General features: G+C 38.2%; 7 protein-coding genes across 15 annotated transcripts; 4 read left to right on the top strand and 3 right to left on the bottom strand.

Moving 5' to 3' along the window:
- The first annotated feature begins 13,528 nt into the window (after positions 1-13,528).
- LOC145776759 (nuclear factor NF-kappa-B p105 subunit-like) lies at positions 13,529-17,436 on the top strand. The gene is made up of 6 exons (XM_082587984.1): positions 13,529-13,604; positions 14,383-14,532; positions 15,171-15,319; positions 16,126-16,250; positions 16,786-16,944; positions 17,339-17,436. The coding sequence occupies exons 1-6, from the start codon at positions 13,587-13,589 to the stop codon at positions 17,434-17,436; spliced, it is 699 nt and encodes a 232-aa protein (XP_082444110.1). The 5' UTR covers positions 13,529-13,586.
- A 554-nt stretch (positions 17,437-17,990) lies between these two features.
- Positions 17,991-38,197, top strand: LOC145776758 (uncharacterized). Its single transcript, XM_082587983.1, has 20 exons — positions 17,991-18,036; positions 18,472-18,629; positions 18,896-18,968; positions 19,518-19,595; positions 22,653-22,789; positions 23,790-23,873; positions 24,168-25,451; positions 25,845-25,917; positions 26,419-26,501; positions 27,077-27,169; positions 27,486-27,522; positions 28,004-28,251; positions 28,613-28,728; positions 28,941-29,103; positions 30,094-30,250; positions 30,370-30,545; positions 31,162-31,350; positions 31,542-31,593; positions 32,498-32,667; positions 36,176-38,197. The coding sequence occupies exons 1-20, from the start codon at positions 17,991-17,993 to the stop codon at positions 36,344-36,346; spliced, it is 3,588 nt and encodes a 1,195-aa protein (XP_082444109.1). The 3' UTR covers positions 36,347-38,197.
- On the bottom strand, positions 37,983-47,741 carry LOC145777314 (uncharacterized). The gene is made up of 8 exons (XM_082588665.1): positions 47,533-47,741; positions 46,791-46,882; positions 41,610-41,751; positions 40,968-41,051; positions 40,107-40,226; positions 39,680-39,781; positions 38,617-38,739; positions 37,983-38,222 (listed from the first exon to the last, which is right to left on the bottom strand). Exons 1-8 carry the CDS (start codon positions 47,581-47,583, stop codon positions 38,079-38,081), a joined length of 858 nt encoding a protein of 285 aa, XP_082444791.1. The 5' UTR covers positions 47,584-47,741; the 3' UTR covers positions 37,983-38,078.
- A 434-nt stretch (positions 47,742-48,175) lies between these two features.
- Positions 48,176-56,115, top strand: LOC145777060 (ferritin heavy chain B-like). Its single transcript, XM_082588340.1, has 7 exons — positions 48,176-48,325; positions 51,366-51,458; positions 52,961-53,107; positions 54,569-54,675; positions 54,886-54,961; positions 55,100-55,201; positions 55,969-56,115. The coding sequence occupies exons 1-7, from the start codon at positions 48,260-48,262 to the stop codon at positions 56,113-56,115; spliced, it is 738 nt and encodes a 245-aa protein (XP_082444466.1). The 5' UTR covers positions 48,176-48,259.
- A 117-nt stretch (positions 56,116-56,232) lies between these two features.
- Positions 56,233-75,718, bottom strand: LOC145777059 (uncharacterized). 9 transcript variants are annotated; one of them, XR_014290305.1, is made up of 18 exons: positions 75,618-75,703; positions 74,524-74,590; positions 73,944-74,059; positions 70,875-70,995; positions 70,263-70,437; positions 69,758-69,852; positions 69,377-69,483; positions 69,161-69,292; positions 68,951-69,046; positions 68,597-68,679; positions 67,948-68,068; positions 66,724-66,875; positions 58,952-59,077; positions 58,649-58,762; positions 58,007-58,129; positions 57,669-57,782; positions 57,015-57,453; positions 56,233-56,490 (listed from the first exon to the last, which is right to left on the bottom strand). XR_014290305.1 is itself a non-coding variant. In XM_082588338.1 (16 exons), exons 1-16 carry the CDS (start codon positions 75,661-75,663, stop codon positions 56,446-56,448), a joined length of 1,719 nt encoding a protein of 572 aa, XP_082444464.1. In that variant the 5' UTR covers positions 75,664-75,703; the 3' UTR covers positions 56,233-56,445. The 9 variants fall into 9 exon arrangements, 2 of the variants coding, with proteins under 2 accessions (XP_082444464.1, XP_082444465.1); XR_014290307.1 differs by lacking the exon at positions 75,618-75,703 and adding an exon at positions 75,493-75,542; XR_014290306.1 differs by lacking the exon at positions 75,618-75,703 and adding an exon at positions 75,282-75,408.
- A 6,695-nt stretch (positions 75,719-82,413) lies between these two features.
- LOC145776982 (claspin-like) lies at positions 82,414-101,768 on the top strand. Its single transcript, XM_082588236.1, has 31 exons — positions 82,414-82,602; positions 90,072-90,148; positions 90,475-90,580; positions 90,789-90,836; positions 90,933-91,018; positions 91,227-91,308; positions 91,543-91,637; positions 92,356-92,431; positions 92,984-93,037; positions 93,399-93,490; positions 93,918-94,053; positions 94,183-94,274; positions 94,482-94,728; positions 94,931-95,057; positions 95,147-95,238; positions 95,526-95,617; positions 95,751-95,964; positions 96,404-96,521; positions 96,700-96,823; positions 97,351-97,488; positions 97,992-98,088; positions 98,198-98,293; positions 98,502-98,569; positions 98,795-98,924; positions 99,084-99,148; positions 99,266-99,392; positions 100,017-100,179; positions 100,424-100,527; positions 100,687-100,736; positions 100,986-101,102; positions 101,432-101,768. Exons 1-31 carry the CDS (start codon positions 82,557-82,559, stop codon positions 101,555-101,557), a joined length of 3,285 nt encoding a protein of 1,094 aa, XP_082444362.1. The 5' UTR covers positions 82,414-82,556; the 3' UTR covers positions 101,558-101,768.
- On the bottom strand, positions 101,746-107,631 carry LOC145776983 (glycerol-3-phosphate dehydrogenase [NAD(+)], cytoplasmic-like). The gene is made up of 9 exons (XM_082588238.1): positions 107,530-107,631; positions 106,860-107,037; positions 105,946-106,086; positions 103,721-103,859; positions 103,466-103,578; positions 102,926-103,033; positions 102,517-102,645; positions 102,336-102,445; positions 101,746-102,085 (listed from the first exon to the last, which is right to left on the bottom strand). Exons 1-9 carry the CDS (start codon positions 107,565-107,567, stop codon positions 101,989-101,991), a joined length of 1,053 nt encoding a protein of 350 aa, XP_082444364.1. The 5' UTR covers positions 107,568-107,631; the 3' UTR covers positions 101,746-101,988.
- Between the last annotated feature and the right edge of the window lie 3,706 nt (positions 107,632-111,337).

Here is a 111,337-nt window from a genome sequence, read left to right as displayed (position 1 = left end):
CTGCAAACGCAAAATAAAACTCAAGTGTAGTGATTCTTGAGTTTTGTTTTGCGTTCTAGTGTAGTGATTCTTAACCTATGGCTATGGGTAATATTGGAACAGTAGGCTAGGTTTTCTAAAATTTTGTTTAAGGGGCCAACCAATAATTTTTTATGAGGCCGCCTATCAATGCAGCAGCTCCAGGGAATAATCAGCTCCATCACATGAAATAACGACATGCTTGCTAACACCAAGATCGTAGTCGGTGATTCTATGGACCGCAGAAGAAATCTGAGAGCGTTTGGCACTAAAACAGCGCCTTAAAAACACTGGTCATAACCCGCAAGAAGTGAATTCTGATATGTCACCAAGATTTTGGTGATTTTTGATATTCTTGGGCTTTATAAAACGGATCATTTCTGTTCTATCTATTCTATTGTTCATAATTCAGATTGCACTCAATGGACAACGAGCTTTTGCCTCCTTGCAATTTCTTTTGTTTATTTTTCAATAAATTTCACAACCGAACTGCAGTGAATCACATCGCAATCGGTAATATTAGTGACCATACTTTGCGGTAGCATATTACCTCGAAATATTTTTTGTCCACCTCACTCATTTTTGGCTGGTGCCGACCCTGAGCGAGCTCCACATGCTCCGGCGCTCATCACGTTTTAGGCGACCTGCAAACAGATTTGTGAGCAGTATACGTTGTGTTATATATTTACTTCGATGCATTAATAACATGGTTTTCCCTATACTTAAAATGTCATTAATTTTATATTGACCCTGGGTGAATGACGGGTTATTGCATTAAGTTGCTTTGTAATTTACGTTGTTGCTGATTAAAAGTGGGAAAAACTAACTGGAAAAGGTGATCTGGTACAATGACACTTCCTCAAATGGGAAATCTACCTCACCGAAAGCAATCACTAAGAAAACTAATCAAGACAATAGCCTAGCTTTTTTTCTCAAGTCTGAACCTTAAAACATTTGACCAGGCTAACACTCACAATAGTATTTCAATAGAATTTAATTTATTTGTTGTTGCTGATTATTTTGTTGCTACATTGCCTTAAGTTTGTCTCGAGTTCCTTTGGCGCTTTTATTCCACTGGTGTTTATTTTCAATTTGCAACCTAGCTGCATTTTAGCGGAATATACTTCTCTAATAGAGGAATTGTAGCGCAAGGGCACCGGACCATTTTTGACAGGGAGGGTAAGATTATGAAAAAAAGAGTAGCCTACTTTTGTTGCTGAAAGACCAAGTTTTTAAAAAGTTTTAAGATATAGCGATAATGCCCATCTAGTAATGATACAAGTGTCCGGTATGCAAAGAAGGGCATCATGCTATGTCATAAACTTATAATGATGTAGGCTAACCCTACTGTTCAAAGAAAATGAAGGGGTGTACCAGCAAACATCTATAGGATTGGCCCATGATACAAGAGAAGGATCCCCAGAGGATACAAACTGATATGAATGAATCAACAAGTGAATAAAAAAATAACAGTTAACCTCTCAAGTACATGTAGCCCCACACAGAGTGAAATTTACATGCCTTTTGACTCTTTTTTATTTCTTTAAAAGTATTATTGACTCAAAAAGAATGTCTAAAAAGACATTACGAAAAGTAACTACGGACAAAGGCTACTGTGTTGCAGAATTTTGTGCCGTGAATATTATTTTGAGACAAAAATGAAAGATTATAATTAGGCTAAAAGCGACTAGCAGAAATTGTTATAATGCAAAATGTGCAGTAGGTTACATAACCTTAAAAGGGCACCATTACCCCCCTGCCCCTCCATCTACAGAAAAATTGAGGGTAGGGGGGCGGAATGCGGATGCAACCTCCGCTTTCGGCGCCCCATTTGTAGATGGCTCTACCTTTTTACTACAATTAAGAGTGCAGACTCGACGACCTCCTACGTCGTTTTAGGGCTACGGACTACGGTCATTTGCACTCTCTCATTCAGTTCAATTTGTTTTTATTTTTGACCATCACAACAAAACAACAATATATGACAAACATAGCAGAAATCTAGAAAAAGGTAGAAGCGACAAAACGCGGACGTTATAACGTGCATTATACCAAAGCAGCAGGGCCTCTAAGAGAAATTTTCACTAGGGTTACGAAGCGTTACTCCGGGCCCCCCTCTCACTCCGGGCCCCCTTTGTCTTGGGGAAAACGATTGACTTTTGCTTAGGCGTAGCCTACTACACATCATACAACATTTTACTGCTGATATCTGTGTGCAATAATAGTATCAGGCGGCAATAAAACTATTATTTTGTGTTGTGCATATCATGTGATCTGTCCCTTGCCAATTTGTGTATCCTGCATTGAATTCGTGTGTCAGTTGTTGACAGTGATGGGCATTGGGCATTATCGGCGATAATTTACCGGCGATAATTATCGGCGATAAATTTTGATCGCTTATCGTTATCGCTCAATTATTTTTTCAGTTATCGTTTATCGTTATCGCCAAAGGCAATATTTGATTATCGCCGATAATCGCGATAAATTTTATTTCGGGTCAACACACAAGTGGAAAAACCATGAAAAGTAATATTTTTACTAGCCACCTAGTTACTGAAACTAAAATTGAAACCAGTTCTTCTTCAGTGCCTGAAGTGTGTGTGCACAGGTCGTTGTCAGGGGAGGGAACACGCCCCCCTGCAGCGACGGCCTTGACAACACAATAATTTTTAGAGTTGCAAATTGCAATGCAATGAAATGCATGCAACAATTCTCTTGTTGTTTTGCTGCAATCGTGAGTGAATTTTACAATTAAAATGTAAGCGCAACTCTGATTGCAGCATCGTGCATTTTACCGCACTTTTCAAGATCAAGACTCTGGAGAGTTGGATTTTATTGCATAGGCTTAGGTTAGGGGCAGGGTTGCATTCCTGGGGGGGCTCGGGGGGGCTCAGCCCCCCGAAATACGAAAAGGCTTGATGTAGGGGGGGCTCAGGGGGGGCTCGATCAAGCTTCCATTTTCCATCTTTTCTGGCTGAACAACAACTTCTCGACTGAACAAGTAACACTTTAACAGCTTTCTCACAACAAAACTGCAAAAAAACACGAACATAAGTTGATAGCAATCGCCAATTATCACTTTTGTCAGAAACTCTCCAGACTGGGAATATCAACTTCGTAGTAGCTAATCGTCGTGTCAAATGGACTGTTAATTCTCTACCGGTACTTCAAATAAAAAAGGCTATTCAAGAAGGAAAGTATTTGTTTGATGAAGTTGTTAACTTGAGTCCCGGAAGTTTAAAAAACTACTCCTTTAAAGGCACAATATTGGACCAGTTCAAAGCTCGACGTAGAGACTACCCTTCCTTTGATCGTAATCGGTTTATTCAAGCTTTGGTTGAGAACATTGGAAGCAGGATGGTGGACACCAACAATGAAAATTCTGTGAAGAGCTTAGAAATTATTGTACCAGAGTTATGGCCTGCTGCAGTCGAAGTTCCAAGGCAAGAAGGGGAGCAGAGATTACGAAAAATAGAGGAGAAATTTCTTGTCATCACTCCTATTTCCGATTTTCGATTGTATTTTGACAATCCTTGTCATATACCAGATACGATAAAGTTGCTCAAGAACGTAGTACTAAACATGATTGCTATAAGTTCTGCTGAAGCCGAACGTGGATTTTCACAAATGTACTTGGTCATCACACCGCTACGATCACGGCTGACCATATCACTTGTTTCAGCATTGTTGTTCATCAGCATCAATGGACCACCTCCTCATCTATGGAATGGCACTGCGGCAACTCAGAAGTGGTTGCAGACTCATCGGTCGGCTGTGGATATTCAAGTTAAGCACTCTAAGCTGCCCACATTGAATGAATTCAGATCTCTGCAAAAACTGTTTGCTGGCTAAAATCAAGGACTGTCGTAGTGCTTATAATTTAGCCCATAAAACCAAAGACCTGGCAGACAGGCTGTTTGTTTTGTGTAATCTCGTTTGCACCAACTTGGAATATGCTTTTGCTGTAATTGGAGTTTTTTAAACTGTTCGTTAATAACTAAATGAGATTTTAGTATAACTGTCACATTGGCAGCTTATTGGTTCTTATATAGCAAATCTGCAACCACAAGCGCTCATTTCAAGAATGCATTTCCTTAGCCTACTTTCCTATTGCAGTCAATGTTTTTGCAAGTGTGCTTAGGATTGGCTCATACAAATAAGTTTACAATTGAGTTAAGAGATTGGAATTAGCTCATGCAAATCGAGTTTCAAGAGCAGGCCTACGCAGTAAAAAAAAAAGCAAAGGAGATTGCAGTGTAGCACTGTAGCAACCAAGCCAAATTTCAAACTTATAATTTTATATCGGATTCAACCACGTTTTGTTGCTTCTACCTTTTTCTATACTTCAAGCTATGTTTTAGCATGGGTTGTTTTTCGACATGATGTTCAGAAGTAAAAACATACTGAACAGTGTTTCCTTTTAAAAAAGGTAAACATTGTTGGCTAACCTACACCGATTACTTATACATACTTTGTCTATAACAACACAGCTAAGTGTTAGAGCCCTCCCAAAAAAAATTTTAGGAATGCACCCCTGGTTAGGGGCGTAGCAAGTTAAAAGTTGTTCCTGTTTAAAGTTAAAGAAAATTAGCCATGCAGTAAACATAAAGTAGATAGGCTATGTATGACTGTCGAGAAAAGATGCAAGAACAATACAGTAGGCCTTGTGCAGTGCTCTCGCCAGAGCGAAAAAAGTAGGAAGGGGGGCACCTGCCCAAAGTGAGAGAGCACCAAAATGTTAACCTAATGAACAAGTCATAAAAAAGCCGGTCACATAATAAACGCCATAAGGTTTCGTGGGGCAACAATATTATGAATGCGGAATGGTAATTTTGCAAATCAAAGTTAACAAATAACTAATCAACATAATAAGAAATCGGTTTAGGCTATAAGGAGAGGCCACAGAGACAAAAAACGTAACAAATAATAGCGTAGTGAATTTGAATGAAAAATCATTTAAAATTCAGCCAGAGAACTGGGGAAGCGCTGCAAACTCACTCAGTGGAATCCCAGGATCGGAAGCTCAAGGAGTTTATCAGAGAGTTTTTGGCATTAAATAGCTAATTTTAACATTAAAAAATCCGATATTGTTGTTCCGATATAAATTTCGTTTGATTTTGCGTTTTTTGGAATTTTTTCAATTATTGCTGTCTTTGCTGTAAACAGCCCTTGAAGCAGAAAGCAAAATACAAAGTTTGGAATTTTTTATGGTATTTTCATTTGATTTAATTATTTTGCCTACTGCACGTAAGCGACAGTGTAACTCAATTGATAAAACCATCCAACTGGTATCTAAAGGTATAATTATAAGCACGGCGGTTACCTCAGTGGTTTGATTCTGGATCAAGAGGTTGAAGATTCGATACCCATTGCGGCTGTTGCGATTCTATTCATGCATAACTTACAAAAGTTTTGTCCCTTTACAGTAGCCTATATTATGTTCGATTTTTCGTCATGTTGATGAAAACAGTTCGTGCTGCATGGGATGGGGCAGCGCTAATCAAGAAAAAAAAAATTATTGTTATCGGACATTATCGGCGATAATTTTATCGTTTATCGTTATCGCTTAACTTTTTTTTGATTTATTGTTTATCGTTATCGCTTTAGGCATTTTTCGTTTATCGATTATCGTTATCGCTTAACTGAAAAATGAGTTATCGCGCCCAACACTGGTTGTTGATGGTGCTGTTGAGAGGTGTTGCTTGTACAGCTTTAATGTAAAATTTTCAAATTCATTTATTTATTACTCTTAGATGTAGCCTATAATTATTTCTGATGAGGACACTATGTGGTGTCGAAAACGTTGGATTTAAGCTTAGTAGTTTTTTTTCATGTTTTTTTTGTGTGTTTGATCAAAAATGTTAAATCCGTTAACGTTACTCAGTAGGCGGCCTATTACATGTATCTTGTGCAAGTCAAGCTCTCTACCAAGGCTCAAACATAACATCTTGTTAAAACATAAACAAATTAATCATCTGACCAATAACCTTTCTTCATTAACTTTTGCATTCACCACATGCCTAGCAGAAGTGAACGAAGTCAGTTTTTTTTACTCCGGTACCTGCTTCAACTCCGAAGTTTATTTGAAGTGAAATAAGCGTGAAACTACCTTTTTCAAGCAGTTTTTAAAAAACACAAAACACCCGGGCTTTTCTCAAAACTGCTTTTGCTTCTCTATAGCCTACCCCACCCCAGACAGGAAAATAACCAACTTTTATGATTTCATTTAGGGTGCTTTTAACAGGACATTTTTGCACGCAAAGCATTAAATCACCACTTTAGGTTCCTAATTTGCTCGCAATGAACTCAATTACCTTTCCGGGCCCTTTTGCTACGTTACGGGCCCCCAGGACTACAGAATCACAACTTTTATGCTTGAATTTAGTCGTTTAGAATGATTTCAACCAAACGTTTTTGCGCATTTTGGGCCCCCCAACAAATATAGGCCAGGGCCCTCAAGGGTACGCCGTACCCTCCGTAGGCTACCCCTCTCTCATAGGCAGTGGCTCCGAGAGGGGGGAAATCGAGCTATTTTCCCCCCTAGCATAACATTGTAAAGGAAAAACGAGTAGTTTTTCGTTTTGTCACTTTTGAGGGGGGCCCATTTTTACTACGGTACTAAAATAAAAATTTATCAACCTAAAAATAAACAAATTTTTGAATAAAATGCGTAGTAGTTACAAGTTACAAGTACTTTTCGATCATTGTAGATGCTACTTTAGATGTTTCTTATCAAGAACAAACCATTCTCGTATTGAGTCCTGCTGTGTTATACTGCTTCAACACGTGAAATCTGTTGCTGTTAAGCCTGCTGATCTCTGTATCACTGAACGTTTTATCTTGTTCTAACTTGAAAGCTAGTGCTGCTTTGGCTAAGCGTGTATTATGTTTGCTTGACCAACTATACCGGTACCTTGACATGAAAAACTGCGTTTGCCAGGCATATGATAATGGATCCAACATATTTGGAAAAGTGTCCAAGCAGCAAGATTGAAGGAAGTAAACCCTTCTTGCCTATTTTCTGCTTAAAGGTGCGTCTACACGACGACTGTTTTCTTGCTTAAGCTAGCCAAACTTCTTGTTTCTTTAAGTTAAATCGCAGTTTGTGCCGCTTACTTTTAAGAAAATGGGCGAGTAAGCGGGCCGTCGAGAAAAAATACGCTCCAGAGCGAAAAACTGGGCGCTTAAGTGAGTTCTCTTGCTTAGAAATGTTTTTCCCGCTAAAATCTCAGGTCTCCTCTCAGCTCAGTATCCAGACAGGGCAGGGCGGTATCGTTAAAGGATTTCGTTAAGTTTTGATCCCAACCCATTCTTATTAAAGTTGCGGGCTGAACTGGCGGTGACCGTACTCGAAATAGTCCATAGAAAGCACAATATTTTCCAATTTCAAATCCAAAACAGGATCTCAGCAGAAAACCATTGCCATTGTACACTGGGTAATAAAAATAGCGGAGGAATGATCTTGCTGGTTGTTACCAGTCACCCACACTGACACGAAATTCTGTTTCCAACATTTCAACCTCATTGAGGTGTCTGAATGCTTCAATAAGCAGTAAATTGCGGGTTTGCATCCTTCGCTTTTTGCAGCATTTTTTACACAACTTCTAGGAAGCCATGACTGAAAGACTGCAACAACTTCAAATGGTTAAAGAACAGTCAGTTGCTTGGTCTACTCTGCTGCACGAACTGCTATGCTTTGGCGCGAACTTTTTAAAACGTGACGTCATTGGAGATTAGATACTCACGTGACCGCGATTCAAGCGAGCAAAATCTTCGTCGAGGTTGCCAGTGTAGACGAAACGAGCTTAATCACTAGCTTAAGCAAGAATTTCTAAGCAAGAACACTTTCTCGTGTAGACGCACCTTAAGGATGTCATTGCTTAAATGCACTAGAGTTGGAGTTCATGGTGTGCAGGGCCGGATTAACTATAGTAGCAGATGTAGCAGCTGCTACGGGCCCCGCGCTTCACAAGGCCCCGCGCTTGGCGAGTAAAACATTTTTTTGCAAATAATGTCGAACATGGCAAGTAATTTTTGGCTTGCAAACTGGAATGGTATAGAACAATATAATTGTAGGATTAAATTACTAGTCCCACGTCTTGTCCCTTCCTAATTATTCTAAACTTAAAAAAACGGTAATTTCGGCGGGTGGCAACTGCCTGTTCGAATGCCAGTAGCCCACAATGCTAGTCCTAGTTGTTTCTTGATTGAGGGAACATTCGAGACATTGGCAACTTCGCGCATTGTATTGTCACAAGGAAGAATTTAATCGTTACTTGTGTGCGATTTTAAGGTTGGTTATTTGTGTAAATAGTTTTTCTTGTATTGGAAGAGGCGAAGACATTTGATTTGAACTAGATCTAGCCTATAGTCTATTGCTTCTGAGAGAAAATTATAAGTAAATTCTAACTAGCTATTTAACACATCAAGATGCATGGGAATCGTGGAAAAGGGCACACTTCCTACTTACCAAAAACCGTTTGCGAAGAGGTAGTCAACATATTGGGAAAAGCAGCTGAAGATATAATCGTTAGTGAACTGAAAGAAGCTAAATACTTTTCCATATCACTAGGTTCAATCCCGGACATTACTCACACGGACCAGCTTTGTTTCACGTTAAGATATGTCAAGCCAACAGGGCCTGTAGAAAGGTTTCTGGCATTTCTGCCAATGGAGGGCCATACTGCTCAGCAGATTTTCGACAGTCTAGTACTGTACAAAAGTGAGAAGGGTAGCAATTTTGCCGATTGCCGTAGACAGAGTTATGACAACGCGTCGAACATGAACGGGAAATATAACGGAGTACAGGCACTTGTTAAAAAAAAAATTGGTGCTGTTGCAGAATATGTTGCATGTTATGCTCATTCGTTGAATGCAGTTGGTGTATGCACTGCACAGTCGTGTCCAGAAACAGTTCAGTTCTTTAACTTCGTTGAAAATATCTATGTATTCTTTGCTGCTTCAACACACCGGTGGTGCGTTCTGGAGTGCTAAAGATGAGGCTCTCTGCAACACGATGGTCCGCAAGAGCTGATGTTATTAAGGTTATTAAACAACGTTTTCCTTTCATAAAGGAGGCACTGGAGAAACTTGCGAATGACCAAGAGCAAAAGGCAGAATGTCGACAGCAGGCAAATGGATTCCTCGAGAAAATGGAGTTACTCGAAATTGGAATCATAGTTTTTTGGAATAGCTTACTCGATTGCTTCCCGGCAACTCAAGCCTCTCCAAGCAAAGCAGCAAAATCTCAACATTGCTTCAGCGTTGTGTGCCTCTTTGGCAGGATCTCTACAGACTTTCAGAAAACAATTCGCTAAGTTTGAGTCAGAGGTGCAGAAGCTGACTCAAGTGCCGGATTACCGACCAACAAGCACAAGAAGAATTGTTCGAAATCGAAGGCGCGATGAGGATGTAGGCAGCGGCCGTTCAGTTCCAGATGTAATGGATAATTCACCTAAAGACAGATTCCGGGTGGAAGTTTTCTTTGCGGTATTGGACAGCCTACAATCTGTGCTGGAGCAACGTCGCAAGGCATAGGCTACACCCAATTGAACAAAGGTTTAGTTTTTGCAAAATCTGCATGACTTAACACCTGCGCGGATCCAAGAAAGTGCTGATAGACTTTTAGAAGCATATTCCCAGGATTTGGAAGACGGATTGAAAGATGAACTACCTCAGTTTTCAAAATTCGTGAAACACATAGCTATTGGTTGCTCCTCTCCATAACTCAACTATTTCACTTTGATTAAAGAAAACAATATTGACGCCACGTTTCCTAACATTGACAATTTGTTGCGCATTTATCTATGTATGATGGTAACTAATTGTACTGGAGAGAGATCATTTTCAAAATTGAAGTTGATTAAAAACTATCTGCGAAACACGATGGGACAAGAGCGGCTACACTATGTAACTCTCTTGAATACGGCGGTACTGAAAATAACATTTTGAAGTCACTGAACTCATCTGAAATAATTGTCAAATTTGCAAAGATCAAAATGCGTTGAAAAGACCTTTGAATGATATTGTTGAAGTTTTATATTTCTCCTTGAAAATAAAACATTACATTAGACTTAGATTATTTTTGTTGTTGTATAATTTCTTTTGCATTCTGACAAAGAAAAATAAATTGAATTAAATGTAGATCAAATCTATAAAATATTCAATTACTTCCCAGGTATTATCTGTACATCAAATCAATCTGCTACAGGCCCCGCACTTGGTTAATCCGGCACTGATGGTGTGCAGTGTTGTCCAAATATTAAATCAGTTTTGAGTACGGTAGTCTAATTGATCGACTAAGCTTATGTCATTTTCAATTGCAGCCAAACCAGATAGGAAATTCTAAAGAAAGTTATACCAATTCCAAGCAGCCTAACCTGAGCAGTTTCAAACCTGTGCTTCTTTGCATTAGCCTATGTAGATCACAGTCCTAAACGAGATTCACTCTACTAACCTATTTATGCAGCAATAAAGAACTCTGCAATGTTTTTAGGCCCCAGAGGAGGCCCACACGACGACGACGAATGGACAATAAGCTGATGGATTTAATGAAGTTAAAGGAAGATGTACCGTAATCAAAGTTACAGAAAGCTGGAAAGAGTCGACTACTCGCAAGCTTGAGTTGTTATAGGAACTATGAATTAAAAAAAGATTTTATTTTTCTGGGGACGGAACGCTCCAACAACTCCGCTTCACCAGCTCAATCTTACAAACAAAATTTATTCTACTGTAGGCCTACGCTATGTTGCAAAGGATTCGCTAGCTGTTGGTAGTTTGTTCACAAATGTATCAACATACTCAAAGATATCGATAAGTTTGAAGTCCTATTGAAATGTCATTGTATGTCAGATGTGTAGTTGCAGGCATGTGAAACAAATTTAAACAAGTTGTACAACAATGACATTTTGGAAAAGTTTGTAGGCTACTTTTGAAAGAAAGCTACCTAGCAAACTTGAGCTGCAAACCGGAACGCATCAACTCAGGCTCATGATATCTGCTCAAGGAAATCATTGATTGCAACTTTCGAAACACATTTCCAAATATTTTTGTTGCTCTGAAAATTTGTTACGTAAACCAGTAGCCTACCTTCAACGGTTGCAAGTTGAAAACGTGGTTTTAGCACACAGAAATTTGTAAGAATTGTTTACGCTCCACCACGACTCAAAACCGAGTCAACAGTTTATGCATGTTGTGCATCAAATTAGACCTTGCAAAATCTTTATTATTTGATGCTGTGATTCGTAACTTTGCATTGCAAATTTTCATTGCCGCACTGTGTCTGTGTGTTTACAATTCTTCCTCTATCTACTGTAAGTTATATTAAAATTACCACCTATAACAATTTCGATTCCCAACATGACTGGAGCCAACGCAGACGTAGTTGTCAAAGGAGGAGACGTTATCACCGACCCAAAAGCGACTCTTCCAGGATTCCACACAACAAACAGACAAGAATTCATCTGCAAATACCCCCACACTGCCCAAACACCAGAGAGTTTGCACAAACTACTGCATTCTTTGGATATGGTGCATTTTTCTTGAAAGTGTCTTTATTTGGGGCCAGAGAATCATTTTGGTACGGAACCTAAATTATCCTCCCAACGGCCATGGCCAAAGGCACCATCACCATGTATGAGATGTGCATGATTGTGAACATCATATAACTTCACTGCAATTCTTTCAAGAGAAAATATTAAGCAACAATGGCAATTTTGCTGCAAGTGTAGTCGAGTGATTTTTGTTGATTTTCATATTGAAAGAAGTTTTTTCATACAAATATATACGCTGCTTAAAATCGAAACTCAATCTTACAAACGAAATTCAATTTCACGATGAGGAATGGAATTCAATTTCACGATGAGGAAAGTAGCCCAGTTCGGCTTAAGACACATGATGCAAGGCATGATACAAATTTGTTACTTGTATTTTTACTGAAAAATGTTTTTTTAGGGCCCACTTTTAGTATTGTTTCCCGACCAGTCATGATTTCTCTCGGAGGCCCTGCTCATAGGCCTTGCAAAGCAGGACAATCAGTTTAAAAGTATGGCACGGTCGCAACATCACGTCCTGATTGGATGCACACTGCACATTTTTGTTTTATGTACGTTTTGTTTCGCATTCAAACAAAAAAAAAAGATCAATCCATGCTGATGTAATTCACAATCACAACTACGTAGGCTACATTCGTACAATGTAGTCTTGAAAATAATGCAGGGAAATAACAAGGGGAATAACCAAGGGGAATACCCGTTGTGCCAAAATTTACCACCAGAGTTGCCAAGTCAAGTCAAGTTGTTTTGTTTTAACAGCGCCATATATTGACAAACAATCAGAGTAAATGTAATTGTCAAAACAATGCATTGCACAACTGTTGGTTAGATTATGGCGCAACCAGGATGGCAGCGAAAGACCATAAGCAGTCATCTAGTTAGCCAATTGTTTTATAAATGAATTGACAAGTATTTTGCACATTTCACAAAGTCACTATTAAAATACAAGTGTAATAATCTACAACAAATATCTAGAACCAACAATTATATAGATGGTCGCACCAACGTCTTTTCAAGTGTTGTGCACTTGAGCAGGCATTCTCAACACTCGTTTACGCCAATGACAACCGGTTGTGCTGACAGGAAAGTGCAAGGGTACTTTTGGACCGCTGTTGTTTTTAGTGGAAGGCACTGTAATTTTTGTTACTTTTAAGAGGTTTCTTGTGATTTTTTTAAATGTCTTATTTTTGGTGTTTTGTTAAAATTGTTAAGACCACTTGTTAAAATTTAAAACAAAGAATAGCTTAAAATAAGTCTTTCGTTTTTTAATATTGCAACCATTTTCATAAAACATTGATCCATACCAGCCTTAAATTTTTTTAAAAATCAAGTTTTTTAGCATTTTAATTCCCAAAATTCCTCATTCATACTTTATACTTGAACAAAATTTGATGTATTCTAAACAAAAAGCTAACCAGAGTTAATGATAGCCTTCTGCTTTTCCAAATGCAACCGTTGTGAAAAACATCGGCTTGGACTAGATAATAACTTTGCTGTTTAGCATTTGGCAACTCTCATTTTTCTTTAAAAGCGGAACTCGGTTGTTTGTTTTTCAGTGTAACTATAATGGACCAAGCGGTACCTGGTCAGTTGGTCGACAGGACAATTGGTCGACAGACAGTTGGTCGACAGGACGTTAGGTCGACAGAACGATTCATTTTAAGGTTAGTTAACTAACCTTAACTCTAACCTAACTCTAACCCTAACCCTACGCACTTAACCCTAACCCGTCGACCAACTGTCTTGTCGACCAATCGACCGTGCACCGACCAAGCTACCCTAACTTAGGTCTTCACTACCTTCCTTGAGCTTTGAACATTGTATCTCACTGCAAGAAGATGTTAAAAAATTGAAGATTTTGCCTACACACAGCAGAATAGCAGATTATTGCATATTTTGTATTCTTTTCATGTTTGTGACAAATAAATAAACTGATTGATTGATAGACACACTGTCAGATTATAGAGAATTTCCTAACGAGTTTTGTGCTGAAAAAATACTATATTGAGTATTGTAATGGAAGAGGACATACAAGTAAGTTACCATAATTGTAGAAAAAATTTTACGATTTAAAAGTTGTAACATTATTCTTTAATGTTGCAGTTGAAAACAATTTATATAGTTGCTGCATAATGAACTTTGAGCAGTAATTTACCAAGAACCTTGTGCCACAGGCAATAAAATACTGCTATTTTTCATTCAAAATATAATGAAAATGAAAGAAACTTCTATGCTCAGCTTTGTAGAGTAGCTGTTCTCTGTCATTTAGCCTACGTCTCTAAACATAAACTTAGTCAGGTATATTTTATTCAGATTGACTAAAATTGAGTTTCAATGTTATTTTCAATTTTAATTGTAGCGATCAAGTCGTATTTTCAACCGATTATTATCTTGTTTTGGTATTAAGCAATATAAGCATGTTTAATAACGTTTGCGTTTTTTCCCTTCTACCTTTTTCTAGACCTCTGCTATGTTTGACTTGTATTGTTTTTGTGGTGATGGTCAGAAATAGAAACAAACTAAACTGAACTGAAGAGTTTTAATCATAAACACGCTTCCATTTTCCAACATGCTAAGCTTTTCACAGCACACTTAAGTCTGCTCAGCGGCACACAAGTTAGGAAGCCATGGTCTACACTTTTGCTTGATGGTTAAAAATAAACGTAATAATAATGATGACATGGTCCACATTGAAACCACTGCTTTTTGAGAGAGTAATTATATCATAATCATTGGCTCTGGAAGATTGTATATAAAGTTTGAAAATACATTTAATGTTGTAGCTAATCAATTCCTGACTTTATTTTTGCAGTGCTATCCTCCAGTTGGAACTAGATTAGAGATTACTGAACAACCAGAATCAAATGTTTTTCGGTTTCGATATAAAAGTGAAGGTCCTTCTCATGGTATTTTGAAAGGAGCAAGCAGCACTAAAGACAGCGAAACTCAGCCATCAGTTACAGTATGTTATGGACATATTGTTTCTTTTCATATGTAAAGTTTAAATATTGTTAGATTGATATTGTAGATGAAAATTTAGATTTTTTGGTGTCTATCTCAGTTTAAGTTGTGTATTAAACAATAGTTATATACGGTACTTAAACCAAACCAGTTGTTCAACTTAAGATACCATACCAATTACTATTTTGAGTAGACCTATACAACTAAAAGTTGTAAATATGTATTATTACAAAGTGTTGGCTTATTAAGTGTTTGCATTACTGAGCACTTACAATCTGCTCAAAGTTTTATTTTGTAATAAATTTTTTATTTCGAAGCGTAGGATGTATTGAGGTTTTGTGTCAACAGTAAATATTACATCTGTGGGTCGCAGTCGATTTTATGTTTACCATGCTCTTACTTGAATTACTGTACTGAAATTGCTTGATTGATACCCTGGTTATGTGCATTAATATAATAGGCCTGTTAAAATGTATCTAAGAGATAAAAAAAATAAGCATTATAGCACAAAAAAATCAAATAACTCCAAACAAAATGTAAACTTTAATTTGGTGAAACTAAGCAATTTATTATGTTTTGGCGAAAGCATTATTTAGCTGATTTTGTGCAGTACTACAGATTTGTTGTTTTGCTTTGTAGATTGTCAATTATACAGGTCATGCACAAGTAGTAGTCCAGCTAGTGACTGATGAAGAAAACCCAAAATTGCATCCTCATTCATTGGTTGGAGAACGATGTCAAAATGGTATTTGTACTGTACCATGTGGTCCTCATGACATGACTACAAGGTATATTGCTTTGTCAAGAAATCATTCTCAGTGTCTCTGTGTCTGATATATAAACATGATTTTTATTCTTGCTGGATTAAGATCTAGAAGCCATTTAGTCACCACAATCATTGTTGAAGAGTTCATATGTGGTATAGAACTTGAATATGGCGAGAAGGAGGTTTGTCAATGTCTGACTCTTTTCAAGAGCTTGTCGTTAGAATAAAGTAAACTGATTTGTGGTGAAGTATTTTTATTATAAATAGAAGGTAAGAAGAAAAAATAAGGTAAAATTTGGCTAACCTAATGTGGAGTAATTTTAGGCTATTGAAGGAGTTTTCAGGCATAGACAAATTCTTTTGGCCACATAAGTCGGGACTCTGGATGAAGAGTTTTAATGTTTGTCGTATCCAGGCGTAAGCCTGGTGATTGAAGATTTAGATTAAGTGGACGGGAAGGCAAGGAAGCCAATCTTTGTGTCCACCTTCAGGTTTGCCTTTAAGTGTCTTACCAAAGACACAGCTGCATGCTTTTGAGCGGCGTCGAACCGTCGCCTTTTCGAGTGTCGTTCCAGGACTCTCACCACTCGGCAATGCAAGAGTTTTAATGAATTTTAATGCAAGAGTTTTAATGAATATTGCTTCTAGTGCGGTAATGTGAAACAAAAACCGGCCTTTGGCGAGAATAAAAATACATTTCAACTTTAAAGTCTGAGGTGCGTTCTTGCCAAGGACATGTAGTTCAATTGCACTGTCATCTGGTAAAACCTTCTCCTTGTCATAATTTCATAAACAATCAATGTTCATGTTGAATAAAATGAATCCCAGATTTTCTTTTGGAATTCTACAAACAAAAAAGAAAGATGTGATTGCCACCTTGCAGCAAAGGTATCTTGCCAGTGAAGAGCAAGCTAATTGTGGGTCACATTTAAAGAACATGGCATGTAGCAAAGGTAAAATTACTTACGTTGGGTTTTCCATTATTTGGTTTGCTACTATCAGTTCTCAAATTATTTTTGTTATTCAATGACTAATGTGCACTTCCAGTCTTCTTCATTCTTTGCTATGTTCTTGTTAGACTTCTTTACTCTTGTCTTTATCAGTTTGTCCATGACCATTTTGGCAAGATTTCCATGCTGACTGATAGTCATGACTTTACCCATCACAGAATACCTCTAGTAAAAATTATTTCTATCTTGCATTAGGATAAAAAAGCTTACCATAAACATAGGTTTGCCAAGGTAGATTTGAAATGAGATTAACTCAATCCTCTGATGTTCTTCATTTTTTTCATTATGAGCGGTTGTGTCACTTTTTATTAATGCTATGTGATTTGCAGAATTAACACCTCAAACTTTACTACTTGCCTGGTTATTAAAAAAAAATGTAAGCAAGCGTGTTTTTAGTGGTACATTTTATCATTGAGCAATGAGCATCATTTCATCACTGAGTACTTCTTTTGGCCACAAAATCACTGTTTTGTTTCAGACAAAAACCGCAACAACATACTGATGAAAGCTGAAAAAGAGGCGCAGTCAATCGATTTGTCGGTAGTTCGATTGATGTTTATTGCCTATCTGCCAGATGCAAATGGGGATTTCACTGTCAAGTTACCACCTGTAATTTCAGACCCAATATTGAATGGCAGTGAGTTTTACTATGGTGAAGAATTTAAGGAAACTGCTAATTTAAAGCAGTTAAAGTTTAAAAATGATGGGCTACAAAACGTGAAAAAACAGCTACCTATGTATTTGTTACAATTGTGTACAGGAAAACTATTTCATATTTTCATTTGCATCTATTTTCATATATTTTCATGTGCTTTGTGTGGCGTTCTGAGATACTGTTTACATGTCAATCACATTGTAAGACTCGTACTTTTACAATCTACAATTTAAGTTATTCCAACATTTCGTTTGCAGTAGAAGTAGGCTGTTTTTCCGCAGATTTAGTTTTTCTAAAACTTTAACCATACATATCTTTCTTCATACTGTAACTGCAGTTACAGGATGATGCTTGAGCTGTCACCAATGTATTACAGAAAACAGCTTGAGGATATGCAGGATGAGTGAAAATTGTGGATGCGCGGCAGGAAATACTGAAATCTATCTGCTTTGTGACACTGTGACTAAAGGTTAATAAGTATATAAACTGAAGTGCAAACAACCGAATGTCTTGCCTATTGTGAGAGCCTGGTAGAATGTTGATATATATATATTTTTTTTGCATTGGATCACAAACATATGTCGGCTGCATAGTGGAGTGGTGAGAACCCTTACTCGACGTTCGAAAGGGCGTCAGTTCGACACCGCTCAAGAGCATGCGGCTGTGTCTTTGGTAAGACACTTGAAGACATGCCTGAAAGTGGACACGAAGATTGGCTTCCTTGCCTTCCCGTCCACTTAATCTAAATCTTCAACTACGGGGCATAAGTCTGGATACGAAACAACCACAACAACTAACAAATGAAGCTATTCTCTTGATGTTAGTTCAAATGTTGATCCTCGTCCATTACGACACAGCTTAAAAACTATATTCTACGTGAAGAGATAATCGACAACAAAGGAATTGGGGTAAAATAACTTTATTCTCACTACAAAAAAAATGATATAAAGTATATTCACAACCGTTTATAGCAGCAGTGTGCCCTCATCGAAAATCACCAATTACATTAATTGCTATGATCACTTAAAATGATAAGAGATTTTCCATTTATACAACATCTATACCATTTCATATGTGAGTACATTGAAGCACTAATAATCAAAGTAACCTTAATACGATTTGCCTTTCCTTTTCATTTGAATGTAAATCTTTCTGCAATTAACCTGCATGCTTTACTGGTTGACATGCATATATGCTGTTGGAACACATTTTCTTTTTGCATGTATGAAGTGAATCGAACATTTAATGATGTATTTAGCATATTAATTTTTTTTTTTTGTGAATCACCACATTCTTCTGTACAATTAGTAGTCAGTTTAAATTTAAATGTTTTGGGCTTTTACTTAAAGGTCCCCATGATAAACATTGCAGACTTATTGATGGCTAAGTGCTGTCATATTATAACAATTTGACATTTTTTAAAACATTACATCAACGTCCATAAGACGTAGTTTTGTAGGATACGAGCAATACTCTATTTTCAATTAACCTTTATTTATATTTTTCAAGGCATTGAAATCCATGTTTTCGAAGAAAACGAGGAAGGCGAAGCTGTGTGGATGGAAAAAGGACGGTTTTATCAAACCGACATTCATCGCCAAGTAGCTATTGTTTTCCGAACCCCGCCGTACAAGCATCAAGCCATCACTGAACCTGTTGATGTTTGGGTGACTTTTTTTACTTTTAACACGTTTTTGACAAGGTTTGAAACTTGAAAAAGTATATCTTTATATGAAGTAGTGACCTTGGTATGTTTTTTTTCAAACAGTTAACTTTCTCAGGAATGGATAACATGCTGAGCTGCCTGACAGCTTGCTACATAAAAAGAAACAGTCAAAATCGATGCATTTCTAAAAAGCTTAGCCTACTCGGTTGCGGGAACCAAATCCAGTACAGCTGTGTACTTTAGTTACCAAATGTTTTGAAATCTTAGATTCAGCTCTACCGACCTAAGGATCGAGAGATTTCTGATGCGGTCCCATTCAGATACGTGCCAAACAAAACAGGTGCTGTTGTAGAGTGGAGTGTAGTTATGTGGAGTTGGCTTTTGTTAGGTTTTTGTAATAGCAAGATACTAGAAATAGCAATATACTACTTTAATAAGGTTTATCTACTATAATATGGTTTTTGGAATAGCAATAACTAAAGACGTAAAATCGTGCACTAACTAACTTAACAGAACCCTTATGGAATTCTCAGTTCATAATTTAATTTTATCCTTGATTTAGAGAAAGCAGCTCTGAAGCATCACAATACCTTCTTGGCGAGGTGTTTCCCGATTATATTCTGTAATATCTTGTCGTTTTTACATTTTTCAAAAGGACAACTTGAGTTCGAGCAAACACGATTGATATGAAAAATGAAATAAGTTAATATTTGTGTTTTCCAAAATTTTAAAATGAAGGAGTAGCATCAAAATCTGGCAGCCTGAGGATTGATATTCTTCATTGGGTTCTTGGTCGTTGTTTGATATATACGATTATTAAAATTACGATTATTATTTAATATTTATGATGCCAATGACTTTATTTAAAGCGAATAAAACTGTTCTTCAGATTCCGATGAAATTAAAGAAAAAAGACGTAAAGTTTCACCTACGTTTACCAATCACCTTCCCAAAAACTCCCAGAAAGGTAGTTTATTTCTTGTTGAAGCAATTCTTAATTTCTTGAAATTTTGAGGTACAGTTATTTAAACAAGCTAGAAACTACATGCAAAGATTTATAAGCAACTTCTTGCGCGCTGTTTTGTGTAATTTGTCACTTTTATATAGTTTTTGCCTCTTGGGAGGGCTCAAGTCAGGGTATACTGTTGTGATTTGAAAAGTGGCTCTGGCTGTTTAGGGATCAGACTGACCGCGGCCGACCTGTCGCAAGGACATCCTTTCACGAGACTACAGTACTTGGAACAATAATCAGTTTCAAACTGTCTTGAGGTCGAAGTTTACAGTCTCATAACAATCCTTTTTATGAACATTTTGAAATTTTTTTCTTTTATTTATAACATCATTGTAAGATCAAGCTTTGGTAGAGTGTTTGCTTTGTTGAACCATAGATAGACAAAGCAAGTAACTTTAACGGGTTTAACGTATTGTATTATAAAAACAAATATAACAAATAAAAATAAGCTCAAACGTTTTCGACACGTACTTGTGTCCTCATCTAGAACTACTTAATTAGGACACAAGTACATGTCGAAAACTTTTGCATTTATTTTTAATTGTATGATATTTCTTTGTGTAATAAAATATGTTAAACTCGTTAAACTTACTTTGTTTGGTTTGTCCACTATAAGATCGTACAATACTAAAACATAAGCAACTAACCGGTATTGGAGTCATAGGCGCCGGGTTTTGAAAATTGCCGGGGGGGGCAAACTTTCTAGCCGACTGATTGCTTACATTCGAAATGCTGATGTTTGTTTGTCAGCATTGATGCTTGTTTGCGTCTATCTGCCATTGTATATCGCCAAGCTTTATAATGTAGGCTCAGGCCTCGAAATTCACGGCGGACATGTCCGCCGTCACAGCATGTGGTGTCTGCGGGAAGTACCATCTAGATCGGTCATATTTGTCCGCCGAGAAACAACACAGGAACTAGCGACACAAATCGTCACTGCATAGCACGAACAATTATTGCAATAATATATTTTCCAGCGCATTCTAGCGCGCATCTAGAAAATGTGAATACTGTATCCCTTAGCTTCCATTCAAGGAGGAAAACTTTTGATTTTTACGTTGCTTCAAGGATTGATGACATTGAATCAGCGTAACAAAGTTGAATTCTTCGCTAAGAATCGATAGGAGTACATGTACTTCCACACTAATCACGCGCAATTTACTTCAAGTTTTACGTCATAATATCTGGCTTTGATCTCCGAGTGATAATGATACGGCAAGGTTGGTTACTAAATTAGATTATACGAGTAGGCTATTACAACAAGATGCAACAAAATTTGTTAAGTTTTGGTATTACAGAAAGAAAGAAAAGACCCAAGGAAAATTCACTTTCGCTCACATGACACGCAAAAATAAACTTAAAGAAAAAAGCCTGTGAAACTTTGCACAGCAGAAAATAGTAGCGTCATTGTAAAAATTTTCCGACTCCTGCCCAGAGTATTGTGACGCAATAAGCCACACGACCTCGTTCGGGGGAAGTTAATCAGTTATGTGACGTATTGACCAGCTACCTCGCGCTTTGAATTTTCAAGCGCAAGTCGTTGGTCTGATGAAAGCTTTTCAGAGTGACTTTACTGATTTTTTAAAAAGCCTTTTAAAACCGTAGTTATAGTTCTGAAATAGCAAAGAATTATTATCAAGATAAAGTGATTAAGCATGACGATCGACGGCTAAAACTGGTGTGTCCGCCGTGAGACTTGATTTGTCCGCCGAGAATAGATAGCTGCTCAGACCGGACACGTTTGTCCGCCGTCAACAAAAACGAATTTCGAGGCATGTAGGCTACTTCGAATTATATGCTAGTCACATTGAACTTTAGCTCTTAATACGCGAAGATACTAAACTGAGCAAACAGCACCTCGTTATTGACACTCCCAAGAAAGAACAAAGCGGAAGAAATCAAGAAAAACGTTTTTCAATCATTATTACAATGCTTCAACGGCACCATGCTGGCGTTTATCAGCTACCGTACTTCTGTTTCTTTTGTTATCTTAAGAGCAGCGCTCTTGTTGCAACAAGTAGATCTTTTAATTGAGATCGATCCGCAATGAAGGTCAAACTAACGCAAATTTGAACTTAGAAACATTAACTTTAGGATTTTTTTTAAATAATTTGCGGGGGGCAGCCACCCCGAGCTAAATTCACGGGGGGGCGCCGCCCCTCCGCCCCCCCGGAGTCGGCGCCTATGATTGGAGTTGAAAGTTTTAATATTGCTCTGATAGTGTTTTTTAAATTAAATCAACAGCTGTCTAAGGTTAATCAAACAAGCCACGAGCATGCTGTGACAAGGAAGCGTTAACTGAATTATTAATGTCAACAATGAAATAGGTCAACAAACTCTTGACGTTGCATGAAATACCTGCTCAATCCAAGAATAAACGAGATTTCGCGTCAAGTAGTATCGCGGCGACTGGTCCCTGTGACAGGTCGGCTGTGGTCAGTTGTCTCGTGGCAGGTCGGTTGCGAGAAAATGCCGTGTGCCTGGATATTTAACAGGTTACAAATTCCTTTTGCATTCATTTCATGAAAACGTCTCGGCTCACAATAAAAAAGAAGTTTTTTTTTTCGAAGCCACCAAACAGTGTCCTAAAGTGTCCTTAAAAATCTAAAATCCTGCTTTGTCTCTCCCACCATTTTCAGTATAGACTTAAAGATGTTTCACTGCATCTGGATAATTTGTCTCTAAACTTATTACTTAAGTAAAAAAGTCATTTACTTGAATCCAGCCCTAGTCAATACCACCTACTTTAACTCTGTTCCTCTTGTACTTTATGCAAACTGCATTTAATGCATACTGTATAGTGTATAAAGTGTGTTCAATTGTCAATGGTACTTATTGCTGTTTTAGAAAAGATACAGCCTACGCTTAAGACAATCATGCTGTAGCGTCGGCTTTATCCAATACTATCAGTTTTATTGATGTACAGTAATTAAACAAAATAATAATAAAAATACATCGATTTCTGAAAGTATCAAACTTAGTAAGCTTTAATTTGTTCACGGCACGCAACAGCTCACGGAGGTGCTGCCCGAAGAAGAAGCAAGAACCGAGTTTCTTATCGTCAAAATGACCCTCAAACCTATCAGAAATGCCCTCAAACTGCTCCATGGGATCCTGCTTTACTGTTCTCACGACTGGGAACTGCTCAGGTGCGCATCGATTAAGAAGTAAGTTGCTAGAGTGATATCAATGAGAAGAACTTATAATTTTCTGAACCATAGACAATGGTTCAGATAAATCACCTCTTTACCAAAATTGTATTATAATTTTCTATTGTTTATCGTTACGTCATCAATTTCATAAACTTTTTTGTTTGTTTGACCTTCATTTGTGCTGATGTTAAGGGTCTATTCTTTCACCACTTAAGCAGAGAAAGAGTACTAAGTTTGACTGTACTAGGAGATTATTAGAGAACAGCCAATTCTCGGTCTCGCAGTCAAGACATGCAGACTCCACCATTTGTTGAGATAAAAGATGAGTCATTGATGACGTGATGTTGGACTGCCAGGGTTGTCGGTATTTTACCTAACCCAAAAAAACCCGGGTGTTTTTTTTTTTAAATCCACTTAAAAAAACCTATAAAAACCCAGAGCATCATATTTGTCCAATTTTTATCAGAAAATTGAAAAAATGATCCAAAGTACTACAAGGTACGGTAGGCTACTAAAAACAAACTTCAAATTAGGACTCAAGGATGTGATTGTGAAGGAAATTTCCAAGGATAAATTGAAAACACAGTGGATATTTCTGTACACAAAAATCAAGTAATGCCATTTTGTACTACACTAAAACTCATTTATACAAGAAGGCCTCATAGTTAAACAGCCCTAGTGCATTATTTTATTGAGTTATGCCAGTATGTACTGTGAGTGAGAGGCACTCCATTGGTAAAAAGTAGTATTTGAGGTGAAATAAGCATGAATCTAACTTTTTTGAATCTTTTTTTAGATAAAACCCAAAAAACCCAGGTTTTTTTGAAAAAACCCATGCGGGTTGGGCTGGGGTTTTCTCAACCCTGTGGACTGCTCTTGAGCGCCATTCCGCAGAGTTTCCAGTCCGTATTTTTACTATCACTACTTTTGAAACGGGTTGCTTTCTCAGCTTAAACTTTTTTCATTTTGGTGTAACTCGGAAACGATTTTGCTTTAGGTCGCATCTTGCTACAAGAACGCTGTCAGCACACCTCGCCAGGTTCCAGACCACAGCACACCTCGCCAGGTTCCTTCACTGAGTGTGAGTTTTTGAGACGTTTTTTGCATTGACTGTCGAAAATATTAGGGTTGTTTTTTAATCATCTAATGCCATAAGTAAAATCGTTTTTTTTACATCCCATAATGAATACGTGACGAGTTTCTTTTGATTCTGGTCAATGGTCATGTCACAGCGGCGTGTTGAAGTAGGTCTTTTGTGAGGTTGTGCACATTTTATTGACATGAGAAAACTACGAATACAGAAAGCGTATGTAATTTTATTACCATTCTTTAATGTTTTACAACAATGAGCGAAAACCGGTACTTTTAATTTTAGCAACCTATGCAACAACAATTCCACAATCAACAATGCAATCAACACGAACGAATCGTGGCCACTGTCAAAGGCACTGACCTTCAACAACAACCACCCCCTGCATCGCAAGCCTCATCTGTTCAACAACAACCACCCCTTGTATTGCAAGGCTTATCTGTTCAACAGCAACTACTCCTTGCATCGCAAAGCTCATATGTTCAACAGCAACAACAACCATCCCTCGCATCGCAAGCCTCATCTGTTCTACAACAATCACCCCTTGTATTGCAAGGCTCATATGTTCAACAGCAACAACAACCACCCCTTGCATCGCAAGGTTCATCTGTTCAACAGCAACAACTCCTTGCATTGCAAGGCTCATATGTTCAACAGCAACAACAAATACCCCTTGCATCGCAAGGTTCATCATTTCAACAACAACAACCACTCTTTGCATTGCAAGCCTCATCTGTTCAACAACAACCACCCCTTGCATTGCAAGCCTCATCTCTTCAACAGCAACAACCACCCCTTGCACAGCAAGCCTCATCTGTTCAACAGCAACTACTCCTTGCATTGCAAGCCTCATCTGTTCAACAGCAACAACAAGTACCCCTTGCATCGCGAGCCTCATCTGTTCAACAGCAACAACCACCCCTTGCACCGCAAGGCTCATCTGTTCAGCAGCAACTACTCCCTGCATCGCAAGGCTCATATGTTCAACAGCATCAACAACCACCCCTTGCATCGCAAGCCTCATCTGTTCAACAACAACAACAACCCCTTGCATCGCAAGACGCATTTCATCAACAGCAAACAAGCTCTACATTGCAGAGCGCATCTCTTCAACACCAAACACAACTAAACTCTGCTTCGCAAGACTCATATTTTCAACAACAACCACAAGTCCCCTATTTACATGACACTGAAGATTCACGGCAATGTTCTGTTGATGCACCGTTTTCAGGTCAGTTGCCAGCACGAATTCTTTCGATGCCAATGGATTGTGACGCACAATCAACTGCATTCAACCCTCTTCTAACTCCACAATGCGGTCGACAACAGGCTATAGCGTCTCCTTCACACAACACACAACCTCCGCAAATGGCGAACTTTTCCGGTCAGCAAGGCATTTCACGACAAGGCACTTTGCCATTGCAACTGAATCCCTCATCGCAGCAAGCTGGGACAAGCTTACCACTGCAGTTTACTACCCAGTCGATAAGTCTGAGCGAGGCCACAGGAACAGGATGCAAGGAGGATTCGAATGTCTTAGAAAATTTTATGTACTCGTTATCTTCTTCAGTGAGTTTCCATTGCTGCAGCTGCTCTATCTGTTTTGTTTTGAAAGCTACAGAAATAAATCTATACGAAAATGTGTCATAATTTCGACGAATCAAATTTAAACTTCTGTAACTAATTTTTACATGAGTATGATTAAAATTTCTAGTGTGAGACGCAGTCATGGCTCTTGAAAATGTGTTTTTCTGTGAAGTGTTGTAGTTTTAAGATGACTGGTTTTCTTTATTATGTGTTGATGCGATAGAAATCTGCAATAGTTGCGTTTCTAAATTTAATTTGCCAACGTAATTAAATGTAGGATGTCGAAGTTATCATTTGAGATTAATCATTTTTTATACGCTGGCTATTGAAAGTTAGTTTTTATCTTTCGCATTTTCACACTACACCGCTTTACAGGTGACGTCAACATTCAATCCCGATGACTTCTTAACCAATCCACCGACAGCTAATGCGCTTACTTCGTCAGCAGGTAGGCTAAAGTTAAACTACGTCCTTGGTCGTCGGACCACTCGGCATGCGACGACTCAGCAAGTGATTCAACTCAGCAAGTACATTTCAGCTACTGTTCAAGTCAGCAGATGAGATTTTCAGCTAGCATGGGATTTGCTTGGCATCGCTTGCTTAACTGAATTTTCTGACTGGTGACATGCCAAGGTTCGGCTTGCTGAGTTGTTACATGCTCACTGAGCCTCAGTTGCATCATTTTCCAATTTCAACCACTTGCTGAAATATTGCTAGCTCTGTTGTTACTTGCTCAACTGCCATTTGCTCAATACATAACTGCTGATTTGTAGGGTACTCTTACATGGTTATGTGTATTAAGTGCTACTATGCTGGAGTGTGGAAAGTTCAGACACTAGCTTACCTACTCTTCAAGGTCTGGACATATGCAATGATGAATGTACTGCTTTTTATATTTCGTGTAGCTGCAAGTTTGTGCTCAAAATTTACTTTTTATTATGTACTCCAGGAAACGATGATTCATCATTTAACTTATCCTGTTTCTACCAACCATCTCCTTTTGGAACCATCCAGCCCGACCAGCAAACAGATGTAAGCACTTCATAGACTTTGAGCATAATGTTTTCGGGAAATGAATGGATCATAAGATGTTTTTCGCAGATAAAAGTAACAAAAAGAATTTATTTATTTTTACATTGGTCTGCTTATGTAGCTGCAGATAGTGGCACATCGTTTGGAGTCGCAAAGTTTTCATATACATCTATTTTTTATGGTACGATGAATAGTGAACTGTGCTTATGAAAATATCAGTAGATTGTGACACTGAAACAAGTACACTGTTGAACAGATAGCCCAAATGCTATTGCTCTCGCATCTGGCTGCAATGCACTCGGCTGCGCACTTGAGATCATGTGCGGAAGGAACAACTGCCTCACTTTTCATCGTGATGTGCTGACAGTGTAGCACAAAGTTTATATTCGGTACTTTTTATTTTTCAAGCTCCATTGTATGTCGTTTAGCCAGATAGAGCGAATAGGCTTACTGATGATGAGGTGTACGACTGCAAGGCTTTTATAATGTCGCTCTAGCTTTATTGCTTACATGTTTTGAACTTGAAATTTAACTCTGTAATTTTGCTCTCTAAGTGTAACTTTGTTTTCCAACAGGAACAGACCGTGGCCCCCAATGATCACGATCTTGCTTCTGCGTGGGGAGACACCTTTGAGGATAGATTGGATCAAATTGATGCTGCTTCTATTGTGAGTGATTAGTTTTATTGTAAATTGAGTTGGCATCTTCTTTTGCAGTGCTTTGTGTCCATTTTAAAATATTTAGCCTTGAATTCTTTACTAAAAAAGTATGAAACACAAACAAATTTTAAGCAAGGGTCCACGTTCAAATAAAGAAGCGAATGTAGTGTAGTTAATTCAATTCAAATGATATAGTTCTGTTGCATTTACTTGTTTCATCTCGACGCTAAAGTGCGACAAAGTGATGCTAAAGTGATGTAATACTTAAAAAAAAACATAAGCAATTGAAGCTTAAACATGAAGTAAACTCTCTTTGTTTCACCAGAGTTCAGGACTACGGATGACTGCTCCAGCTGATGCAGGTATGGAAGATGATTGCCAAGAGATTTGTTTCTGGCTTTATGCTACATCTGTTCAAGCTATAACAGTCAACATTCAGTGTCATAAAACTCGGCAGCAGCGTATAGTTCTTACCTGTTCAATCAAACCAATCACGCCGCAAGCGAATGCTTTCTTATTTCAGATAAACTTCATCACAAATGTATCTATACAATTCAGAAAGCACGTTTGTAAAACAAGTCGCCTTTGAAATGATATAACGGAGCATTTTTAGAGTGTTTTTAATTGCATGTTCATATCAACTTAGTTTCAAACAGTACACTGAGTGCAGTGCAATGAAGCTTTAAAAATCCTTTATTTATTTTGTTGATACCGAAACGAGTTTTGCTGAAAACCTATCGCGATTTTTTGTTTTGAATACCATTGCTCATAATCTTTCAACCTCAGCTCTGAACGTTTCCAAAGACGATTAACTAAAAAAACGTAATCATATTTTCCCACTAGATGACGACATAGAGGCAGACTGTGGCTTGCCGTTGAAGATAGAAAAGATGTGCATATTGGATGGATTCGATCAAGACGGGCAAGACAAGGAAGGGGTCAAGCGTAAAGAAGAACACGCCAAGCGTAAAGAGGAACACGTCAAGCGGAATGAAGAACACGTCAAGCAGAACGAGGAACAGCTCAAGCAGAACGAGGCTACAAACAAGAAAGTACCATGTTTTGAAACCAACCTTGCCCAGAATATACAGGTTCGAAAAAGCTGGAATATTTTTTGTTACAAAGAAATAAAAAAAGTTTAAAGTTGGTCTTGTAATATTAGTGTTAACATCCTTCATGTAAAGAGATAGGCTGTAGCTGTGGGCGCACCAGGATTTCGTTTTCTTCAATAAGTTTGCTTTCGATTCCGATTAACCCTCGAAAGGCGAGTTCTACTGAAGCAAAGTTCTAGATAAAATATCTCGGCTTGTGTGATGAATTGTTAAACCAGGACCATCCTAGCTATGATGATGATTAAAAAAACAACATGGATTGTTGTGTAGTCTATCATGTAAGGTGAAAAAGCACTACTGTGCTTGCAACACCATTATTATTGCTATTATGAAATAACAGGTTGAGTTTTTGGATGAAGTTGTTCCGCTGAAAGGAGATCCTCCGGTCCCACCTGTCAATCAAACCAACATCATCCAAACGTTAATCAGCCAAGCCATGGAATCTGGTGACGACACGTAAGGTTTAGTCTACTTAAGCGAGAATAATTTTCTGTTTCTATTTAAAACAAAATAACCAAGCTTCTACCCTTAAAGCTGCTATAAGCTTCACCATGACATACAAATCTACCCATGGTTGTGACTGGAGTTGATTTCTCGGTCCTCAATCCTGGTTTCTTAATATACGGATTCTCTTCTCATATGTTGATAAAACGACGTTTTTTTTACAGGTTTGTACACCAAGCTGTGATGTTCAACGAGATGGATTTAATTACGTTGCTGAACGTTGTCAAAACGTTTGGTAACTCAACGGAGATATTAAACAGTCGAAACCAACAGAAGCAAACTGCTCTTCAAATAGCAACCCTCATGGGCAACATCAACGCGGTTGAAGTGAGTGACATGTTTGTAACGATTCATTTTCTTGAACCGCTTTTAAAATCTAAGGCGGTGGCAAAAAGTGTTTTTGTCGAAACCACCATCATCATCATCCAAATTGTGGGGGTGGCCGGTTCCTTGCAGCGATTGTCTTGCATCACTCTTATTCTTTATCTCATTCTGTCCATTGCATCTTCTTTCACTCCAACTTTGTGTACCGCATTTTTCACCTGTTCTTTCCATGTTCTTTTTGGAAGTCTCCGTTTCCTTTTCCCATCTACCTTTAAAGTCAATGCCTTTCGAAGAAAACTTTCTTTCTCCCTCCTCAGCTTTCATTCCACCATAACGTTTAATTGAAGCTGATGCACATTTGTGCAATATTGTGCAGTGTGCAATGATGGTCAGAAATAAAAACAACTGAACTGAACTGAACTGGACAAGGAAGGGATATATTTTTCAACTAGAAGTGTATGTTGGCCAATTTGACTTCCAAATGACTTCACTCGTAGTTACAGTTGTAGCTTCACTCACTTCATTCAACCTCACCCGGTGTCGCACCCCCTTGGTATGGACCTGCCCCGGCCGACTTGGGTCAAGCTCAATAGAATTCGAACAGGAGTCGGCCGTTTCCATTCCAATATGTAGCCTACAAGCGGAGTTTGGATCCCTCATTGGCCTGCGAGTGCGGCACGGAGGAACAAACTGCTGACCATGTCGTTCTTGAATGTTCCATTTACAAGGTGCCCAACGCAATACGTGGCATAGCAGAACTGGACGGAGCTACACTCACCTGGCTTTCCATCACCTGCCCTGAAGTCTGAACAATCCCGTCTCACACGAAAGAGGAAGAAGCAGTTGCAACATTTGAAATTTTTTTTTACAAGCCTGAGTCTTGTTGTTATGATCTATGTTGTTATTTCTTAGCAACCACATTTCACCATTTGTCGGCCCCTGACCGACTCCAGGCATCGATCTTACCTCTCAATCTCGGCATTATGTCTTCAGAGCCTATTGAGAGCAGGAGCGTGTCCTCTGGTGGTGGACAAAAACGGAAACCATTCGATTCATGTCGCCAGTCGTCGTGGCAACGCCGGCATTTTGAAAAAGATCTTGTCTTCTTTGAGCATCACCGAAAGAAGATGCGATACGACTAACAATAAAGGTAAAGCATCTCAGCATGCATCCATATTAGGAAAACAATTGAAATGGATTTTAAATATTTCAAATTTATTTTGCAATTCCACTTTGCGTCATTTCATCCTCGTGCTTTCTTGGTCACAGGAATGGGTTGTTACCATCTGGCAGCCAAGGCGAAGGGTGACGGCTCCCAATGCATGAGGCTGTTGAAACAACATCATTTCAACGTTGATATGAGAGAAGTATCCAGCGGAAGAACTGCTCTTCATGTCGTCGCAAAGCACAACAGCTTGGATAGAGCTCTATGCTTGATAGCTGAGGTAGCGTAATCTTAGCATATACTTTAACTTCTTGAAACCTTAAAGTTTATCTTTCTTCGTTGGTTTTGATTAGTTACCAGGTTAATACGCGCTTTTTGTGACCTAGCAAAATCCTTTTTACACCGGAAAAAGGAACTTTTTAAAAGGACAATTTTGCTATCTTTTGTGAACTTCCCAGTCAGAAAATCAGTCCTTTTCTACAGACGTTGAATTAATGCAGAAAAGACTGATTTGCAGACTGGATAGAGATAACAAGATCAAGCCACCAAGGTTCGTGTTCACGCGTGGAAAGTTAAACAAAATAATTGAAGGACACATTTTCGCTCCAGTGCAATGGTTACAAGCAAAGCCACTTTATCCACTAGCAAACATGTCATTTTGTCTGTTTTGAGGACTAGACCCTTTTTAACAGTTCATAGTTTTTGTACAAGTATGCATTATTGCATTAGCCTTGTTGTTATGAAGATTTGAGCCTTGTTGCTAAGATTACTTATAGCCTTGAGCCTTGTTGCTAAGATTACTTATAATATAACTTACAGAAAAAAAAGTTTCCGTATCTAAGGATAAAAATGTCATAATTTATTAAATTTTGTTTCGCTTTTGTTATTTTTTATAGTGCGACGCTGACATTGAAGCAACGACATACGACGGCTACACCCCGTTGCATATCGCCGCAGCAACTGACTCTCACGAGGTCGCATCTCTCTTGCTGGCTTGCGGAGCAGACCCGGAAGCCAAATCTTTTCTGCCGAGCAGCGAAGATGAAATTGCCGCGAAACCAATGGATCTCACCCGATCCCAAAGGGTATGTTAATAAATTTGCAAAATTTTATGAAATCTGATAAATGTGTGTTTTCTGTTCAAATTGGATCTTTTTTTTTTTATTTTAAAACTCTAGGTCTGCTATTTTATCTTGATTTTATTGACAAAACCTCTCAACTGACAATGATTGTATTACTTGCAATTGCAATGATTTAGCTATCTACCATATTTCAGATGCGAGAAATGTTGAAAGGAAAGATCTTCTTTCCAGATGGGAGCTGTGGAGGTGAATTTAGTTTCTAACTGTCGCCTTTCTTTTCATAAGATATATTACCAGTCGCTATATTTATCTTCTGATGAACTTTGTTAAAAGCAAGATTGTGCTTCATTTTGTGTAATAACGTACCTCGCTGCATCAAAGAAAGTATAGTAACTACAACGTGCAATATTTTAGCAAGCTAATAAACGTGGAAAGTGGAGAAACCTTGCAAAGTTTGAAGCATGCACTAAAAGTTGCTTATAAAATATCTTGCTTTCTTCTGGTGACTGCACCAGGCTACCACAAGGAGCTAAGGATGATGCCCATGTTTAAGTGCAGTCACCAAAAGAACGCAAGTTATTTTATAATCAAATGCCTGGCGAACAGTTTCATTCTGTAGTTAAAAAAGGTTGTTTAGTTGTTGAAGTGAATTACTAGCACTGCCATCAGGTCAATTAATTTCCTTTTTCATATTTTAACAGTTAAATGAAATCTAAACTAGTTGATTGTCATTGAGCGTTAGGCTGTCACACGCATATTAGTAGGTTATGTTCAATGTTCATAAAGCGACCTTATCCTGATTATTACGATGGTGCTATATTCTGCTACACTCAGGAAATTAATTTCACTACTCATTCGTATATGTTCACGTTTAGCGATTTAAGTCGTTTGATCCTTTTCATCTACTGCCTCTTTTTTTCATTTGCAAAGTATCATGGCACAAAACATCACATACAGTTTACGAAAAAGTAGTGGTTCTGAGAAAAACATGCAGTTTCTTGATCCGAGTATGTATTACCACTGCACCTTCAGTTATGAATAGAAACTGCTTTTGAACTATTGCAACTGAACGATGTTCTTTAAACAAATCACAACCAATATGTTTTCAACATCAAACACCGATGTTAGCAATTTGTTTGCTGGTTTTCAGCCTTCACTTCGCTCAATCCATCGTATCAAAACCAATTGTGTGATCTGCTGAATGTGGACAAAATTGGCTATAACTGGTTTGCTCTGGTCAATTGCCTGCAACTTACCACACTGGAGACAACGTTAGACGATTCAAACAATCCTACCTATTCTCTTCTTCGTTGCTATGAGGTATGCTTATTGCTAAGTGTCGTGTTTGGTTAGCTATTAGAGTTGGATCAATTGCAATAGAACGTAATTCATTACATATTTTCATGTTATTGTAATAATACTGTAATTGTAATTGAAACGTTTTGTTGTTGTGTAATTGTAAATTCATAAAGTTTTAATCCAATTTCCAATTACGTTTGGTGAGTTTGGCATGATACCAGCACTTTTGTTGAGCCTCTAGTTGGGGTTTAAAGGGACTTCTACATTGCACCCAAATCTTTCTCAAATGGAATTCTACTTGTCTTTGATAAAATCAAACTGTAGACAACCATCGATGAACATAAATATTTAATTTTTGTTCTTGAAATGTGTAATTGATTACATTTACAAGTAATTGTAATTTGAAAATTTCAGAACAATAAAATTGTAATTTAATTGAAAACTCTGATGCTGTAGCCTAATTGTAATGTAATTGAACTGTAAACTGTGTAATTAATCCAACTCTGTTAGCTATAAAGTTTTGTAATTTAAAAAAGCGCTGCAAGCTCATTGCTAACGCTTTTTGTGAAGCATGCATTTTTATTACACGTTTTGCAGAAGCCGTTTAGTTTAAGTGAGGGTGATTTACGCTAGAAAATGAGCTTAATGATCTTTATCATCGGGCTGAGAAAGCTTCGTCGAAAGCTCAGGACAGTTTTGTGGGGTGTAGTCTATGAGTTATTGCAATCACTTGGCGTCGTTGAATGTTCATGAAATGCATTGCTCAAACGCCCTCCCTGAGAGTCGAACCAGCGCTGCTTAATCTCGAAGTTTCTTTGTTTATAAAGTCAGGCGATTAACCAACTTCAGCTATCGGGGCTGACTAAACTAGAGGGATAAGGCTTCAGAATAGTTGTTGTTGGTTGATTTTGAATCTTTATCCTCGGACTGACGAAGCCTTGATAGTAGGGTGGGTCGAAGTTTGGACTTTTTCTCCGATTTCATTGCTACAAACTTTTTTTATTGCGAATAGTCATAAAACGACATTCCTGAAAGTTTGAGCTTGATCGGACATCGTCTTCACTTCTAAAAATCGCGATTTATAAAGGTACCTGAAGCGATTTTTTGGAGGCTTGAAAATGCATTGTTTTTAATAGGAAGTTGTTTTCACGAGATTTGAAAACGTCATAACTTACTTAATTCATATTGTAAAAAGATGATTTATGCGTCAACAGATTCAATACAATTAGGAGAATCCAATTCATAATGTACTGACTCCGGAAAATGATGACGTCATCAATGACGTCATTGAACAGTAATTTGCAAATAGCGATAAAACTGATAATCCTACATCATGCTTCATCTCTAAGTTATTTGATAATGAATTGATGTACTTTCCAAACATAAACATCATGCTGGTACTTGAGGACGTAATTGATGACATCATATACATTATTAAATTACATTTCAGTATGATGGCTTCTGGAAAATATTGCGTGTTTGTGATAGATAATGGATCGTTATCAATTAGTTATGATTCGCTTGGTTTTAAATAACAGTATTGCTCTTCAAAGATTAGTTCCACACTGCCTGTCCGGGTGTGCAAAATAGGCATTCTTTTTAACATATTTCAACGCAATGTCTCGAATTTTATCAGGCAAAAGTGAACAGCACTGCAATGATTTAAGGATATGCTTTGGTCCGTCTTTGCACAATGGTTCACATTTTATATGGAGCCAACATGGGGCATATTGAATGACTATATGCGCAACAATTATTTTCAAGTTTTCTGCAATGTCACTTGGCAATTTGTGATCACTGATGTATAGTTTGTAGCAACGTGAAGCGAAAGTTAGCCACCACGATGGACCAATCTTTGCGTACATCAGTTTAGATGAAACATAGCCATTCCTAATGGCATTGGTAATCTCGTACAGATACCTTTGATCAGTCGATAGATCTTTTACTATGTGCTCCGGTAGCAAACGATTTCCTGGTCCCATCTTCACAGGCACAAATAAAGGGTTGACTTCAAATTAAACTCTACTTAGAAGCTTCCCTATTGGCCCTTTAAATGGTGTGTCACCACTGGTAGGTCCATCTAATGTAGCGAAGACGTGTCGAAGGGGTAACTCATTGGCTGCAACTGTGCAACATGCATATAAACCAACTCACACGATGACCTAGGATGACCGTTGTTCCAGTCTAGTTATCACACCTGATTTAAATCCAGTGTTTACATTCATGGAATCACACCCAACTACTTTGACACAATGCACCATATTATATTTTTTGGTACAGTCCATGAGAGCATTTGTATTATCTTCAGCTGTTCCTGATATTGGACTGACAGCAGTTAAATACTGATTTCCAGGTTTCTGAACAACACATGGCTACCTAAAGATATGGCCTGATTTGTCACATTTTGCAGAAATTTCCAGATTTTGCCAACCTTGGGCGAATGTTTAAATAAATTTTTCTAAAAATTATATTTTTACGCTTCCTTTACTGTTTTCCCCAGATGACGCAATAGGGGTTCACATTCTCACATGTTGAAAAACAAAGAAAATTTGATTTCGAAAATTTTAGTCAGACTGTTAATTTTTCAATAACAGTCTGATTCAGCGTTTTTCAACTTACTTTTTCTCATTTGCTATTGCTTCCCCAAGGCAACAAAAAGCTTTTATATCATTAGGAGACAACAAAAAATAAAACAATCTCAGAAAATGTCAGTCAAACACTAGCAGTAGCTGTAATCAAAATCTGCAAAATATGACAAATCAGGCCGCATCTCCAGGTGGCCATGACAACACTGTAGTGTTCTACGCGAACAAAAATCTTGCCACCTGTTCTTGATGCTATCTTAACAGTTTCATCTTAATATTATAGGTGACGTCATCAAGTACCAGCATGATGTTTATGTTTGGAAAGTACATCAATTCATTATCAAATAACTTAGAGATGAAGCATGATGTAGGATTATCAGTTTTATCGCTATTTGCAAATTACTGTTTAATGACGTCATTGATGACGTCATCATTTTCCGGAGTCAGTACATTATGAATTGGATTCTCCTAATTATATTGAATCTGTTGACGCGTAAATCATCTTTTTACAATAAGAATTAAGTAAGTTATGACGTTTTCAAATCTCGTGAAAACAACTTCCTATTAAAAACAATGCATTTTCAAGCCTCCAAAAAATCGCTTCAGGTACCTTTATAAATCGCGATTTTTAGAAGTGAAGACGATGTCCGATCAAGCTCAAACTTTCAGGAATGTCGTTTTATGACTATTCGCAATAAAAAAAGTTTGTAGCAATGAAATTGGAGAAAAAGTCCAAATTTCGACCCACCCTACTTGATAGGTTATTCCTGGTAGTTTCGCATACTTGTAGAGGCTCTTGACGCAGGGCCAGTTACCGAGATTGACAAAGTGAAGTTTCCGATTGTTGAAGTGTTGTTGCCGGGGAATTATTCCATTCATTATGTGCCGCTGAATGTGTTTCTGCACATATGTGATTGAGCCTTATACAGTATTTGTACTTCCAGGCTTGGAATGGTTCAGTGAACAGGTTTCGTTCCGCTCTGATGGATATCCGCCGTCATGATGCCTTGCAAGTTTTCAACCGTGCCTTACAGCCTTGCTCTGAATGCCAAACGCACTGGAACATACCGTCCTTTGACAGTAATCCAAAGCCTGAAGGCGTTGAATCAATGTAAAAAGGAAATATTTTGCTGGTTTGGATGAAGCACCACAGCTGAGAAAAAAACTCTCCTTCGAACAGGCACTTCTCACCCGTCTAAAAAATCGTTGGTTTTAAATCATTTTCTACAAGCATCCATCTTATTCCATCAATGGCAAAGTAGATTTATTTCATCTCTGTTGTTTTACACGTATGTTTGTCACTTGGTTCTTAAGAAAGAAGGGGTTATGTTTTCGCCAGCAAGACTTTCATTCCAGATGCCACTGAACATTCCACGATTAACTGTGTTTTTAGTTACATGACTTTTACTGCAACGTTAACTGTTAGCCCAATTTTTAAACATAGGAAAAATTTGAACAAATTTATCAACAACATAAAATGTCTATGAGCGAGCAGGTAGTCTAAAATGTTATTGGTTTAGGTTTAAAGGTTAACATCTAGATTCTAGCTGGCTGCATAGCCAAGTGGTGAGAGTATTGGAACGGCACTCAAAAGGGTGCTGATTCGACACCGCTCAAGAGCATGTAGCTGTGTTTTTGGCAGGACACCTAAAGGTATGTCTGAAGGTGTACACGAAGATTGGCTTCCTTGCCTTCCCGTTCACTTAATGTAAATCTTCAACCACCGGGCATAAGCCTGGATGTGACAAAATTTTGATTCTAGATGGTTTAGTTTTAAAGTTACTTCTCGCCACAAATTTAGCCGTGGGCCACATGAAATGATCTCGTTGGCAGCTGTTTCCCCACCCCTGCTGTATAGTATTGACGTTATCTGACGATAAAGTGACTAACTGTTCCACTTACTAACTGCGATTATGTTCAACCATATCATATTGAGTGTGTTCTACATTTTATCAGATCATTGTCTTACAACTGTTTGACCAATCACTGCTTCTTGCTTGTTTTGTCAAATTTTGCTTGCTTTATATAACAGACTTTGTTCGAGGATGGATGTTAAACTGGTACATGAAACGTCAGCATTCCAATAGGCAGAGGCTAGTCATTTGCGCGCAGTACAATTGCGCCCAAATTGTTTGTACGTGCAGCTAATTGCGTGCAGGGGAAGGGTGCTTGGAACGAATTTTCATGTTACGGAAAAAAAATTACCATAAAACTTAAAAAAATATCCCCACGTATTTGAGATTTTTCAAGTAATTTGAGTTCTTACAGTTAATAATCTTTTTAAGCTGCTGTTTCAATTTTTACGACGCGTTTTGAGATTCTTGTGCGTTTCGAGCGCATGACCAAGTTGCTTGGGTTTAAAAGAAACCTAAAATTTTGGATCAAAATGAACCCGTTTTGAAACAGTTGGTTCTCGCAACCTCACTGCAGTTCATTGATTTACTACAAGCCTTCAAAATTCACAAATTTAATGTCACGATATGAAAGTCACGACTTGTTAGAGGGTTTACGCACAGGTTGTGCGCAATTGTACGCGCGCAGGTGACCAGCAATCCATGGCCAATAGCGTTGTTCTTCATGCTCTTAAAAGTTGTTTTTAGCCTAGCTGATATGTTCGTTTTATGATATTGTTCTCCAATTGTCTTTCTATTCATGTTTTCTTTTTTTAGTGCCTTTTCATTTGTAAATAACGTTTCTCTTCAACTCTTTTTCACTTTTCACACTTCCCAAACAAATAAATATATGTATGAGATCGTTTAAACTGTAGAGATTTAATTAAATTTCGCTCATAGTCTATCATTGTAACGTATCAATGTACGTTTGCAATAAATTTTTCGCGTAGAATTGTCATGAGAACTCTCTGTCGAACACGAATTCACCCAGTCCTGGATCCATCGTGGTAACAGACCGCACAAGGTTGCGATAATCCATCAACGTCTTCATGCTCTTCATCAGAGGAGGAACAAGATCGGCAAAAATGAACTCTTCCAGCTGAAGAATAAACAATCGGAAGTGCTTGATTAGTGATAATTAAACGGTGAAAAGAAAAATTTAGCGTTTTCAAATCAGACGGTGTGATCAATGATCATAGTTGCTTGTCAAACAATGTCCGCTCCTTTGCTGGAAAGAGGATCTGGCGGTTGAAAGAACGTGACTGTATTTTAGCAAGACACTTAATGATAGGCTACCTTGAACGTCAGGGCACACGCGTAGATATAAAATATATGCGAAAAAGATGGCAAGTTCTCTTCAGGTTTACAAAATATGGATTTAAAAATATGTGATGTTTGCCCTTCGTTTCCGAAGATGGCCAACGAGTCTGAATCAAGCTTTAGGACTAAGTAAGTATGGGCAGGCAGCGTTCAGCATGCAACATGTCACTGACCTGGACGTCCCCCAATTCTCGGGCACTCAATCCGATGGGCGTCAAAACTTGAACAACGTCACGTTCCAAGTGAAAACTTTTGCTGAACGCTGTTTCCAAGCGTGGTGTTTGGTCCACGAATACCTGTGTACAAACAGAACACAATTACGTACTAAGAACTTTCAGCATGACAGAGACAAGTTACATAAAATTACCTACCGCAGAGGCACTAGCATTCTAGCCTATGATAATGTGATGAGCCTGGTAACTTTCAGATATAGCCTATGCACGGATTCCTAGTTTTCCAAACCCGAAAATACATTTTAGACCCAAAAAATTCTATACTCATCTCTCTTACAGTAGCCTACATCATTTTCTAAACAGAACATTTTTTTATAAACTTGTTTTCAACATACAACGCGTCTACGTCTAATGTTCTACAAAAGTCCATTGTATAACTGGTAGGCGCACGCAACTGTAGCATGTAACGCTTGCCGAGTGGTGATGTTGCACAACTCTGGCTGATATGTTTAATTCCATGCTTTCGCCAAGCCAAAAGAAAGGCGTCCACATACTCGTAGACAGGTCCGCAAAAGTTCTCCACTATTACCAGTGGAAAGTTCCCCAGCGGATACCATCGAGGGTAGAACCAGCGAAGCCTGAACTTTCTGTATCCTTCGTGCATTAAGTCGGACGCTTAATCAACAGAGTCATCGGGGAAGACTTGCAAATCAAGTCTGGTCACAAAATCCAGTATTCCTATATCTCGTACTTGCAGCCCCCGTCATCTTGATAGACCAATTGCAGATTCCTTACAAAACTGTGATAGCATCTTCACAATATTGTCTAAAATAAGTGATTTCGCTGACGCAGTGCGTCGGTTTGCATTCAAAACGCGCTTCATAAACTAGAGCGGTTTTGCGTGAAAATTCATCACAAAAAGATGTGTGTTATCTGGAATATAAGTAAATATAGCGTCGGTCTTACTGCTACCAGTAGTTTAAATGTAGATCTACTACAAATTGATCTTATCATCAGGCAGCCGTTCCTGAAATTCTAGAACACTATGCAGGGTTATACGCACACTTATTGTTGGAGCAAGGCCGTTGTTGATGAACATGTCGTCGCTGAAAAGTTCTTTGAGGTAATTGGGAGGATTACTGCCATCCAGAGCGGATGTGGTAACCTGTCAAAGAAAAGCTCACACTGTCTCTGCCTCACATTGATTTTCAAACATTTTCAAAACCTATGCCACTTTTTACAACGTTGTAAGGCTATTAATTACATTGCATTATAATTTCGTAGTAAATTTAAATTCAACATCGATATTTCATCACTAGTTTTGAGAGTCAAACTTTTTGAAAAATTAAAGTGTTTGAAAAAATAGTTTAGCTACTACTTTTTCAATAATTGATTGATTAAGTAAATTATTAGGTAAATTATATAAGTAAATTATTCATAAATATAATTTTATTAGTAGGCTAGGCCTACTCTGTGTGTTAGGCTCAAACCTGCTTGGCTAATACGTAAGTGACCACTTGATCAAGCATTGCTGCTGTTTTGTCCATTTTGCCTCGAAAAAACTTTGCGATATTTGGAAAGTATGTCGATGTTGCTAAAAAGCGGTGGCTCTGTAAAAAGTAACCGAAGTTCAATAAGACAATGGTTTAACCAATTCTGCAAACGTTCAATTGATATAAAAAAGATCCATTTTTTGAGTTTGGATGTTTCAATTACGAGAGCAACCAGGCCAAGAATGTTTCAGTTTTTACATAGAAAACCATGTTAAAAAACGTTATACAACTCATCTAATGGTGTACAAATCACCGTCTGCAAACGTGGAATCAACATAAAAATGACAGATTTTGCTGTCTGGGGAAGCACCCTGGATAAAGCTATCCCCTTAACCTGGATTTCCACCATTAGCCCTAAAATTTTAACAATGTATCGCATGCGAAAAAGAACATATAGCGCTAAAACGTTAAGCGACGTTGAAACGATGAACTAACTCGGAAGGAATGGGTGAAGCTCAATCGCTTGCGAACTGGGGTGGGCCGTTTCAATAGCGACATGTTCCAATGGGGCCTCGCCGACTCACGATCTTGTGCATGTGACTCAGACTTTCAGACTGCATACCACATTCTCTACCAATGTCCTGTATACCGACCTAAGGATAGACATGTAGACCTAACAACGCTCGATGAACACACAATCCATTGACTGCTGCGCCTAGATATAACAACGTGATCTGCGGCGGCCTCAAACGCAAGAAGAAACGATGTAAAAAATACAACTATTGCCGGCTGAGATGAAACTATTAAGTCTAACTTTGTTGTGAATGCTGCAGGGAAGAAGACTTACATTATTCTTACCAAGGTTAAGTAGTTGTACTGCACAGACATCAACTTGTAGACAAGTGAACCAGAAAGTTGAGTTAGCGGGAGCGACTGGTAATGCTGAAATATATACATAAAATTCATAACCGGACAGACACGTTTGTCTTACCAGTTTGTATGGCAAGAAGGGAGCTCAAAAACAAACTTTGGGCAAAATAAAGAAAACAAAATTTGGTGCATAAAAGTTGTTAGGGAATGAAACGGAACCAAACTTTCATTCAGAACTTCAATTCGTAACAAAACAAAAGCAATTCAACTATGGGCAGAAACTTATTATTTTCAAATATTTATATTTAGACGACTGATAGAATAAAAGTACTTCTGAACAGCTTCTGTAGCCTACCTTCAGTTTTGCAGTTGCACCATTAACATTTCAAGTATAGAAATACATAAAGTGATGGCTATCTTTAGTTAACAACAAAGACATATTTATAATACTTAGTAAGTCCGAACGATTACTGCTGGTATCTAAATTCACAAAGACCTTATAATTGTACCGGTTTATATTTGTACCGTATACTATTTTTCGCAGCAGACAAAATAAAAGGTTTCTCTCTCTCTCTAACACAGATAACCCAGCAAACAAAAATCACATTCATGATAGAAGAACATACGTACCTTAACGAGAATGCTCGTTTCATCCAATATGACCGAGGAATCGCGACGGTCTCTGAATGCGCAGTGGAAGGTACCTGCTCTGAGAAATGATATGTTGGTGACACGTTCGAGCGGAAATTCAACCCGGGCATGATCATTATCGCTGAAACAAGAACGTTACTTAGCAATAATAGTAAACCAAAAGTTTGTTCCAGTGCTACGAAGTTGTTTTCACTCATTTGAAGGTGATGAAATCGAATCCAAGTGACGTCATTTGTCGTACAACATACTTGCTTGCAGTTCAGTACAAGAGTTCAAAGTAAAAACAGATTTCAAGAAATATTTTAAGAAATTATTTTTACAGATAGATACAATATGTATTGTGTAATCTGCCATGCGTACAGATAGCTAGTCATCTGGAGTGGGGGGCTACGAGTGTAGAACTGCTCTGCAAAACATTCCAAAACAAACTTTGATACTAAAAAGTTTGGGTGTTCATCAGGACAGTTATCGTTTGTAGCACTAGTTGCAACGTTCATCTGATGAAATTGAAAGTAAAAGCAACAATAAACAGGATGGTTTATTGCTTCACTGACGTTTCGCGCACCATGACAATGCGCATCCTCAGAGCGAATAACATACAAAATAAAATTTCACAAGGTTATAAACTGCAGTGCGATTGAAGGCAAGAAAAAATATAAAAAAGACACACAATATTTCAAAATTGGCTAATGATGTGCGGGCGGTTACTTTCCACGTTAAATTACGTAAAAACTTCTAACAAAAAACATAAATGCGAAGCAGTGCAGACCAACAGAAAAAATGCGATTGAAGGCAAGAAAAATAGAACACAATATTTTGAAGACTGGCCAATTATTGTAATTTAATTTCGTCTCAAATTTCTATCGGTCTTCACTGCTTCGAATTTATGCTTATTGTAGGAATTTTTAGGTAATTTAACGTGGAAGCCATCGTAATTTAACGTGAAGCAGTAAACCATCCTGTTTATTGTTGCTTTTACTTTCAATTTCATCAGATGAACGTTGCAACTAGTGCTACAAACGACAAACTTTGATGATGATGGTAGGTATCAAATTTAAAAAAAAATATCACAAAAAGTGTTTCACTGAAGAAAACTATGTTGAAAAAGAATTTTTTTGCAAGACGACATCCAACAGCAAATAGAATAATGGATATCTGTAGTATCTACTTGCAGCTTTCGTTAAAGAGGTGCAAAAGATCCAATCATTTTACCATATTGAAAAAATCTTTGTTGCAGCGTTTCCGTTTGCACTCTTTTAGAGAACAGTAGCCTAGCCAGTCGCTAAAGCTTGATGTCCCAGCAACCATTGTCTCCCCTTCACAAGCTATGATACAGGCATACAGAAAATACAGCACTCTTTTTTGAAGTCTTAAAAATAAGCTGCTTGCTTGGGCAGATCCAAATTGCATTGGGGTACCAAGTCATTTACTTTTGGTTTTACAAGAAAAAAATTCAGGTTTTAATGCTGTAAGTCAGGGGTCACCAACCTTTTTTGCATGCGGGCCACTTTGGCACTAAGGAGAGCTGTGGCGGGCCGCACTAATAAAATTTTAGGTAGGTTGACTCTTATGCTAGAAATGAACGCATTTCGAACCCAGTAGCCTATTCAGCGTTGCATGTTGTTACTATTTATCTTAGAATACCGCAGCAACAAAATTAGTCGAACAACGCTACTGCCAGATTAAGCTCCTTTAACAACACTTTTGACTTCTTTAACAATGTCTAATAAACGAGGCCACTTGTTTTGCGCACTTGTAGCGAGGCGAACCGTTTCATTAGAATATTCATCGCCAAGCAAGAGTGATGTTGTCACTTCGCTTCACAAAAGATATCTTGCAATTAACAGTTTCAGTAACCAAAGAAATGTTTGACACATCGCAATACAGGCAACAACAGTGACCTGCAAACATATCAGCGAAAAATAGGCTCCAATAACAGGGAGAAAGAAGCCAGGCACCATGAAACAAACGCTTGTAGAAATCACCAAAAAAACGTTTCTATCGTAACTCATGAACGGTGTTCCCTCTAAAAAAGCAATGAGTTGGTTTTTCATCTTTTTGTGAGAGTCTATAAAACCGTTTTTCTTGATTATTAGACAACTGTCACTTGCGGTGCTTATCAGCATGACAAGAATTGTTGATTAACAACATTTTGCAGTACCAAACTAAATATTTTCGTAATAGCCTACAACCAGAAGTTGTCTTATGAAAATACAACCATAATACAACCAGAAGCAGGGGCGGATCTACCGGGTGGGCCTGATTGGTACAGGCCCACCCAGATTGACAGTGGGCCCACCCAAAATCAGATTCATAAAAAAAATATATATTAATGTTCAACCACAGTGGTTCAACATTAGAACAACCAAGTGGCACTGAATTGTCTGTGGCATCACTATTCCACAGCATGATACCACTTTAACAGCCCATAAACAATTTACACAAAGCGATGTTTTCCAGGAAAAAAGTTAGCCTTTCGCTACTGTCGTCTTTGATGGTTCACACTTCACAGACGCTCTTGTTCCGCTGTTTTCTTCCGTTCTAAACAGCTAGAATTAAATTATCTTTCGTACCTGGATCTGCCACTTTTGGCGAAAAAAAACATTCTAAATGGTCCGTGCAGTGCCGGTCTTTGGGGTGTGCAAACCGTGCGATCGCACAGGGCCCGCAAATTAGGGGGCCCGCAATTTATTCAGAAAATGCAGTAATTTTGCCATTTCGAATGTACAAATTCAACAAGTGAATTCAACAAAGAAATTAGCAACAAGAAAACATAGAGACTCAACGGTGCAACCTATTTTGTCTAATGAACATTTCGTACCCTGAAAAGATCGAGAAAAAAAACAACAGAGCCGAAGTCGCTGATCGGAGTTGCCGCAAACATTTCAAAATTTTTTTTCTCGATCTTTTCAGGGGACGAAATAGGTCGAAATTTGATTTTGTTACTCCGAATTTAGGGTACGAACTTTTCAGGGAACGCAATAGGTTGCATCCAGACTCAACATAGAGACATACGGTAGCTTTATTTCCGAAAAATGCCAAAGAAAGCATGATCTTATCCTTTTGCTATGCCACCGGACAGCACCATTTTACAGTAATATTCATACCCAAACTTTTGTTGAACATGCTCTCAGAATGCCCCAAATTCAAAGTAATGTTTTAAAATTTTCTGGGGGAGGCCCCCAGACCCCCCGCCGCTGGGTGTCGGCCGTCAGGCTTTGCCCGCCGGCCGTCAAACCACCCCGTACCCTTTCAAAATACTTAGCTACCCTACTGAATTGGATCATTGTCATTGGGGCCCACAAAGTATACTCCGCACCGGGCCCGAAATACCCTAAGACCGGCACTGGTCCGTGTGCACTCTATGGCATTGAGATCGCAGATGCTGAACATGCTGTATTCATTCAATTCATCAGACGGAAAATGGATCGGGAAAACTTTCCTACATTAATGGAAGTACTGGACAGCTGCCCTGCTGACATTTTCCCGAACATGAACAGTGTTTTAAGGACCATCATAACAGTGCTTTAAGGACCATCATAACACTGCCTTCCACGTCCTGCAGCGTTGAGAGACTTTTCTCCGCAACAAACAGGATCCAAACGCGCTTGAGATCATCCATGCTGACTGGACGCCTTAACAACTTGACACTTTTGTCTTTAGAAAGACAACTCATTGACAGTTCGGATTATGATGACATAATCAACTTTTTTTAACTCGAAACCTAGGAGATTCCACCTTGTGTAGAAGCTCCGGTAACACTAATTTTTTGTATGCTGGCCCGCCATAGCGTTATTGTTAAAGGTCCACCAAGATATTTCCTAGGCCCACCTATAAATTACGTTCTGAATCCGCCACTGACCAGAAGTAATACATCCAACACCTGTCAGAAGATATTTCATTTTCTTGATACAACCAGAAAATGTCTTTAAATTTATATATAATATTTTGCTGATTTATTATAAATTTAGTTGGCACACCGGCCTATTTTGCTAACAAAAACTTGCTTAACGGGAACACTGCTCGTGAAACACAATAACGGTGAAACGCACACTAGTGTTTACATGACACTTACAAACTTAAAATAAGCAACCCTATGCTCACAGACAATTTCGAAATTCGAAAACAGACGTTTTAATCAACCACTGGGACAGTGTGGCTGGACATCGCATTAGAATAACTTTAAGTGACCCCCACCTAGAACTACAATCTGAATGGTCTGTCGGTGGAATCGTATGCAAAGCGAAAATATGCTTCCCGAAAGTATTTTTTACCTTCATGCTCATTGACTCCTCAAGAAAGGTATTTTGGGTTATACTTGTACGCTGATACCTTCCGCGGGCCGCAGCGATACAGCGTGGCGGGCCGCATGCGGCCCGCCATTTGGTGACCCCCTGCTGTAAGTTATTAGTTTGTTTTGTTTAACTTGATTTTCTTGCTCGTTTTCATTTATGATTTGGTTTCCTCACAGAAATCTTTTCAAGCTTAGAAATCATAAAACCACGGCTATAAAAGTTAGTGCATCCTCAGAGTACGAGATAAGTTGCATAGCTGATGCCAATTGCCAACTGTCTTTAAGTCTAATGTTTATGGCTTTTGGAGCCAGAAAATTTAGTAAATAACTATCAAAATAATGGAACATTTGTTAGTTTTCTGGGCCCTCAGCTACCTTGTTAGTTTGGTAGCTTTATCGAGACTCAAGTTTTACAGTAGCCATTATCTATAGGCTAACAAATTTTGATTTAGTGAAACAGATTGTCAGACCATGGTCATACCACTCGGCATTAGACAACTCAGGAAGTACAGTTCAGCTACTGTCAAATCAGCAAATGAGATTTACATCAACGTGCTCACTGCTCAGGCTCAGTTCAGACTTGCTTGGTCACCGCTTGCTAGACAGAATTTGCTGATGTGTGACACTGTGACATGCCAAGTTTCCGCTTATTCAGTTCCCTAAGTCATCAGTTCTGGGGGTGAGTGGTGAAACTATTCATTCGACCGACAAGCGACAAGTCGTCGGTTCAACACCAACTAGAAGCACTTGGTTGAGTCTTACAGGACAGTTAAAACGGTAGGCATAAGGACACCCTTGTAGAAAGATAAACGCAAAAATTCACTTCCTTATGTTTAGCTTATATGCGACAAAAAACTAAAACTCACCACTCCCAGTCACCGTTCACAAACGATTTAGAGCGAACTTCAGCTTCGATATCACCGCCAGACCATCCCAGTAGCTGGTCGAAAGCTGTAGTCTAAAAACATAAACAAGTCAATGAATTGATAATATAATTCCATGTTTCTATCTTGGTCTTATGAGAAGAGCTAAGATCTTTTAAGATTTTCATCTCATGTTGCTATATTCTGGCTTTCATTGACTGTAGGTTGTAGTACATAGGCTATGTTTTTACAACATAAAAAATATTAGTACTTGTGCTCGGATTTTATAGCCTTAAATTACTCCCATCCTGAATTCAAACTCCAATTTCAATACAGCTTATTTTTTGTCGGAATGCAAAAAGAAAACATAAGCTGTGGTTCCTACGATAAGTTTTATTCATGAAAAAAACTAAAAAATAGGTAGGCTACAAAGTTGACTTTATTCACTTATCAAAAGTTTGACCAAGGGATTTAATATTTCTTAATTTTTCATGCTAAAACAAACGTTGAATCGAACACGAAAATGGGAATTATAAAAAGCTGGACCAACTCGAAACGAGCATCGTCTATGTTTCCATTTTGTAGGCCTACTTATGCTTACTTTTACTCAACTACGACAAAGTTTTATCCCTACAATAATACTGTATGAAATAAAGTTTTACGTTTAGTTGAAACAAGGGAAGACCTACTTTTTCATAGCAAAACTGCGGCACGGTAATTTATTTTCTGCGTTATTAAAACTCACCTGTTGAAAACTTAGTGTTGTGATTAACACCAAAAACAATAACTTCATCATTGGCTTTCGAAGCGCTACCTCGTTTTGTAAGCAAACCAAACTGTCTTGAGAAGATTACAAACTCAAGATAAGCTGATTTGTAAGTAACTGCTGTCTATAAAATAAGCCAAAGTTAGTCAGTTAAGACTGCGGAATGTCAAAACCACCGGAGGCTAAAACGACATTCTCCGACGCAGAAGTTACAGTCGCCTCTTGCTGTTGATTTGTTGCGCTGGTTTGCAATCTGTCAACAGTTTTTGCTGTGTAAGCGGTTACAAAATCAAATAATCTCAACTAAGTAAATACTAAAGTGCATAGTTCAATTTACAGCACATGCAATCTAACAGAAATGATTTCAATTGTCCGCTGTCAGCTTTCAAGCTAGAGTCCAATAAAAACGAACTTTTACAGCCTTGATTTCGCAACAGAATGCTAGCTGGTCGTATGAAGTCAGCCTTGAAAATTAAATGTCACAAGCAAAATGCACGTGATTTCGCATCTTGGCACCGCAACAAAGAATCTGTTTTTCAGTTACGCACCAGTGCAGCAGAGTTGAAGTCAGTTAGTCAGCAGAAAGTAACAAGTAGATATAATGGCAGCAGACTTGTTTGACTATAAAATGAAGCTTATTCGTTTTACATAATGTTTTTGTACAACTGCAGGTCTTGAATTTTTGTGAAAGCAATCAGGTTGTAAGATGAAGTTAGTTGTTTGCTGCGTTTTATTGTTCGCTTTGATTGCAAGTACATCTGCAGGCTGCCATGTAAGTTTTTGTACTAAAACTTATTTTAGCTTTACGTTGAAATTAATTGTTTTCTATAATTATCTATTTGCGTCAGACAAAGCTGTCCATCTTCAAAATAAAACTACGAAATAATACACAAACTGCAAATGCACAAAGGTCACAGTGAGCCACTTTGGATGTCGTCAGTTTAAGAGCTCACTAAACATCTAACTTTGGCCTACTGTTACAAATTAACATATAATGAGCGTTGGAAGAGTTGACTGTATTCAGAACGATAAAAACAATCAGATGACATCAAGTCTGATATAAAGCGATTCGTGGAGTGTATGCAATGGTAACATGGTTGATAAACTATTAAATTGATCGACGGATGATGAGAATCTTTATTCTCAGACAGAGAAAGCCTCTTTGGAAGCTTAATCCTGGTGGGCTAGTTTCGCAAACTTCCAGAGGGTTTGAACCACTGACTCAAGCAGTGGCGGTTCTAGAGGGGGCGATCTCTCCCCTAAAACCCAGAAAAGTAGTAACTGCTATTCATGGTATATTTGCAAGGTCGGATTAAAACCTACAAACGTCTAGGTCTACACATCATTTTGTGTTTTGTTGAAATTGCCTCCCCCCCCCCCAAGGCTACTTGCTAGATCCGTCTCTGAACGCAAGCCTGGTAATCGTGATTGGTGCAGAACTAAATGTGAAAACATTGCAAAAGCGTATTTTATTTTTTCATTTGTATTTTCATATCAGTAACTGGAAATCAAGGAAATTGTCTTTTTAAGCTGCTATCTTGGACCACTTGTTTACGATCCGTAGCCTAAGTTATCGGTAATTTTCTACTTTTGTAGCGTCTGAACCGATTTAAAAATTCACAAGTATATAGCTTATGAGGTTGCGTAGAAACAACTCAAAGTACATTATAAAAAAGCTGCAAAAAGCATAATGAAGTAGGCTGACAATGACAGACCACCAGTTCAAAGCAATAATACGCAAAGTAAATTAATTTGCTTTAAACCGGAAGTTATGCATTCAGAATTTAACGATTGGACGGGATTCAACGATTTTCAAATCATAATTATACTCACAAGAAAGTGTTATTATTATTTTTTTTTTCTTTCAGCCTTTGATGTTTCTGCAAAATGCCTCCTTTTTCTTTGAAGGTTAATTTTTAGTCACAAGGTGGCAACTGAGCTTGGCGTAAAAGCATTAACAACATTGTGGGTGACTTCCAAGTTACCTTGTAAAGTTTTTTGCGCCCTCGGCTCGAAAAACTTTTTTGCACGGGGGCCCCCGATCTAAAAGTACCCCGGGCCCCTCATCAGTTAAACTCGCCCCCTGAGTGTGGCCAGGAGTAAATCACCCCTTGGGAAATTCGGGAACTAAGCCGATGGGCGCTTGATTTTGAGCCGTTTAGGTGACCACCGTGTTGTGTGGGAGGTGAAGAGCTTTTTTAAGAGATAGTCCACGAACGCTTTCAACGGAGATATGGAACTTATTCCCTCCTTGAGTCGTTACACAGTCATCAATCAATTCAATCAAGTTTATTTTATCCATCCAGTGGATATAGTGAGATTATTAACCATGAAAGAATTTGTAACCAACGACTTCTACGGGTTACTGAATGATAAGGAGACAGCAAAAAGATCACAAAAGGTCGTAAACTCAGTCGTCTATTCGGATAAGTAAAAAAAGAGAAAAAAAACGACCAAAAAGTGAAGTTATGTTCTTCAAAAATCTGGTTTGATAAAAGAGAGCCACTTTGATCCATTCCTGGCTGTATTTCAGGGAGAGGAATAGTGTAATTCTAATATTTTGTTTCAAGTTTTCAATTTTCTGTGAACTTTTGGGCCCATTTAAATAGACCTCAAACCACCACAAACTGAAATTGGCTGCTTTCATGCAACATGTAAAAATAAGAATTTATTTCTCCTACAAACTACTGGCCGTGTCATGCATAGGCAACTCTACCCACAAAACCCCAAATGGGATGCACTGCACACTCTCTAGCAGTGATGGATAGTTGGATACTGCTCTTTTGGTCTAGCTTTCCACCACTTAGCGTATCTACATGGTCGTTGGTCTGAATGGCCCTAGTAGATTGATCAATTTGACGCTTTGTTTTTTCCTTCTTATCCCATCCAAATTGTCAATGCTTGTCTTATGTTTTGATCAATAATTAGTTGTGTTGCGTTCGATCAATGTTTTTAATTGAAATAACTGTATTTGCAATGCTAAGTAGGCTATTGTAATTTAAATTTGTTGTTAATCTATGACCAAAGTTGTTTGATACCTATAGTCACATAAAATGAATTTGCACACTTTGGCTTGAAGTGATTGAATTTAGCTTTTGATTTTGATTCTCTGTAGGCTTCTTTGCATTCAATTGCGTTGGTTTCATATACGCAGCGGACGCTGTATTCTCAATCCAAAATGTATCCAAAGCAGATTACCTGGTTTTTATTCCCAGACCAGCCGATGTATTCCCTCAAACCGCCTACAGCTTTTTAAATGGGTGTTTTTTGTTTTATCTCAATGAGTGGCCTCTAGTGGTGTACCTGTTTGAACAAGAAAGGTATTCAAGACGTCTGTCCCCCCGGTGCCGGCACAGCGGTTGACACCAAATTAATTGTTATCAAGCCAAATTTTCGATCAAGCATCATGCCTTATGATCTACACTTGTCATCATGGCATAAAGTGTCAGTGCCTCCGAGCAATGAATGTCATAATTACGCTACTTAGAACCTCTTCAACAACGCTCTATGTACGGCACGCAGGTTTAATGTAGGTAAAAATCCATACGGAAAATATAGGCTACATTTTTCGAGAGAGGAGATATTTTCTGTATGGGTATTTTCCAGTCAGGATATTTTTCGTATGGATATTTTCCATATGGATTTTTTCTGTATGTATAGATTTTTACTGTATTTATTACCCAACGTAACTCATTAGAAACACGAGCAAGAGACCCGACCGTTATTCCATCTGGTGTGCCTTGCGATGGCTTTTCTATTTGTTGAGGATAGTTGATATGCTTGTCCTAACAATTGGGTGTTAAATATTTCAGGGCAAAATCAAGTGTTACGAAAAAACAGTCAACGATCTTGTGAATCAACAGATTGGCGTGGAGCTGAAGGGGCACTATACTTACCTATATCTTGTAAGTTAGTCTGAATTAGGTACTGATGATATAAAGTAATTGCATTTATTTGCTTAAAAAACTTTAGTTATATTGCAATCTGCAAGCGATATTTAGACTCTAGTAGTCTAAAACAACTGTTAAAAGTGAAGAAAGCATTAAAACTTCATAAATGTAGATACAAATGACCTGTTTTGGCCTGATGTTAAGTAAACAATGATCACGATGCTAAAAGCGAAACTCAATCTATTGCAAAACATTAAAATATGATAATCACACCTCACACAAGATTATTGTTTTCTTCGTTTGTTTGTTTTATAAATTCATGTTGTGTCATATTCTTGCTATACACGGTACAAGAAATGTTGGCCTTCCGCTTACGTTTGGTTTATAGGCAGAATATTGTTCTTACATTTCTGTCACGAGTCCGCCATACAGTAGCAACACATGTTGTTTCTTTTCGTTTTTACATTTTCTATTTTAGTCTTCTTTTTTATGTACATTTTGACATGAATTTGGCGTGACAAAACACCAATTTGCCTTGTGTTAGTAGCTTGCTTATCGTGGTCTAAAAATGCATCGAACTGGTGGAATCGTAACACGGTGGTGTTAATGACAGATTAGTAAGGTTGAGACTATTGAATTATAGGCTACCTAGTTTCAACTTATTTGCGTGGTATACAAGACCTGTTTTTGTAAATCTCGTTGATTTTGTAAATATATTGAAAGTAAAGTTTTCCGTAACAGATTTTGCCACATCAAAAGTTTGAATTATATCTGTATAAATGTGAGTAAAAATGCAATAGCTCTCACAAAATAGCCTACCCCCTTTGTTTGGTTGTAGGCCTAATCCAGATTTGGTGGTATAGGCTACATGCGTTCTTTCAACTTGTTGCTGTGAGATCAGGTAGCTGTGTTTACATAATTGCCATTAAAGGGGTATTAAAGGAAAAACCTGACTTGGCGATTTTCCACGTTCTTTGTGTTTAACATGCTACCATAAAACGATTTTCAATAAAATTTTGCCCCATTGCGGTCTGACCACCATTGTGGGCGTGCTTTTGTCAGAGCTTTCAAAACGAGATTGGCCTGAGCAACGAAGCGTGCGACTGTAAAGAACGTCATAAAGTCTACGTCATAAAGTCTAGCAATCAACCGATCACGCAATAATTGTTACTGCGGGCGATTTGACTGTAGGCTATGTATGTATTTACATCAAAACAGCACATTTTAACATCAAAACAGCAGACAGTTTGCTCAAAACATCAGATTGGTAACGTGGCTTTTGTTATTGCTGGACTTTATGACGTATTCTTGAGCTGTGTTTGCACGTTTTGGTCATTTTGAAAAAAATGAAAATAAATGAAACACTGGACTTTGGGCCTTGCCAGCGCCATTGAAAACAAATTTTTTTGGGTAATTGTTTTTGAAATGTATTCTTGAATGTTCAGTTTACTCATTTTATTGCTTAATTCCGGTTTGAAATTTTCCTTTAGTATGCCTTTAAACAATCTTTTTTGCAGTCCTACCGCTTCCTGCAGCATGACCGCCATTACCCGAAGGTGTCGAAATATTTCCGGGAGAAGTCAAATGAAGAAATGCAACATGCTGAGCGGTTTATCCAGTACCAAAATCAACGAGGCGGAACGTTCAACATCGGTCCTGTGAATGTGAGCAACTTGTAAAATATTCAGAGAGCAAAATCAGTCATTTTTACATGGATTTACGTCTGCAGACGTTGATTGTAAAAAAAACGACTGGTTTTTCTGTCTGGGATGCAAGCTAGGGGTGTACTTTAGCTTCAGCTTCCAAGTTACTGAATAGTGTAATTGGCCGCAGCTTCACATTTGTTTTTGTGAAGTGACGAAGAATTTTCAAAATTGTTTTTATAACTTTTATTAAGGGAAGCGTTGATTTTTGCAGGTTTCATCAACACTTTTCAAAATATAAATTTTTACTCATTTAGGTGTTTTAGTGAAGGTTTGATCACGATCTAACTACAAGATACTTTTTTCTCAAAACAAGGTGACGTCATTACAGAACAACATCTCACTTGGTGGCAACTTACTTTTCTTGGCAAGAACTGCAGTGGCGTAGCCAAGGGGGGGGGTGGGTGTTACAACCCCCCTTAGGCACGCGTGTGACGTCACGATATTGAGAATGATGCTTAATTTTAAACGAAACTGCATTAAAAGAGCGAGTTTTGCCAATACCAAACATTCAAATATCTCAGCCAGGAATTCGCAACAAGAAAACATGGAGACTTAGCTTTATTTCCGAAAAATGCCAAAGAAAACATGATCTCATCCTTTTGCTATGCCACCGGACAGCACCATTTTACAGGAATATTTATACCCACATTTTTGTTGAAAATGCTCTCAGAATGCACCAAATTCAAAGTAATTTTTCAAAATTTACTGGGGGAGACCCCCACACCCCCCCGCCGCTGGGTGTCACCTTTGGCGAAAACTCCATCGGGCTTCGCCCGTCGGCCGTCAAAACCCCCTCCCTTCAAAATTCCTGGCTACGCCACTGACAAGAAGCAAAACATTAAAAAAAAATCATATTTTTAAGCACGAATTTTGCTTGCATCGCCCCAGACAAGTGGTCCCGACCTCTGACTTCAGGGAACACCTGAATCACTTTTCATCATCCGTGAAAAGTTTTATCATTTACTGTGATTAACATGAATACGTCAATTTTAAAATTTCTTGGAGCCGGTAGGCTTGATAATAATTTTTGGAAGGGGTCTGCGAGCACTAATAAAATGAGAACCACCAGCTAAAGTGCACTTCAGGGTTCTACAGCACAGCAGCATTCCGGAAGTCTTTTGCATTGAGTCATATGTAACAACCTCTTGATCATGAAGGAAAAACCACATAGTTTTGAGAGATGCAGCGTAACATTGAAAGCATCAATGCAAATAACCAGTTTTATAGAATTTTAACGATCAACCATTTTTGGGGATAGAAAAACAGCTTCTGAATGTTGTAAAGTAAAAACATGAAGAATGGTTAAAAACAGAGTACTTATCTATTTTAAAAGTTTGTTTTCATTGAAAAAAAGTGTTTTGTTTACCTAATTGCTGATAATCTGTCCATGTTTGTTTAATTTTTTATACGATTCTGCAGCGAAAGATAGATGAACGCTGTAGCAACGTACAAACATTGGAAGATGGCTTCACGTGCGCCAAGCAACTTGAGATAGAGGTCACTCGGGCACTGACAAAATTGCTCAGGTAGGGGAAGACATTGCACCACAACTCTTCAACGGCTTAATTTTTGTTCGGTTTTATTTTGCGTGGAATTTTTTTTATACCTTTCGCTGTTTTAAAAAAAAAAAAAAAGTAACCTGTGGTTGCGTTTTGTGTGTGAAACTTTGCAGCGTCTTTAATTCTAGTCGCTAAAGTGATAAAATATCTGCAAATTTGATTACACTTTTCTCTCAGTGATGTATCCAAAGTGGCCAAGTCTGATAACTGCCCAAACATCCCGACCGACAACAGAGACCTTGTTCTTGCGCAGGTGATTATGGCTCGATATTATTTGTGCTAACTTTACGTTTAAAAATAATGCATTTGCATCATTTACAACTCCCTTCAGGTACTTTGCGATTAGGAGATACGCAATTATCAAATTATTATTATTTTTCTTCCCTTTTAGCCAATTCTGGTGACGTATGACGAAGGTGGCCAGACGGTGACGAAGCATCTTTACGAAACGTCCTGTGAAGCAGAGAGCTTTGAAAAAGTAGAATATGTGGAGGTACTGATATGTTGCAATGCTAAATGGCCTACTACAGTACTTCAGACACGGTCGTTGCGCGTGCTGTAGAATGAGCATAAGCATAAAGTGTTTGCGTGCCCATTTATAATAGATTACAATAAACTTTACTGTAAGAATGTCGTAACATTTCCTGGACACATTAAATTAAACTATTTTTCTCAGTTGTCAACTATGTTAAAATCCTAAAGTTCTCTTAACGCTTGGAAATACTTAAAATTCACGTAGCCTATTTGTTCTACAGTCTATTCTAGACTTCGCATTCGATTGTTATAGTATCCGAAAGGGTAGATATAACCGTTGTAGAAAAATTATTGTATTTTAACAAAAAGATAAAAAATCAAAAAAAAATTTCGCTTCATTTTGTATCAACGAGTTAGATTAAACATTAAAATAATGCGCTTTATGCTATACCTGCAATTTTTTCAACCTTTCAGAAAGCAACCATACGGCATTTATCATATTATTTTATTTCTCGTTTCAGTCTAATGTTGTTCATTTTTTTTAAATGTCTGGAGAAGGATTGCTGCAAGTCAAAAACGTTCGACATTTTTGTTGTTCAAAATGACCAATGCTGTATTACACAATACAATTTGTCATTTTTACAACGTTTGCAGACGTTGAATCAATGTAAAAATGACTTAAAGTATTCATCAGCTCCCTGCGACATACAATGTCACACCCAGACAGCAAAATCTAAGTCTTCAGCTTTGACATTTTTGTGATTAACAATAATTGTCTGTCAACAGCTTGGTGAGATGATCGCTCATGAATTCTTGGGTCATCAAATCGAAGACACGAAGGAACTGGCCAACTTTGAAGCTACGCTCAAAGGATTTGGAGAGGAAAATGCAAAACTGGGAAGTTTCTTGGCGGACAAGAAATTCGACTTGTAAATGGCTCGAAGTTCTTGAACCAAGGCACAAAAGGAACAATTTTAAAATATAATAAAATTGTATTGATAGATACTGTACGCTTTCGTGCCAGTGAGTGATTAATTAATACAAAGCTATGAAAGAACAACGATTTGCTTTCTGAATTCCTTTAGCCACACAGCAGCTATGAATGAAAGTATAAGACCAAGCTTTAGATAGAATTGATTCTACGTATTGTGATATCAGTGCAACATAAATAACAGTCTCGTTGCATGATCCAACGCATAGACTAAAATCAATCCTTATAATTGTTAAAGAGACGATAAGCTCCTGAGGCTGATAAGTCAGGAATCATGCGTCCACCGCCCAGGGTGCAACAACTCTGTATGGAAATGGCTGAAATACAAACAAAATTGTTAAGTTTCAAAATTATGTTCCTGATGAATTTGCTGACAAGAAATTACAAAAAGCAGCGTTAGACGCGAGTCCAGGGGGGTATTTTTGGACCCGCTTCCGTTATGATTTTAGTGGCCCGAAAACGAAGACACCATCACGTATTCTTTGGTTATGGATCGCATTGGTACCGGACCCAAAGTATCCGAGAATGTTAAATATCATACAAGTATGACAATTAACGAAGCCTACACATTTACTGTTTCATGATTAAAATTTTAAGAAAATATTTTATATTGCTGAAGTTAAAGCAAAACGACTTCATTGTTTGACAATTGTGCGTAGCATATTGCACCAAGCTACCTTTTGCAAGCCAGTACTTTTGTTGCAGTAGTTAATAGCTCATAAAAAAGTTTTATTGAAGTTAGCTTTGCACTCCAGCTCGATAAACAACACAAATTTGTTTAGCAATGAACTGCTGTACATAAAAGCATTAAGTTACTGATTAGCGATTCGGGATAGCCTACCTTGCTAAACAGCTGGTCTCATTTTTGGCCTGTTTTGACTCTTCACAATCATAGATTCGGGCGCCTGTTAACTGTTCTGCTTCGACTAAAGGCTACACACGTGACTACTGAAACAACGTGTTTCTTCTTGCTTTATGCTTTTGGATGGGAGAGACGTAGCTTGTCTTGGATTGACCAAACTTCTACCTTCCGTATTATCTCCTATACTTTTGCTGCTAATGGAGGTAATCGCACCATATGCATCTCCACCTGAGTTACTGAGGCATTTTGTATTAACTGCTGGTTCTCTAGCAAAATTGTCTTGCTTGTCGTTTTCAGAGCAAGTTCGCTTTAAAAGTTTCCTGGCATTGTTTTGCGACAGCAAGTCTGATTTCGTATCACAAATTGTATTTTGAGAAGTTATGCCGTTACTTTTCCTGTCTGTAGATGATGTTCCCATCTAAATGATAACAGAATATATGGAAGTCATAAACTAAAAGTTATGGCATTCTAAGCTTATTACCAACTTACTATGTGAGTTACCGCAGACTATCGGACCGAGTGAGTGTGAAACGGAAGCTACAAATATGCCTATAACTGTTTTGACATCTTGTTTTGCTAAAGAAAAATAGCTGCTGAGCTTCTGAAATGATTCTTTACTGTTCTGTACTGTACCTGTCCGTCAGACGCTTGTATTCCTTCTCTGCTTAACTTTCTTCGCATGCTGCCTTTGTTGTGGGGAGCCCCGTTGCCGGGACGTTGGAAGTACGACCCAAAGGTGGTGGTGTGCTACAAAGTAATGAAACTTAGTCTAGTCTGAAAGCGGAAGGTTGATATTTAAAAAAGTACGCTCCACTTGTCAACTTAACTAAAGGTTCTCAACCCAGGCAGTTTCCCCACCCAGGGGAGGATTTTAAATTGGCAAGGGGGGGGGGGGGGGTTGCATTTATCTAATTGATTGAATTGTTTATCGTCAGTGTTCGTAATAATGCAAAAAAACACATCAGTGTTACCTTAATCTCTTGTTGTAAGATTTTTTGCTTTTCTTCCAATCTTTTCCTGTACCTGTCGTTTGCCATGCGCTGTAAATCCTGATAGTATTTCTCCGCGTCCCGCGGACGATTCTCGTTAAATTTCTGCACAGAATTGTAAAGTGAAAAATCTTTGTCATAGCCTAGCCTACACATGTAATTTTTTCAGGACACGTGTAACAACAGGTTTTTTTAGCTTAATTTTAATTTGAAATGTGAACCTTAAAGATCCCAATGCCGAAGCGATACACCCAAGTGGGTTGCAAATAATGGAAAGTGTTACTTCAATTGTTGCTCCCAAACATAAAGCCCATGCTACTATTGACGTTTAAAGCATGGCTTTGTTCGGAAAATAATGCAGGGCTGTGGAGTCGGGCAAAAAAGATACCACTCCTAATTTTCACATTCACGTGTTTAGAGCTTTGTGGCCGGAATTCGTGATGCAATGAGCTCTGGTAGTTTCATTGACGAGCCCAGCCTCATGGGCGAGATATGTGTCTATCTCTATCAATTCTCACTAAACCGACAACCGAGAAACAAGAGATGGTATGCACAGCTAAAATTGATGCAAAATAGAAGAAAAATGTTCCAAAGCTATTTTCAAGATGGCATGTGATCACTCACTTGCGCTGTGACGTCAGACATAATTCGTTTCTGCGGAACAATTATTCCAGTAAGCGGATCTCGCTTTGGTCGACCGACTTTTCCTTTGGTGAACCATGACGGAACATCTCCAGGCTGCAGGCAATAATAATTCATACGCAAATCGTTAGTGTAATAAAAAAAAATCGGATGAGAAACATAAGCCTAAGAAGGCCTAAGGACAAATTTCCATCCTCAAAGTTTGACAGTCATTATATCAAAAATGTGAGACATTTTGCAATAACAAATTACATAATATTTAACAATCTTAAAGCTTGCACGCACAGGTAATCTTAAATAATTTCTTTCTTCTTCACGGATCGTTTTTTGTCTGTTGATCCCGTCCATTAATTCATCACGGTAAATCCTCTTCGCTCTTTCCATGGTTTCTGCTTCCGATTTGGAATAACCCTGAAAAAAAAAAACACTCTACAATTAATGAAAAGTGGCTTTAAGATTAATTATTTTTTAACAATAAAACTTTGTCTCTTCATTTTATGTCTACTCTTTAACAAATCTAATCTAAGGTTCCAGACCATGCAAAGTAGGCTAGGCAACTCAGTTTAGGATTATATTTCAGTTACCGCAAAGCAGTTTTCTTGTGCACGCAAACCTAGCACAACTTTACAGTTCAATGAGTAACTGCTAAAGAATGTTTGGTTTCTCAATACATAACACACTTTGTATATTTAGCAATTGTGCGGAAAAATTTGCAAATTGCAATGTTGCATTGAACTGTAAAACCGCACAAGTGGCGTGATAAAGTCTCAAGCAAGTTCTTGTGAATCCTGTGGTTGTGTAGACAGGAGATAGCAGTGTAGAGACCTTTGGTCGGTTTGAGAACTGCAAACTCCATTTAAAAAATACCACAATTATTTCACTTACATGTCTTTATATTAGATTGGTTGCATTTATTATCACTTAATATCTAAAGTTCACTCTGATCTGAAGTATCTCAAGATTCTCATCCATAAAAGAGCATTTCCAAAGTTGCTGATCTGTGAGGAGTAGCCTATAGGCTTTTAAACAACATAAAGTATATTTAGTAGTGTTTGCAAACCCGGGTTTGCCAGAACCTGAAACCCGCTTTTTGGCTATTTTTTGCTACCCGAAACCTCAGAAAACCGGGGTTCTCAGACAGAATGTGAAAAACGATTTTATTTTTATCTAAAAAAGTTTAAACGATTAAGTCAAGCTGTGCGCTAGTCATACTGTTCACTAGGGTAGGGTGAACCAAAAATTTTGCTTTGTCTCGTTGATATTTCTTGTGGAACAACATAAAACGACTAGAAACCGAATTTGAGAAAATTTTGACCTTGGGAACCTACCCACTTTTTGGGTTGAAAATTCTGCCTTTTTCGAAAAATATGCGAAACATGCTCATGAAAATAGAACTTTAAAGACACTTTTTTTGGCTAGATCTTCAATATACTATTTTGCATTGCACTAATACTGACTTGGACTAGCTTCTAATACAAGTTTTTTTTAGGTTTTGAGATTCGATTGCTTTAATTTTTTTGCAAAAACATGCAATTTTTTCCAAAAATCGAATTGCCTACCATTGCATTTTAAAATCAGTTTTGGGAATATAAAATGATAGACATGCAAAATCAACTGGATTCAACAGTCACTAATTCAATTGTAACACAAATATACTAGCACTTGATTTTAGTGTTAACAGTATCTACAAATGTGCTTGGCTGTAGTGCGCCTCTGTGTCTGCAACAGGAATCAGATTCCTGGAAGCTATACCAGCACAGATGAATCCATGTCTTCTATCAAACCCACACACTTTGTGCGATGCATCAGTCACCAATTTCACAATTCTTTCTACTGATTGCGAGTGGTTTGAATAGCTTTTCACTTCTATTTTGCTTTCACGACATGAGATGATGTCATCAGATGTAATTGTGGTTGTGAAGATAGGTTCATAACATAAATATACGGTGATGTCGGAATAATGGTTGGCCTCATAATTTATCGTTGGAACAACAAACTTCCGAACGGATCTATCACCAATATTTGCCTTATTGCGAATTTTCAATATAGCCATGACTGCATTTTCTCGAACTTCTCTGGAGTCGTCAGCAAGCATTGCCATTATCACATTTTCAGAGTGTGCTGCGGTCGTAGAAGTAACTACACTCCGTGCTGGGATGCAGAGTGCGAGCGCCTCTACCAATCTTTTGTTAGCTCTTCAGATGGTCAAACAACACCCTCAGCCGCCAAGGCTCTTCTGGAAAGACTCGATGCAAAAAGAAAAGAACGCTGGACAGAGACCATTCAATCTCTCGCACTCAAGCCGTACAGCGTGGAGCACACTCAATAGCCTAACCTTACGGGACGATCAAGACAATCACCCCGACAATGTCCCATTCCTGCTAATAAGATCGCATCGCAGGTAATAAAAAATGGGAGATATAAGCCGTGTGACCGTACCTCCAATCGGTTTGTTACCAAAGAAGTGACAAAGCTTTGGAAGATCAACACACCCAACCAGGAGAGCATTTCTAGCTCCTTCTCACGGAGCGAATTCAATGCTGCCCTCAAGCACCTAAAACCTGGTAAGGCCCCTGGTCCAGGTAGGATATGTCCAGAGCTTATCATGCAAGCTGGTTATGTTCTAAAGTCCTGGTTATGCGATTTCCTGTCGTCCTGCCTGCGCCGCCTCAAGATTCCTAAAGTATGGAGAAGATCTCTGGTCGTCGCAATCTCTAAGCCAAACAAACCACTAGACGATGCAAAGAGCTATCGCCCCATCTCCTAGCTCTGCATCCCTTTCAAGATCCTTGAGAGACTGATCTACGCCCGTGTCGAACCAATAATCGACCCACTGCTTCCCAAAGAACAAGCTGGTTTCCGACACGGAAGGTCAACTGCAGACCAAGTCACACTACTAACTCAGGATATTGAGGAGAATTTCTCGGCATAAAAGAAAGCGGGGGCTGTTTTTATCGACCTAACAGCAGCCTATGACACTGTTTGGCACCGTGGCCTAGTCTACAAGCTACTCCGCCTACTCCCTGACAGGCACATGGTCAAAATGATCATGGAACTCATCCACAACAGGAGTTTTACCCTTACCAACGGAAGCGGAAAACCAAGTAGACTGTGGCGACTCAAAAACGGTGTCCAACAGGGATCAGCCCTGGCTCCCCTTCTTTTCAACGTCTATACGCACGACCTACCATCAACAACATCTGACAAATATGCATATGCTGATGACTTGGCCATCTTGTACTCTGCGAAAGACTGGCAATCATTACAAACGACGTTGAGCCAAGACATGACGACCATATCTGGATACCTTCATCAATAGAAACTGAACGTGACCTGAAAGTGACCGTTAACGGCAAAATTCTGCCGCCCTGCCCAGAACCAACATACATTGGGGTTACACTTGACAGGTCACTCACATACCATTTACAGTCACTGTGCAAAAAGCTGACATCTCGCGTCGCCCTGCTGAGATGTCTGGTAGGCAAAACTTGGGGTGCAGGTGCTGACACCTTGCGCACTGCAACCCTGGCTCTGGTTCACTCCACTGCTGAATACTGCGCCCCTGCCTGGTGCCGCAGTACCCACACCCGCTTCATCGACAGCCCAATCAACGACGCATTGCGAACTGTGACTGAAGACTGAATGCCTGCGCCCAACTCCAACAGAGTAGCCTACTTACCAATCCTTGCAGGCATCCAACCTGCTGAGCTCCGCCGAAAGGGAGCCATCATACACCTGGCTCGCCTGGCAGGGGATCCTAACCACTTGCTCCATGCAAAACTCAACATCTCACCTCAGGAATCTTCCTGGCAACTAAAGTCAAGACACCCCTTTGTGCCAGCTGCTGTTGAATTACTATACATCCATTCAGCGATCATGCCATTAGCGCAGCACACTTCATGGAAGATACTTGGAAAGCAGCGTGGTGCGCCACCGACACCAAACTACATGGTTTTATACCCCACCCGGTGGCGCGCCCCCCTGGTAGGCCTATGGACCTGCTTCGGCCGACTTGGGTCAAGCTCAACAGAATCCGAACCGGAGTCTGTCGCTTCCATTCCAACATGCACGAGTGAGGTCTGGCTCCCTCATCGGCCTGCAAATGCGGTGCGAAGGAACAAACTGCTGACCATGTCGTTCTCGAATGTCCCATCTACAAGGCACCAAATGGAACGCATGGCATAGCAACGCTGGACGAAGCTACACTCACCTGGCTCTCCACCACATGCCCTGAAATTTGATCTAGTCTCAAACGAAAGAAGAAGACCGTCTCTATCAAATTGTCAGACAATCACGAAAGGGTAAACGACTATTCGACGCAGAAACTATTGACTGCGGGAATTATTGGCCTATACAAAATTAGATACTGTAACTTTTGACTTTGGTAAATTTTTAGAAAAAATCCAAGATTTTTACACTTTTTGTGATTCATTTCCCTACTTTATTTTGCATCTATTGGCCCGATATTGGGAAAAACACATAAGTAAACTAATAGTTTTAGGTATAAAAGAAATATTACAATATTATATCAACTTTAAATAATGCGAAAAAAACTTTGAAATTTTAGGGATTTTTTGAAATATTATGAAATTTCAACTCAAAAAGTGGGTAGGTTCCTGTTGTTAAAAATCGCTGAAATTTTTTGTGTGATGTTTTCTCAAACCTCCACAAGAAATATCTGCGAGAGAATGCTCAAATCCAAAATTAGTACTTTTTCACCCCACCCTACTGTTCACCCTCTGTTTTGTATTTAAGTTATTTATCGCATGTAGCTATATAGCAGCATAGCCTACAACTGTCTCTTGCTGCCTCCGCAATGCAGAATCACGTTCGGACCAATTTTACGATACAACTTTAAAGTGTTGAAAAAGTGCTGTAGGCCGCGCAGTTGTAAGAGTTTTATTAAATTCCGAGATTAAGACAATCCCTATTGCAAAAGTCCGCAAGGCAGTGAAGCTATTCAGGGCGACCGCGGTGCGCAATGAAGACAATTTACAACCTCAGAATATTGCCTCATACGGAAAGAAGAAAGTTCTCTTCATTTGTCGTCGTCGTCGTCTGAGCTTCTGGGGCCGAGGGTCTATCCTTTTACCACCCCAGATTCACGATGTTCCCGGACTACACTGGAAGGCTGCTAGAGAGCAGCCAGTCTTTAGTTTCATCATCCATGACGCGCAGATCTTCCACTCCGTTAGGTGGCTTGAAGATGGTACAGTCATTGATGATGTGGTCTGCGGTCTGTTCCTCGGCACCACATTCACAGGAGGAGGAAGAAGCCATTCCCCATTGGTGCATTGTTGAGCAGAAAAGCCCGACGCCCGTACGGAGACGGTTGAGGCGCACCCATGTCTGTCTCTGTAGTGTCAGGCCGATGGGGCGTGTGTCGGCGTCGGGGATGAATGAATGGAGTCTGGTGGTGCTTGACCTCCATTCAGAATTCCATTTATGGTCCGCCCAAGTAGCCGCAGAGATGTCTTGTTCATCAGCTTCGTTGATCAGAAGCCGAGCGGCTGGCACGAATGGGTGTCTTGATTTTAGTCGGCGGGGATGCCCGTTTAGGAAGGCAGAGATCTTGTGGTGAAGATGGTTAGGCTCCAGTGCCCGTCGACCGAGGGACAGAGTGGCTTCTTTGCGACGAAACTCAGCAGGTTGGATGCCAGCGAGAATGGGGAGATTGTCCAATGGTGTGGGCGCAGGCATGGACTTCTAAATAGTAGAACCTGGACTGGACACGCAGTGGACAACATTAGGCCAAACAGTTGGTACATCAGTTGGCCAACAGTGGGCCAACAGCCAAGTAACTAACCCTGTTGGTCCACTGTTGGCCAACTGTTGTACCAACTGTTTGGCCTCATGTTGTCCACTGCGTGTCCAGTCCAGGTTCTACTATTTAGAAGTCCATGGCGCAGGCATCCGGTCACTGTGCGCAGGGCGCTGTTTATGGCAGTGTCGATGTTGTGGCAGTGAGCACTGCGGCACCAGACAGGTGCACAGTACTCTGCAGAAGAGTAGACAAGGGCTAAGGCTGCTATTCGCAAAGTGTCAGCCCTCGCCCCCAGCTAGAGCCTACCAGGCGCTTCAGTAGTGCAGCGCGGGATGTCAGTTTCTTGCGCAGTGACACCAAATGGTGGCGGTATGTGAGCGATCTGTCTAGTGTCACCCCAAGATACCTTGGCTCGGGGCAAAAGGACAGAGATTTTCCGTTGTTGTGGACGTGCAGCTCACGATCAGCTTCCCGATTGTGTAGGTGGAAAGCTGCCGCCACAGTTTTGGTTTCGCTGAGTTTCAGTCGCCAGTTCTGGAGATAAGCTGAGATGGTTTGCATGTCCTGGCTCAAGGTGTCTTCTAGATTTTCCCACGAGTTTGTGGATTGGAGAATTGTCAGATCGTCCGCATAAGCGTATTTTGCGGAGACCGTGGTTGGCAGGTTGTGGGTGTAGATGTTGAAAAGAAGTGGAGCCAGGACCGAACGGCGTCCCACAGGGTTCTCTTCATTGATTGCAACACTCAACGGAATAGATTCTTCAAGATACTTTGGCTGAAAAAGTAGTTTACTTTTAGCCTAAGTAACCAAAAAGACTTGGGAACAAAGATCAGTATGGATCGTCAAGAGAAATTGGAGAAACGTGTGTAATAAAAAAAATATATGAAACTGACTCAAATATTCTAAGTCTCCCAGCTACCTGGACTCGTAAGAAGACCAATTTAAACAGTAAACTCGGAAACCAAAAATGGCTTCTCAAGCAAATCCCTTTGGAAATATGGTACTCTATCCACAGACCCATGATGGTCATATGAAAGAGGACCTACAAAGTGTTGATGTTAATCTCATCTGAAAGTAAAAAGTCAGGATTCTCTCTGAAGAGTTCGCTTCTTTTCGGAAAGGTGACAATCACGAGCGCGAGGCCATTCCTCCACAGCAAAGAATGATGAAAAAGCAAGGTATGTTTAATATCGGGCCAAATTGCAGTTTATTCAAAACCCGAAAAAAACTCGGGTTTTGAACTTTTATCTAAAATTGGAAACACTAAAATTCAGGTTCGTAAAAACTAATTACGCAATAAAGTGAAGCTGTATGGAATTTTAAAAGGTGTTCTCAACTTTTTGAACGGTTCTTTAAAAGTTAACAATCAACCTGATTATTTGTTAACGATTCAAAAATCTTGTTTCCGAGCATTTGCACAGTCGATGCAAGTTGAAACTGTTTGTTTACTTGTGTAAGCAAAAAAAACTAGAAAATATCACCGAAACTTGAGTTTGTCAGATTCAATACAAACTTGATTTTGGTTTGTGGGACATAAGTGTTTAGTATTACTGATAAAGATAATGGTAACGAAACAAGACGCACGCAAGATTGGTTTTAAGGCTTTGATCATTATTCAAATTAAATCAAACGTAGCAGGCTAACCACGATAGAAAAATGTTGAGTTTAAGTTGGTCATATAAAGCTACTGTGCGGAATAAAATTTATCTACCTGCAGCAAGGACCGTTGAGAGAATATTTTTTCCCGGTACCAATGGGAAGCTTGGGCCTTCTAAACAAGACACTCAAAGAAAAATATAGGAGTTCAAATAATATGTTGTGCTTTTTGTTCTTGTCCTTATTGGAAAAATTCCGGGCCATTAAAATTATCCCGACCCTGGTCCAAAAGTGCCCTTCTGAGTCCCCCTGTCAATGCTACTGCCTGCAGCCTAACGGTTTGGTAAATAGAACTATTAGTCTATTATTTACATTTATTTGGTATGAACCTCCATAAATATAGGCTTTTTTTTATGTCATGTAAGGTTGTAAAAGTCCATCGCAAAATTACACTGAGGCTGTCAAAAGCGTATGTTGTCTGCAGGCTATTTCCTGGTCGCTGTAGTTAAAACCAAACAGATGATAGAGGTTAGGATATAGTTTAGAACACGAGTAAGATTGGCAGTCAACCAAAAACCTGAGATGCGATCGCCTACGGCATCTTATCATTGTTATTGCTCATGTCGTCTTGTTGATTGCATTGCAGAGAAGGTGACATCAAAACACCGCAGTAAAACTAGTGCAAACCAGAACAAACCAGTGCTTCGTGTTGAATTCTTCCTTTTGTATTTTTGACTATTTCTCCATCGTTGTCAGTTAACGGTGCACCCGCGCCAGGTTTACCCCAAGGGCTGGTTCCATCGTGCTGGCGGCGAACATCTTCGGGTGTAGCAACTTTTGTCACGTTTTCTGTTTAACAGGAATTTTTGTTGATGAAGTTCATATTTCTAATATTTTTCCTTTGGTCTTTCTAAAGTAAATTTATGTGAAATTACCACCAACGGATGACAATCATAGGATTTGTTTATTACTTTTGCCTGTAATATTGCAAAATTACTCCTCTCCTAAAATCAGACTTCATAAAATGATAATGATCAATATAAAAAGATTTATGACATCAAATTGGTAAAGTTTGCATGATTACAATCTAAGCAGCCTAACTTTCAAATTTTTGAAACCTCGCGTTATTTTATTCGATGCGTTAGTGCGCACTTCGACAATCCTGAAGAGTTATCAAAATAATACTTGCACTTTAGCGTCATACAGTGGAAAAAATTACAATTATTTTAGACCTCAAGCTGTCAGTGTCAACAACACAAAAGCACAAACTGAACAAGAAAATAACAAAAAAAAAACAAAGTCAATTGAGTTGGCAGCATAGCCGAGTGGTGAGAACACTGAAACGGCAATCAAAAGGGCGCCGGTTCGACACCGCTCCAGAGCATGCGGCTGTGTCTGTAGCAGGACACTTAAAGGCATGCCTGAAGGTGGACACGAAGATTGGCTTCCTTGCCTTCCCGTCCACTTAATTTAAATCTTCAACCACCGGGTGTAAGCCTGGATACGACAAAAAGAAAGTCAATTGAATTGAGTCAAGTTTTGAAGCCTTACTTAGTCAAGTTTTGAAGCCCTTAGAATATAAAGACATGTCAAAGGATTATATCTTTTGCGCCCAGCGTTTTTCTGCAGTTTAAAACTAACACTTGCACTTCAACGACAGTTCTTCACTTCCCAAAATCTAGGCCAACAGTCAACAGATAGATTAGATTATAGGCAGCACCGAATTAAATACAAGTAAACACATGCGCACGACAGCGATGATATTTTCATCATATTTTTTATTAAGAACATGCAAAGCACAGGCTACAGAAAGAATTTTTTTGTTTATTAGGAATAAAAAAAGAAAAGGATAGAATTGGTTATGTAACAACTTATTGCAAAATTATAAATAAATTTTCGAACCATCCAAACATATCCTCACCTGTCCTTCTTGCACCGTGGATGGTTTGCAGCAACCCGACACGTTTGGTTCTTCTCTCTCCATCATCATCCACCAGAGGCTCTCCACCTCCTCCAACGTGCCGGTGTGGGATCACCTCACTCTTAAATACATTTTTTTTCTTCACTTAATCGTTAGAAGAAAAGTTATGTTTATCTGCGCAAGTTTGCTGTTTAGCAGTAAACTACTGAGAATAATGAAAGATGTAGCATTTATATTTAGTTATATTGACCACAGAAATTGTTTCAGAGATATCTGCAATCGTTCGCAAAAAATTTCTTTTTTTATTGTCGAACATCATCACTTGCTTGCTAAGAACAAACTGATTCAATAACATCAGTCAATAGACTACTAAAATCCCACAGGCCATTTGCGTCAATTCAAGTATGGAGATAAATTATAGCGGAACCATAACTACCAGGTAGCCATGGCAAAACATTTAGTTCGCGTATGAACTTTTTAGACTTTAAGTTTAGATTATTATCAACAATTTTGACCCATCAATATTGAATTAAAAACATGACTTAATTTTCATCAGGTAGCCTACAATTTACAATAATAATATTTCCCAGCCGATGTCCAAATTAGCTTCTGTATCATATAATCTTTCAGGCCAAGACGGTAACCTTACTTCTGTGTTGGGGTCAATGAACTCATAGATGCCGTTGTCTCCCACTCGAGGAAAGTGGTTGTCCCGTTTCGCTTGCGGTTGACCTGTTGTATTTGAATGGGAAGATAGTCATAAATGGATAGATAGTAAGCAATGGTGGGATTCGGACAGTTAGCACCGGTTCGCGCGAACCCCTTCTTAAAATGAAAAGATAGCAGAATCTGTTCCTGGCCAACGTTTTCTAGTAGACCTGATATAATCACCGTATGCAGGGTTGCCAGATGTGGCTTATTTTAGTCAAAGCGTATCGTATTAAAATGTGAGTAATAAAGCACAAACTTTATTTTTATAATACATTTTTGATAGAAAGGTCACCTAATTTTAACCAAGGATTTTGTGCGTTTTCTTCTTCGTTTGGAGTAAACTTTTCTGGAGATGAGAAGTGATGTTTCCGAGACATCTTTATGTTGCCTGAAAAAAAAAAAAAAACTAGGTTACTTAATGATTTTAATTGGTAGGCCTATCACACAGTAAATGTAAACAAAGCAAGAACGGGTACAGCACTTGGGTGAAAAATTGTCTCACCCATTTCGTCTCGATTTGGGGCACCAGCCCCCGGCTTTCCAAACGGATCGTAGCCAATCATCCCTTCCTCTCGCTTTTTGTCTAAATTCTTCACAAGCTTCTGATTTTGTTGCTTCACGTCAACCAAAGCGTCTAAACAAAAGACCGAGTATTACTGAAAAAGAAATTTTTCCACGGCGTTAAGAATTTTTCATTGAAGAAGGAAGAACTAGTTACCTAGTTCTTTTTTGTATTTATCTGCAGTTTTTTTGTCCACCTTATAGCGTCTCATGCGGTCATCTTCGTATCTTTTAAATTTTGGCCGGTCCAGCGGAAAGCTGACACTGAAAAAATAACACGAAAAGTGTGGGAAATGTTTTGTTCTGTTTTTATTTTTATATCTGATTTATCTTTATATCTTTTATATTCCACCACAGAGAAAATAATACATATCAACATAGCAGAGCTCTAAAAAGTAGAAGCGACAAAACACGGCCATTAGTTTCTTTTGAGATCAAAGCAAGATATTAAATTAAACAATTTGTGACGGTTGCAATTTGGCAACATATTATTAGTTTTGTTTATATTTCTGTATGTCGCTAGGTGGCAAATTCTTACCTTTCACTCAAAGGTTTTGCATCGATGTGTACAATTCCAACTCCATCTTTCGCTACTATCGCTTTAGTCATTTTTGCATTTTCTTTTCCGGTTCCCTAATGAAATGTTGTGTTAGTCGTCTACTAGGCTATAGTTTGACATATAGTTAGGCTATAGCCTAGTTTGCCTCGGTTATGTGCAATGACCTACAGCTTATGCCTTGTTGCAATAGCTTGTAACATGATATTTTTTTTATTGTTGGAACATGTAAAGCTAAAAATCCTTCAATCCAGATTATACTTCAACGCTGGAAAATGTAACACTAATATTCGCTTCAAACTTTCTGTGATCTAATGATAGAGGTCAGTAATGGCATAACTTTTCACACGATACAAAAATATAGGCGTACTTGAACTGCGGAATGCATATATGCAAGTTAGCCCAATCTCGTATTTTTGAACCTATCAAATAGTCCAAATGTACAGGAGTTTAGTTAACAATACAGGATACTATATTGTTTACGTACCCTCGGCGCACCAAAGCCAGGTTTTCCAAATGGGTTGTAGGATTGCAGCAGCTTCAAATCATCTTCCTTTTCTTGTTTCTTTTGCATGGTTTCTTCTTTTTTCTTTTTTTGATATTCTTCCATAAACTGTTGCCTTTCATCTTGCTGGCGTTGGATTTTTCGCAAGTCTGCTGATCTAAAATTGATCAGGATGAGTTAATCTAGCCAATTAGTTCAATGAATTGCTTTTCATGACACTCTCAACAGATGTTCACTAACTGTGGTATAGGGCTATTCAAAACAAAAATACTTTGTTTTAGTTGTGAATCAAAATTCTTTGTTTTAAAAGAAATGTATTTTGTGGTGTTGTGAAATGAAAAAAGCCAATCATTTAGGTTCACTGGTATAGGCTAATCAGCACAAAATTTTATATAAAACAAGACAAAGTTTTCAAGCACTTAGTTGTCTTAATGTCGTTTCGTTTCGAAATACATTTTTTGTGAAGAACTTCTTTTCGTTTTTGTGATTTGAGAATTAAGACCCACGTAAACATCAAATGTCAAATAGAGTGTTACAGTGTTTTGCAAAGAAAACAAACTTCCCACAAAGTTTTTCAAGTGGAGATTCACTCACGATTTTTCTAACAGTTTCAAATTGAAACGTTTTTCTCTTCTCTCATCTTCCGAAAAGTTACCAACCGAAGGTGAACCGTGTACAAAACCTGTCGCTGGATTAGGTGGCAAAACTGGAAGTCCTGAAAATTAAACATAAAATAAATATGTAATTGTTCCATGTCAGTCAGTTTCCATGTCAATTTGAAAGTTTTTTTAGCAAAATATGATGGTCTAATGGTCTAATCACATTTTTCTGAAATGAGTTCAAATTGACAGCAAAAAAGATTAGATCATCACATTTTGCCGAAAAAAAGTTCAAAAAATGTATGATTGTTTTATAAAGACGTACTGGATATAGAACCCACTAATATTTGAGATATTTTTCATAAGCTCATGTGTCAAAAATTTATGCAACATGCGTTTTCAAAATATCTAATAATTTTCCACCCCTGGCTGATTGTGTGTGGGTAAATTGGCTGTGATTAAAATTCAAAATGTTAAACTAATCAAATATACTACTTTTGAGTAACCAAATTACCAAAATATTATTGAGTAGGCTAAAAAACGTTTTTTGAACCTAGTCTTGAAACTTAGGTCAGCACACAACGGTGATAAGTTGGGATAAAGACGATTTTTTTGTAAATTTTGAAAGAGAGTTGTCTTTGCTCTGATCATCATGTTTAAAAGTAGAGAAACTTTAATTGTGGCTTACATGGCTTCTCAGATTACATTGTGATTTGTGAACAGCTTGAATAGCAAACATTACAAGTTTGAATTTCGAATTCTTTCCGATTCTTTTCGACAAAGAATAGCTGCATTGTCATCGAATATGATGACAACCTAGGTTTTACAATCCAGAGCATGCCGCTAACAATAACTGGTATCGTCTGTACACTACAGTATTCTGAGGATGAAACAGCTGTTGCCACAAACCAAAACTGTAGTTTTGCGTTAAATAAACGCAATATTTGCAAACGTGAAAACTAGGATGTGATTAGCCTATTTTATAGGAGCAATGCTTGGCACACAATTTTGCTCAAAACTTTTCTTTTTTTGAGTAGAGTTTTTTTATAAAAAGTTTTGTCTACTATGGTTTTAGTTTTTTATTGGACATAATAACGTTCTACTCAAGCATGCAACCCTGGGCAGGATGTGAAGTCATAAACAAAAATTTGCAAATGATAAAGAAAAAAATGATTTAAGCCAGTGGTTCCCAACTCGTTTTTAAGGCGACCCATGTTTAAAAAAATTTCAGTTCGGTAAAATCTTGCGACCCAAGCAAATTGTCGTAAGATTTTAAAAGCCATACAAGATTGTGCTGCAAACAAACAGCACTACAAAAGCAGTAACTTTTTTCCGAAAATAAGTTAATATGTTTATCAAATCACTAATGAGATAGCTGTGCTGGCTTGCTGTCAGTGAGTTTTTGAAATCGAGGCGTTATTTTGCTTAGGCATAGCCGCATGTCGGCTTTAACTTCCAGCCGGTTTCGCTGTTCAGTTTTCAACACACATGGCGCTAAATCCAATCTCACAAAGCCAAGTTGTTGCAAATGGAATCTGTTTTTGAATCACTAATTGTGAAACTGTGGTACACTTTGTACATGGAAGCCCAAAAGTGGATGTTTGCAGAATCTTTGGGTTACCGTATTTGTCTTTGAAGGACGCAGAAGAAATCTACGGTTTGCTACTTCTGTCATTATGTCCATAAACTGTTCTGCAACACGGATGGAAAGTTGAGGCAGATCTTTTCCAACAAATGAATCAATTATCCAATCATTTTGGTTATTAAGTGTTAGAGATTCTCCATAGTAGTGCACAAACTTTTTGGCAAACTGTTCCAGGTGTCCAATTATGGTTTCCTTAATATCAACTTTCTTGCCACAAGTATATTGCGTTAGCTGAGAAAATATATCGTACTCATCTCTGGTGACATAACTTTTCCAGAATATGAGTTTTTGTGGTAACAGAAACTTTTGCGGCGCGATCAATCACAGTAAAACCGTTGCCTTGCATACTGTATATAAATTTAGAGAATTCAGAGAGTCAAATATATCGGCAAGGTATAAGTAACTTCTGCCTTGAAATCTTCTTGCAAAAACTTCTCGGCTAATCTCACAAAGTTCTGTTGCCTCAGGAAGATAGCAATCTCTTCTCGCAAATTACAAACTCGCTTTAGGACACGACCTCGTGACAACTATCGCACTTCTGTGTGCAACAGCAATGCTTGGTAATAATCAGAATCCACAAAGACGAAAACAAATGCCGATTTAGTGGACTTGTTTTGATGAAGTTTACACACTTCACATCATTCAACACTTCGTGTAGCCTCTTCAGACAGCTTTTTTGGAGCAAAGACCTCTCTGTGGCGAAAGCAATGAGTCCATACAGCGCTTGGGGCTTTGTCTTTGATGCGTTTTACCACACCAGACTATGTGTGGTCCAACGTGTGGAAAACTTTGTTATGGTTTGTCCGACATAGCGTTCGGTGACATATAGTGCACATTACAATATATATCCCGTAATTTTGTCAAGTTAATTTATGTTTGAGACTGAAATTTTTGTTGGGTTTACATTTAAAAATAATAATAACAATAATAAAAGTGAAAACTGTTAAAACGTTCTTGCGCTACGATCATGCCACACAGCATTCAAATGTCTCGACATGAAACGCTTCATGACTTGTGTTTATATTTTCCAGTTTTCTGATCGATCTCTTCACATTTTAAATTTTTTTTATTATTATTTTTTCGCCCAAGATACAATATGCCTGAAAAACAAGCGACCCAAAAAAATTATCAGGCGACCCAACTTTGGGTCGCGACCCATGTGTTGGGAACCACTGATTTAAGCGAATGAAATTCAACTTACTACTTAGAAAATTGGAATGAATAGGCCAAATTAGGCACGTATAAAGTTATCGGGTTTTGCTACATCGCTAAACATAACAAAGCATCGAAGCAATGTTAAGCGTTGGAACACTGAGTGGAAAAATCAAAAGCAATGATGATTTTTCGTTGCCAGGCAACGTTATTCTGGAACACACGTTTTCAATTGTTGTGACGTGAATGACTCCGCAGGAGACTCACCTTTAATTAGAGAAGACCTCAATGGATATGTTTTGTTATCACCTTTGTATCCTATTGGCCCTGTCAATGGATACCTTGGATCTTGCATTGTAATGCTGTTGAGGTATCCCCTTTTTCTATTTCCACAATACACAAACACGTTTAGTTGGCGCGATATTACGATTACGACGACACTGAGACAATTGACACAACACAAGTCGATTATCTAAGCATAATCGATGGCACTCAATGTGATATTGCATTGCAGCTATCACAGGACAAAGACCAACGAAAATTTCACAACAACCAACAACAAAATTTAAAAACTTATGCGTTGAAAACTCAGAGCTAACCATCTTTACACTTTTGATTTCAAGCTTTTAGCGCCAATCAAATTTAAAAAACGTCTCTTTCACAGTTGTCAAGACACTTAAATAGCATTTTGTTGTATTGATTTTAAAAACAAGTATTTTAAATTGTTGACACAAGCAAACAATTGAAGCACAAGCAGGCGGGAAAAAGTTAAAACCATAATATTTGACATTCTTCTTCCCTTTCCTCAAATCCAAACAAAACAAAACACCGTCGTCAGAAAACTCACCTAAAGTCGTCCATGTTTACGTCAGTTGACGATTGATCAAACTGAGGCAAAAACTCTTTGGGGGTTTCTAAAAAGTTTCATTTTTCCAAAGTAAAATTTGACTATCAATGATTTTTTTAACCATGTCAGGCGACTTATTTTTGACTTCTCGAAGTCAGCGGTGCCTGCTACGCTCCAAACCCTGAAGCTTTTTTTACATACATTTTTTGCATCATTTTAAAGCAAACAGAATTTCATCTCAGTAAACATTGTAGTCTTTGTCAAACGTTTATGATGTCATAAGAAGAACAAGAAAATCTTCAGCTGCTGACTTGAATAAAAAAAACTTTAAAAATACAACAAATTAATTAATACATCAAAGTCAAGTGCAGACCACTTGAAAACCTCAAAGTGCTACAGTGTTTCTTTATCTGCTATTAAAAACAAGAGGAGCTAAAAAAAGAATAAAATCTTTGTATTGTCTGATATGTTGAATTGCTGAGTCTAAAGGTATTTAAATGAAATGCAGGGCAACAATAACAACAACATTAAGCCACTAAGTACAAAGGCAATAAACCGTGATTGTCAACTGGCGTTGGAAAGATATATCACTCAAATGCAAATAGGTATGACTTTTCCAAAAATTAATCACTTTAAAACGCCACTTCTAAGACCAATAAAACCGTTCCAGAGAAACTTCGCTTCCACAATCAATATTTACCAAACTTAACCAAATAAATTCACTAAGACACTATCAGCTACAATAAAAAGCGGCCTACCTTCTTTCACCATAGCAAAGCAATCGGAAATCGACATTTCTTTACAATTTTACAAACCTACGTGCTTCGGTCGACGCGTTCATAAGATCTTTGATTCGAACGTTCCCCCCATTCAAAAGTTGCTTACATAAATATTGATTTTTGAGAAATATTGAGTTTCGAAAAGAAACTCAACATGCACAAAGAAAATTTTTATAGAAAACAAAATTACCTGCTCTTGTTTCAGGCATAGCGATGGCTTAGCTCCTCCCTCGGCGTAAAGTAAATAAAAACTGATTTTAAAACTATTGTTATTTACAAAAGTAGCTTGACACAAGCGATCATGTTACTACATACCGTCGTAAACAATTCGTTTTCTTCCATGATGCTTTTGAAACGTCATTCTGTTCCCTTAGACCTGTAGCTTCCAGGGCGGCCCGCTACTCTATTGATTGAATAATTTCATTGTCTGAAGTTGATACAAATTCAATCTTTGTTTGTCAGCTTGATTTGTGAGAAGGTTACTCTCAGCTCAAGACTACCACCTAACGGACGTTTGAGTAATAAAGTGTTTTCGATGTCTTTTTAACCTCCATTCTGGCTTCTCGTTGTTGGGAGAATTGCAGATTCTTTTTCGTCGTGTATTACAAAATAGAATTAGCTTTCCCTTTGCCAACACAAATAAGTGCGAAAACAACAACTAGCACGAAAACAATTTGAAACAAAACACTAATTTTGTAAACAGTAGCCTAAATTTGATGTGGCGTTTTTCCTACTTACCTACAAAACATTCAAAGAAGTTCGTATTTTCAACTAAAGTCCCAGACGCCTTTGTTTCTCTGCTCAAATGTGGTATACAGTTTTACATGTCCGTGTGATTTGGCATTGACGTACAGTACATCGGTATGTCCACCCAGTGGCGTAGCCAGGAATTTTGAAAGAGGGAGCCTTCCCTTGAAAATTTTGAAAAATTACTTTAAATTTGTGAATTCTGAGAGCATTTTCAACAAAAATGTGGGTATGAATATTCCTCGAAAATGGTGCTGTCCGGTGGCATAGCAAAAGGATAAGATCATATTTTCTTCGGCATTTTTCGGAAATAAAGCTAAGTCTCTATGTTTTCTTGTTGCTAATTCCTGGCTGAGATATTTGAATGTTTGGTAGCCTATTGTCAAAACTGGCTCTTTTTTTCGTTTAAAATTTAACGAAGTTTAAAGTTTAAAATTAGACAAACTTTGTTTTAGAGACATAAAGAAACTGAAAGCATTATTTTCAATATCGTGACGTCACACGCGTGCCAAAGGGGGGAGAGTTGAAACCCCCAACCTCCTTCCCCCTTAACTACGCCACTGTGTTCACCAGACATTCGACCACGAAAGTACGGGAGCATCTTAACTTTAAAGAGTTAAAGAAAAGCGCCATCAAAGCCCATATGATGGAGTGTTCTTTTTGCACAGATCGAAAATTCTGCTGACTCATTTAAAATTTTACGCCAAGGCAAGTTTCGAATTGACACCAAAATTCAGGAAGCACTGTTAATCAAACGCTAGGCTACAACCCAAATTTAAACCAAACATTTATTTGCTGGAGGCACGTTCATTCTCCTCAACATTTACTTGATGTATCACGTTCCTTGTGGTGCAAACTTTTTTGTAGCTATTTATGTAGTTGCCTTTTCCTAATGTAATTTTACCTTCAAGAAGTTGGAATTTATTGCATTTTTATAAATATTTTTAGATTTCTGAAGAGGGCTAAAGTTAAGCCGAAAACGTTCGAGTGTTAAAACTATTTGTAAATATGTAAATTATATTGTTATAAAGCTCAGCCCTGATATATTGTTGTGTCTTATTCATATCTAACCTGTAAGCAAAGGGTATAAATGGGAAACATACAAAAAAATTATTTTTGGTGGCATGTTTGTGGGGAAGGGACAGGGGCGGCGCCAGCCAAAAATGAGTGGGGTAGACAAAAACATTTCGAGGTAAAATGCTACCGTACAATATGGTCACTAAGATTACCGATTGCGAAGTGATTCACTGCAGCTCGGTTGTAAAATTTATTGAAAAATAAACAAAGGAAATTGAAAGGGGGCAAAAGCTGGTTTTCCATTGAGCGCACTCTAAATTATGAACAAAAGAATAGAATGGGGCCAAACGCTCCAATACATTTCCTATGCGGTCCATGGAATTGCCGACTACGATCTTGATGTTAGCAAGCTTGTCGTTATTTTATGTCATGGAGCTGCTGCAATGATAGGCGGCCTCATAAAAATTTATCGGGTGGCCCCTTAAACAGAATTTAAAAAAACTTAGCTATTACCCAATAATACCCATAGCTATAGGTTAAGAATCACTGCACTAAAGTTTTATTTTGCGCTCGCAGGTTAGCTTAAAAGCTTCCACCAATTTTTGAAGATCAGTGTTATCGACAATGTCTCGCTCACTGCTGATCTGCACCAGATGTTCAAGTCTTTGTGATGACATGGCAGGTCGCAGATAATTGTTTATTGTCTTAACTTTGCTGTGGATACGTTTACAAGACGCCACAGTCATGGGCAAAATAGCAAAAATTTGAAACAAATCGCTGTACAAATGATTTAAGATCGTTTTGTCCACACAATTTCAAAAGTGAAGGCAAACACAATTAACCACGCGGTCTTGATCAATCCACTTTGGTGCTTTTTAAATTCTAGTTTCTACTTGTGACAATTATAGCTGATCTCAAAAAAGGAAGATCCTATTGCTGCCCAACCTGATTTTCATCGAAATTATAGAATTTGACTAAATATTCAACTTTAGACAAATTTGATGGAGACATGTGCGTGAAATAAAATGCAGCTGCATTTGACATTAATTCACATGCTTGATTCGAGTAACGCTTTTTAAGTTCATTTAGCATTCTGTCAAAGGGTAAAGAAAAATCTCTTCTCAACTTTTCTGTAATGGATTCTGATTCACTCCACGGCAGACTGTTGCAACCTATCAATAATATCTGACCATCTCGGAAATGGTTTGGTGGGTAGCGGCATCGCTTAGCCGGCGTGGTGGTTTCACTGGTTTGATTTCTATCCGCAAACAGCGATGAGTTGAAAACCAATTTGTTAAAATCTTCCTCTGAACGCAGTGAGTCAAATGCTCTTGTCAAGTCGTTGACAGCAGCAACCCCAGTGGTGAGATCCATTTCTTCACTTTTTAAATAATCTGAAGCTTGTTTATTTAACGAAAAGCATTTATGAGGAATAAGACTAGCAGTAACAAACTCAGTTTGCTTGATGCGGAACAACAAACCAGTAGCTGCACCATTACCTTTGTTTGACATTTGTTGGAACATTGACAGCAGTGCTGGATATAGGCTACATTAATAACAACATCCAGATCATCTAAACCTGCAGACCATCTAGTAGCCTATCAGATAACGAGTGCAATGTAATTTTTCCAGACATGATTCCCTCCTTTTTCAAATGCTCTTTATACAAAAAATGTCAGTTGGGAGAACAATCCATAAAGTGGTAGATGTTACCAATTGTTTCAAAAATTGTTTTGACTGTCGCTAGTCGCTACGTTTTTAACACTGCTCAAGCACAAAATTTAATCGGTGTGCAAAACAATGAAAATATACCGACAGTTTGGCACCCGCTGCAACTAGGTGTTGCTGTACACCTTCATCATTGTCTGACATGTTGGTGGCCCCATCAAAACCTTTGCCTATTAGGTCTTACAAAGCTTGTGTCTCAGCTGTGATAAAAGCCTTCACCTCAAAATGGTAAAATTAGACTACAATCAATCAATACAACAGAGCGATAACAATGAAGATTCTTCATTTCTTCTTATGTCAATGCTGCAAAAGTAATTCATACGTAAGAACTTGAAATTCATTTATAGCGCAGTCACTAGGCCCCCCTAACCCCCTGCATACACCCCCAAGTTTTCTAATCGGATCTCGACAAATTACAAAATTGACCTTAAATAGGAGTGGGGTGGACATGTCCACCCCAGTCCACCCCATGGCGCCGCTACTGGGAAGGGAGCTTGAGCCCTCTTAGCCCCATGCTGCGTGTGCCACAGGTTCGTATACATCAATAGGCCTACTTAAACTGGAAAACTCAATCCACAATATTTTTCATTAGGCTGTCATTTATTACTAGCCTACACGTGGGCACTTCATTTTTGTTTTATTTTTTTTTAGTTTTGTGGCCATGCTAACTACAGATATATATAGCCTAGGCAGGCGCGGATTTATGGGGGGGGGGGATTTTGTAAGGAATTGTTGAAATTGTATGTTTCCTCATCAAATGGTTTGATACGGTATTATACGCAGTGGCGTACCTAAGCAAAATGGCGCCCATGGCAAAGTTTAAATTTGCGCCCTTTTTAACAATTGATAAGCAAAACAAAGTAACCTTTAGTGGGTTTAACATAATGTATTACACACAAAGCAAAATATATAACATAATGACTCTAACATTTTCGACACGTAGGCTACGTGTGTCCTTATCACGAATTAAATCTGCAATATACATAAAATAGAAAATTGTAAGATAAATTTGACTTTGCACTGTAACTGTACACTCTCGACTGAAAAGCACAAACTGAACAAATGATACAAGAATGATTACGAATAAATTATACGGTGGGAAACAGATTACATGAGGTGTAAACTACAGGCATTGGACGTTGGACAATCAGAACACACACAAAAGGAACGATGATCCACAGGCGAATAACTGCCGGTTGAGAGATGGATTGTTACGTTTGATTCTTAAGGCTTCCATGATCTTAGTCTGAAAATCAGATCTGCCTCGAGAAATGATTTTAAATTGGTCGATCGAGACATTGTCAGTGCAAGTTTTACATGAGGCGATGTGCTCTTTAATTGCACTTTTGGTTGTTAGGTTTGCCTTTAAACAGCTAATAATAAACAGCTAATACAGCTAACAGCTAATACGGTATGCTTCTAAACAGCTAATATTATTCCCACTGCGAACTTATCCCGGGGGGAAGGGGAATAATTTTTTGTAATTATTATGGTTGAAATTATTCATCGATCAGACTCCGTTATTTTCTTTCATACAACTTCAAATACATTTTAATAGCAACATTTGTTGGAGCTGACTCAGCTGAAACCAACGCTGAACCAAATGACATCAGTTGAAACAATTTGAAACCTTGATCGAATGGCTGTTTTATAGATTTTGGTCTTCATTAGCCTATAGTTTCAATCAATTGTTGCATAAATGCATATGCCTGTAAACATACAAATATCCAATTGGTCATGGACGCTGCATAGCCTACAGAGCTTTAAACTAGATTTCAAGTTTACTTTGAATGCTTAGCAATTTTCATTCAAGCAAAATTTATTTTTTAAACATTCGCAGTTGATGAAAACGGCTGTTTTAATGTCTAATTTATAGCATATCGTATAAGTTATGTCGTAGTATCGTTGTTCATAACTTATCTGTTTTTAACGTTTTCTTTCTTTTTAATTGATTTTCAAATTGTCTGCCCCCCCCCCCCCCCCGAAAAAAACTCTTAGGTCCGCGCCTGTATATAGGCTATAGCCAGAGATGGGCGTGATCTTGATCTTGAAGATCACTTTTTTTTGATGATCTTGATCTAAGATCACTTTTTTTTGTGTGATCTTGATCTTGAAGAACAATAAGATCAAAATCACTTAAAAATGAAGTTTACTTACTAGATGGAGGCATTTTTTTAGAACTCGTACTGTACAAAATAGTCAGTGGTAACTACTAACATTAAGCCACTAGGCTATTAATATGATATGCGTCCAACAAAAGACGATTTAAAGTCTCCATCTAATCTGGTCAGTGTTGCCATTTCAAAATTGACAAAGTTTTCTTTGTTGATCATAATAAAGAAGTCAACTTCCCTGTACTTTATGTTGATGTATACTAAAAAATGACTTAACTTTGTTCACAATTTCCATGTGTGAATTTTAAAGAAATGTTTGCTTTCTTTGCCCCAATTTTAGATGTTTCAAAAGTCTAGAATGGCGGTGTTAAAAAATCTGGACTCCAGCCGACTTAAAGTGGATTATTGCAGCAAATCAACCAGACCAAGACTTGTTTAGGGTCTGAGTATGGAGCGGTTTGTCTGACCGCAAACCTCTGAACTTTTTTCACAGCAGACAACAGTATCAAGATTGCCAGATGGGTAAATGGTGCAATAGACATTGACATAATAAAGTGAAAGTTAAAACTACTTAGTAGCCTAACAGGAATAAAAACTCCCACATGAACCGGACAAAAATTTGGTAAAATATGATGTAGTTTAAAGTTTATTTTTATTTATTTATTATAAATAAAAAGTATAAAACTAATTGCAAATTTTGCGACTTTTCAGAACTACCGTACTGTAGTTAGGCCTACCCTCAGCCTTGGGTGTGACGTTGCGATTCTACGCAAAGTACGTTAACAATTGATAGGCCTAATAGTAACGCAGTCACTAACTTATTACAATTCTTAGGCCAGTGATCGAGTAGTTAAAAGTAAAAGTTAGCAATTGGCTACCATAACTATATAGGCTACCTTTACCCAGGTTGCTTAGCCTATAGGCCTACTGGCCTAGTAATTATTTTTTGCAACATCATTGATCAAAAACTTTATTGTTTTTCAAGTACACAAAAAGTGATCTTGATCTTTAAGATCACGATCTTGATCTTCAAGATCACATGGTTTGGTGATCTTGATCTTCAAGATCACCAATACTGGTGACCTTGCCCCTCTCTGGCTGTTTTGCTTCCTTATCCCGTTCATTAAAGTGCTGGTAGGCCTATATCGACTATTGTCGTTAGTGGTATCTTTTTCGTCCCGGCCGCGTTTAAGACACTTAATGGCAAGCCAAAATAACGAAAGCAGCTGACTCGAAGACCATAGCCTATGTCACTTCGCTGTTTCTTGTCGTCTGTTGTATCGCATCTGTGATCGCAGTGTACTGTATGTTATTGCAATGGGCGCAAATAAAAGCATGATTAGTATAAAAAAACCATGATTATTATTAAATGACGAAAAATAAAATGAATGAAGGAAGTTTGTAAAATCCACTTCAATGATCGAATCAATAAAACACCCGCCTGAGTATGCAGTTTTTCGCTAGAGCGACAACTGATGTCAAAGAGATACGCGGGAAATTGCGAATCAATCAACATCGTAATGAAATTCTGTGATCTGTGAACCTGAATACTAAACTAAAGTCTGGCTTACAGTTACAACATAAAGTGCTTTGGTATTTTGGAGTTTAGAAAAAAAGTGAATGCAGCTTCTTCGGGGGAATTAACATAATGGCTTTGATTTCAACTGACAATGCATATGCTCAAAATCACAAAGGTTTGGCTGAAATTATTCAAGCTGGTGTTTCGCTATTTGCATTTCTTATTGTAACCTTAGCCTAACTTTTTAGTTAGCTGTCAATGCTGTTGCCCAAGTCATTGGTGCAAAACTTTCATTGCTATTACTTAAAGGTTGTTGGATATATTTGTGCTATGTGAAAGAATCTCCATGATGCTCAATCAATCATTTTTTTTTACACAGCTCCACATCCACTCTAATGCACAAATAGCAGAAAATATAATATACTACTTTTATTAAATGGAAGCTACACCATAGAGGCACTGAAAAGAAATACAAAAAACATACTGTTATCTAAATCAAGGTGCCCTTTAAAATTACATCAGTTTGATGCTTCAGTTAATGGACATCCATGTATATTACAATCAACCAAATAGCTAGACTAGATGATGTAATAATAATGATTTTAAACTCTTGGTATGTGTTTCAACAACACATCTTTTGTATAAAGTTGGAAGATGGGATACAATAGGTTGTACTTCAGTTATATCAGCTTATTATATAGGGTTAAGAAACAGTTTCTCAATTCAAAGACAACACATATTTCGGAGCTGATATACAAGTCCCCCCCCCTCCTTGGCAACTCATGACGGACTGCCCCGGGCGGCACGTCTGAGAGCAGCACTTTCAGAATACAATTTTTGATTTTGATTATAATCTGATAAAAAAACACATTTCATTTTTACATGCTTTTTCTTGAAGAGGCGGCAAAATCTGAATCCGCCCCGGGCGGCAAAATCTGAATCCGCCCCGGGCGGCACATTCCCTAGCTACGCCACTGGAAACCATAGCAATAATTGTACTTAAATGCTTCTAAAATTAGCTTGTAGCCTATGATAGCGTATAATATAGGCTACTGCAGGCCTCGAAATTCACGGCGGACACGGCGGTCATGTCCGCCGTCACAGCGTGTGATGTCCGCGGGAAGTACCATCTAGATCGGTCATATGTGTCCGCCGAGAAATAGCGATATAAATCGTCATTAAGTAGTACGAACAATTGTTGCAAATATATAATTTCCTGCGTATTCTAGCGCGCATCTAAAAAATGTGAATACTGTATCCCTTAGCTTCCATTCAAGCAGGAAAAAACTTTCGATTTTTACGTTGCTTCAACGATTGGTGACATTGAATCACCGTAACAAAGGTGATTCTTCGCTAAGAACCGATGGGAGTACCGGTACTTTTACATTAATCACGCGCAACTTAGTTCAAGTCTTACGTAACAATGTTTGGCTTTGATCTTCGAGTAATATTGATAAGGCAAGGTTGGTTACAAAATTAGATTATAAGAGTAGGCTAGTACAGAAAGATGCAGCAAAATTTGTTTAGTTTTGGTATTACAGCAAGAAAGAATAGGTCCAGGGAAAATTCACTTTCGCTCACATGACGCGCGAAAATAAAGCAAAAGAAAAAAGCTTGGCCCAACAGAAAATAGTAGCGTTAGTGTAGAAGTTTTCCGACTCGTGCTAGAGCATTGTGACGCAAGAAGCCACACCACCTCGTTCGGTGGAAGTTAATCAGTTATGCGGCGTATTACGCAGCTACGCGGCGCTTTTACTCTTCGAGCGCACGTTGTTGGTCTGATGAAAGCCTTTCAGAGTGACTTCGCTGAAATTAAAGCCTTTTAAACCGCAGCTATAGTTCTCAAATGGCGAAGATTATCAAGATTAAGTGATTAAGCATGACGATCGACGATAAAACTGATGTGTCCGCCGTGAGACTTAATTTGTCCGCCGAGATAGCTGCTCAGACCGGACACGTTTGTCCGCCGTCAACAAAAACGAATTTCGAGGCCTGCTACTGTACATTAGTTTGTCTGGTATGCCACACATAGTGTCCATATGCATATTTGTGACCATCAAAGTAATTGCGTCCACTTCACAAATTTATAAATATTTTGCAATTAATAATAATTTGACAAAAAAATCAACAGTATATTTATGAATAATATTATTACTACTTGTGAAAGTTTTATCTTTTTACGCTTACTGTGTAACTTGTTTTTCAAATAACAATTTTAGAAAAACTTTGTTCTTCATCCTGACTTTAAAGTGGCTAAACACAAATATGTCAATGAGAAGTGCTTTTATCAGGGTTCATGTGTTGTTGCTGTCATCGCATTACATATTTATTGCGCATTTTTACGGATCATTTTTTTAGGCATATTGCGCAGAATTATTCCGCCGGAATGACAATGCTGTTTGTCGCATTTTGAAATTTAAACAGCAATCTCAAAATACACTACTGTAATTTCAATACACACAACAATACCACAATATTATTACACGCTTAAGAGTACGGAAATATCTTTCTAACCATCGAAAAAGAGTATAACTCAGGCCTCGAAATTCGTTTTTGTTGATGGCGGACAAACGTGTCCGGTCTGAGCAGCTATCTCGGCGGACAAATTAAGTCTCACGGCGGACACACGAGTTTTAGCGTCGATCGTCATGCTTAATTACTTTATCTTGTTAATTCTTCACCATTTGACAACTATAGCTAAGGTTTAGAAGGCTTTTTAAAATTTCAGCGACGTCACTCTGAAAGGCTTTCATCAGTCCAACGACGTGCGCTTGAAGAATCAAAGCGCCGTGTAGCTGCTTGATACGCACCATAACTGATTAACTTTCACCGAACGAAGTCGTGTGGCTTCTTGCGTCACAATGCTCTGGGCACGAGTCGGAAAACTTCTACACTAACGCTACTATTTTCTGCTGAGCAAAGTTTCACTAGGCTTTTTTCTTTAGGTTTATTTTTGCGTGTAATGTGAGCGAAAGTCAATTTTCCTTGGGCCTTTTCTTATTGTAATACCAAAACTTAACAAATTTTGGGGCAACACTAAAAGGCGGAAATGCGGAAACACGGAAATAAGCCGAAATACCTTTAGAATTAAAACAGTCATAGTATTTAATGATCTCACAATTTTGCTTCTAAATAATATCTTTAAATGATATTTCAACATAAGAAAATGTTCGATATTGAGTTGTGGCTAAAAATCGCATTTCCGTCTTTTTCCTATTTCAATAAATTCCATTAAATTTCGAAATTTACTCCAATAACTGCGGAATTAAAACAGTCAAAGTATTTAATGACCTCACAACATAAGCATAATAATGATCATATCGGGTATAATAACACAAAGTACACAAATACGAGGTTACATGTAGATGTGGAATTAAAACAGTCAAAGTATTTAATGACCTCACAATTGCTTCTAAACAATATCTTTCAATGATATTTCAACATAAAAGTAGGTTCGGTGGTGAGTTGTTGTTAAAAATCGCATTTCCGCCTTTTTCCTGTTTAAATAAATTCCTTTAAATTTTCAAAATTTACTCCAATAAGAGAGAGATGATTGTTTTTTTGCCTTTCTAATACGAGTCAAGAAAAAGAAACACAATTACATACAAATCAAAATATAGCAATAGAAAGGTCTGGCAGCACCGAACAACCTTGCGGTTAACGGTAGGCACTTTAACATTACCCACTCGTCGAAAAGGTACGCAATCATGCGTGACATGTTCATTCGTGATTCAGCTGATTTCAGTCATGTGACTCGACACGTGATATTCTGATCGAAACATTTTAATACAAAGAAATTTAACTGAATGCTTCACCACAACCACCGTTGCCTAATGGTTAGGGCAGAGGAGTAGTAATTTCGATTTCGTGGGTTCGATTCCCACCCTCTGCTAATACTATTTTTTCTTCTGCAACTGAACTGAGTGCAAGAAGGATGTTAATGGTAGCCACTTTAACACAGGGTTGAGAAAAACCCGGGTTTTTTTAAAAAAGCCCAACCCGCCCGGGTTTTTTTAAAAAAACCCGGGTTTTTTTGGGTTTTATTGGGTTTTTTAAAAAAGATGCAAAAAAAAGGTAGATTCATGCTTATTTCACCTCAAAACTACTTTTTACGAGTGAAGTGCCTTTCACTCACAGTACATGCTTGCATAACTCAATAAAATAATGCACTGGGGCTGTTGTTGCTTGAATGTTGCATCATCCATTAGTTTCAAGATCAAGTTGGATGTTGCATCATCCACTGATTTCTATACCAAGTTGATGCTACTGTGGTAGAAATCACATTATTGTATCATTTGTTTAGATTTGAAGGCAAGGAGCATTTATGCCATCATGTTTAAATATTTTTTATCATTTATGTATATATTATATATAGTAATGGATGAGCAATTGAGCAATTGCGTGGCCAATTAGGCAAATGCTCTGAAACAGCCATGCGTTAGAATCCAGAATCTGTAATTGGTAAATAGCCTCCTAAATTGCATTTCACATCATATATACAGACTACAGTAGAGTAGTACTTTCACCAATTTAACTATAAGGCCTTCTTGCATAAATGAGTTTTAGTGTAGTATACACAAAGTGACATTACTTGATTTTTGTGTACTGTGCAATATCCACTGCGTTTTCAGTTTATTCTTGGAAATTACTTCACAATCACATCCTTAAGTCCTAATTTAAAGTTTGTTGTAAGTGCCTTGTAGTATTTTTGTAAGTTTTTTTAATTTTCCAATAAAAACTGGACAAATATGATGCTCTGGGTTTTTTTATGGTTTTTTTTGGGTTTTTTTAAGTGGGTTTTATTAAAAAAACCCACCCGGGTTTTTTTGGGTCGGGTAAAATACCAACAACCCTGCTTTAACAAGTCGAAATTGTGACTAAAACACAAAGCAATTTCACATTGAAAAGCAGGCACTCTTCGACGAGTGGGTGATATAAAAGTGCCTACCGCGGTTAACCAGTCAAGGTGCTGCCTGACATCATACATTGCAGCGTTAGACATTACAGGTTATACATTAGCTCAACGATGTTCAACCTGCGGCCGTCGATGAATAATTATGCGGCCGTTAACACGTAATTTAATAAGCATGTGTTGGCGGCCGTGCCCTGTTTTTGAAATAAAAAAATTATTTCGTTAATAAAAATGAAATGTATTTTAAATATTAGGGATAGGGATATCTAGAACCACTGGATACCCTTGTAGCTTGTAATTATATATAATATTTCAAATTTTAAAACTTGAAAAACATTCTCATCATAAGTTTTTGTAGGCTAGGCTATATTGTTAAAATCGTTTTGAGACAAAACTTTTTCCTCAACCTAATTTCATTGTAGCCTAACGGTAGCCTACATTCAGTGCCGGTCTTTGGGGTGTGCAAATCGTGCGATCGCACAGTGCTCGAAAATTAGGGGGCCCCGCAATTTAGGCTACTCAAAAAATGCAGTAATTTTTGTCATTTCCAATGGAAAAAAATTCGATTCACAAGCAAGTACCGGTAGCCCATTCCTTGAAGTCATAGTTGCGGCTTTAGGGTGAGGCAAGTGCTGAGGGTGAGGCAAGCACCATTTTACAGTATTATTCATACCCAAATTTTTGTTGAACATGCTCTCAGAATGCACTAAATTCAAAGTAATTTTTCAAAAATTTCTGAGGCATTTGAGTCCAGACGCTGGGTGTCGCCTTCGGCGAACACGCCGTCAAAACCCCCTCCCCTTTCAAATACCTAGCTACGCTACTGAATTGGATCATTGTCATTAGGGCCCGCAAAGCATATTCCGCACAGGGCCCGAAGTACCCTAAGACCGGCACTGCCTACATTGCATTATGTCCTTAAAAAGAAAAAGAACACTAGCAGAGGAGAAAAGGGTATTCAATTCCAAATGAGAGTTGGGTTATTTCATGATGGAGACGGCAGCGCATACTATGATGTGTCTAATATGCAGTCAAGTAGTTAAAACTGTTAAAGGAAATAATGCAAAACAGCATTTTTGTCGTCATATGTCACACCATTATGCAAAATTGGAAGGCGAGTCGAGGAAAATCTGTGTCGAAAATTTGAAGAAAAGTGTGAGTCTGCCTTTTCACGAATGAAGTACCTACAAAAACGAGTACCGAACAAATCAGGCTAACTGAGACTGGTGTCTTAACCGGTGCTCGTAAGCAAAATCAAGGGAGTTGCAATGTCGCAGACTTTTATTGAATAAATTCATTTCAAAATGTTTGATATTTCATGGTACTATTAGGTATAGCCTAAGTATGATAAGTTGAGTAAATATTAACGAATAAATTCTTCTCTTAGATAACGCAAATTGAAAAAAAAAAATCATTTAAAACTCACTGGCGGCCGTGCTTTATAGAATTAATCGGAATGCGGCCGGCAATAGCAAAAAGGTTGTGCACTCCTGCATTAGCTAAATCAATAAACAGTATGATTGAACAGTAGCTTCGAAATCGAAATGAAACATATGAGGTTTTGTAGGAAAATGAATCAAGACCAGCTAGGAAAAACATAAGCATAATAATGATCATATCGGGTATAATAACACAAAGTACACAAATACGAGGTTACATGTAGATGTGGAATTAAAACAGTCAAAGTATTTAATGACCTCACAATTGCTTCTAAACAATATCTTTCAGTGATATTTCAACATAAAAGTAGGTTCGGTGGTGAGTTGTTAAAAATCGCATTTCCGCCTTTTTCCATGTTGCAACATTTCATTCTTCCATGATGAAGTTATCGCTATGTTAAACAATATGGACGCCAAGATCGTATTTCCGCGTTTTCTACATCGGCATTAAATCTCTACTTCTGCAGACAATACGCCATTTCATGCCCCAGCTTATTTCCGCGTTCCGCATTTCCGCCTTTTAGTGTTGCCCCAAATTTTGTAACCAACCTTGCCTTATCAATATTACTCATAGATCAAAGCCAGACTATGTGACGTAAGACTTGAACTAAGTTGCGCGTGAATAGTGTGTAGAAGTACCGGTACTCTCCTCGATTCTTACCGAAGAATTCACCTTTGTTACGCTGATTCAATGTCATCAATCGTTGAAGCAACATAAAAATCGAAAGTTTTCCTGCTTGAATGGTGGCTAAGGGATACAGTGTTCACATTTTCTAGTTGCGCGGGAAATTATATTCTTGCAACAATTATTCGATTGTTCGTGCTATGCAATGAGGATTTGTATCGGTAGTTCCTGTGTTATTTCTCGGCGGACAAATATGACCGATCTAGGTGGTACTTCCCGTGGACATCACATGCTGTGATGGTGGACGTGAATTTCGAGGCCTGATAACTCTTTATGTAATTAAGTAAAATTACAATAAAAAAGAGTATACTGTTTAAGTTAGGCTAACAAATATCATTTTCAGAAGTCCTTGAAAATAATGGTCGGAAATATGCGCATAAACTATGTACTTATCTCCGTAAAATATGTATAGGTTGCCAAAACTTTCAAGTTGTAAATCAAGTTTAGCAATTAGCATTGTGTATAATATAGTTGCTAATTTAGGTTAAAACTTTTTTTTTTATATTTTTGTATTTATAAGTCATCTGTATATTTGTTAAGTTTTCTGAAAAGTTTTCTTCATTTGTTATTCTAATTTCGTCTGATGTTAATCTTTTTGTATTTTTTAGGTGAAAACATCAAGACTATGCAACAACAACGTATCAGCAAGTTTGCTGAATCTTCAGATGAATCAGAAAATGAAGATGTAATTCATGGTCATTTTTATTTATAATCATAGCACTACCTGTTTTTAATTGCTTGCTGCAGGTGATACTGCCATGTTGCAATATCATTTCTTCATGAGACTTAGGAAGTCAGATTTTTGTTTGACATGCCAGATTGCCAGTGTTAGATTGGAATAAAAGTTATAAACAAAAATCAATAAAAGCATATTATTTTAAATGTTTTGTTTAATCAATTCATTGTCACCAAAGTCATCAAAATTTTTTCACAAGAAAAGGACTGAAGTGAAATGTTTTGTTTAAGCACTATCAAAAATTTTCAAATACTTTTTATTGTTTCTGTATTTAGGTAAAAAACGAAATGAAAAATCTTAACAACTCTGAAAATCTTTCTATATCCAGCCCATGTGATCTTGTCGGATTATCTTCCATTGATACTTCAAACAAGAGCTATGGTGAGAACTAGGAAATGTAGCATTGATTTACCAAGATTGTCATTTTTTGTAATGAAAGCTGTGCAGTAAAACTCGTGCAAAGTAAGAAGTAGTATGGTGCGTAACTGCGTATGTGTTACTAGTCTTGGGAATTTTCTTAAAGCATGGGCCGATTAGGTTGTACTCCTTTGTTTATTATTGGGTTGTTGAAAGGATGTTTACTTTGCAGTAAAAGAATCTCATGAAGACTCAGAAGGTGATGATGAATTGATTGTAGGTAAGAAGTGTCATGTTTGCCCTCAGTGGGGTAAGTTTACATTGTACTACCTGTGATTTGAGGATCTGTCTGGATCACTTTCTCTTGTGGTTTCAGGTCTGATACAAAAAAAGACCAAAAAACGTGTACTTCAATTGGCTGAATCCTCTGATGATTCTGACGATGAAGATATCTCCCTCCATGTAAGGACAGTGTTTTACTGGCATAAACATTTCAAACAATTGCTAAATTTTTTGACTTATATTTATTTTCATGTACTTGTACAATATGCCTCCACAGTGTTCTCACAATTCAATAACTATAAAGTAGTAAAATTACATGTGATATCAAAGTACTGCCAAGTCATGACTTTCATGACCCAAGCTTATGTACATGATTATTTTTGTTTAGGTTTCAAACCAATTCAGTAACTTAAAAGCAAAGGAAGTTGAAAAACATTTTGCACTACCCTTGGATGCTGAATCTGATATGAGTAAGACTTGTTGCTTAGATCAAGTGTTATTTTAAAAAGTAAATTTTTTGAAACTTTAGATCTTATTACTGTCTGGCTTCTAAGAGAAACTAATCTGCTTAATTTGAGCCACTAGTAGTACCAGTGTTTACTTTAGGCATCTCAGTATTTCATTCTTGCTTGACAGCTTTTGAGTTCTGTGTTAAGATTAAGTTTTGGGTATAAAATGGTGTATTCGTATTGATTTTGTTTTAGATGCTGCCATTGGAAGGAAAAAGATGAAAAAGCGAGTCGTTAAACTTTCGGAATCTTCAGATGAGTCTGATAATGACAGTGGTGTGACATGCCAAGTAATGCTTGTGTTTCTTTTTCTCATTGCTCTTTTAAACCATGATTTCGATTAAAGAGCTTCGAGTATCTTAGTGTTGATATGGCTCTTCCTGACTGCATTGTAAATCAAATCAAATATGAAATGCACTTGATGTTTCGGGATGAAGACCAGGCTTCTTTGAAGCAAAATGAAGAGAGCGAGATAGCACTTTTATTATATAAAGCAGGGGTCACCAAACATTTTTCTCTAAGGGCGGATTGCTGCGAGATTAACAGCTGCGGGCCGGATGGAAATTGCGAAAAGATATACAACTACTGTATTTAGAATCTTTATTGACTTGAATTTTCCAAATCCTTCTGCTTATGATGTCTATTGTCTAGTCTGGCTGGTATGATTTGCCTAACAGAGATATCGCTCTGATTAAACATTGGTGTTTTGAACAACAAAGTTTGTGATGTCATAAGAAGAAACAATATGGAAAAATCATTAGCAGGTTGCGTGTAGCTCAACAGTAACGTTAATCCTTAACAAAAAGTGTGGTAACTTTTTTCCTTAACAGTTGTAGTGCAGCTGTTATTTCCGCAGCACGTGGCGGGCGGATGAAATCAGTTTGCGAGCCGGTTCCGGCCCGCGGGCCGTAGTTTGGTGACCCCTGATATAAAGGAAACGTATTTCGAACTTCGGTTTTGTTTGCGGGTTTTCCCTTGTTTTGTTCATGCATGCTCTTGTTGTATTAGATTCAACACGATTCGGCCGGAGAGGAAATCGACGAGGCCGGTACTTCTAAAATGAATGTCAGTGTGGGAGATTCAAGTATGTCCATTATATTATTCATTGTGCAGTATATCCAGACATCAAGTCAACCGTTTTTTACATAGATTCAACATCTGCAAACAAAAATGATAAAAATGGTTGATTAGCTGACTGGGTATGAATTGTTCTAATACTAAGTAATATACTTTCTTGTTTTAACGGAGCAAAGTAGCAGATGGATAACTTTTAAGCTGACTAGCCTAACCAGCGATTAAAAGTATAGGTGGTCCGGTACTTGATTCAAGTGTTGGGTATGAGAAGATAAGGTTCTCATTGTCCTTCGGCACTAAGGAGAGTAGGGTGGCCAGTTCCTTTCTCTCGGCCGCCTTTTCTGCAGCAATTATGCCTACCCAATTTATTACACCCTAGGTAGAGGTGAGCGGTGTTTGTCAACAATCAGCATAAACCAGGAGTCGAACCAGGATTGCATAATTGGAAAGCCAACGCCTTTTCCGTTGCGCCATCCCACCGCTTAAAGCCAGCGATTAGAGAAGTGCAGTTATAAGTTAGTGTCGCCACTAACTAACTTTTAAATGTTGCTGATTTTTTCAGGAGGATTAGAGCAGTCTAATGATTCCGACAGCGATTCCAGTGACTCTGATGATGGTGAGATATCTTGATATGTTGCTGATGACTATTTTAGCTTTAGTTAATATGTCTACAATCTCTACATCCCGTAGGGAAGACAATTATAAAACGTAAATCATAGTTCCAGGACCCAGGTGCACTTGAACTATTTCAAACTCCAAATTTCAAACAATTACGCCTTCAGTTTCAATCACAAAACTAAATGAGGGTTGTCAAGTAGCTTCCAACTTGTTAAGATTTAGTGATGCGGATTCAAGAATTGAAAATATTGCTTAGTTTAACACTGCATAGTGTTTTTTCACATGATTTGGTTCTAAGGTGCCACTCAAGATTGAAAATGTTGTTTGCTTTTTCACTATTTTTTTCTTGTAAATATCAGATTCTTCATCTTCCTCCAGTGATGATGACGCTGCTCCCATCCGTATCTTCAGGAACAAAGATGCTGCGGCCATGAATTCAAGAGGCTATGACGTATGCAATAAAGTGTAATCTTCTGAGACAAGCAACCATCTTAACACGTCCTACCATGCTTTTTATAACGATAAGAATAAAAATAGACTTGCCTCATCAGGCGTAATCGCCGGCTTAACTGGTCTAAGACGATTTGCTGCGGGCATGTTGCGTTGGGACTTGGCAGAGAGTGCTGCCTATGAGTGTGGTGATGAACAGAGGGCAGCACATATACTTAAAGATTGCCCACAGACTTTCCCATCGTGTGGAGGACCCAGTTTCCATTGACGTTGACACCAGGCAATGGCTCACCGACGGTTGCCCTTGTATTTATTGACAATACCAGAGAAGAATACTGCAAGAAAAACAAGTAATTCTTGACTTAATCTCTGTGAAGGGCAAGGCTGTTACAAATTTTCTGATTGCTATCATTTTCCATCTACTGCAGAGTGGCCAATATACATCTGATGATGAAGCGCATGATGATGTCCCCTCTTCCCCGCACATACCGTTCAGGCCGAGGAGGCAGTCCAAACCACACAGCAGTTTGGACATAAAAAGTGAAACGCAGCGTCTTATCCGAGGTAAACCATTTTCACAAATGCAGCAAATTATTAAATTTATGTTTTTGTATGCGACTGATCTGGTACAACGTTTTTTTTTTCTAGCGCTTGTGTAAACATAAACAAATGCTTGGTAATCTTTGCTAACAGAATCCAGTGTCAATTTGCCATACTACGTTCCTGAAGCAAAGAAACTTTCCGATTTTCTCAAACGTCCTGTGGGACTTCAAGATAAGAGGATGGTGAGCTTACCAGTTTTCATAGTTTATGGTAGTTTACTTTTTTCAACAACAAAAAACACTACTTGTTGGATTTCTTCTTTATTCATGCCTTGTTTTTGTTATGCAACGATATCTTATTCAAACTGTTTCATCTGAAATTAGTGCAATCGGTATCTTCTTGGGGTCTAAATCATGGAGACTATTTTTTGCATGTAACTTTGTGTGTAGGTGGAAGATCAAATAGAAGAGCTAGCCAACGAGCCAACTCAGAAGGAGGATCCTATTGAAGATGAAGAGGATGCTGCTGAACCGAGAGAAAGTTTTGATTTGCGTCCTCCTAATGATAAAATAGAAACTGATGAAGGAGGAGTTGCAACTGGAAGCCGGAAAAAGGCACAGCTTTTAGCTTTGAGAGGAGTTCATATTCCAGAGCTCAACTCACCCAAACTTCCCGTATCGCCCAAGTCAGGAAAAGGTTAGAGACGGTTAAAGACCATCCAGCTCATGTATGATGTTGCGTTAGTAAGCGTCTGTTGTGGTACAATATTATAGATAAACACAACTGATTAATCACTTAGAAAAGCGAGATTGATGCAATGAGTCGAACTTCAACCCCACATATTAAATCTTCTACATTTGGAATGTTTTTTGCATCATTGATGTTTTCTCATTTGCAGGGTTCGTCGATTTAGACGACGAAGAATCTCAGCCTATCAAGGAAGACGTCTCCAACTTCATGCAGCGGATTCTTAAGCAGACTAAAGTCGGAAAGATTTCCATGGCAAGAAAAAAGGTTCAATTCAAGTAGGTTTGGTGAAATGTTTTAACTTAAGCATTCACGGAGATAGCTTTCCTTGTCTTTCCGTCACGGCACTGAACTCATTCCATTGCAGCATCATCAGGAAGGAAGAGAGAGCCGACGGAAGCGGAGTGGAGTTAGTGCCAGATGTTGTTACTTCTGTTGACACCTCTACCCAAGACGCAGGTTTGGCCCGATGAACTTTCACTGTATCCCAAGGCAACAACCAGCCAGCAGACGTTGAAGCAACGTAAAAAGTGGCTGGTTTGCTGGCTGGAAAAAGTTTCTATTTTTCAACGTCGCTAGACGCTACAACAATAAAAAAAAAACGCAACTTTTGTTAGCTAGGATCACAGACTTTAAAATTCGTCATTTCTACATGTAATAATGACGGATTTTTCTGTCTGGAATATGCAACTGAAGTGCTATTAAATTCTGAAGCTTGTTTGTCTGAGTGACGTCATTGTATACAGACGAAAAAAGCTTTCCAACTTACAAGAGACTGCGCGCAAATCTTACAGCGAAAATGAAACAGCGTCGCGAGAGAGAGCGATTAAAAAGAGAGGTAAGTTCTTAAACTCCTACAAGATTTTGTGCAAGATGTAAAAAAAGATGTAAAGCCAATGACATGCTCATCGAGACGTGAAGAGGTTGTTACATGTACAAAGATGTCCTCAGTAATTCCTGATATTTGACAGGAAATTTACAAATTGGACAATGAAGAAGTTGGGAAGGAAGAAGACGATGAAGATGAGGAAGAGCTGGATGACGATTGGTCGGATGCTGAGTCGGAGCAATCCGTGGAAGAAAAGGATGAAGTCGTTGACCAATTCAAAAACCACGTAATAGAAGACGATGACGAAGAAGATGATGATGTGATGTCCTTGGATACAACACAACCTGTCCCTTCAGGTGATCGCTGTGTATAATAACCTGGTGCTCGATAGACTCTGTGCACTTCACAATTATAATCAGTAAAATGCTTCAGTAACAAGATAACCTTTAGTTTTGCGGTTTTATCGTACTAGAATTTTTTTAGTTTTTGCTTTTTCGCTACCAAACCGTGTTAGTTGAAAGGATAATGTAGCTAGTTTAGTTTTCTTTCGTTGAAATAACAACTGTGTGACACGACCGCGAAAAGAACCATTGAATATTGTTGCAGAATCACAAAGTTTCTTCAAAGTTATTCACATTTATTTTTGTCTCAAAACACTAATGTTCCACAGCAGTAAAATCGTCGCAGTTTACTCTATTGAATCACGGTTATAGTTAATAATTTATTTAAAGGCTTGATATAAATCGTTCGTTTCAACATCGAAGCTTGTTTGTAATATGAAACATTCATGCGCAGAAGTGAGCCTCTCAAACACGGGCTCAGTATCACGAGCATCACAGCAAACCAAAAGCGACATCCTCTTCCCGCATCTGTCTCGCGAAGGATCGATGCTGCTGTTCGATGACTGTGTCAAGTGAGATTTTAAACTATCAGTCTTCCAATACCTTATGTTTAAAATCTCAAGCGCGGCTGAAAACTAAGCTTTTTGTACGTTGCCCATGCTAAGATATACCAGGTTCACGTTATCTTTATTTGCTTGAAATATTTGCGTAAAACGTCTTCGGCTCTAAACATTCCTGTTACGTTGGTAGAAAATCCAGTCGAAGTCACGAGGACTTGAGCGGCACCAACGGCTTCGAGGCGTTTGATGCTTCGGTCATTCCTCTGCACCAGCCAGAAATTTCCAATATTTCAGAGATATCGAAACCACCAAAGGTATTTCAGCTCAGCAAGATTTATTTTACATCCTTCGCAAAGGCGGATGCTGTACACCTGTTTCGCGACCATTGCCTCTTTGATTAATGGTTACCTTTACTGGTTAGGTGCTTATTATACTTCTTCGCAGTCGAGCTTACTTGACTAAACAATATAAACATAGGAATAGAAGCGTAATTCATAAAACTTAATGTTACATCACTACTATTGCTACATCGTATGCATTAGCAATGCTCAGATTGTGAAAACAAGAATAAGAGTTTGACTGACTGGTAAAGGCGGTGGTTGAATACTCTTGAGACATGAATTAGTGGTGCGATACTGACGAGCCCAGCCTCATGGCGTAACACGGCGTCTATCCTGTCAATTCTTGCTACATTCGGCTGCCGAGAAATAAATACTCACATTTGCAATTACCACTAGGGCACTCAATTTCACTTTACTATCAAGGAAAAGTACAGCGGTTCACATTGCTGGTATACGGTACCGCAGCTTGAACTTACCAACCTTCTTAATCTGCATTCCAGACCAATTTTGACGACGATTCATATTTTTGTCCCGAACGATCTTTGACCCCTTCAACCAATGCCTCCCTGTCTCGCATTGAATACCAATCGCAGTTTCTAGATTCTGATGGGTTTTTGAAAGAGCCAAAAGCTTCTAAGGTTTGGTTGTATTTGCCGTAAAACACTGTTTGCGGAACCATGGCCACCTGGAGATGTGGCCGGATTTGTCACATTTTGATTACCGCTACTGCTGCTGTCTGACTGATATTTTGTAAGGTTTTTTACTTTTTGCTGACTCGTAATGATAAAAAGCTTTTTGTTGTCTCGGAAAAACAGTAAGTTTAAAAACACTAAATCAGACTGTTAAAAAGCGAGTAAAGATCTGACTTAAATTTTCGGAACCAAATTGTTTTTGTTTTTCAACGTCTGATGATGTTAAAACCCATCCTGTCACCAAGACAAAAAAGGAAACGTTGAAATATAATATTTAGAAAAACTCATTTAGACATCACCAAAAGTCAGCACAATTTGGAAAATTCTGCAGAATATGACAAATCAGGCCATATCTCTAGCTTACAATGGCGATACCTATTTTGTAAATTGTTGCGAATTACGTCAGTGTTTCAAGGTGTAAAAACTTGATGTATGCTATTAATTTCTAGTCGTTAAGCTCTCTACTGCCACCCGGTGGAGAAGACGACAATGCGAACGACTGCAACATGTCCCAGCTGCTGGAGTTGTGCTCTGGGAAATTTCAAGGTAATAATGAAAGATTGGAATTGCTACAAATGAGTCGTATTGCTCGGACGACGTAATCGAATCATTTGTCTTTATTTACCCAAAACGTCAAGTTTACGTTTTTGCGCAGAGTCAGACGCAAGTCCGCACGTCCCAGACGTAGAAGCCTCTGGTGACGTAAATGGTAACGTCATTGACGAAAGTTTTGGATTTCAAGTGGAACCAGGTTTGTATTTGAGGTTAACATTGGATTGTTTCAGCATACACGATTGGAGCATTAGCAAGTGGGCATGGCGTGCCTTCCCAGACAGCAAAATCCGCCATTTTTACATTGTTTCAACGTCTGCAGACGTTAAATCAATGTAAAAATGGCGGATTTTGCTGTCTGGGATCCATAAAAGTTACTATTCTCATTTTTACTTTCGTGTTTCAAGCGGACACTTTCAAGGAAGCCAAACTTTGGAAAACTTTTTCGGATGCCGAAGACTCTGACGCTGAAGAGGTAATTGAAGATACTGTAGCTTTCATTTCAGTGCGTATAAACGTCCATGATGCAATAGACCAAACCTTACACAATAATACATATGGTTTGTTTTCCGAAATCAATCAACGATCTTTAACAAATTTTTGTAAGTTATGACAACAAAACATGGGCAATTGTGAAACATTGTTGAAGTTACTCCCGATATTTTACATCTGTTAACATCATAACGCCACATCCTCGCAGCCAGATGAGGGCATCACGATCATCAGGAGGAAGAAGGATGTGCTTCAGCCGGCAGCTGAGAACTTCCTTGAAGAAGAAGCGGAGTTGTCTGGTGATGACGTTGGAAGTGATGAGGAGGAGCCAGAAGGAGGTGGGTGAAGTTATGTCTTTCGATCTAACAACACGTAGATTTTTCTATGATGGACGAAAATAATGTAGTTGTTGTTGTGGTAGATTTTATTCTTAGCGTACCACAGGAAAGAAATTACCAAGTCTGACCAAGCTTACAATACCCTGTTCTGATTTGCAGAGGATTATTACGAGGAGGAGGAAAATGATGAAGTATTGCCACAGGAAGACGTGATGCAGCAACAGGTACATTTCCATCTGTTTTTTCGCGACGTGTGGATCGGTTTGAGTCAAACTACTTGTACTCAAAGTTATCTGTTTTTCCGTAATTTCTGTTCTTTAAAAAGTTATTCTCTTGTCTAGGTCAATAAAGTGCATTTAAAGCAATTGCTTGATGAAGATCAAAGAGATATTGACCTTTTGCAAGAAGCATTTGTCGAAGAAGCTGTTGAATTGAAAAGGAATCGAAAGTTTCGTTGGAAACATATTGGTAAGTCTTGTTTGAACACTGGTATGTTGTTAACGACAAGTGCCACGAGGCCCATGACAACACCATGGCGTTTGAGTGTTTGCAAAAGAGAGCTCCTTTACTTTTTCAAGTTGATAATTGTTTTCCAAGTCACTTTTGGAAGTTTTGGCAATTGTAAATTTTTGCTTTGTCATTGCTGATAGCATGTTTGCTGCAACAGATCCAACATATTTGGCAAGTTTACAGCTCAGCTTGTAGATGTGAATACAAAATAGTATCACTGGAGATCAGCATCATCAATGGACATTCGACGACGACAAAAGCATAATTAATTTATACAGTAGGGCAGTGGTTCTTAAACTGGGAGCCCATGTTCTGGGACAGCAAAGATGGTTCGGAAGCGGTTTATTTGCACATTTTGAATTCTTCTGAAGTTCATGAGAGGGAATTTGAGTCATTAAAAATACTGCAAGGGCGCCTTACACCATTTCTATTTGAGAATGACAAGTTGCCATACTTACTACTTAGTGCTCATAAGCATTTCCTAAAATTCGTTTTCAGCGTAACGTTACTGTTCACTTTTTCTCAGTGTGCACTGTTCGTAGCATTTTCTTCTGGTCATTTAGCTCTCCATTATTTGTTTAGACGATAATTTGACGCAAGATCTTTTTCACTCCGACGATGAGAAGGAAAACTGTGAAGAAGATAAAGAGACGGAGCAATTGGAGAACGAAGACACACAATGGAGGATGCTGCGATTGGAGAGAGAGGAATTTCTTGATTCGAAAACAAGTGACGGAACCACGGCGTAAGCACATAGTCGTCTTCTAGTTTGATTTCCTATAAAAAGTGGTTTTGAATCAGTTAAGTATCAGTTGCTCGTTCATACAGTACGATATTTTTCTTAATTCTGTTAACTTCCGGGTACAAAAAAGAGTATTCCGGCAGTTTACAAAGATGTCAACACCTTAAAAAGGCCAGGCGCTACCGCAATTATCTTTTCCAGGATTTCGTTTGTCGTGTATTAATAATATTCTAACGCATTCTTCCAGCTTGGCCGAGGTGGACGACGACTCCCAGCTGCTCAAGATGGGCAGGTCGGCTATCCACCGTTCCCGTTCAAGAATTCTGTCAGAAATCAACGAAGATGTTCGAGGTAATATCCTCTTCGAGGGAGCAGAAACTTGGTGGCCTAAATGTTGTGACGTTTTAATAATATTTCTGTTACTGATTGTTCAAAATCTTACCCGAAAGGGTTTAAAACGTATGATGGTTTATCGCTTTCCATGTCAATGCGTTTATTATTTATTTTCAGACTCAAAACCGCTCGCCCTGAGTAGATCCAGTAGCTTGACTGCTCCCAAAGTAAGTTTCCTCCACTTGGCCGTGGTTCCACCTACAGTCACTTTTCTATTCCCGCCGTTTATGAAATGACTAATAAACTTTCTACTTGATATTACATGATGCTTTACGCTGCTGTTTTTTTTTTTGAGCTAGATAGTTCGCATTGAAAACAGGTTGACAAGTATCAAATGGTGTCCTCGGTTGTGTGGAATGCAGATTGAAATTTGTTGTCAATAATTATTATTGTGATGTACTTTTTTTTCTTTGCAGCTTCCTTCAAAGAACTCGTTTTTATGTCGAAAGCCGGAAATTTTATCAAAGTTTGCGAGTTTCAAAGAGTCTAAAGTTATAAAAGGAGCTGTCAATTCCGATCGCATGGTCTTTAAGGTACGTAAGCAGGTCTTAATGGAATTCACAAAATTCGATCGTGCCTCGTGTTGCAAAGCTACAGAATTTGGCTGCGTAGCCGAGTGGTGAGAACGTCTGCGCGACGTTCGAAAGGACGTGGGTGCGACACCGCTCCAGAGCACGCGGCTGTGTCTCGGCAAAGACACTTAAAGGCAAGCCAAAATAAGGAGAGTAGCTGACTCGAAGGCTACATGTCACTTCGCTGGTTCCTGTCGTTTGTTGTATCGCATCTGTAATCGCAGTGTACTGTTATCGCTATGGGCGCAAATGAAAGTATGATTATTATTTACCTTTTCTTACGATTGCAGACTGTCTCGCCGAGCAAGAACAAAATACGCAAACCGAAGCGACCTTCAACGGAAAAGATGATTGTAACAAAGAGGTTGAAGATGGATGAAGACTCCAACAGCGTATTTGACCTTTTTGAAACGTGACCAATTATTTCTTGTTCATTGCATTGTTTTAAGATATACTTTCCCTTGTTAGTGAACTTGCTTTCACAGTGTCAGTCTCTGCCAGTTCTTTTGGACACGTACTGCTTGGCTATTTGATCTAAGCTTGGAAAGTTATGTGGCTGGCTGATATACAGTGAAACTAGATGTTTCTTTCATGTTTTTTCTTTTTATTGTGCGTAAATACAATTAGTAATTTCAATGCGATCAATTTTCTGCGGTTTGCATGATTGATTAACAGGCACTCCTCGACTGCGCCAAACTTGTTCAGTATTAGCCTGCGCTAGACAATAAGCACCGGCAACACGTTAGTTCTGACATCAACATATAAAATTATAGGAAAATCATCGCACAGCAAAGACGTTTGCTTTCAGTTTAAAGACGCGTAAGGTCTGCGTACAAAAAGTTAACTTCTACATGTGCTCTGGATGGTCTTGAAGACATTTAACAAAGCTCTCTACGGGATGTTTGTTGTAGAAAATGTTGTACACCGACACGAACAAAGGGTACCTGTAACATAAATAAAACGTTACTTCACACACAGTCCAGTTAAGCAATATCATACGTATCTAAGCCTCTTTCATTGTTTTGGTAGCTGACTGACTGTGATTGCACCAGCAGGGGAAGTCGCACTGTAGTTTTGACTTCCTATATTCAAAAACGTGATATTAGTTCACTGATGAATGGAACGAGCCAACTGCGGTTAATCTATAACGCAACATCAAATATCGGATTTATAGACGTATCCTTAATCACTCACTCGCTGTCATCAATTTTCAACGTTTTCAAAACCTTGTAAACTTCTTCGGCAGTTTGTGGCCCTTGCAATTTCTGCCCGTTTAGCATCTCCTTTTCCAACTCTTCAATCGTCTGAAACCAAACAGGTTTACTGCAATAAATCACAACGATTTTCTGAGTTGAAAAATGGTCTTGTTGCCCACCTTGTTGCTTTTTCCAAATGCTTCCGACACTCGTTTATTCCTCCCACCGTAGCAAGTCGTCACTAGATCGGCAACGCCGCAGCTTTCGAGGAAAGTCGCCATTTGCGGAGGCGTGTCCGGAAAGAATGCCTGCGTGCACATTGACTCAAATTATACCGTCTCCTCAACAGATGCGCTGCAAACTTTGGTAGAATATCCCGAAGTCAACCAAGAAAAGCACATTTGTACCTTTAACATTTAAGTGCACGATTTCATTTGAATAAGCATTGGCCCGATGTCTACTTTGGCATGAAAGATAACTGGTGTTCGTGTAATAACTAACCTTCCTTGTCACGTTTGAAACGTACTTGTGATAATTCATTTCTACTTTCAACGCCAAATTTACAAGTCAACTGAAGACATTATATACCTTGGCAAACTTCACCATCTCCATCAACCCAAGTCTGATAACAGCAGCTTTGGTGTTGTCGCCGTAATTCAATGCACTGACGAAGCCGGCGCCACAAGCAACAATATTCTAATGAAAAATGAATGAGTTGTTTGTAGCAGGAAGTTCAGAAGCGTTTTAATTAATCGTTATTAAAACTGCCCTTTTTACATCGTCGCAATGTCAGGCAACGTTTAAGCAATGTGAGAAGTTAAATTCTATTAGCTAAGTAAAATTTTCCATCGACCACGTTATGCAACATTTGAATAAGAACATATATAAATGTAAAGGTAACCGCAGTAGCAAGTAAAAAAAATATACCGGCATTTGATGCTACAGGATGTTGCAAAGGTCTCTGGCAATCAACATAGCAGAAGCTAAATATTTCCTGTGCGAAGTACTTCAACCTTATATGATAATGTAATACAGATGAGCTATCTAAACTATTAATACTACGTAGCCTACGCTAAATAAAGACGGTAATTTCTCCTTTAACTGCATTAAACTTCCAGAGCAAGTTACCTTCAGTGCACCGCAAATTTCAACAGTGTTACAATCGTCTACAACACATATTCGGAAGTTCGGAGTCTGCAACAACTTCTTAAATAATTGTCCATTTGTCATATTTGTACAACCTGTTAAAACACACAAATGCTTGCACTCATAAGTACACTATAAAGTCTAGATTAAAACAACACTTAAACCGGTGTGCCGTGACAACTGCTTGATCCAGTTGCGAGTTTGATCTTACATTTGCTTACAGATTCAGTTGCTTACCTATGGTAGTTTCGCAGAATTTTTCGTCGGCCACTTCGCTGGCGATGTTAGCTCCCATCAACACAGACACGTCCATTTCTAGTGACTTTCGAATGACATCACTGATCAATTGTAACCCATCCTTTGTGTGGTCCATACCCTGCAAAAGCGCAAGGATTACAAAGCCAGCAAAATCAGTCTTTAGACATCCACACAACAGTAAGTTGCGGTATGTAAACCGAGCTGATTCTCTAACTGGAGCAAGATTTGATTGAGTAAAGGTGTCGGAAAATATTTGAACTTATCTCTCAATGATAAGCAGCACGAGTGTAGAAGTAGAACCATGCCACAGAGCGTGGTACAGCTTCACACTATCAGTCTGGTATCTGCCAATACAGTATCTCACATGCGGTTCGTTACACTACAGCAGTTTGTTTTTCGTATCAAATATATAATAGTAAAACGTTTTCTCGTAGTTCTAAATACAATGGATGCTCATAAAAAGAAAAACTAAAACATCACAATTTTAAAAATGTTGCCAATCCCATGTCTATATTGCCTATCTTTTAAATAAAAAATATTGAATCAGAAAAAAACGTTCCACCGTGCAAGCCTTGTTACACTGTGGAAGGTGTGCTGCAAACTCATTGAAATAAAAAGATTGCTTTGTTGTTATTGTGGGAGCAAAGCACAAACAAAAATCCTTATTAACGAAGATTCTGTCAGAGTGAAAGCAAGGAATTATGCAATTCATAATGATAAATTTGAATTAGCAATATGCTAAAAGAAAATAATTGTACAAAGCAAAACAGTTAACGATTAATTATCAAGCTGTGTGAATACGGCCACACCCTTTGAGTCTTGCCCATTTCATAAACAAATTAAACGGCATTCAATCTTGGTTAGTAAGAACGCTTTCAGATAACGTGCCATACACATTACACAATGTGTGCTGTGATAAAGTGTAGGATTGTTTTAAAACCGTGCACAGCTCAGTGAATTTCAAGCTGAAATGCAAACAATTAACACATCACTTGTTGCCACTTGCCTAGATATAAATATTCACCGTTTTCCATCCACTCTAACATGCAAAAAATCAATTGTTAGGCTATTTAGGTTGATGTTAGGATTGAAAGAATTAGCAATCGCACAAACTTGAACATCACACTCTTTATTGGAATAACGTACACAAAGGCTAAACTCCGATGCTGGTGAAGTAATATGTACCGGTAATAATAATCTTTCCACTCATTATTGAACATTCAATGAACATTCAACAATTTCCCGAAATCAATGACATAAAAACACAATGCTACACAAGCTGCAAACTAACTCACAAAAAAAAAAACTCTGCCAAGAAAATTCCTGAAATTTATCGCTGCAAGATAGGCTGCAGTCGATAAGGCCGTCACGCGTGGTTTCTTGCAAGCTGTAGCACGAAACTGTATGGCTTAGGTACCCGGGTCTGCTACTATTCGGTGAGTCCGATTTGGTGAGTTCCTAACCTCTAACCCTAAAACGGCAATGATAACTATTAGGCTACGGTACCCGATAATTTAAAAAAAAAAATTGAAAAAATCTCCCGTTAAAGGATCGGACTCACCGAAACGGGCCATTCCGTAGGTACCCAGGAAGAACACCATTGGCTGACCTCAAACTGATAAGCTCTGAACTACGATATTTCTATGTTTCGATATTGTCTTAAGTCGCGGTATTATACTGACTGAAGAGGAATACAGTATATCCGCCCGGTTAGCTCAGTGGTTACGCGCTCGACTTAAGATCACGCAGCGCTGACTCGGCTCTCGGGGTGTGCGCCTGAGCAACGCATTTCACGACTGCTCTCCATTCAGCAGCACTTAGTGTAATAATAATTTCCCAGCAACATTTCAACAATTGGAAAAACTTTATTCTGCCAATCTCGGCAACCGACCCTGCGTCAAAAGCCTCTACAAGTACCTATGCGGAACTACCAGGAATAACCTATCAAAGGCTTTGTTAGTCCGAGAATAAAGATTCAAAACCAACCAACAGTATCAACACTAGCCATTTGAAATGTAATTGAAATAGGCTATTCATTTGCGGTTAACTTGGTTAGTTTGGGGAAGATCCTTACTACAACGTTCTGCTCGTGATTGTAAATAAAATGCTTCTTGTTGGATGGCAGAAAATTCGAAGGTGAATCAGTTACATTACTTTGATAATACTCATCCACTGTTTAAAACAAAAAAAGTCATGCAAGCAACCTTTATCAGCGAAATTCCAATGGCACCAGTTTTGATGTTTCCTTTCAGCTTTTCACAAAATCCACGAATAAACTGATGTGGGACAACAAATATCATCATATCTGCTCCTTTAGCAGCTTCAACTAGATCGGGAACAGCCACCTGACGAAATAAAAGCATACAATACATCTAGGATTATGATAAGCTACATAAGTTTGAGAAAAGAAAACACAGAACATGCAATCAAAAGTGAAACTAAAAATGCTTTGTCAAACAAGGAAGTAGCATAGTTTAATAAAATGTATTATCATGCAGCAAGAATATTAGAATATATAAGCATTTTGTATTTTTTACCATTTATACATTTTAATCCGCTAATTTTTCCTCTGCCAGATGTACTTAAGCAACTTGACTACTATCAATGACGTAGTAATAATCAAGTGATTTGAATATTTAATACATCTTTACCAATTTAGCATTTTTTATGAAGTTGCAAATGAATTGCTTTGGATTCTGGTTTTAAATCTTTGTCCTCGAACTGACAAAGCCTTGATAAGTTATTCCTGGTAGTTTTGCATATTTATAGAGGCTTTTGACGCAGGACCGGTTAACTACCGAAATTGACAGATTGAAGTTTTTCCTATTCTTGAAGTGTTGTTGCTGGGAAATTATTCCATCCATTAGGTGCCATTGAATGGAGAGCGGTCCTTAGAATGCTTTGTTCAAGCGCACATCTCGAGAGTCAAATCAGCACCGCTTGATCTTAAAGCTTCTTTGTTCACAAAATCACACGCTAACCAACTGAGCTATCGGGGCTATGTGAGTGGCAAAACACAACAAAGGAATAATTACATATGTCTTGCAAACACAGGCAATGTGCAGAGCCGCATTACAAATATTTTTCACAAATCAAAAACATATTAATATATACTTGCCACATTCTCCGGTATTTTATGTTTAGGGAGATACTTGACATTCTCATGCTCTGTGTTGATGATTTCAGTGAGCTTTCGACCATTAATCATTTCTTCATAAACATACATGTTGACACGTGTGTGAAAGTCATCTTCCTTTGCGCATTGTGCACCAATAATTTTAGAAATGGCAGAACCCCTGTAATAAACATAATTTGAAAAGTAAAATGCAAGTTGAACTGAAAATTATTCCTGATCAAATGTTACAAAAACATAATGTTTACTTGGGCTTGCAAAAAAGAATGAAAAAAAAAAACAATTAGATGTATAATTGTATATCTAAGTCCTCTGTGGCAGTTCAAGACCCTTTTAAACATTGCAATTTTGCTACAAGGCTGTCTAGTGTCTATATATAATATAGATTTAAAAAAATATTTTTTTTATGTTTAAATTTTATAAATGTTTTCAGAACCAACATAATAAAGATACTTAATTGAACTAAAGGCATGTCCAATTGTCCGTGTTTGTTGTTAATAACACCTACAATAACTGCACTGTTGTAGTATACTATGTACAGTAAATAAATACTGTCCTTGGCCCCAAATGTTCAAACAAACAGTCAAACACATTACTACAAAAATGTAAAATCAATTTCATATCATAAAATAATTGCACCAAGAAATGAACTCACCAATTTCCAGAGCCAATGATACAAACCTTCTTAGCCATTATGGAGTAGGATTCTTGTAAGTAATGCACACACACAAAATACTATTAATTTGATAAAAATGCTGAGTAGAAAAATTTATATTAAAGTTAGCTTTCATTACGGTACCGTATTGTTAATTCTCCTTTCTCCCAGATTTGCTTTGGGTCTGTGTCAGAGTCACAGATTTACATGACATATATAGCATTGGTCCTGTAATGTGCAGACCTAATACTTCACAAAAACAAAATTCAATGCCTTGATTCAGGATTGTGCACAATGCATTTCATCTTGAAGCTCTACAGTACTGTACAGTCTCAAGCTAATGATTTGAGGACAAAGCACAAATGTTTGTAAGGAAAAGTTGAAACAGTGAATGATGATGATTAGACTCAAAAATGCTCTTTTACCATTGTCGTAGCGGTTTACCATTTTAGCAATAGCACAGTAAATGTTACATTTATTTTAATTGTGGTTTCACTACCCGCTACTGGTTTTGTGAAACACTAGTATGGTTGAAACTGAATTTTAAAGGTCGGCCATTTCTGGCATTTAACAAGCAGTTTGTTTCATATAGAAGCCTTCTTCCAGTTTACTTTTTTGGAGAATATATACACATTATGAAGCCTTTGTCATGCTTCCCAAAGTGCATTCCAAACATATTATGATATTTTTGTTACAATGATTTTAGTGGAAAGGTAGGTGGAGACTGGAGATCGATTATAGCAGGGGTGTGCAACCTTTATTACAGGAGGGCCAGATATGAATAACTGGGTGAAACCGCGGGCCGCACGTTTATTTAACATATGATTTTTAGTAGTTGCAGGCACAAAAGAGTATTTTTTTTGTTATTCATATTATTCTTATATTAGGGGTTATCTCCTTCCAGAAATAATAAGTTAGGACGCATACATTTCTGAAGAAAACTGCTATTCAAATTTATTGTCACACCGTCTTTAAACGAGCTCAGTGAGAAGTTTGCAGCTGGCTTCTTTTCCCGACGGCTTTTTCCAAATTTACTTTAATGGATACTATACTTTACTTTAATATATACTTTACTTTAATGATCGCAATTCGAAGTCCATTTTCCAAGTGTTCGTCTGTCAGAACCGATCAATAGAGAGATTTCATGACGCCCGTTTTAGAAAAAAATGTTCGCACAAATACGTTGAGCCAAAAAGTGCCATTTTTGAAGCCATGGATTTTTCAAATGTGGAAAGTCATCTTAGTTGAAATGCTTTCGGTAAAAATCGCCAAGATTCATTTCTAAATACTTTGCTTTCAAATCCGTTTTCTCTTGAAGATCGATCAGTTTAAGTTATATCTTCTGGTGCTTTGTTAATGTCTGTGTTGAATGGCGAAGCGAATATACCAAACAAATGTTCATGAGATTTGATGTCCTTGAAACGAGCCAAAAATTCATACAACAATTTTTCAAGTTGGTCAGCAAATTCAGTTTTCTTCTCAGGATGCATTCCATAGTCTCTTAAAGTTGAAAAGTGGAAAAGATTTCCTGTCTGTACGTGAGCTTTCCAAAGTCGTACTTTGTTCATAATGCCTTTTATGTGACCATACATTTTTACGTTCCAAATAATTAAATACAATGGATTAGCGGTGGCCGGTGGGAGACTTCTAAAATGGTTAACAGAAGGTGCGAAATCTGCAATAATCCACTCCACAATGAATTGTTCACATGTACCAGACTAAACTAAATTATAAACACGTTTCGGGGGCCGCACACAATTCAAAATTGGCACATCTTTGCGGGCCACATAATTTTTCTTCGCGGGCCGCACCTGGCCCACGGGCCGCATGTTGCACACCCCTGGATTATAGCGATCTACGTACACAGGCCTTGTCAACGAGCAAACCGAAATCATAACTGCAGACAGAATGCAATATTCAATTCATGAACTCTAGGCTAAAAGTAATCGATATCTCTTTAAAATGATAGTTTTGAGAATCCAAATTTCCAAAGTTTGGTCACGAAAAAACTGTATTTTTATAAAAAAAATTGGCATCTTGACTTTCAAGCGACATAAAAATTTAACATATCAACAAGAAGTGCTTTTATCAGGGTTCGAGTCTTGTTGCTGCCATTGCATTATTTACCACATGTTATTTACCTTTAATCCATAAAAAACTAGTAACTATTTACAATCATAACTGCAGCCCAGCCTAAGGTATCTATTCTATGCAGCCTTAGAAAACTCAACCCTGTCACAACAGGAGCCTTTTACAATCACCAATGCAGTCTAGCTTATCTAGTCTATGTAGACTGAGAAAACCTCATAAGAATACGATAGCTATCAATTCGAATACACAAGCTGTTGCGACATTTAAAGAAGCCCAAAAAGGTAGTTTGACTTTGATTTAAAACTTAAACGTGAAAAGGGAGTAGGCTACAAAGTTTTGCAAATGAGGTCAAGGCGAGGCGCAGCTTCAAAAGTGTAAGAATTCCTGATCATAACTTTGATCATTTTCATAGCAATTTCATCCCAGCAAGAACAGCTCAGTTAGTGCCCTACAACACATATTTTTTCTTTGACTGAAGACTGAACTTCGAAATTTCATTCCATTATCTAAATCCTGTGCTGTTACGCTCTTGTGCACACTATCTGCAACCAGTGAAACGTTGTGTGACAACTGCATGTGGAATACAATCCCTAATGTGGAACCATTTGAAATAATAAAAAGGACCAAATGCAGACACTGCGTCTGATTTCGAATGCACTTGACTTGCGATAACAATAAAAACAATTCAGTCAGATATTATTTGTGATGTCCAATAACGTCATATTAGGGGAGGATGAGGTAAGTTGAGCCACTTTTTACTTAAACGCTTCTACTAAGAAAACCGCTAGATTTACAATAAAAGTGAAAGTGGCAGCATAATAGTTGATGCTTTGGCCTTAATTTAACAAAAAAAAAATTTTCGTAACTCATAAAAATATTGAAAAAAAAACATGTTTTAAATATTACGTCATTTTGGCTCAACTTACCTACCCCACGTGGTAAGTTGAGCCGGGGTGTGAGGAAAGTTGAGCCACTCGTTTAAGTTCAATAACAAAAGCTGTAGCGATGGTTGCCTACATATAAAATGCTATGCAATAGGCCTACATGTGTTCACGAAATTATTGCCCAGCTATTTGTCCCGAATTGTAACATGGACTGTGACGCAATGGTGACATCATCATTGCAATGCACTGTCATGCTTGAGCGACAATCTTTCATTATTTTTCCTCTATTCACTAACTCGTGTTTTCGCTGCTTAACGAAAACGTGGCTCGGTCTTTTACGATGTGATCTTCTTCTTCTTCGTTTGAACCTTCTTCGCCACTCCAGGGGTCGAAGGGCTCTGCCTTTTACCACCCTTGGGCAGTGGCGGCGACGCGGTCTAGATGTTTGGGCAGGTGTTGAGCAGCCATTGAATTGATTCGTCATCCAATTCGCGCAGACCACGCACATCATTTGGCGCATGGCAGATGGCGCAGTTACAGATGGTGTGGTCTACGGTTTGTTCCTCCATGCCACACTCGTGCAGTGACTATTCCACTGCACAATTGATCCAGTCTCTTGTTGACAATATGTAATCTTCACTCAACACATGTGGAACTTGAGTGGAAAGTTAGAAAGAAGACAAGTTGGGTAGCAGTTAATACATAGCTGCTACCAGGAAGAAAGAACAACATGTGAAAGGATAAATTTATTTTGTTGTGACTGTTCGATTGTGAAATTGCGCACTTCCCAGCCGACAAATCTGGCACTTTTTCGTTGATTAAACGTCAACAGA

Source organism: Aplidium turbinatum, chromosome 9, assembly GCF_918807975.1.
Source record: "Aplidium turbinatum chromosome 9, kaAplTurb1.1, whole genome shotgun sequence".
Classification (NCBI taxonomy): domain Eukaryota; kingdom Metazoa; phylum Chordata; class Ascidiacea; order Aplousobranchia; family Polyclinidae; genus Aplidium; species Aplidium turbinatum.
The sequence above is the reverse complement of the archived record's forward strand: the minus strand, read 5'-3'. Positions and strand labels throughout refer to the sequence as shown.

Coding starts and splice junctions, on each gene's coding strand:
- LOC145776759 (XM_082587984.1), top strand. Junction 14,533..15,170: donor AAACTCAGCCATCAGTTACA/GTATGTTATGGA, acceptor TTTGCTTTGTAG/ATTGTCAATTATACAGGTCA. Junction 16,945..17,338: donor AGACCCAATATTGAATGGCA/GTGAGTTTTACT, acceptor AATGTATTACAG/AAAACAGCTTGAGGATATGC.
- LOC145776758 (XM_082587983.1), top strand. CDS start 17,991: ATGATAAGAGATTTTCCATTTATACAACATCTATACCATTTCATAT. Junction 28,252..28,612: donor ACCTTGCCCAGAATATACAG/GTTCGAAAAAGC, acceptor ATGAAATAACAG/GTTGAGTTTTTGGATGAAGT. Junction 32,668..36,175: donor CTCTTCTTCGTTGCTATGAG/GTATGCTTATTG, acceptor TTGTACTTCCAG/GCTTGGAATGGTTCAGTGAA.
- LOC145777314 (XM_082588665.1), bottom strand. CDS start 47,583: ATGATGAAGTTATTGTTTTTGGTGTTAATCACAACACTAAGTTTTCAA. Junction 39,782..40,106: donor CTTACGTATTAGCCAAGCAG/GTTTGAGCCTAA, acceptor TTTCTTTGACAG/GTTACCACATCCGCTCTGGA. Junction 38,223..38,616: donor GAGAATTGGGGGACGTCCAG/GTCAGTGACATG, acceptor TTTATTCTTCAG/CTGGAAGAGTTCATTTTTGC.
- LOC145777060 (XM_082588340.1), top strand. CDS start 48,260: ATGAAGTTAGTTGTTTGCTGCGTTTTATTGTTCGCTTTGATTGCAAGT. Junction 53,108..54,568: donor TCAACATCGGTCCTGTGAAT/GTGAGCAACTTG, acceptor ACGATTCTGCAG/CGAAAGATAGATGAACGCTG. Junction 54,676..54,885: donor GCACTGACAAAATTGCTCAG/GTAGGGGAAGAC, acceptor CTTTTCTCTCAG/TGATGTATCCAAAGTGGCCA.
- LOC145777059 (XM_082588338.1), bottom strand. CDS start 75,663: ATGACGTTTCAAAAGCATCATGGAAGAAAACGAATTGTTTACGACG. Junction 69,293..69,376: donor TAAATACAAAAAAGAACTAG/GTAACTAGTTCT, acceptor TCTTTTGTTTAG/ACGCTTTGGTTGACGTGAAG. Junction 68,069..68,596: donor TCATTGACCCCAACACAGAA/GTAAGGTTACCG, acceptor AATGTATTTAAG/AGTGAGGTGATCCCACACCG.
- LOC145776982 (XM_082588236.1), top strand. CDS start 82,557: ATGGCTTTGATTTCAACTGACAATGCATATGCTCAAAATCACAAAG. Junction 100,528..100,686: donor AATCAACGAAGATGTTCGAG/GTAATATCCTCT, acceptor ATTTATTTTCAG/ACTCAAAACCGCTCGCCCTG. Junction 101,103..101,431: donor CCGATCGCATGGTCTTTAAG/GTACGTAAGCAG, acceptor TTACGATTGCAG/ACTGTCTCGCCGAGCAAGAA.
- LOC145776983 (XM_082588238.1), bottom strand. CDS start 107,567: ATGGCTAAGAAGGTTTGTATCATTGGCTCTGGAAATTG. Junction 107,038..107,529: donor ATCATTGGCTCTGGAAATTG/GTGAGTTCATTT, acceptor TGTTTATTACAG/GGGTTCTGCCATTTCTAAAA. Junction 103,034..103,465: donor AAATTTGCGGTGCACTGAAG/GTAACTTGCTCT, acceptor ATTTTTCATTAG/AATATTGTTGCTTGTGGCGC.